At 39.2% G+C, this 144,179-nt stretch overlaps 1 protein-coding gene across 1 annotated transcript; it reads right to left on the reverse strand.

The window, feature by feature from the left end:
• Positions 1–19,194: 19,194 nt before the first annotated feature.
• VEGFC (vascular endothelial growth factor C) lies at positions 19,195–119,852 on the reverse strand. The gene is made up of 7 exons (XM_080796883.1): positions 119,646–119,852; positions 54,544–54,757; positions 52,912–53,102; positions 39,530–39,681; positions 23,386–23,492; positions 22,732–23,065; positions 19,195–19,693 (listed from the first exon to the last, which is right to left on the reverse strand). Exons 1-7 carry the CDS (start codon positions 119,790–119,792, stop codon positions 19,579–19,581), a joined length of 1,260 nt encoding a protein of 419 aa, XP_080653009.1. The 5' UTR covers positions 119,793–119,852; the 3' UTR covers positions 19,195–19,578.
• Positions 119,853–144,179: the final 24,327 nt, after the last annotated feature.

A 144,179-nucleotide genomic window follows, 5' to 3' on the forward strand; every position in this document is an offset into this window, starting at 1 on the left:
CTTTTACTGAACATTTTGTGTATATTATGACTGTTTCAAGGACTGAAGTTTCATGAGTCAAGTATATTTTTTTTCTCTAAAATTTGGCTGTGAAATGATGGTCTAAAATCACTTCTCTTCTGCCCATTTCTACCTCCAATCTTTTTGTTGTTATTTTTGTTTTTTTGCCTCTAGTAGGCTAAAAGCCATGGTAATCTACATGAAATAGAATGTAGGTAAGGCTTTGGCTCTTCGGGGATTCTGACACAGAGACATGAGGGATCACTTACTTGTTGGCTACTCAGTGGACTGAACAGTAACATCATCGTTTGGGGAGAAAGATTAAAAAGCAGAGCATGTTGAAAACGGCCAAGTTTTCTGATATCTATGGGAAAATCTGTATTAGTCCCATGTTACTGATCTGACTCTCAAAAGCCAAAAATGGAGCTGAGTCTTCCTTGTCTTGAGTTTAGGGAAGGTAGATTTCCTCCAGGTGTTTCTGCATAGACAACTCCCTACCTACCAATAGAAGTTTTTTTAAAATGTGATTTCTCAATTAAACAACTCAGTAGATAAATTGCAAGAGAGAACATAATCACCTTTGAAGCTTAAATTATTTGACTGGAAGATCAAGTGCAAAAATATTTCAAAACCCAGGGAAAAAAAATGAAAATTGAACAATTGAAAAAAATTTGAAAATCATGATGGAAAAAGGAAACACATCTGAGATGATAGATTTAAGAAGCCAAATATATTACTAACAAGAATTGTAAAGAAAATATAAAATGCCAAAGGCAAAATAATGTTGTATTAGATGTCCACTGCTGTGTAATTAATTATCTCTAAACTAAGTGGCTTAAAATGGTTTTATTATCTCATAGCTTCTGTGGGGGGAGGCCAGGGAGCCTTAGCAGGGTAGTATTATGACTCAGTCTATCAAGAGATTACAGTCAAATCAGGTGTCAAGGCTGCAGTGTCTGAACTTGACTGTTGCCCAAGCATCCACATTCAAGCAAATTCATGGCCTAGAGAGAATGAAAGAGTGGGCAAGTGCTCCACAGAGGAGCCAAAATCTTGCAACCTTATCTCGGAAGTGACATACCATCATTAGCACTGTACGCTGTAACAGAGATGTCTTGGCACGGTCTTTGAGGGAACTCCACAGGAGGGTGAATACCAGGAAGTGGGGACCATTGGGGGCCATCTTCAAGACTGCCTACAATGAAAATTATAGAAGGAAAACCTCTAGAATTGAAGGAAACTTGAATCTAGAATTTCAAAGCTCTCAGTCAATTACAGGCTGGGTAAGAAAGCATGCATGTATATTCTGCCAAAACCAAATAAGCGACAAGGTTAAACTCATTTGTTACTACAAAGAGAAAAACATCAAACTGACCAGAGACTGACTTTTGCAAAAATGTAGACTAAAAGACTGAGGTCATATCTACAGATGAGTGAGAAGAAAGGACCACAACTCCGAAGTTGTAGATCACTAAAATAGCATACACTTAAATAAAATATGAACATGAGTTTAGAATGTATATCACTCATTTATCCCATGAGAAAAACAATTGAGAAAATACATTAACCAATAACCAAATGAAGTGTTATACAGAGTTCAAGATCTGGGAAGATAAAGAAGAAAGGAAACAGATACATGGTAGCATGCAGGTTCATGAGAATATGTAATACCAGCGGCAAGGAAGGAATCCTGTAAGGGGAGCATAGAACACTCCGTATTTTGGTAACAGCCTCCAAATTTCTGTGGTTTTCTACAATAAAAACTTAGTCCTCACTTGATTATGCTAATCCTCTTCACCTTGGATGACTCTCCCAGAGAGCTGACCTCTGTCAGGCCTTCTGATTTCAAGCCACTTAAGTTCTGGGACTCTACCATCTTAAGTGCTTTTCCATGATTTTTCGGGGAGAGGTAGAGAGAGCCTATAAAAAAGGGCACAAAAGCTTTCTGCTGACTCAGCTTAGAAATGCTCTGCATGACTGTTACTTACATTTCATTGGGTCAAACATGTTCTGTGGCCACAGCGGAGTGCAGGGGAGCTGGGAAGTGAAATCCAGAAGATAAAGGGCAGCTATGTGTTGATGAGCACGAAGCCTGGCCATTGTACTATTAAGTGATCTTAGCAAACATGGGGGTAAGAAATGGAGGTCAAATGCAGTCATGGGAAAAGGCAAGAAAATGAGTAAGAGGTTAGAAATAAATTATTTTAAAGTTGTCATCTAATTGATAAGGGCAGGGGAATACTCTGTCTTTATTAAAGAAGGGAGTTTTTATCTTGCCTTCATATAAATGCATCTTCTCTCTATGAGAGCAGAGAAAGCAAAGCCTAACAATAAGTAGAATGGACAGTTGAACTGGATTTCGCCTGTTGTATGAACAAAAATAACCCAGGAAGTGACTATAAAATTAATAATAGAGCAAGGTAAAAAAAATGAAATCAGTTATATAAGACATTAAACTAAATGTGAGAAATCAAAACTCTTACATTAAAAGAAAAAACCTATATGCTATTTTCAAGAAACAAACTTAAGTGGATCAAGAAATATTGAAAATAAAGAGGCAGCTATAAACTCCTCAAAGAGTGGAGATGGCAATGTCAGACGATGTAGTTCTTTAAAAAGGCCGAACGTTATAAAGGGGATAGTTGTATAAAACATCCCCATTCCAGTTTACTAACACTTCCCTGTAATGGGCAGAAATGCCTTCTTCATAATTAAACAAATAGTTGAAATCAGTCATGAACACTGTGCATTGAGTGTGTCACAAACTGGTGCCAGATGCTTCCGTTCAACTTGTTTTCATCTTGCAAATGTTCTCATCCTAAGTGCTCTGATGCCCTGGTGTGATGCTCTTTGACATGGGAGATGACTTGGAGTATGAGATTTCCAACATAGACATAGATGGCTGTTTTTGACCGGTATTTCAATGTACTCAGTGCCATACATGATAAAAAATATACCGACGCTCTTCATTTGCCAAGCGTCTGGCTCTTGAACAGGACATTAAACTGACACGCCAGTCCAGTGACAAAGGTCACCAGTCCAGTGACAAAGGTCCTATACGTCAGTGTGCAAGACAGCCAAACCTCCCAAATATGAATGGCATCCGTCCTTGTTTCTCCAGTGGTTCAGCTCTCTCGGACTTGCCATGGCTTGAGCAGAAATTCAGTTGTAACAATTTAGTTGCTAATTGAATCAGACTTTCTGTTCCACACAATGGTTCTATGGGGCAAATGCATCGAAAACAGGAAACATTTTAAAGAAACCCATTCCATTAGTCCGCCGCAGCCGAGATTTTTTTTTTTTTTAAGATATTATCTCAGAAGTTCACTCGTTGAGTTTACTTGGCTATGGAAAAAACCATTGCAGAGAATATGAAATTACATGGAAATGTCTGGTTTAATATAAATGGAACCGTGTGGTGCAGAAGCTCACGAGGCCATGGGGGACGAAAGCTGTTTTGTTACTGACAGGCAGACGAGGTCAGCAGGCCACGTGAGAAGGAGCCAAGTCCATCAGGCAGAGAGGGGGACTGTCAGCTGGGCCGGAGCCTTGACTAGGACAACAAGACGGGGAAGGTGTTGTCGGTGGTACTGAAAGTCACCTCGCTGGCAAAACTTACAGGCAGAAAATTCATCAGATTCCTTTGGTGATAAAGCAAAAAATGGCAGACTGCATTTAATATTTCCAAGTGGAATAAATTAACCTTTGAATATTTTAGTCAGTCTAAGGGATGAACACACACACACACACACACAGAAATTATGGTTAGAGATGTATTAAAAATGGTATCTAAAAGCAAGCTTCACCCCTTCGGACCACTTGAAGCAGTCGGGCGCTCGGAGGGGCGGATGTCTCGGAAGAAGTTTTCTTGGAAGGTTAAAATCCAAAAAGAAGACAACAGGGTAAGAGAGAAAAACAGAATTTGAGATCATTTCTGTTATGGTCCTTCCTTTCAAACAGGACTATTGTTCATAACATCGTGTGAAGAAAAATACATGGAAGGCTGCCAGGAATAATGTTTTAGATTTGCTCCATTACCCACAACTTCTTTGACTTCTGTTTGGAAACTATAAATGGCATTATAACCTGAAAGGCCATTTCTGGTTCAAAGAGGCTGGAGGCTGTGTTCCTATTCCTTTATTATTATTTTTTTAATTCCCAATAGCATAAGCTTCTACCAGACATCTTTTAGCTTTTAACCAGACGCATTGTTTTGAAGTCTGCTAGGTATGAGCTTAGAGCTGCCGCTTTGGGGTTGAGGTGGGAGGTGTAGGGTCATGAAAAGAGAAAAAAAGACTAGAGATTTGTAAACATGTGGCATGATGTTTTTATTCTTAAGTACTTAGGGACAGTCTTCCTGGAAGTGAAAGAGTGACTTTTTAAAAAGTCATAGTCCATAGTTTGAAACCTTTTAAAAACACATGTGTCTATTTTGGTGACCGAAAGAATTGCTTTTTTCAAGCTTATGCAATTATGTGATCCAGACTTCCTTATCTCAGTATTGTAAGTTACTAGATGAAATGGATGGATGCATATTTATTCAGTGTTTCCATAATATGTGGGAAAATTAATATGAAATATAAGAAAACTGAATGTTTTGAAACGGCTCAGTCAAGGAGAGTTCATTTTAAAAAGTTGTCCAGGGGCGCCAGGGTGACTTGGTTAAGCATCTGCCTTCGGCTCAGGTCATCATCCCATGGTCCTGGCATCGAGATCCTGCTTTGGGCTTCCTGTTCACTGGGGAGCCTGCTTCCCCCTCTCTGCCCACCGCTCCCCCTGCTTGTGCTCTCTCTCTCTGTGTCAAATAAATAAAATCCTAAATCAAGTTTAAAAAGTTGTCCAGTTAGGTCTGCATAAGCCAACGATCAATGTTTCAAGCTCCTATGAAATGTAGCAGAAGAATATTATTTTTGGGGATTGCTTTGCAAGTGACTTTAATTTCTCAATTCCCTTTAATTAATTAAAAGCTAAAACAAAGCACTGCAGGTAGTGTATATGCAGGAAAGCCAATAGCCGAGTCCAAAGATAAGATCTTGTTCCTGTAACAAAAGTCTAGTGAATTAGTATGCACACACAGAAAAATTTATATTTAAAGCATGATTATATTCTTAATAATCTTCACTTTAACTTCTTCAACTAACCAGTAACCCAGTATGACTTCTAGTTATCTCTGGTAGGACTCTTCTGCTCCAGCAGATTTTAATCTTTAGACGCAAATTATACTACAAGCAGAGTTGAAAGACCCTTATTATTTTAATGTCTCTATTTTGGACAATGAAAATGAAAAACCTCATGCATTCCATACCTAACGCCAAACTCCATGTCAAGGGACAAGTGTGATTTGACAAAGGGCCTCAACTGAGATTTTGTTACCATTTGCATTCAGAGATGCTGTTTCCCCCCCACCCCCGCTGCCCCGCACTTAATTCTCCTTCTACCCAAACTGTTTTTGATTTTAACAGAGATTTTGTATTTTTATCTGAAGACCAATAACCCAAAATGCCATCAAAAGGGGAGAAGTTATTCTTATATATTCCTTTTTAGAAGGCAGGTTCACAAGGACTCTTGAAGGGTTACCTGGTTGGTGACTGACAAGCTGTTGGTCCACGCTGTGACCGTCTCTGAGCGCCTCTCCCACACAAGGAAGCGTAGAGCCTGTTCAGATTGTAGGACGAGGCTTTTTTGACTGTGTTCCCATGAACGTCACAGACTCAAGAGGCAGAGGGACTTGGGGATAAAATGCCACCTGCCTGGTGAGCAGGGTGTCCCTTCCTTCTCTCAACTTTGTAACAAAATTCTAATCAAGACTCTCCTCCTCCCCCTACATCCTCCCCCCTCCCAATTGATCCGTGATATGTAGAGTCTGGGGGGAATTTGTCCACACTAGAGGGTTGAAATAGAGCTTTTAAAAAGCTGATGATGGGCCAGTGTTTTGCTTTCTGAAGTAAAGCAGTGAAGAAGACCTCAGTAAAATTGCAAGTCCCAGTGTAATTCTCCCACAGTGTGACAGGTGGCTTGAGAGATCACCAAGGGCTGAGGCAGCTCTCCTCTCCTGCCTTGGTGCCAGGTTTGATGTGGGAGCACCATTAGCAGGGCTAATGATCTCCTCTCCTTCCATCTACATACATCATTTGGAAATTACAACTTCCAGAAAGTGCCAGTCAGGAGGTTGTGGGGTGATGGTGTCTTCAGAGAGAATCTCCGTGACTCCCAAGAACTAAAAAATGTTCAGAAGAAGAGAAATGAAGGATGCTTGCTGTGCCTACCAAAACTTAAAAATAATTTAGGCTAAAATATCACAGCACTGATGAAAGAATCAAAAACAGATGGATTAAAAAAAGCAGATGGTCTTGGAAGCAATCAACAGTTCATAAGAAAATAAGGCATAATAATGCATACATAGAAAAAGAATGCCACACACAGAACTCACATGAAGAAATAATTATTTAAAAGTATTGGTAGGGCAGTTGGGTAGATGTTTTGGGTAAAAGTTTAATTAAACCACAACCTATAATTTCTGTTGGTTTAGAAAATTGGATTTTGTAAATGTCATTCAGAAACCATTTAGTTTTATAATGAGATTTTTTAAAGAGGGAATGATTGGTATTTTATGTCCTACATTCTCTAGCAAACTTAGTTGTAGTTTCTTTTTTCTCTGGATAATTTTACTTCCTTATGCTAGATATTCTACTACTCTATAGATTTCATATTCTAGGAACAGAGCATGTCCAGTATAATTCTCATTGGTGTTACTGTGTGAAGGAGACACTGAATGTGCCTACCAAGAAGTCAAGGTCATTGTTGTGGAAAAGGAAAAGAGGCATGACAGGCTTGCCCGTAGACCTTTTTCCCACATGGAGAAGAGAGACAGGTTCATATCCCAGCTTCAGTCTTATGGTGCCTTGTAGATGTTCCTCTGTGATTAATGACACCATTTTCTCAATAATCGGCATAATTCTGAAATAATATCTAATGACTGCAAAGGGAAGGAGGCTATGCATAAAGGACATGAAAAATAGCAAATAGGAAAAAGGTTTGAGTCTATAAAATTAAAAAGGTGTTTGTACATAAACTATATAAACTACAAGAGCAGGCTAAAAACAAATAAAAATATATGAATAAGTAGATAATCAAAATTAAATTAGTATTGCTGTTTAAAAAGCTCATACAATTTGATAAGTCAAGTAACCGAATAATAATTGACCAAGAATAAGATTGTCTTGGAGAAATAATACACAAAGGTGTATTCTATTTCACTATTGATCAAAAGAAGTTCAGATTAAAATAACTTAAGGTATCTTTTCCACCTACAAATTAGCTGAGATTCTTTTAAAGATAACGTTTGTCGGGTTGCAATGAAACTTACGGCTCTCTCAGATTGGGAGCAGGAGAACTAAAGGCCACATCTTTCTAGAGAATGACATTGGAACTATGTATCAAGATCCCTAGAAGATTAACAAATTTGACCCATAGATTTTACAGATAGGAATGAGCTTAACTAGTCTTTCTCTCTCTCAAAATAAATAAATCTTTAAGAAAATAAAGCAAATAGAGACTAATTCTCAAAGATCTTGTGGAATTAGACTAAGCAAATCAGTCTTTCTACAAAGGAGTAAACAAATACGGGGAAAAATGAAATAGGTTTTTATCTTACGATGTGCTGAATTCTAAAACAGGACACACACACAGTGAGGTGTTGAATAAAGGTTTGAGTGTCCTTTACATGCAAAATCCTTTGTTAGGGACTTTGTATACATTGTAGCATAGAGCAGCACTGACAACCAGTGTTCGGAGCTGAGGTTTAGGGCGGGCATGTGGTCCCACAGCTTTGGAGGAGTGTCAGGCTTCGAACTCTTCCTGTTAGCCTAAGGAAATTCTGTCAGAAGAGCTCATTTTGGGCAATCTATTTTTGCATTTCATGTTGACAAAACGAGATATGTGAAAGTGCTTGGGATTTAAATACAGTTTTAAAATGCCCTATTTCCTCTATATAGGTATTTTTCCAAAATAAGATGCCTTATCATTTTGGTTAGCCATCCAGCCACCTTAAAACTGTGAAATCTAGCCTGCAAGGGTTTTGATAGTCTAATCAAAATTTGTGTAGATGGAGTGTTTTACTCCAAGGCCAACATGTGGAGGGGGAATCATTGTAGAAGAGTGTTAGGTGATTACAGTAAAATAAAAGGATCACGTGAAAGTTGAATTTTGTTAATGATACTTAGGCTTTCTTGAGATTTGCAATATATGGAGGATGGTTTATATTTTTTATTAACATTATTGAAAGTCCTATTTTACTTCTGCTTATTAGGATTTTTACGTTATATGTGCACGCCCTTTTTGGTCTGATGATTTTTATAGTTTTATTTTTAAAGATTTTACTTATTTATTTGACAGAGACACAGTGAGAGAGGGAACACAAGTAGGAGGAGAGAGAGAGGGAGAAGCAGGCTTCCCGCAGAGCAGGGAGCCCGATGCAGGGCTCGATCTCAGGACCCTGGGATCATGCCCTGAGCCAAAGGCAGACCCTTAACGACTGAGCCACCCAGACGCCCCTATAGTTTTATTTTTAAATTACGACCTCTCCCTTTCCCCAGGCTCTCAGAATTTTATACTTTAACCTTTAACCTTTTTCAACAAACTATGCTTTGAACCACATTGACTGAGCCTTCTGTTGTTCATCTTTTATAAAAGGTACTCTGTATTTCAATAGATCTCTATAAATTTATTTTCTTTTGAAGAAGGAAAGAGTAAAAAAAATTAAATTCAATCTTCTAGAAATACATGAGAATTCCCCACACAGCTATTTCTGAGTTATGGTATTTTTTTTCCAACAGCTGTTTAATAGTTACGTCTAATCTTATAAGCAAGTTGTATGTCCAGGACACATTGTGGCCTCCTTTGTTCAGTGTAAAACACAGGAACATTATGCTTTGCTCAGTGACATTTTCCAGATCCTATTGCTTTTAAAAACTGCAGTAAGAATTCTCTCATAGTTACTGTTTGAAAAATGCTTATTTAAACTGAATTTCTCAGGTTTATGAGCAAAGTGCAGTTTCTTAACAATGAAGGAAATTCATACCAAAATGATAGGAGAAATTCTTAATCAAGTAGAAATTTGAATAACACATCTACTTCCAACCTGGTGCCATTAATATTTAGATGCTTTTAAATTCTCTCACATTTGTTTCCTCTTTCTGTATTTTTAAATAAGTTTTAAAGATTAAGTTAAAACTCCCTTATTCTCAGAATATTTATCTTGCTCTTTCACAGCCTCTAGACTTTGTGTGCCTCTTTACATATTAAAGGGGAAAGAGTTAGAATTGATGTATTTGAAGTACAAGTGTCATGACCTCATTTGACAAAAAGTATGATTGAATTCCAAAATGTGTTACGACATTGTTTTATATAATCACAAGTGGTGACGAATTAAGGTTCTAAAATTTGACAGTTGGCTGAGTCCTGACATTTACTCACTTTGCTGTCTTAGAACTTTGTGGCAATTTGTAAATGAGGCTGAATTTCTGGACACTTTAATTCTGATTTAAAAAGATTTGGCATTTGGAACTTCCAGAACTTGTGGGAATTACTTATTGAGGGCTTATTGTGGATCAAGCACTCTTCTAAACAGGAACATATTTGGCAGTTCTGCAGCCAGCAATCAAGGAATTAAAGAATTTCTCTTGGAAACCAACAACTGTGGCCTTGATTCTTGGTCCCAGTGCTGAATGGGGCCATGAGCTCTCATCTTCTGCTTGGAAAACCAGTTATAGATCACCACGGTTACCACTAGAGTTCCTTCTGCCAATTTAATAACCAGATTAGCAATATATGAAAGCAGCAGGCAGCTCTGTATAAACTACTACAGTAGGAAGCATCTTGATGTATCAGCTCTCTCGGCAAATAAATTTAAGACCCGTGCTGGGAGCAAAGTATATACAAGTATTTTACATATTTATACATACAAGTATAAATACAAGCATTTTGTCAGCTTTACTTTCAAGTATTTTGTCAGTTTTACCTACAACTCAGTGGAGCTATCACTCAAAAACCCTCAGGTGGAAGTTCAAGTATCCCTTGGATGTTCTTGAATTTGTTATTCTCTGGGAGGACCTTGTTTGCTTTGCTTGCATACCAGCATCCAGTACTATTCAGGCACTCTGCCTTGAAATAATTACTTTTTTGGTCTCAAAATGTTTGATTCGTATTTGACTCTTTCTTGCCAATTAAAATTTGTGCATAAAGAGGAGTTTCAGTAGAGAGAATTATGTCCCCTCCAAATCTGTATGTTGAAGCCCTGACTCCCAATGTTCGAAGATGAAGTCTTTAGGGTGGCGACTAAAGGTAAAAGAGGTCATAAGAGTAGAACTCTGGTCTGGTAAGGCGGGGGTCCTCGTGCGAAGAGACACCAGAGATCTTGTTTTCCCCACGTGTATACAGAGGAAAGACTGTGTGAGGATAATGAGAAGAGAGAAGGCAGCCATCTCCAAGCTAGCAGAGGTTTCACCGGAAACTCCCAGAAACAACATTGGTGGTACCTTGATGGCACTTCCAGCCTCCAAAAAGTGGGGAAATAAATTTCTGTTGTGTGGCCACCCACCCTGTGTTGTGTTACAGCAGCCAAGCTGACGGGGACAGGGCAACGTGTGTTTCTAAGGGTATGAGTTCACACTCGGCTCCTGACAGAATTCGGTGCGTCTAGCTGAGTTTTCTGTCTGTGGATTCCAAGTCCTGGGGAGAGGTACTCTTCGCAGCGGGAGAGAGAATCGAGGCATATGGATTTGGTCCAAGACTGGTGGCTCATGGCTGGAGGAGACGGGCTGGTGATGCAGCTCCGCGCTTGCTGCATGGCCCTGCGGCCTGGTCTGAGGCTGTCAAAGAGGTCGTTCTTTCTAGCGGGGGGAGAGGGGGGAAGGGACCGTGAGAGAGAGTCTTAGGCAGGTTCCACACCCAGCGCGGAGCCAGCCTGGGGCTCGATCTCACGACCCTGAGATCCTCCCTGAGCCGGAATCAAGAACGGGACACGTAATTGACTAAGTTCCCCGGGCGCCCCTCAAATAAGTAAATTAAAAAAATCGGAATGAAAATCTTTCCTCTGAATCCCGCTGTAAGCATTGCTTTGGTGGGGACATTTTGCCCCGGGGGGGGTGTCAAGACCTTTCCTCCTGTCCCGATGAGAGCGCGGGGACGGCGCGGGTGTGCAGAGCGCGCTTCTCCCCCCCCCCCCCCCCCAAGAGGGGGCTCGCGCGCTGCGGAGCTGCTGGCGCCACCTCAGCCCCCGCGGCTCCTGTGGGAGACGACTGCTGTGGCAGAGCACGGGAGCGTGTTCGGGTAACTCAGTGAGGAAGCCTCCTCTTTGACTCCGGTTCTGGAATTACCTCACACGCGGCCGGCCTGGTCTGCCCAGGAGACCCTGGCTCCCTCCAGATCTCCTCAGCCTGACGGGCACCGCGCGCTCACGCCCGGCTGTGTGAGACCGTGTGTGTGTCCTGGAGGGTGAGTTGTCGCGGGGACACGCAGCTTGTCCGTGTCTCACACTCAGGGCCGCGCGGTCACGGGACTTGTTACTTAGAAATCGCAGTGAGAGTCTCAGGCGATCTGGAAGTCCGGCAACAGCGTCTGCCGTTAAGCCGGAGAAGAGGAAATTCTCTCTTTCCCCGAGATCTTCTCAAGAGTATCTCCCCCATTAAGCGACTGAGGTGGCCTCAGGGTGCCCCGCGCACGAGCCGTGACAGACGTTCTCTCTTGCACCGACGTGGTGGTCCCGCCGACCCGGACACGCCCAGGTGACCGTCGCGGTCGGCGTCCGTCACGTGCGCTCGGCAGCTCCGCGCGGCCCGAAACTCGTCGGCAGATGGCGCGGCTTTGCCTCGGCCGCTCCCGGTCACCGACTTCAGGAACTTCCCCGCGCGTTTCAGGGGCCCACCCCGCCCTCCCTGTCACTGTCCCGCCGGCCGGGAGACCCTTCCTTTCTTCTCTTTTCCCTACAATTCTAGTGTGGCTGATTTTGTCAGTTCTTCCCCTTTCTGATGGTTTCTCGGTTTTCTTCCGCTTTTCTGGGTCATGTTCAGTGAGCCAACGCGTTAGTGTCCGGTTAGTTTTACAGGGATCAGCCGGCCGCCTTCGTTTCCGACGTAGCGCGCAACAGCCCCTCAGTCGTGTGTGACACCCAGAGCCCACCCCCCCCCGTGCCCTCCCCGATGCCCATCCCCCACTACCCCCCCCCCCCAACCCGGCCGCCCCTCCAGCCGCCCTCAGTTCGCTTCTGGAGCCCAGAGCCCTCACGGTTGATGTCCTCCTCGGATTCGTCCCATTCAGCTCGTCCTTTCTGTTCTCACCTTTCCTTGACTTGCGTCCTCCCTCCTTGGCTGCCTCCCGTGAGCAGTTCCAGATGCTGGTCTGCGTCCTTCACGGGCTGTGTGTCTGCAAGGAGCCTTGGCTTCGGGAGTAGCTGTTATAAGATAGTGGCTCTTACTTTGGGAATCTGTCTGTCCAGCCCTCGCACTAGAATCAGGGGACGCTGCGGGTGCTCGATCGGGATCGGACGCGCTCGCCCCCGCGCCTTCCCCGGCCCGGACGGCTTCCCCGCGTAGCAGCGGCCGCCGGCAACGTGGGCCGCGCGGACATCAGGGCGGAGTAAGGAAAAGAAGAACAGGACTTCCGGGTCATTGTTTAAGGCACATAGGAGAGGAAGGGAACAAGATGGTGCGTGGAAAAAAATGTGCCCTAGAAAGGAGATAGGAAATAGAAAGAATGGGACATATTAGAAGACACGTTTGCCGCACACACAGCAGGGTGGACTTGGAAATCTTGATGGCAAGAAATCTTCATATGACACTAATTCTGAAGAGAAGTTTGTTTTTTTTAAATTTTTAAAAAGATTTTATTTATTTATTTGACAGAGATCACAAGTCAGCAGAGAGGCAGGCAGAGAGAGAGAAGGGAGGAAGCAGGCTCCCTGCTGAGCAGAGAGCCCGATGCGGGACCCGACCCCAGGACCCTGAGATCATGACCCGAGCCGAAGGCAGAGGCTTAACCCACTGAGCCACCCAGGCGCCCTGAGAAGTTTGTTTTTAAGCTGAACATGTCAGTAACAAAGTTTTATTCATGGAGGTGTGATGATAATCTCAAATTTCCACTGAATTTAAATACATAAATTTGAACATAAGATTCATTTTTTATTAAAGATTTTATTTATTTTGGAAAAAGAAAGCAAAAGCAAAAGCATGGAGGAGGGGCAAAGGGAGAGGGAGAAACAAGCTCCCCACTGAGCAGGGAACCCAATGCTGGGCTCAATCCCAGGACCCTGAGGTCATGACCTGAGCTGAAGGCAGGCACTTAGCCAACTGAGCCACCCAGGTGCCCCAGGAAGATTAATTTTTAAAAAGATGTAGAATATGTGTAGCTGCTTTAAAGTGAGAAAAAAAAATCTGTGACTTCAACAGCACATTACAAGTATTATTATAAAGTCATATAAAGTAGTGTTGAATATACAAGAAACATTTTTTTCTTTTAAAAGTATTTGTAAATCTGGGGAGCGTACGTGGGTCAGTCACGTCTCATCGAGCCCGATGTATACTCAGCCCCAGTGGGTGAGTCCATGAGCAGCATCTGAGAATTCTGAGCTGTGCACTTGTAGATAACGTGGGTGCCAGGTCCCGGTGGTGTAGGCCCAATACCTAATCAGATCCTGTGGTTGGAACTGCAGATGGCAATGACACTGAAGCCTATCTCTCCATCAGTGGCTCTGCCTGGGTGAGATAGGGTATTTGTGCGTCTGATTGAGGTTGGGGACCAATGCGTGGGGAGTCTTAAGTTTTGCTTTCTGGTGGAGAGTTGCTCGGTTTTGTTTTTTCAAGGTAATTACTCCTCCTAGCGATTGAGACTTTCCAAAGTCTCCATGTGTGACTACCTTTGAGATGAAGAAATCAGGAAGAATGCTGTTTTGAGCTAAGTTACTTAGAATTTAAGTAGAATAAGAATTAGAATTATGGCATGAGGGAGACAGGATTTTTCATGTATAATTTCATACATGAAACATTAAAAAATTTTCCTCTTAAGGGGAGGGGGTCACTGATTTCAAGAACAGAGCTTTCTAAACATTTAAGAAATGTTTTTAAAAACATTAAAAAAAAAAGTGTTCCTCTTAATGGAGTCACTAATCTCAAGAAGGGGGCTTCCCTGAAGTTCTTAGAAATGTTCTATGTGTGTGTTTTGCCCCCTCTGTATGTAGTTTACTATAAACTTTGCAACTTCAGAGGTGGGACTGCATATACAATTTTAGTTCAGTCCCCTCTTAGGGCGAGAAATTGAGACCCAGAAGGTGATGGTGATTGGCTTAGGGGCATAGCAGAAAAGGCAAGATTAAAAACCTGGCTCCTAATTCCTAATCCAGTGCTCCTTCTGTTACAGCATGATTTTTAGGGCAGTGAGTTGTGAACTATGGAACAAAGAGAAAAAAAGAAAGCCGTGAAACTTAGGTTTAATTTTTGTTTTCCAAACCATCACACCCATTTGCACTTCCACAAGCTACCAGGTAATCATTCCCTACTTAAAAAATATCCTTAATATATACTAAAACTTCAAATGTGAACAGAAAATGCCAGAATTACTTTATGAAACATGTCACTGACTTCCTTAGATTGTTCTCTGGTTACACGCTCTGCCTTTTAGGGGACACTTCTAGATTTATTCAGGACTTTCTAGAATTCGTCTCTATAAAAATGAGACCTGTTTCTGCTCTTTCACTGTAGCAGAATGAAATGACTTTTTAAAATGTCCTTTTCATTTGCAGTTCAAAAGGTGAAGTCCCTAAAAAAGCAGCCTTTGAAAAGTCTGCCAGAGAAAGCCCAGATCTGGGGGGAGAGTGCAGTCGGGAAGGTGAAGTGAGGGCCAGCGGTCCTTACTCAGCTCTCTGCCCAGCACCTACTCAGTGAACGTGGAAGTCACCGGAGCAAGGAGTTTCCTGGGCTTTGGCAAGGTGCTAAGGAAGGCTGTGCATGAGCTCCCCGACCTGCTGTGTCTGCTTCTCCCCCACTGTGAGCGGAGCAGGGACCCGGGAAAGGGGTGAGAAGAAGCCTGTGACCCTTTGTCCTTGCCTTAGAGAAGTGCCTTCTGGACAGGCCAGTGAATGCCGCTCAAGGTCACCACTCCGACTTCTGGAATGAGTTGTATGAGGACAAAGGTTATTTTTAGAAAACCTAATAATGGAATCTATTTCACTCAAGCCCGTTAGCAAATTAAAACCCCCTTCCAAAACAAAACGAAACAATCTGGAAGCTAAATGTTACACAATTGCCTTTTTAAAAAATATTTTTTATTTGTAAGTAATCTCTGTAGCCAATATGGGGTTCATACTTAAAACCCCAAGATCAAGAGTCACATGCTCTACTGACTGAACCAGGCAGGTGCCCCTTCTCATTAGTCTTTTAAATTGAATGGACAGTATTTGGTATTCTAGACCTAACATTCTGTGTACAAACTTTTAAGATTTCCATATATGTATTAACTGTCCCTGGAGACATCCCGTGTTTTCTCATCTTTATCCTTGAGATGTGGCTGGGTTGGTATGTCAAGACTCGTGGAGAGTTTACATTCTCACAGTATTTTTCTTTCTTTCTTTTTTTTTTCCAGCTTTTTGCTGAATCATGCTTGCTAACATTCTAAATACTTATTTAGTCTTATCTCTAGTCTAAACTAGCACCACAGAATCTCAAATATTATAATTTAGTGAAGTGAGATTTTTTATGGTCCACATAAAATTGTTTACAAGTATGTCTGGCAATGTATTGTTTTTGTTCATGTTACTTTTGATTTTGGCCAAAATTATTATATCTCTAGGGACAAATTAAGTGCTATTTTTCTGGCATGCTTCGTGATCTAATTTTTGGTCGAGTGATTTTTTTTTTTTTTTTTTTGGCTTACCCATATATTCTAAGAAACTAATTGTCAACACATACTTTAGATTTTTTTAAAGCTGATAGTAGTCATTGTGCCAGGTTTTATATTCCTTATATGGCCTCAGGGGCCTGATTTGAAACCTAGAATACATTTTTTCCCCTAAATTTGATTAAAAAATCAATATATTCCCCAAATACCAAAACTGAAAGTGATTAACCAGTTTGCTATAACAGATTATATGATGTTTGTTTGCTTATATTCTTGGCTCAAATGTGATGAAAAATGATTGAATTGAATCTCAACTGAATTTCATGGATGGTGACCAGTTTATGCCCTAGGGACTATGCCTCCCCACCAGGTAGAAAGATATTATTTATTTTGATTCCACTTTTCCTTTGGTAATCATCCGTGAGTTAGTGCTCATAGAGACATATTGATACAGCCGTAGCTTTGGTCAAATTTAGTTTTCTTTTTTGTTTTGTGTTCTTACTATTATTATTATTATTTTCTACTGTGCTTGTGTTTGAAAATGACCTAGACTATGGCTTGAACATAGGATTTACAGTGCATAAATTTCCTGCCTAGAGGCTTCAGCCATTCTCACCAAAAAATAGGAAGATGGTCTGTAAATGTTTAATGAGAGAATTTCAGAAGATCATTTTCTCCCCAATATTTGAAAAATCTGACTTTTAAAACTCGATGTTGAAGTTATACAGAGCGTATTACTGGACTTCTCTAAACATTACATGTAGCATTATTTTAAAAGTCAATATCAGATAAAGGACTAGTATCCAAAATCTATAAAGAATTATTAAACTCAATACCCAAAGAACAAATAATCCAATCAAGAAATGCGCAGAGGACTTGAACAGACATTTATGCAAAGAAGACATCCAAATGGCCAACAGACACATGAAAGTGCTCAACATCACTCAGGATCAGGGAAATACAAATCAAAACCACAGTGAGATACCACCTCACACCAGCCAGAATGGCTAAAATTAACAAATCAGGAAACGACAGATACTGGCGAAGATGCAGAGAAAGGGGAACCCTCCTACACTGTTGGTGGGAATGCAAGCTGTTACAGCCACAACAGTATGGAGCTTCCTCAAAAAGTTGAAAATAGAGCTACTCTGTGACCCAGCAATTGCACTACTGGGTATTTATCCCAAAGATACAAATGTAGTGATCTGAAGGGGCACGTGCACCCGAATGTTTACAGCAGCAATGCTCACAATAGCCAAACTATGGAAAGAGCCCAGATGTCCATTGACAGATGAATGGATAAAGAAGATGTGGGGTATACATACAATGGAATGTTATGCAGCCATCAAAAATGGAAATTGTGCCATTTGTGATGACATGGATGGAACTAGAGGGTATTATGCTAAGTGAAATAAGACAATGAGAGAAAGACAGTTATCATATGATCTTGCTGATATGTGGAATTTGAGAAACAGGGCAGAAGATCATGGGGGAAGAGAGGAAAAATGAAATGGACGAAACCAGAGAGGGAGACAAACTATAAAAGACTCCTAATCTCAGGAAACAAACTGAGGGTGCTGGAATGGAGAGGGGTGGGAGGGCTGGGGTGGCTGGGTGATGGACCCTGGGGAGGGTATGTGCTATGGTGAGTGCTGTGAATTGTGTAAGACTGATGACTCACTGACCTGTACCCCTGAGAAAAATAATACATTATATGTTAATTTAAAAAAGGAAAAAAATAAATAAAATAAGACATGGGGAAAAAAGAAGAACAACACTTGCATGTGGTACCTGCAACCACAGGAATGAATCTCGAAAACACTGAGTCAAAGTGGCTTCTGTGTCAAAGAATACAAGTACTTGAAAGGACATATATGATTCCATTTCTGTGAGGTTCTCACACTGGCAAAACTAATCTTGGGTGATAGAAATTGAATCAGAGGTTGCCTCAAGGAGTGAGGGACTGACTGCAAAGAAGTACGAGGACATTTCCTAGGGTGATAACAATGTCTGTACCTTGATTCAGTGGTGGTTACACAGAGGGTATATATCTGTCAAAACTTCAACTCTACACGCAAATTGTATGCATATTACTCCATGTAAATTATACCTCAATAAAACTGATTATTTATTTACTTAAAGATTTTATTTATTTATTAGATCACAAGTAGGCAGAGAGGCAGGCAGAGGGGTTGGGGGAAGCAGGCTCCCCGCTGAGCAAAGAGCCCGATGCAGGCTCGATCCCAGGACCCTGAGATCATGACCGCAGAGGCTTAACCCACTGAGCCACCCAGGCGCCCCTAAAATTGATTTTTTAAAATGTAAAAAAAGAAAGTCAATAATGAAAACACTCAGGGCATATTTAAGTCATCGGTCTTTTAAAATATTTGTAAAGAAAACTATCTTACAGCAAAACATGGATACTAATATTCTGAGTGGTCACCTATACCATGTAAAAATGTTTTTGCTATATTTGCAAGCTTTAAGAAGCTCATCTTTATATAGCTCTCTAGAATTTTCTTCTTCTTTCAGGACTTACTGTTTGTATATATTGCTGTAGCTGTGTCTTTGTATGTCTTGCTGGTACTTACGCATTCTTCTTTGCTAGCAGCTGGATCGTACCAGCAAGTAATACTCTATCAATAAGCAAACCACTCATACGGTTGTATTTATGCAGGCAAAATATTTGTTCCCAGAGGAAAGTATTTCAGTGTGATGCCCTTTTAAACATGAGACAGGCACTTCAGTTGAGTTACTGAAATGTTTCCTTTCTAACCTATAAGAGCAATTAAACATGATTTCCAGTTTATTTTATACGTGCCGGGTAGGAGCTCATGAAAAGTATTCAGCTCACAAGAAGTATTTCAGGTGGCCAGAGGGATTTAAATACTGGGAAGGATTCTTTTTGAGTAAAATACCTTAAACCATCTTAGTTTATACTGAGGGATATTAAATCAAGTGATGAGTTGGAATGATCCCAGGGCACTGAATAATTTCCATCACGCGGTCGTGCTAAGCAGATGAACTTATAAGCTATGTTCCATATTGACTCCCTTGGTTATAAATTTCAAAGTGTCATGTGCTAAAACATTTATAATCATTATATTTATTCAGAGATGAATTTCAATAAAATGTAATAGCAACTGTTGTCCCTCTGGAACGTTCTCTCCTAGGATCACACTTTTTCCTAATAGTCAAAATCTAACATCTGGTTGGAGGAAAGGAGGAAGGGCGGGAGGAGATGAATGTTTTCCTATCATCAAGTTTTGCTTATTGTGGAAGATAATAATGGATTGATCTCACCAGTTTATAATACAGTTTTCATTTTATTTTAAACATTTTGCATGATATAAAAATATTGATCACAGTGAGCTTTACCAATTGTTATTGCTATAAAAATGAATGCAGAAACAATATTTTTAGTGGAAATAAATTATATAGTCATTTTTTTTTTAAATCACAAGAGAAAAACCTCAGCTGTCCGGTCATTGGCAGAAAAACCAGTCATTAAAAGAGGTCTCTTGCAGACGAGCTCCAGTCCATTTCTGTGAAGTTACCCACATGGGTCAGCAAACACTGACTTCTGTCTTTGTCTCCATGGCCCCACAAAGGTCTCTCTGTTCACAGACAGTTCTAATGTGGCAACACAGTTTTCTAAGAGAGAAAACTGACAAACTGGAAAATAGTACAGTCTTAGTTCATATGTGGTCTTTTCCAGTATGAAGGGACACAGCGACATACTTCTTCACTAAATAGAAGTCCTTGGTCACAATGCTTCGGTCGATTTGCACACGGTCTTCTGTAACAACTAGGAAAACGAGGAACACGTTTTTGTTAAAGGCCAAAGCAACGAGTTCATTATGCTACAAACGCAGTTGTTTCTCTAAATTTAAAACAAGAATAAAGTTACTCTTTTTATCATAAAATTATTCTTAGGTTTATGTCTTATTGAAGTTTGTGCTGAGAATTACACAATTTAGGGGGAATGGAAAAGCCTAAAAGCAGTCTTGCTGATAGAACAGATGGGAGACTTGAGATGACGTGAGCTTTGGTTCTTTTGAAGTGCTCTCTGCTTCGCGGATGAAAGGAACATAAAACAGAAACTGTGAAAGTGAGTGTGCAAGGTCTGCTGATGTGGTCCGAGCGTAGCAGCATGGCAGAGTCCGCAAGGGTCTGGGACTTGCACGGAACCCAGACCTGTATGGAAGTCCAGCCACGCTGGCGGGCTGTGGTCCTCCGCGGGGGGGCCCCCGCCCCCACCCCATCCCTCTGCTGGGCAGGCAGGTGGCTGAGCCAGGGTGGTCCCCTCTTCCTCTCCACCTGGGCTGCAGGTGAGAAGAAGGTGGTCTAGGGCGGTGGGAGAGAGAGAGAGGGCTTGCTCTGGGCAACCCTCTCTTTGTACCCTAGACTTCCAGCTTCCAGCAGTGGTGAAAGGACATGATCAAACAGCCCTGTTGCTTCTGCAAGCAGGAGCTGTCTTTGAAGAAGCTGTGGGAGTGTGAGCCTGTCCAGTGCGAGAAGGGGCTGGGCGTCCAGGGAGCAATGCAGGATGACCCAGCAGGGAAATCAAAAGCGCACTACAGAGAAACTGCCAATGTGAGTCTCAAGTTTCATTTCTTGTGCTCTAGTAGAAAAGAAGGTGTATCTAGTTAAAATGTTACTAATTTTTTTTTTTTTTTTTTTACTTCTAAGTACAGATGCATTATTAGAAGACTTCTGGTATTTCTTTGCAAAAAAGATGCAATTCTTAATCATCAATGAAAGTTGCTGATTTAAGGCAGTGGACAAAAAATACATAATCTGCCCCCTTCCCCACTTCTGGAATAAATATTAAGAGAAAATGAGTGTACATATTTTCAAAACATTAAATTACCTTTTTTGTTTCAATATATATGTAAACCTGGAAGTATATCCTTAGAAAAATGAACACAGGAAGAGTTTCAGTAAATAGAAAATCTTCGTGAAGCAATGTATACTATTAGGAGAAATACAAAGATCAAAATCTTTTCTTTTAATATAAGAATTCTGTAGAAAAATATGATGGCTGGTTAGTCTTATGTAAGCAAAAAATCAGGTATCTCATGGATGACAGTTTTTTGTTTCATTATTGCTTCAGAGTACCTTATAGAGATCCTTTTGTTTCCTTTTTAGAATATATATATATATATATATATATATGTATGTATGTATGTATACACACACACACACACACACATATATAAAAGATTTTATTTATGTATTTGACAGATAGAGAGAAGACACAGTAAAAGAGGGAACACAAACAGGGAGAGTAGGAGAGGGAGAAGCAGGCTTCCTGCTGAGCCGGGAGCCTGATGCAGGGCTCGATCCCAGGACCCTGTGTGATCATGACCTGAGCCAAAGGCAGATGCTTAACCAACTGAGCCACTCAGGCACCCTTCCTTTTTGGAATATTTTGAGCAATAACTGTATTCCAATTTTTCTTGCATATCCCTACTCTAACTACCAGAAGGCTATTTCAAAAATGCAGAATACTATATAGATACTAAATCTTACCAAAGATTATTAAACCAATTTGTATACTGAACCCTTCTGAGTGACCCTAGATTCAGTGAAGTTCCCTTATGCAACGGCTAAAATGTTAGTATGATGGGTCATTGGAGATGGAAATTAAAATAGGAGCACAGAACTCATAAGGATTAAAAAGATGGACATTTTATGTACTGGGGAAAGGTTATGAACATTAATGAAGGTACAAAATTGTAAATAAATGAAATTTAAGTCTCAAGTCCTGTGAGGGGTCCGCCGCTGCATGGGCATCACCACCATCTCTAAAGACTGAGCTTGGAAGAAGAGATCCCAGTGGAGGTGATGAGGCACAGACCGTCTGAAAACCGGAAGGGCAGCTGGAGAAGGAAAATGCTATTCCACCAAAACAAAGAGGGGGGCTTCGAGAAAAGGAACAGGAAAGACAGGTTACATGAAGACTAACTTGCCCACTGGATTTGGCTGTGGGGTCTACTAACCCTTGACTAGCACGTTAACCTGGCATTCTAAGGCCTAACCTCGGTCACAGCTGGTTGAATAAATGAGAGGAGCAAGGGGGGACGCAAAGGCTGAGTGCCTGGATCTTGGAGCGATTCTGAAGAGGACAAAGCTTCACTGCCAAAGTGTGTTCAGCATCATGGTAAGATGCTAATAAAACAGAAGTTTAGGAGCTCTCATAAATTAAGGGAAAAGAGAAGTAGTTAAAGTTGTCAAACGTATGGGAGAGAGAGGCCTGTCTGGTGGAGCCGTGCTGAAGGAAATGCCCAAATCACAGAGCCGGCCCAGACAGCCCACCTCACCATCCGATCGATGTTTCAGGAATGCGTCTTGAGTAATCTTTAACAATACAATTTATCTCCCTAATTCCACTAAATACTTAAATATTTTTCTAGATACAATTCTACAGTTAGTGGCACTCTCCCATCCTCTGTAAAATTTTCACAAAATTTTCTGCACTTAGAACAGCTGTCTTATATTACGATGGCATCATAAGTTTTGGTGGAGGCAGGGATGCCATGTTTGGATGTTCTGGAAATCCTCCTCACGCGACTGTCCTGTGCATCTCCCAGCCCATGTGAGCCCACCGCCTCAAACTCAGCCTGTGGGATGAGCAGTAGGAGTGCATTCTGGGCTTGGATCTGGTTTTGGTTCCCAGGGCTCCTTTCAGGAGCAAACACAGTCTCGAGGAAATTTCAGTTAGAAAATAACAGAATTTATCTTCCAGAACTGACTGGTCTCATTCTAAAAAGCCTCCCCCATTTTGGTTGAGGAAACTATCCCCAGTAAGAGAAAGGAATACGCTTTACGAAGATTTCTTACCTGCATGTTTGATGTTGAAATTTCTTTCCTTTTAAGAGGCATTTCTGTGAATTTTCTGTACATTCACAGGCACATTTTCCAGGGTTTAGGGGTTGATGTCTTGGGCAGGTTCTTCTGCATACGCACTGGCATGTGGTTTCATCAAATTCCCTGTTGGCCCCACAGGAGCTGGGTAAAAGTTTGTTTTTACAGACACACTGGCACGAGTTTTTGTCTAGTTCTTTGTGGGGTCCACAGCTGGAAGGCTGGAGCCCCCCTTTGCAGACACACTGACACGTTTCTTCGTCGAGCTCCTTGTTGGGTCCACAGATGTCATGGAATCCATCTGCAGAGTCTAGACAAACACAGTCGGACATCTTCAGTACACCTTACTGGTGTGAAACAATTAAAAGCACTGAAAAGCGTCTCTATGTTCTTCATTAAAGGGTGTGCACAAACATGGGTCTGTCCGTTTACAAGGAAGTTCAAAACAATACCAATGTCAAGTAGCCAGCGTCCTCTCTGGTAGTCTCTTATTCCAGAGCGTGATCATCAGAATATTGTACATGTGGTTTTAATACTAAAATGTTAACCAAAATAGAGGCACTTGGCATTTTGTCTTTAAAATATCATTCTGCTTAAAATAAATAAATAAATAAATATGATTCTGCTTACCATCTCCAGAATTTGAGGAAAAAATAAAATCTTGCTGAGCTAGGCATCTGCAGAGGTGATTATTCCAGATGTAGTTTGTGGGGCAAGTCTTGTTTGCAGCTTGGCACCTTGGGGAGAGACAGATGAGTTAGCAGTCTAACTGGTACATGGAAGGCATCCTCTCTTTTCTTCCCTGTGTATTACAAAGCCAGTGCATGTCTGTGAAAAAGCTTTAAAGGGATGCGAGAATATCTGAAATGAAATGTGAAAGTTCCCTCTCTGAGTGTCTCCCTCCCCCACATATGTGGCCAAGTTCTAATCCCAGAGGCGACCACTTAGTGGTATGGTCTAGATCACTGCACACTTTGATCTTGTTAAGGCAGATACATTTATTTGTATAATCACATGGTGGTTTAGTTGGTGCAAAAAAACGAGATAAGCCTCTTATATTACTCTGAAGTTTCCTTCTTCCGCTAAACAATATATTGTGGATATCTTCGCAGTTCTTTGCAGAATGTCCTGCTTGTTAGTGGTACATAGCCCTCCGTGAAATGCATGAGTAATAATGTCCTGTTGGTCACTGTTGAAACTGCTTCCAGTCTGTGGCTCTTCTAAACGAGTTTACATGAAACCTCTTTGTACTTTACCTTTCCTGACTTATTTCTGAACCAGAGATACCTATAACTATGAAGGGTCTGCTGATCCAAAATTTCCACTCGGCACTGCACCAGACGGGCGTCAAAGCCCATGCTTGATGTTCCTGCTGCTCTAGTTTTCTCTCCCTTCCTCTCCCCTCCGACACTCTCTTTATCTGTTCCATGCCAGCAGCTTACAGGACTACTTAACCTTTTCAGGGCGCAGAGCTACAAAACGCACGTGTATCCCACAGAAGGTCTTCTTAGTTGAATGTTTACCCATTAGAATTCTGGGCTCTTAATATCCTTACAGAGTATCTGTACACCTCTCACTACCTTATTTTTCAACTGAGGTTGGTGCAGGGGAGATAATTCTATCTTTCACACTCAGTATGGTGAACAGTATGTGAGGGAAGAGTGCTGAGTTACACTGCCGGGCGGGCGGAACGGAACAGTCACGTGTAGACCTCTTAACGGGTGAACCGAGTGTAAGCAAACGGGCCATGTGCTTTGGATGTTGCTGAGAAAAGTTCCAGAGTCTTACTGTGTGATCGCACAATGACAGGCCTTTAGAAGCCCGCCTGGTGTCTCGCATAGCACCCCGGGGAGGACTCTTTGAACAGTGTAAGCACATCTACAGTTGGTGACCACTTTTCCCTTGACAACTGCCCCTGAGGATATATGGACTTTCTCCCACTTGGCAGTCTCTCCAGCAGCTCCCAGACCCAGACCCAGAGAGTCTCTACTTGTCCCACTCAGTGGGAGAATTTGCCTAAAATGCCCTCCCACACCTCTCCACACAACCATGAGTCGCAATGACTGTCTTCCCCTTATCCCTCCTCCCTTGTAACATTCTTTAAGGACCACGTCTTCAGTCTGATGAAGACCATCTATTACGGAAAGTTTTCTTGAATTTATTTTCGATTTTTTCACAAGTTTTTGAATGCCGTGTGTTATTTGCTGTCCCATATCATAAGCTAATAATTTCTCACTCAGCATGCAAATAACAAGTAATCATATGTAAAGTAGCCATGTGTTAACAAGCATAGAAATTGTTGGATGGTCAAAGAAACAGTGTTTTGAGCCTTTTAGATCCTGTCATGGTAGCATGTTACTTTTCTACAGGTATTGTGTTTAAGCTCCTTGTAGGAAATTAGTTATGTTTGGGGTTTAATTTTTCCCATTTAAGACAATACAAATTTGTTTGGAATGTATATTTTTGAAAATAGGCTACTGATCTTAAGGAAGAGATACCTGTACATAGTTTTAGGAGGAAAAAAAAAAACCAGTCATAGTGCGACTTCCAAATGTAATTTAACATTACTGGGTTTTAAACTTACTTCTTGACTTTATACTAATAACTTCCGTTAAAATTTTTGTTTCTAACAATCTTTATATTTGCTCAAGTATATATTAGGTATGCATATATATAACAGTAAGATATTTGCCTCCTGCATATACCATATGCTTTTTTCTTTATAATTTTATTTTTTGAAAATTTATGTGATTTCAGTTAAAATTATGAGAAAATACACATTCAGAGGAGTTCATTCTGATCCATGTCCTCAGCAGGCTGATCCTTTTTGCATATTTTGGTTTATGTTTTCAGTGTTTCTTTTTCTTTTTCTTTTTTTTTTTTTTTAAGATTTTTATTTATTTAATTGACAGAGAGAGATCACAAGTAGGCAGAGAGGCAGGCAGAGAGAGAGGGGGAAAGCAGGCTCCCTTCTGAGCAGGGAGCCCGATGCGGGGCTCGATCCCAGGACCCTGAGATCATGACCCGAGCCGAAGGCTGAGGCCCAACCCACTGAGCTACCCAGGTGCCCCTCAGTGTTTCTTTTTATAAATAAAAGAAAATTTGTACATATGTATATATTTTTCCCATTCTGTTATCCCAAAGATGGCCTCCCTTACATGCTCTTCTAAACCTTGTTTTTCCAGTTAGCTGTGTGCCTGGAACATTATACCTCCCTAATAATTTTATGTATTCCCAAGAGCAAGTCTTTACTTACCACATATTTTGGTCATGACTGTTTCTTGGTTAATCATAAATGTGCATTGTTCCACAAAAAATTTAGACAGTACTTATCAGTTCTCCAAAAACAGTATCATTGTTGTTGTTTTGTTTTTGTTTTTTTTTTTTTTCATTTACCTCCTATCCAAAGCTTTAGTCCCTTCCATCAAATAAGATGCTGTTAGGTTTAGTTATATAATAATAATGCAGTAAATCCTGGCCGAATGCAACTCAGACCACTCTTCCATAAATTAAGGTAGATCTGTTTGGGCTGTGTTGCAAGGTTGACACACACATGATTTAAGTGACACACTCTCCTGCAGGAATCAGGAGGGTACAGGCCTACGGGGGCTGCAGAAGGGCGAGATCATTTTGCCAATACGTGATTTCTTCCGCCATTACCTCAGCCAGTGTTCTTCTAGTTGTTACTTGTAACCCATCAGTGGATCACGAAATCAGCGAAGGGTTGGGAAATGCATTCGTAAACTCGAAGAATGACATGTAATAAAAACTGCTGGAATGCAGATGATATGGATCGCTTTCTGCAGTGACACTTCAGTTCTCTTTGTGCGTATGTTTTTGTTATACGCACATATAAACAGGCATGTATATGCCCTCACACATATAACCTCCCCGTCCCACATGTGGTGTATGTCTGTGTGTGTGTGTGGTAGCAATGGCCAGTGTGTCTGCTTCTTAGTTACAGTCGTTAAAGTTGATAAGCATATCTAAGCTACTTATTTTTATGGGAAAAAGTGTCAAGAATGGTCTCATTCACTAGCCTAAATGAGACTGGTCCATTCTGAGCTCTTTAACTGCAGGAGAACACGCTAATGTCTCTGTACTGAAGTGAAAGTCGGTCTACAAAATTGTTCAGCCTAAAGGGGTAGGAGAATCATATCCCATTTCTCACGTCGTGAGGGAAAAGAAAGAGTTCGGTAATATCTCACATCCTTAAAAAGATAAATCCCAAAATATGGACTTTGTGTAGAAACAGATGAAGGGATGCATTTCTGAAGATGTCCTACAGAACAACAAGGTATCTAGTGCCTAGTTTTACAGCATTCAGTAATCCCCTAGGATCTGGCTACACCAGCTGTTTTGGTTTTGCACACTCACGCTGAATAAAAATATGGCCTTCAGAATAACAATTTCAGTTGTTATACCTGAAGTGTTTTTGTCAACATAAACTTTATATTATGGACTAATTATGCTTTGTTCAAGGTGAACCAAATATTTTAATTTCTAAGATTCTTAAACCTTAATTTAAATTTCTAGAAAAACATCACTGTAGAAGCTTTGCCAAAATTAAGAAACTACTACTTATCAATGTTAACATATTTTAATGCTGAAACTTGAAGTCTTGCTAGATACCATTTAATGAAGGATGCATATATTTACATAGGATGCATTTTCATAATTACTAAGTGAGGTTCCCTACTCTAAAAGTGAAAGGCAAGTTCTTAGCATAAATCTTCTCATGCAAAAAAAAGACATTTCTGGAACAATGTCTTAGAATGAAAGAAAATGTTTTTAATGTGGATAGAAGGTAGCACAATTTACTTATCTCCTACATATCTTCATCTCCAAAGCATTTTTATCCTATTGAAATTTTTCTTCAAGTTCCGAATATTAGTGTGAACATATTAAGACTTTTAAAGAAATATTTTTGTATACCGTCTTTATAAAACACTGATCCAAAGATGCATTTTGTCTGCAAAGCCAGTGACTATGCAATTATTTGTAAAGTAGATCTGTGTTGAGAATCACTTGTAAATAAAGTTTCCTACTTTGCCTTTCCCATCCCTCCCCAACAAACACAACCCAATCCTGTTTATAATACTTATGAAGGAAAAAGACGCTTTTCTAAGAATTATTTCATTACCTCACTCAACTGGTTAGGTAACTGTTGCTAGTTAGAACTAGAGGACAAAAACTTAAGGGTATATGGTTCAAGAATGATGGATTTAATGATTAAAATGATTCTTATCTCGCCATTTATCTTTTGACATTTTGAAACACTAGTATGTTCCATGTGATTAAACCCTACATACTGGGTAGGAGTTGTCAGCTCCTGTGCTCTGGACACTGTAGCAGGCTGTTTTGTCCATCGTGCTGTTTGGGTTCTTTCATCATCTCTACACTTTGGCACTAGAGTTTCTACATGCTTGGAAATTCTCTGACTCCCCTAATCCATATATAAGGAACGCAGACACACTCCTACGTTTTGTTTGGCATTAGTGAGAACTGAGTTGAATGTAATATAGTTTATAATGTATTTCTCAGTGAAAAAAACCCTCTTCATCTGGATTTATTTAACTACTTTTGATCCACTTTACTAAGTATCTCTTAAAATATTTCATAGATCATTCAAAATGAATGTCAACATTAATTGAATACAAATTCAACTCATAGCACTCAATGGCTTTTTTAAAAAGCAAATTCTTTCTGTGGACATGAACTGTACTATTAATCGAATGCTCTCACTGGCATCTCTTTTCATAAGGTGTCTCCACAACCACCCAGCTGATTAAAATTCTGCTGATCATTGCTATCTGTAGTGCACAGTCATATTCCTCAAATAGCTCGCCTGCCTTAAGTCTCCCTAAATGTGGAATGGGATCAGTGATACTAGTCTGAAAGCATGTATTGTGAGCGCTCATACATCCCTTCTAAGCATCTTCATATCATTCAATGATCTATCCAGTAAGATTATCTATATTCCATTAAGAAAACCTATACAGGGGCAGGGTGGGGGGGCAGACTCTGACCATGTTAATAATGTCGATAAATATCCAAGTACACTTTTGATTCCCTAAATGCCAACTATTGATGTCATCTGAACTTTCACCCACTGTGATTAACAATCACTCAAACCTGTAATTATATTTTGAAAGAATATCCATCTGGACCCTCTGGCCCAAGACAGTTGTCAGAATAGCAGCCGGAAGGGTAGTGTTTTCTTTAATTATTAGAGCCACAGAGCCCTATAGGTAAAATACTTCAGCGGTTTTAATTCCCAAGGACTTTGAATTGCTGTGTTTGTCTTGAATTCTTCATGTATGGCCCTTGAATACACTTGACTCTCTAAGGCAAGGTGTTGGGGGAATCTGGGGAAGGAGGGTAAGAGGTATATGGGAATTCTTTGAACTTTTTGCTCAATTTTTTCTATACACCAAAAACTGCTTTAAAAGGTCTATCAAAAATTCTTAGAAAATGACTGATAGATTTGGTCTAACGTAGACATTTCTTAAAAATCATTATCAGTGCATTTTAGTTGAACTTGACATTATGTTGACACACTCTTTGATCTAATAGTTCCCGCCTCTGGGTGACAATGCAGTCACAGCCTCAGAGCAGAGGATATACTGATGGAATATTCTCAACCACAGACCTTTTGCTTAATTTCTACCAGTCAGTCAGCAAGTCACAGGAATGCGGTGCTTCCAACTGTTCTCTCTTAGAAGGCAGAAACTAGAGGGTCCAAGGGAAGGAATACTGGACAGCACAGTTAGCTTCCTTTTAGGAAAAAAAAAATACATTCCAGGGTCTGGAGACTCTTACTTGAGCTCCATGGGTGAATTCATATCAATAGGTGCTCATTTGAAGGCATTAGACAATATTTAGATAATAATGAACTTTGTTTAAAAAAAAAAAGATGAACAGACATGAAAATAAAAGTTCAAAAATAACTGTATAGTATCACGGGGGTTTTCAACCTAGAAAGGGGGTATTTTCAGGGCAGAATACAGATGCATATTTTAAAATACTGGAAAAGTATTTATTTCTGATCAACCAGCACAAGACTATGTCACGGTTTAATTGGCAGATGTGTTACCTCGGCATTTCTGCTCTGATGCAGTTTACTAAATGTATCACGCTATTCTATCTCTATTTTTGGTGAAGCAACAACATATGATCTTAAAATTAAAAGAAGAACATTAAAATGAGAAGAAACCCTCACGGATATTCAAGCTTCTAAGCATTCGGACTGAGGATCTGTTACAGATTAACAAAGACACTGAGCACTCAAGTTCTACTTCAAAGGTTGCCAGGGACATAAATCCACTCTGTGTTCCTTGGAGAAGAGATGACTTCTCACACAAATGAAATTTTCCTTAATAAGCCCGAATTAACTCAAACTTCTTAGAAGCAAATATGTTTTAGTTGGTGTCTCAGTAAGCAATGTTGACATTTTTGTAAAAGAAATGAACACCAGTAAACAAATAAAAAGCAAGTGAGCCGTCGGGCTAGGGTTTCCACGTTCTCACCTTTTCTCACCCCTTCTGTTCCTCTCTCACCACACCAGGCCTCTCCCCCCAAGACTGATGCAGCCTCTTTATCAGGTTGAAATCACCCATGGTTTCTATTTGTAGTACTCATTAAAAAAAGTTCAAGGTGCCCTGGCTCTGCTGAGCACGGTCTTGTCATTCCTCTACCAAAAAACTCCCCACGCTACACCAGTCCCTCTACGGAAAAGGTGAAGCTCTGCAGCCTGGTGCTTCCGGAGCACAGGCTTAGCGCTGCCTTTTAACTTTAATCTCCTCTGGCCTTCACCGATTAACACCCAAATAAATTATTCTGGTCTATTCATTGTCCCCAGAATGTGCTATTTCCTTGAGGAACCCCATGGGACATTGTCAGTGAGAACCAACTGACTAATAAATTTACCCATGGGTAAAACTCACGTCAAGGCACTTGGCTTTCCAATGACATCTCTCTCTCTTGATTTTACTCTCTTCCTAATGTGTAGCATAATGCCTTCCCCATAGTAGGTGTCACAGAATAAGCATGAACATTCATTCATTCATTCATTCATTCATATATATATACATACATACATACAATGGAATACTGTACAGGTATTTAATGAACAAGCCAAGCCTATAGACCTCAAAGTGTTACATGTCTAACACATACCATTGAGAGAAAAAAGTAATGTCACCATCTTAACATAAATATTTTAAACAAAGCTGTACTATATATTATTTTTTCCTACATTAATACATCCGTATGCCATAAAAATGGAAGAGCATGAACGGGAATGCCATTTCCAGGCAGTGCTTACCTCTGGGAACAGAGGATGCAGAATGGTGACTGGGGCTTTGGGTTGTATCTTAAGTGAATATGACAAAATATTTGTTGAATTTCAAGTCAGGGTGGAAGGATATATCGTTTTGTGAGTTTTTTTTTCCCTTGTCCTTTAGTATTTATTTGGAGATTTCTTTTGAAATTTAAAAAAGTTAAAAATGCAGTAATGACAGGATTCCCAGAGGAATGGATTGGCTCCAAATTTAGTCTGAATCTCTGGTTTGCTCCTCTCAGTCGGGTGATGGTGGGGAAAATGACTTAATCCCTCTGATTCGGTTTCTCATGTAATAATTGAGAATTTCACCTTCAGAATTCACCCTCTTATTTCCTCTGCCTCTTTCTCAAGACTGTTGTGCAACGTGGGTTATCGATAAATAAATACGTTATCTCCACTAGTTGTCCTTCCGATAAAGGAGTCAGTCCTGGTCATTCTTGAGTTTGATCTAATTCTGATCATCCCACCACTTCTTTCTTTGAATGACTGGTTTTTGCAATCTCCTTTGGATTTCGTAATAAACCGTTCCTAGTCTTAGTTGTTCTGACTGGTCTTAGTTGTTCTGACTGTGCTAAGTCTCTGGCGCAGAGCACTGTTTCTCCCAGTTTCTTAAGTAGTGACCATCCCCACAGTGTCTGCTGCCGCTTCTCTTTTTACGGTCTCTATTTCCCGGTGGGTTCATCTCTTCCGGTGCTCGACCAGCTTCATGCCGGTAGCTACTGAAGAAGCATGCCCACCCTGGCACCCTCCCAGCTCCAGATCCCGCTGCCTGCGGAACAGTCCACTTTAATTTCTTACAGACACCACAGACACCGATATGTATATTCAAACCAAATTCCGTTTCCAGTCCATTCTCCCTGTGAACACGCGTTCCGTCCTTGTATCATCTGTGCACTTTCATCCTTAACTTCTGCCTCCGTGTTCTCCCACACACGCGGCCCCCAAGTGCTGGGCTTTCTGAAAAATGTCTTTCCACCTCTTTTTTCTCCATCCCCATTTCCACCACCGTGGGCCCCACCCTTGTTATTTCTGTATCAGATTATTTCGTGAGCTGCTGCCATTTCTCCATCTCCTGTTTTGCTCCTCCAACCCACCTACTACACAGCTTTCAGGATGTACTTTCTAGAATATACAGTGTAAACACGACAGGTCCGACATGTATCTTCTAATGGTTCTTGAGAGACTTGAAGAAAAAGTCCATCCTTGGCGTGGCGGGTGCAATTCTGTGGACTTCTGTAGACCCAGGCTGGTCCTCTCCATCTCCAGCGTGATGGCAGGCATGCGTCCTGCATACACACTTCCTCTGCCACACTAACTCCAGTCCCTTGTTCGCACGTCTGACTCGCTTATGGGATTTTCTAGAGGAGCGATCCTGTCTACTGTTCTCTACAGCCTGGTATAGTAGCGGCATCGCACAGACACACAGTGACTGTTTGATGAATGACTCAATAAAGCACAGCATTGTGTTTTATGTACTTACTATACTAGATGTATTTGTGTTTGTACTCTGGCACATGAGCTGTTTTAGTTAAGGAAGTGTATTATCCATTGTTTTAATATCCCACATCTCTTAGGATGGTGTGGCACACATGTCAGACTCAACATAAATGTCTCATGAATGAATGAATACTACTTTTACCAACTAAAAAATCTAGGACATCCCTTCTTAATCACAAATGACCCCCTCCATAGAAAGAGACCTTCCCTGTAAGGAAGGGGTCATGGGACTCCATGGTGTTCAAGCTGATGGAAAATATAAGAGGAAATAATTGGAAGGAAAGAGAATAATCTGTGAGAACGTCAATATGAATATTGCTCTCTAACCACTTCTCAAGATAATCTCTTCCACCTTTGGAATTTCTGATTACTTTGGCTCTGCTGATATCGAGCCTTGAAAAGTTTTCTTCTTCTTCTTCTTCTTCTTTTTTTTTTTTTGGTAAATACTAGAAATTCTATAAGATATTGGGGAGAGCATGGGTTTAAGAGCTATAAGACTTGAATTTTTATTTTTTTCTAGCACTTTTCTTAGCTGTTAGGTTTGTATGTGCTAATTAACATTTCCAGTGCTCAATTTTCTCATTTGTAAAATGTCTGTAAAAATAGCAGCCAACATTTACTGAATGCTCACTGTCAGGCATCAGGCCCTGTGCTAACGTTGAGCAGGGATTGCTGATTATAAACATCGCTGCGCCCCAGTGTGTGAGGTGTTGTCCTCATCATTCTCATTATTGCTCTTATTCTATTACATCATCACACAATATCAGATGGATATGTAATATAGCATAGTGTCATTGGATAGGTTGGTCACGAGGATTAGGTTATAAAGTTTACACTGCATTATTTGTAACATTTTGATTTACGTTTTGTTTTGTAGATGAGGAAAATGAGTAGCAAAAGGTTTATAGAAGTTAGTGAAATCCCAAGCAGAAAATGAATTTCCTAACCAGGAAGCTGTGTGCAGGGTGCACACCCTTCGTCCCTGTGCTCTGCGGCGTGAATCACTGGTACGGCCTCCTAGCGGGGCTTGTATGAGTATGATATGGGCAGAAGCTTGTGCAGAGTGATGTCTGGTGAGCTACTGCTACTACTACTAATCCAGCTAGAACATGGGTCCTACCTCCTTGACTGTGAGTGCTATGAGGCCAGGAGCAGGCAGGCTCATGCTCGTCCTCTCTCATACTACTTTGCAGCATTCTTGGCCCATTTTAGAGACTCAATTATGAATCACTCATTTTATGAATGATTCATTTAGTGATTGAATTATATTTCTTCATGAATAATGTGAAACAAAATGGTCCACTACTTTTTTAATCCCATAATAATGGGCATATGACGCCATGAGAAAGGAATGCCTCGTTTTCATCGTGGTGGTGGCTCCTGAGAGCACAGAGTTGGGGAAGAGCTGTGGCCACGGCTGGGAAATTTCAAACTCCATATGAAGGAAGGTGAGGAGGCTCTTTCTGCTAAGGAATCATGAGAATCTTAAGAGGTTTGACTTAGTTACCATAAAGATTTTAAGCAAGCTACCGTTTTAAACCTAAATGAATTTCAAATCTATAGTTAATAAAAGGATCTGTTTCTCTTGCCTTTTCAAAAATCAATTTTTTTTACAAATAATTTGCATAGGATAAAATGCTCCTATTTTAAATTCACTGCCCCCCCCAAATTTATGCACCCATGTAACTATTATCACAATCAAAATACAGAACATTTTTTATTACCACACATGTTCCCTTTGTCCCTTTCAGTCAGTCCCTACCACCTGTATCTTTAGGCAACTACTGAAATGCTTTCTCTCAGTCTAGATTATATTTGTCTTTTCTAGAGTTCTTATAAATTGAGTCATATAACAGGTATTTTTTAGTTCAGCTTGTGTCACTCAGCTTAATGTTTTGAGATCTATTCATGTGCACATCAACAGTTCATTCTGTTTATATTGCTCAGTAATGCTCCACTGTATGGACACAGTGCAGTTTGCTTATGCACTCCCCTTTGATGGCCATTTGGGTTGCTGATTTGTTGGCTAACGAAGCTTATGTGAACACTGGTGTGCAAGTTATTGTGTGGAAATATGTTTTTATTTATCTTGGATAAATACCTAGGAGGCAATTTATGGATTATATTTGTAAGTGTATCTTCAAGTTCATAAGAATCTATCAAGATGTTTTTGCAAAGTGGTTATACCATTTCACATGTCCTTCAGTGATACGTGAGCATTCGATATCCTCTCCAGCACTTGGTTTTGTCATTTCTTAATTTCAGCCATTGTGGCAGCCATTCCTATTAATTTTTAACAAATGATTTTATAACATAGCTATATATTCATTTTATATAAATTGCCATTATAGTAGTTTTTAATTAAATTGTGGGTCACAATTCACAATGAGTAGAGACCAACATTCAAAAAAGAGAAATAGAATAGAAGAGAAATTATCTGAGTGCATCACATGTAGTAAGGCAGACATTCATAATGGAGGCAATATCATCTGTAATGGAGTAAAAACTGGGTATTGGGGAGGAGGAATCTTAGATTTTGCATTGGTTTTTGGCTCTCCAAAACCCAACAAAAGCTCTGAATCAGTATTTAATTTTTATTGGGTTTTATAGGCTGTCATGTGAGCAGCACTGGCCCTGAAGATATGCAAAGAGTATGCAAGATAAGGGCTTTAAAATTATCCTGAAGGGGTGCCTGAGTGGCTCAGTCACTTAAGCTTCTGTCTTCAGCTCAGGTTCAAGCTTCTGCCTTCAGCTCAGGTCTGATTCCAGGGTTCTAGGAAGGAGCCTTCATTGGGGTTCCTGCTCAGTGGGGAGTCTGTTTCTCCCTGGACCCCACCCCTTCTCATTCTCTTTCTCTCTCAAATAAATAAATAAATAAAATCTTTTAAACAAATAAAATTATAGCGAAGAGAGCGCTGTCACTGAAGGACTTTTCTCTGGACCAAGTGCTCAGTCTCAAAATCACAGAGTGACACTGTTTCATGTGTCTGTTAGCCATCTGTATGTCTTCTTTGGAGAAGTGTCTGTTCATGTCTTCTGCCCATAATAACAATAAAAAAAAATCACAGAGCGACAGGTGCTTATGTGAGCCTGGTGGCTGCCTGGCGGCTGCTGCTTACACTCTGTCTCTGATGCTTTGGTAGTGACGTGAGCTTTGGGAATTAAGTAGAAAGAATTTACATTTTATTATTTAATTCTATAGAAGTTATTCAAGTCATAATATGTCACAAGCTGAGAAGAAAGAAGGGGTGACACTGGATGTCTAGCAGCTACAGAAGTTACAAGTTGTTTTCTCATATGAAGCAAAAGTTACATTCTCTAAAAAATCTGAAACTATTTAAAAGAAATTATTTAAAAACTTATCTTCCTTTTCTTGGAAAAATAACTGGAATGTTTTCCTTAAGAAATGTTTGTACTATTTGTTATTTATATCAATTGGTACTTTCCCAATGGAATTTCATGTATTATTACTAAATAAGTTACCTTAAATGTTTCTCAGCAAAAACTGTATTTCTAAAATTATGTTCAATGTTAATAGCTTTTCAGTTTCTTTTTTTAAAAGATTTTAATTATTTATTTGAGAGAGAATGAGAGAGAGAACAAGAAGGGGGAGGGTCAGCGGGAGAAGCAGACTCCCAGCTGAGCAGGGAACCTGACATGGGACTAGATCCTGGGATTCCAGGTTCATGACCTGAGCCGAAGGCAGATGCGTAACAACTGAGCCACCCAGGCGTCCCACAGCTTTTACATGTTCAATTTAACTTTTATTTATTTTATTTTAAAGATTTTATTTATTTATTTGACAGACAGAAATCACAAGTAGGCAGAGAGGCAGGCAGAGAGAGAAGGGGAAGCAGGCTCCCCGCTGAGCAGAGAGCCCAATGCGGGGCTCGATCCCAGGATCCTGGGATCATGACCTGAGTCAAAGGTGGAGGCTTTAACCCACTGAGCCATCCAGACACCCCTTTCAATTTAACTTTTAACTATAAAATTTTTTTGTCACTTTTAAGCCTACATTACATTACCTTTTTTATGTATAAAGCCCAAATATACACATGACACATAAAGAGATATAAATAGGTCTATGGTATTACAATTTTATGAGGGAGGGGATTAGAGAAAAGGTCTATAAAAGAATACTTTGGGGGTGATAATGAAAAAAGGGTTGGGTAGCACTACAATCAAGGAAAGTTTTAAAATGATACTGTTTTACTTTTACAGTTCTATGTAACTACATGTAAAGTTACACAGTTATTTCCTTTCAATCTATGCACTATGTATGCTATATGCATATCATATAAACACAGATATTGCATTTCTTATTGTGGATAGTGCTAAAAAAACACTGAAAAACACAGATGCGTGCATCAGATATGAACCGTAATGGTAATAATAAATCCGCCCTTCGCGGACTCCCTCTAAGATGCCAGGCTCGGAGCTACCCGCCACACGCGCGTGCGGTACTCCGTTCCTCTGCACGTCTTTGTGCTTTTACATGCAAGCAAACTGCGGTTCACACACACAAAACCCCCAGCCTTAAAAAGTGACTTAGTAGCCAGCCGGAATTCGGGCTCAGACCCGCCTTGCTGGAAGGCGCAGGCTCTTTTTGCTCGTTTTGTCTGTTCTTGCGGTTGACGGTGTAGTAGCGACAGGGATAAGTAATGATGAAAATCTGGGCAAACACGCGGTTGCTACACAACACCGCAGATGACCAAGTCGCTTCATGTAGCGAGCGCGGCTGGTCGGTGGAGCTACTGTTTAGCCGCCGGCTCTGAAGCGTGATGACTTGTCAGGTATAAAATAAGGGGATCCTGCGAGCAGCTGCCCAGGGGCCTTGGGGGAGGGTGAGCTGAAGCGCGGAGGTAAAGGGCTGAAAGCAGAGAAATGGCTCAGGCACTTCGTAGCGTGATTAGCTGTGGTGGTTGTGAGCCTGCCTGTACCTCAGGTGCTCGCAGTCCAGACGCACGTGCCCGTCTACACACCCCCACAAACCCGCGCAAGGAGAAAGCACACACAGTGATTGCTCTGGGCGTTCAAGAAGCAGAGACGGCAGTGGTGTTTGGACAAGACAACGCAGGACAGAGACCTTTCCCTGAACTCTGAGAGCTGGAGGCGGCTTTGGGAAGACAGAAGAGAAAGGCCACTTATTTTAAGCCAGGGCCAGAAGAGAAAGAAGCTGCACTGTGGGAAATGAGCTTGGTGTTCAGGGAACGACTTTGTGAGACCCAGATTCGGTGAGAAATGAGATGTAAAACAAGAAAGGAAGGCTGGTCACGGGACAAGGAGGTGAGACATTTGTGCTCAATTCCTTTGAGTCGCTGAAAGCCACTGGCAGTTTCTGGTCAGATGAATGGCGTGGTGGCTTTGAAAGCTCACGGGTGACATTATGCAGGGGCTGGGGAGAGATCTGACGCAAGGGAACCCGTCTGGACACCACAGCATGAGACCAGCCACACATGCAGAACAGAGCGGACGAGGATGCCAGGGGTGGAAACGAGACACAGGCATAGGCTGGAGCCCATCTCTCTTCGCCCCCACACCACCTCCCAAATCAGCAGCGCTGGTGTATGACATCAGGAAAAAAAGCAATTAATGACAACCATGTGATTTCAAGGTCTCCGAGAATACGAGAGAAAAATGCTATGAATAATGTAGAAGTAAAGAGAATAAAGCTTTGATGTTTGTACCTGTTCTATCCAATATAGTTATAAACACAGCAATATAAGAGATTTCGATGTAATATTTTAAGTCCATCTGAAACCTAACTTTGGGAACAGCGTGGGGATAATGGCTGAAGCTCTCAGAAGGGATGCGTGGCCGCGGGAGCTGGGGACACATGTCTGAGCTGAGTGAGTAAACCTGCACGTACAACTTTGGGGTACTGTGGGTGCTGTGCCCCAAGCAGTGGCCTCAGTTTACGCACAGATGCCAGTAAGGCCTCTGTGTTCCCATGTGAAGGACAGACTTCACTCCAATTAGGCTAGCCATAGTTTTTTGTGTGTCTCTGGAAAGATGAGGCTCCAATCTGCCACACTAAGTAAAGCAACACTGGGGAAAACTACTAGCATTATCACATTGATTGTCAAGTCCCCTAAATGCAATGTTTAAATAGGTTGGTTGGTTTGTTTTGGTAATATATATGTTTCCACACCAATTTATTTAAAGTTTTGTTACAAATGTCAAAGTTTGGTAAGTTTTATCCACATGCACTGGACATCCTGAAAACCAAAGAGCTTCATGTTGGGGCAGAAAGCAGAAAGTTCCTAGATTTTTAATGACAATGCATAATGAGTCATTATAAACTCTTCACAGAGTCAACACACAGTGCTCTAGGCAGGTCCTTCTGTGTGACCAAGCACAACATCTGCTGCCCTTTACCAGGCTAAAAAAATATGCTGAGAAAGGAATTTGAATAGCAAATGTTACTCTGAATGTTAATTTGAGGTAATAGTAAGAGAAAATTCTTTCAAGTACTTTAGTATTTCAGTATTCAATGCTTGCTGAATAAAAAATATGAATAGAGGAAAAAAACATCGAGACTGAAGAAAGGCAACTGGATGCTGATAGATGTAAAATAATTTTTTAAAAATATTTTTTGTTTTGGATCAAAAATCTTACCAAGGCTTAAATGGCTTAAGCTTTCATGTCAATTGTGAGTTTGCACACTTGGCTGCATGGGTGACAAAGAGTGGAGGAATCTGTGTCATCTCATAGAAATACTTGTTTTATGTTGTGAACTACTTTGTCTATTAAAAGGACTTCCCTGTTTCAGTTTAATTTTACTTTTGTGCTGCAGTACCAAATTCGTCTTCTTTTGTATCTGATGCAAAGTATATTATAGCAAATTTCACAAGAATTCTTGTAATAAACTGTATTTACTTGAAAATAATTTTAGCAGAGGACGCAGAAAACAAAAGCTTTAATCATACTCACTGCGGTAGTGTTGCTGGCAGGGAACGTCTAATAATGGAATGAACTTGTCTGTAAACATCCAGTTTAGACATGCAGCGGCAGGAAGTGTGATTGGCAAAACTGATTGTTACTGGTTTGGGGCCTTGAGAGAGAGGCACTGTGATTTCAAACAACTACGAAGAAGGGACAAAAAGAAGAAAAAATTATATAGATGCTAAAAGATATCTTTATGGTAAATGTTGGAGTCCCCAAAGAGTGAGATTATCTCTTTCTGATAACATAGTGCTCGTTCTGCATGCAGGATGCAGAAGGCTTTCCTGATCACACTGTAGAAACTGTTTTGCTTCTAATCAGTATCCTTTATCAGAATAATAAACAGTCCGTTTACTTATCTCATGTCACTATGATGAAGCGTATTAGAATTTTGATACCAGCTAACGACCACGGAGCAGAGATGCGACAGACCACCGTGTTCAGGGAAAAAGAATCTTTCCAGAGTCCCAGATTGCTCCAGGGGTTGTTAAAAAGTGGCAAAGATATAAATACCTTTGCGATAGAAGAGTACAAAGCTATTGGCAACACAACCTAGAAATGTTTGGTGAAGTCCTGTTCTATGTAAACTGAATACAGAGACACAAAATACAAAGATGTGAAATCAGTTTTCATTCCAAATTAAATTTCTACCTCAAAGTAGTTTTACATTTGTCCAATATATCTGATGAATTCATTATGTTCAAAAGAAAAAGAAACGCATTCGTCACTTGAAGGTTTGTTCCTTTTGGCAAAGGCATTATGAAAGTAATAAGCTTAAAATAAGGTAGGACGTGATACACAATTGTGGGCTAGAGTCTCAAAATTTAAAGTCTCATTCTGAATGCCTTGTCTGTGGGGAACTCTAATTCTCTTGTTCCTTCTCCAAAATTAACGTTTTAAATGGAATATACAAACGAATGAGTGATTAAGTAAAACTAAGTGGATTTAAATTCCCAGGTTTCTTAAAATCTGAATTACTAGTAATGATGGTAAAGTGAAATCTTGGCCATTACCTGCTTGATAAGATCAGTCTGTAGTCCTGTAACTGTAGCTAAACTTCTTTGGTATTATTTGGTGCCTTTTCAGCAACACGAGCTACGCTAAAAATGGTGACAAACTCCAGAGCCTTGTGATTCGGCCAGTCCATATAATTTCAGGCCAACGCTTAAAGATCGCTGAAGATCTTTAGGGAATTGTATTAGCTGCCAACTTAGTCCTACAGGGAGGTTCATGGAAATTAATTTTGAAGAATGAAACACAGAGATAGCTAAATTATAAACTGCACATTTTCTTCATTTGAAATGTATTCATTCTATAGTCACTGAAAAATTCAGCTACTTTCTAAGCACAGGTGCCTTAGGAGTAACGAGCCCAGGGTTATACCCTGACGGGGCATTTTTTTAAGAGCAAAACCACTTGCAAGTTGTGTGAACTTGGAAAAATCATATAACTTATCTAAGCTGTATATTTCTTTAAAAAGCAGTAAACTGAGGAAACATTTGATCCATTGTTCATGGGACTGTTAGAAAAATTACATAAACTAATGTATATGAATGTGATATGCATCCTGATTGCAATATAGACGTGTTATTATTTGAATATAATCTCAAGATTCTAGATGTTCTCCAGAATACTGTCCCTGCTACATAGATAATCCCAACATATAACCTCAACATATCCCAGTATTATGACGCTGACCAATTTCTTCCCAAAAAGGACATTTGTTTATGCAGTTTGGGAGAAACCTTTTATTAGATGAGCTGTCACTGGCAGAAGTCCTTTGTACTAGGTAAAACTATTTTAAGAGAGAGAATTCTGCAGTGTGTACATACACTACAGTTTATCTACTTCTTAGAACATTTCTGGACCCTACGTTAAGAACCAGTGCAACAGAAGAAACGTAAAGTGGTTCCAAAAATAAGCAGTGTTTAATAAATTGCTTATGTAACTTTTATATGTCTAAAGTTTATAAATTATTTAAACCCTGTAATAGTAGAAATGGTAGGAAGATGTACAGATCTGCTCATAAAATCTTAAGAATTTATGTCTAATAGGCGGTTAGATTTGTGTCGGAACTTAGGAGAGCCATTTAAAAGCCAACAACATTAAAGTCGTAGTCGAAGTCTTAGACACCGATGAGATTACTTGGTGAGATCATGACTGGAAGGTGGAAATGTCTAATAATAGAAACCTGGGGAACAGGTGCACTTAAAGGATGAAAAAAGGCAAATGAAGTAGTAAATATGTCTGGGAAGAAGGAGGACATGAAGATGGAGAGCCAGGAGGGGTTACTGTGGAGCCAAGGGAAGCCAAGGGCAGAGAGGACAGCTTCATAAAGGTGTCTGTGGTCACAGGGTCTGATGTTTCCGGGCAGTGGAAGTAAGCGTGGGGATGGAGTGGAAACAAATGGTACCAAAAGCAGCTCTAGGGACTCTGGTGGGCTGGGCTGTGGGACAGGAGCAGCGCGCAGGGTGGGGATGGAGAGGAGACAGCCCTCCAGTGACCAGAGGGAAAGCGCTCAGATAGCTCAGGTCAGATAGGGGGAGTTTTGCCTGGAGGATGGGAAGCTGGTAATCACTGCAGGGTGTGGCGCTGTCTGAAGTGACCGGAGGCAGAAGAGAGCCTGAGCGGGAGGGGTAAGGGGCTTCTGTGGTGGAAGCATGCCCGGTATTCCCCACCCCTGCACCTCACAGCACTTCCCCTGCACCTTTCCTCCCGGACTGCTGCATCCCAGACTCTGTTCTGGCACTTTCTACGGACAGCCTTCAGCCCCTGCTGGGGGTGGGGGGCGCTGGGGGATAATGTCCACAACCAGGACCTGCCTGTGAGCACCAAGTGTAGACTCAGGAACTGGGGCTTTGAAGAATGTTCTAGTGAGATCAGAACCCTTAAATGCACATCAGGAAAGCATCTTCCTGAAAATCAGCCTGGTACTAAACTTTCAAGGGGTGGAAGAGAGTTGTGGTCCGTTAATACACGGACTAAAGGCGTTAAAGGGACAGGTAAAGAGGTGCTAAAAAAAAGACATCGCTAGATCGTTCTGTACAATCACAATCATAGTCAACTGTAATTTGATCACACTCATAAGCATTAAAACTACAGTACAGGGGAGTCTGGGTGGTTCAGTGGGATAACCCTCTGCCTTTAACTCAGGTCATGATCCTGGGGTCCTGGGATCCAGCCCCACAACTGGCTCCCTGCTCAGTGGGGAGCCTGCTACTCCCTCCCTCTGTGCCCCTCCCCCTGCTTGTGCTCTCTCTCTGTCTCAAATAAATAAAATCTTAAAAAAATAAACTACAGTACAATATGAGAGAAAAATGTACTTATAGTTAAATAAATAAAAACCCCAAATTTTAACTACTGATGTTTTATTTCTCTTCTTTGAGTCTAAGTAAACAACTGACCAGCTAAAGTCAGTTAATTTCATCAAAAGGAATAAATATTCTGAAAATGTAAAGTTAAAAAAAAATCAATCCAAGACTTTCCTTCTCTTGAAATACATTATCTTCCACCTCCAAATTTTTACCTGAATGTTCTACCTAGTTTCTTTAGTTCTCTACTGAACTGTCAGTGTGGACAAAATTCAAGAGTCCGGAGAAAGATGCCTTGACCAATATCAAAAGTAGAAAGGTTCTTGATAATTAACCTTTCCTCCTCTACGACCTTCAGGACGAGAGCATGCCGTGTGTGTGTGCATTAAGGCACACTTGTACGTATCGTGCCTTGTCATATATTGAAGGGGTATCTTTCATTTTCCAATTTCTTCACTGGTCTTAAGTGTGTATATTGATGGACTTCTCTCATTTAAAAGGGTTATAGGGTTTCTACTTCCTTTTCAATAAGTATGATAAATTCCGTCTTCTTCCTTACAGATCAGTTTGTGAATTTTAAATAGCTATATTGAATCCCGAAATTACCAAAAATGTCCACAGGCCCTTTTCCCTAATCAGATAGTGTATGCTTAGAAAATGTAACCTTTTTGAACTAAAAAATATTAATAATTTGAATCACCATATAAACTCACAAGGTGCCACCTGCAAGTAAGTAAATATACTTTCCAAATATCCAGTGACTTCGCTCCTTTACTAGAGAGAGAGGAAGAACCAAGAGCAGAGTCTGGGCATGTGAATCCTGCACCTGCCCCTTCCAGCTTCTGTGACTGGGAAGAATTCTCTAATTTCCCTTTGCCTCAGTTTTGTTACCTATAAAAGAGGGATAGTAATGGTGTGATTTCATAGTGGTCTTCTTTGGATGATGATTCTCCTTCAAAACTGAGTTGAATCTTTGAGGAATTACAGTGTTTTTGTTTAGAATTTTACCTTCTTTAGTTTTCAGTAACTATTGATTCAGTAACTAGCCGAGCGCCCTGCTAGCTTCTCAAGAGCCATCAATCCATAACCCTTGCCACATGCAGCTCTCTCTGTCCCCCCCTCATAGATATATGCCCACACGTATATACTACATATACATATATATACACATAATATGCATATATATATATATATAAATTTACTAGGTTAGAATTTTGAAGTACCAAATAGTTTTATCACAAATGCTATTAGCAAGAATCTGTATTTTAACCCTCATGAAATCCATGCTTGCCATTATAGAAAGATCTAAACCAACACAGTAAATAACTATAATTTTCTCTCAAAAGAGTCAAGGTCTACCCATGCACACCACTGTTGAAACAATAAATAAATTCTTTAAATTTTTATAAAACAAGAATGCTTATACTAGACTGTTTTGTGCCTTAATGGGTGCACACTAGTATTTTCTATTTTGGATTTAAGCTCATAGAGTGCAAAGTTTATGTATTATATTCAGCATTAGCTAATCATTCCATGTCTATATGTGTACTCAGCCAATACTAATTGAGGATGATGACATTTATACTTTGATATTTTGAACATGATGATTTTCCTAAGACAGTTTCAGGCTATAAAGTGAACTGTTCTTGAACACTACATGATAATAGCTTGTACCTAATTTAGGATCTAAGTAGTAATAAAATTCATAATGGAGACTGATGGTATATGTTTTGCTTATGCCTGTTAGAGCAGTTGCTGGTTTTGAAGATCAAAAGGTTTATATAAAGATGGCATTTAAATAAGCCTGGAAATTGGGGGGGGGAAATCTGTATATTCTGTAAAACCTCCATAAACAGGAGAAAACACCAAACATTTCCAAATGAGAGGTTCCCAGTTGTTCGTTATCTCGTGGAGTTCCTTAATAAGAATATCTGATAGCCGATTCTCACCAACAAAAATGGACTTCAATAAAGCCACGTTTGGAAATAATAGAATTGTTCACACCAGCATAGCAAAGAAAAAAACAACAACAAAAAGAAAACCCCACCCCCCTTTACATCTTTTTTAATACCCCCAAACATAGCCAGTTTCTTTTTATAGCATATCTCATTGCTATTTTTAATTTAAATATTCCAGCCCTGAGTCCATTAATGAAGTATCAACGTGTAGCTCCTGGAGAGTACGGTAATAACTGTAAAATGAGAGAGAGAGACTACATGGGATCTAAAGAAATAATCCCTAAAAATGGGCAAAGGTGAAAACTGAGGGTCCACTTCCAGCTTTTCAAGGGAGCATCCGAACCACACGACCCACCCTCTAGGCCCTACAGAACTAAAAGTGGGTCCGGGAAGAACGTAGGGCAGCAGATGCTAATGGATTCATGTTTGTACCGAGTTGATTTTTATGTATTATTACACATAAAATGCAGATACAGTGCTGCAATTAAAAACCCCCATTCAGGACTTTTAGAAATTCTGGATAAAATCTGTACACAGGATCAATACCTTAAGTTGGGAGAAAAGGGTATTTTTAATGGACGCATCTTTTTCTTTTAAGGCAAATGTTACTCTTAAACTCCCGATAACTTGTATTGGTATAGAGCTTCTCCCCCACATCTGGATAAAACCTGATTCCAACAACTATGCCTGCCAGATATTAATTAGCTAAAGATTCCAAACAAATCACATTCCACTTGTTGAAAACATCTGAATGCAATCTTTCAGACTGCTGCTCTGCAAAACAGTATCTCTGGGTAGCGTTCCACAGTTGCACATTTTACTTAGGTTTAAATACGTTTTGGTAAAAAAAATTTTTTTTGTGAAGCACTCAACTCATATAATCTGGGATGTTTTTGCTAATATATATATGCTTGTATTATTTCTTTATAAAACAATACAAAATAGATTAGCTTGCTGTTTTTTTATAATGGCAACACAGAATTTTAAATCCTGCTGTGCAGGTCCCTGAGAAGGAACTAGGGGAGACCCAGCTCCCACACTGCGCTAGCTCCTTCCACGGGCACTCGTGAACACAGCAAAGAGGCTGAGGTTTCTTTAGCTCCAACTCCAAGATTTCCAAGGAAGCCCCATTGGGTTTGGTAGTTTTTCTTTTTCATTCCTATCTCCCAAAAAACTATGTAAGGTAAATACTAACATTTAAATAACTTTTTAATCCAAATGTTCGGCTCAAAAGCAGATGACTTTCTTCTGCTTCTCTTTTTGAGTCATCAAATAATTTATCTTCTGCAAAATTCACTTTCTCCTTTTCGGTTATATCTCTTAAATATACAACTTCTCATAAGAAAATATACTGAAAGCATATGTTTATGAAAGAGGTCAAAAAGACACCCAATGTACTTCTCAGAAGCAGATAGCTGGGGGACTTTGAAGCAGTTGTGACCCACTAGTTCGCTCTGGAATGCTTAGTGCATATGGTTTTACTTTTTAACTAATGGCTGGCTTCCTCACACATTCTGCTAACCTGCCCTTCACTGAGCCCCATAAAACAAATTCTAGGAAGTTTTTATAAAAAACTTGGGTTTTAAAATACTTAAGGTACATTGTCCTTAAAATTTATATGATTCTAGTTGGTGACTTTTGTTGCTAAAGGATATGTCTGGAACTCCTTTAACAAGACACAAATTCTTTTTTTCCCCTACAGAAAACACAGCAATAAGGAACTCCCCTTTATGTTTGAAAGAGATCCTTCCATGCTCCCCTTTATAGTATATTGAAAATAAAATAAAAAATATACTTAGGAAAGGTACTACTTATGTGTAACCTTTTATAAGTTGAAATATAAGCAAAAATGTTAAACACACAGGAAAACCTTGCCTTCAGGAGTTTCACGTCTCACTGTCCTTGATGTGCATTTTCATAAAGCCCTGCATTTCTCTTTCACACACTTAGACAACTTTTATTTACTTGACAAATGTTGATTGCCTTTCCCTGCTAACCTATGTGCTGAGTGCAGGATCTATTCGTCACGTTAACCCTTTATAAGGCAGAGTACGAACACCACATGGTGGGTGCTTCACCCCACTTGCTTAATTCAATTTAAATTAAAATAATTGCTTTTATCATTAAAAGTGGATTCATCAGGTAGGAGAAGAGCATGATATTAAGAAATCAAAAGGAAAAATGGGTGGGACTCTCAGTGACTGACTGTTGGCTTTCCCTTGGCATTGGCTTTCGCTCTTCTCTCCTGATATGTGAACTCTCTAGGTAGTAACGAGGACGCCAGGGCTTCGAAAAGCATTTATCGATATGATGCTTCCTCTCATATCTACAGCTACGGATCCAATCACTGTGGCAGAACTCTAGAATCACATGCCCAATCTTCTTCGGGTATCTCTACCCAAATATCACTCCGATTTTTCAAAACCAACACATTCATGGCTCTACTCCTTGACCCTAAATCTGTTTTCTTTTCTTTATTCATGGAATTTAGTGCCTAATGCTTACTATGTGCCAGTAACTATGCTGTGATCGAGGGTAATGATCAGTCTCCACTGTCATGGAGTTTGGAGCTTAGGGACTAAAGCTGTCAGACAGATGAGGTAACGATGCTGACATATGGGCATTAAAGGATGCTGCAGATCATACAACAGGATATCTTAGAGGGTGACCTTCATATCTAGGCCTAAAGAGCAGCAGAAATTCTCGATGAGGGGGTTATCGGAAGCTGTGTAAGGAGATGGTTCCAACACAGTATTATAGTGACCCTACGGAAGGAAGTACTGACAACATTTAAGGAGGAGGTGAATTTGGGTCCTTGTGGAAAGTAGTATTTGGGAGAAAGCAGTGACAACTGGGACTACAGATTTAGGCAGCAGCCAGATCATAGCGGGCCTCATAGACCACGTTGAAGGATTGACCTAAAGAAGGCCCCTAAAGGAGAGTGTCATTCCAAATATGTCACAGCTTAGAGCATTTGCATAGATCAGTCAGAACACATGCTAGCCTGGGCAGACACTGACTTCTTAGTTAGAAGACAAAAATTCACTCCTATCATGTGGCCCATGCCTAGGAGGGAGATAGGGAGATACGGGATGGTCACGAGGCTGGCCCAGGTGACTAATGAATGTGGCCGACATCAGATGAGATCAGCAGGATGATGACCCTGGGTGGATTCTAGGCATGTTTGGAAGGGAGATTTAACTGGAATTATTGACTGGGCTTTTAGTGAAACAGAAAATAACTGCGATTAACCAACAGGATGGTGGTGTCATGTACAAAGAGAATGCCGGAAGAGGCAGAGGGTTATTTACTTGCTTGTCTATCTGTGTGGGTGCGGTGGGCTTGGGGGAACGGGTCATAACTTCAGCATGGCGCACACGAACCAGGACCCACCAGAGGGGAAGCCAAGTCCCAGGCTGGAGTATGGGAACCACGAGAGATGTACAACACAAACCAACCACAAGAAACCAGACCTCAAAAGTTGTATAGGTAAATTCTTATCTTTCCTATGAACAGATGACCAGGAGGCAGCAGGCAAAATGAATGATTTCAACATCATAAATCTGTTATAAAAGCCATCCTAAATTCTATGAAGCCTAGAGGTGAAAGGATGAAATTCAGTGAGAACTGATTCCATATGATCAACATAGACATCATTTCCTCTTAGAAAAAATATCCTACTTGGGGATACCAGACCAAATTCTATTTTACCTACACATACCTTAAATTTAGCACTAAAAGCTCTTCTTAGCCTGGAAGGCTTCTACTTTCTGAAGCCTACAGCCTTCTGACACCTCCAACTTGACAGAAGCTCGTGTGGCTGTTGTGCATACACACTTATCCTAGAATAAATGCCTTCACTCTGGCACCCAGTAAGTCCACATGGGACCTCATCCGGGCACTGGAGGTAATAAATGTGCAGTTGTCCCAGAGAAACCAGTGGTGAACAGAAGACTACGTTCATTCATTTTGTTCATTCATTTTACGTTCATTCATTTTTCTGTTTTCTAAGTTTAGATGTTTACCTAAGGCACTCCTGGTGTCATTTGGCATATGTGTAAAGTGTGTATTTACTAAGACAATAGTAAGAGGAATAGAATGGTGACTTCTGCTCATATCAGCTGTGAGTAGGAAAAAAAAAAAAGAGGAGCATTTCCTCCTCCGTTTGTTTAAAAACAGACATTTAAAAAATACTGTTCTGAAATTTATAGCCCATACTTTGATTAGGCAATAGGATCAGTTTATTTAAAAATTACACACATGAGTTAACCTACTATATTACTACTGGCCTTTAAGGCAGTAGTTTTAAAATCTGTTTCGACAGATAAGGACACCTCCCCTCCTGGGAACTGTGGGATAAACACTGCGGATGTGTCCACATCTTCATTTCTTTTTCTCTGGTGAGAGGGTCAGTTTTAATGTGCTTCCAAAAGGGGATGTGTGCCAATTCTGTGCCCGACACTCAGGGAACTGGTGAGCGACACAGATGTGTTCTTGGCTTTATGGAGGACGTGGACATTCATCAAATAATAATGGCTATATTGTTATAAACTAGGATTATAAGATGTAGGAAATGCTAGGAGAGAAAAGTATGGGAAACTATAAAGCCTTTAAAAGAAATACATGATACAGTCAAGGAGGTCAGATAAGTCTCCCCCGAGGACTTCTTGAGCCACGTGACAGATCGGAAGGACTGCTACTGTAGCACGGAGGACGCAGGCCGGTGAGGGAGACTGACAGGTGTGCGCGAGGACGGCGGGCTAGAGGGGACACTGGTTCCCAGGGACTCAAGGAAGTCGACAGCAGTCGGGAGCACCGAAAGCTAAGTCCCAGGGTGCTGCGGAGGAAGGCGGGCACCGAAGGCTGTGACAGAGACTTAGGTCTTCCTCCAACAGCAGCGGGCAATCCCTGAAGGCTCTCTGTGCTGGAGGCTGACACCACCGGATTTGTGTTTTAAAACGATCACATTTGGGGGCCATTAAGGAAGTGCATGGGGACGAGGAGAAACGGAAGCAGGAACACCGAGGGGCGTGGTTTTCCATTAGCTGGAAAGCATGAGAAGCCTGTTGGACTCTAGTGATGGTTGGTGGTTGACATGGGGAGTCAAGATACTTAGGGGACAAGACGGACATCTGATGTGGCGACAGGCTGGATGTGTGACAAGAGAAGGGAGACGGCAGGGAAGACCCCTGGGTTTCTGACTAGAGATGAAGCCACGCATCAGGAGGGGGAACCACGAGGCCAGGGTGTTGTCCGGGCCGAGTGCCGGGCTGGGAACAGGAAGCTCGTCTAAGCACCTCCTGCACAAAACACCGGAGCATCCGTATCTAAAGACGACGTACTTTGAAATATGTAATTTCAGTATTAAAATAAGGAATACACCTTAATGCATGGGATGTTAAGGTTAAAATAAGACGTATTTTTTAAAGAAAATTCATGTTAAAACATTTTTTTCTATCAACAAAGCATAATAGAAGAATCTGCAGAAGAAATTAGTAATGAGCAATAAATAGCTTTACATATTGTCAACTAGCAACTGATTTTCACCAAGAAAATAACTCCAACAGACCAAAATCCTGCTAAAACAGTTACTGTTCAACTTTATACTTTCACAATATGAGCCCTTTGAAAGTAAAGTTTTCTCTAACAACCAAATCCAATAAGGCATTTTGTAATGATAAGTAACGAGCTTTTAGTAGATACATTTTATTTGGTGAAATAATTCTTCAAGATCTGTCTTTTGAGGCTATTCTATGTCATCCCATTTTTATTTTTATTTTGTTAAAGGTTTTGTTTATTAGAGAGCATGAGAAAGGGGAGGCTTAGAGGGAGAAGCAGACTCCCTGCCGAGCAGGGAGTTTGATGCGGGACTCGATCCCGTGACTTGATCCTGGGACTCCAGGATCATGACCTGAGCCAAAGGCAGTCACTTAACCCACTGAGCCACCCAGGCGCCCCTGTCATCCCATTTTTAAAACAGATATAGCCTTTTGGTCTTTGGAAAATGTAACTGGTATATCTAGACCTTTTGAAGGTCAACCAAACTGATACTGATTTAAGTCAAACCCCATAATAATAATATAACCTAGGATACATACCATATTGCTTAATCGAAATATTTTTTAAAATGCTAGTAAAGGCATTCCGAAAATGTAATTTCCTCAAACACTCACTTTTATTTTCTCTAACTTTTAAAAAAATGACATTTCAAGAAACTCAGAAGGCCAAAAATCCTTTTATGAAATTTGGCTTAATATAAAAGCAGCAACATTTTAAATATTAACATCTTTTTAAAAATGAATGTTAGTTTTTTGGAGCTTATCCTACCGGAATAAATATTTATTTTGATTTTAAAAAAGTATGAAGTTCCAACATTTATTAGGATTTTTAAAATCACGTTTTACTTCAGGGTTAAGATAAGATAAACACATATTATCCAGTAAAACCTGTCAAATTAGTATTTTATTCCTACAAACTCCTTTGTAGGAGTTTCGCTATGCTCAATTACTACAATTACATGTTATCCTATTAAAATATTAGAATTTTGTCAAGCACAAAAATGTTATCCCATGACCCACAAACATATATTCTACTGATTAAGTTTCTAAATGCACAAACATATTTAGAATCCTGCGTCTCTTGCTAACATTTGTCGGAAGGAATGCTGTATCATTGTGCTGGATTGTAGAAGGTAATCAGGACTAAAGAAACTCCTGGCTGTGCTTAACTCTGATGATAACAGCCTCACTCCTCAGTTTTTTGTTTTTTGTTTTTTTTAATCTTTAAAGTTTAGGTACAGGTAAGCTGAAGAGAAAATTCATTTTTATTGTTTATTATTTGTTTCCTTTTGCAAGTCTTAGTATCTGAAATGGCTTATTCCCTCATCAAGCATATGTACAATACAAAGAAATACAATATATTTTTCCCAAAAAAGCAGTCTGGATTGTATACTAGGACAGGGTATCCAAACCCAGAGCCCAAATGATCATCAGAGTAAAAATCTTAGACATTTCTAACCAGATAAGAAAGCACAGCTGAAGAAACTCAGGTAATCTTAATGTTCATTTTCACTTAGTTGTATTAAAATAGGAGTAGATTTTATTAATGGGATCCAGGCTTTCAGTCAGCTCAAGTCTGTGTGAGAAGACTTAATGATACGTATTCCAAGTGTAGACATTATTTGACTAAAAATGTTAATTTTTTGTCATTCCACATTGTATCAAGCAAACCTCACCATCACATTTTTTAAATTATTTTTCATTTTGAAGGTCAAAGTGCAGTTCTGAATGAAGCCAGATTATCTGTGTTATTTCAACTCTCAAAAGTGATTGGAAAAGCCTTTCAGGCAAACACAGGTTTGACTTTCGGGAAGTTTGCATCAGCTCAGCCCACAGCCTGGGCTTCTCCTAACATCTCTGTGCAGAGGCCAGTGGCACACAGTGCTTTAAGCCACACTTGGTGGTTATCCTGGTGGTTATCACAGCTTGTAAATGTGCCTTCTGATAGCAGCCTCCTCGCCAACAGAGGACCTCAGTGCAGGGTAGCGTGGCGGAGCCCAAAATCCCGGACCCAGAACAAACCTCCAGATAAGTTTCTTGGTTATTATATTAAAAGCTTCATATCTAATGTGATGGGACTTTACAGGTGACTCAAAATACTTGGATTCAGTGTCAGAATATTTTCTTGGCTTTCTAAATGGACACAATGAATACGCCCCGAGGACTGGCTTACTTCAGTACCATGCCCCTGTTGCACGGAACACAGATGTTTCCTTGCACGCTCTCAATTTGTGATTCGTGCCGCAGCTCTAGAATCAGAAGACTTAACTGTTTAAAAGTAATCGATGGCCAGATGACAACATTTAGATCACACACACACACACACACATTCACACGTACATCGATGATTTGCTTCCCTTGGCTGGGACATCAACGTTCATAAAGCAAGAGTAACTTTCTCGGCGAGATTAGAGCCTCAACACCACAGAGTACTGAGAAGTTCCCTTCACTCCCCAAAGACCGTATAAACCGCTCAGAAGGGCAGGGGGACCCGCGCCACGGTCAGGGACTGAGGGGGCGGCCCGTGGGGTCAGGGCACCTACCGTCTTGCTGAGGTGGCTTGTGCTGGTGTTCATACACTGTAGGCCCTCGCTGTTACAGCAGCCCCCACATCTGTAGACGGACACACATGGAGGTTTAAAGAAGGTGTTTGTGGCAGCTCCAAACTCCTTCCCCACATCTATACACACCTCACGGGGTACGCACTGAGTTTTTCTCCACTCATTATCAATACCTGTCGGGTCACAGGGAAGGCCGTAAGTTACACAGAAGCCAGCGAGGGGGGCAAGCCCGCAGCAAGTTGGAAGTCACATTGGATCTCAGATTTTCAGACTGAAGTATACTACATGAGGTTAAAAAAAGAAATAGTTGACAGGATTCTAAATTGCCCTGAGGATCGGAATGCAATATAATATTTATTTAATACTGAACAGAGCAGCGAAGGATATTTTCTTAAAAAACGGATTTCTGTAGTCCGGTAACAAGCTAAATTAGGATTATGCTTTCTTAAAACAACACCAATTTTTCTGTAGCACTTATGTTTGATTTTCTTTGCTTCTGAAAACGAAAATTTAATAATACAGATGTTTGCAGGACCTGCGGAGAGACAGTCACGCTCATTTGCTATAGCATGTACTATTTTTGCGGTTTCAAGGCAAAGATAAACAATCTGATTGAATTTTTCTTTCTAAACTGAGATGTAAATGAGGAAATTGCTCTGGGTTTGGACTGAATTCAAAGATCGTTTTCAGGCAGGCTGTCTGGCAGCTTTGGGTAACGTCACTTGAAATGCAAGGGTGTTTTGCATCAACTGGGACATGGATCCTGAACTAAGTGTCTCCAGGAAAGTCAAATGCTCTCTCTTGGAATTCTGTTTCCAGTGACCTACAGGCTTAGTTCTAACACTGTGGACTCTTTAAATATTGCGTTACAGATGATGTACTTCTCAAATGTTCTAGCTTCTTTTCCCTCAAGTAAAATTTTTAGAAGAAAGGATATAAACTATGGGCTATTCAACCTTGAGGCTATTTTGCTTGCATGTCTTTTCAAAATAATCTGCAATCGCAAACTGTGATAGCGATGACTCTCTCCCAACTGAAGGAGTTAGTTTTTTTAAAAGGAGCCCACCAATTTCTGCTGTTGCCCTTTTACGCAGAAGCATAATTTCTTGTGATGCTCCCTGCTAGATCTTTCGGTAGCTTTCCAAAAGTCTAGCTCCCAAACCAGTTACCTGTGAAACAAGGCAATAAGAAGTCTTGGAAAAGATGATTTGGGGGTGATTTAGAAATTAAGCATTTCTGAATCCTAATCAGAACATGTATGTGCAATTATTTTGTAAGATATAGAATGTTTAAGTGGGGAAACTGACACATTGTGGAAAATACATCTTCAGGTTTTTAAAATTTTGCAATGGACTATCACCTTAATAAAAAAAAAGGTGTTGGAAGGCATGTACCTTTCTATTTTTATATTTCAAGAAATCCTCTTTACCACTCACAGTGAAATTATAAAATGCTATATTTTGAAAATCTTCATTCCTATTTTGTTTGCTTTCAGCCCTAAGGCATTTAGTGGTACAAATGCTGAAATTTAAAAACAAAAACAAAACAACAGGCTGGCAGATTTCACTGGGCTGATACATAAAGCTTATCATATATTTTCTTTCCCATACTTACTTTTCAAGATCTCTGCATTATAATGTGCTGCAGCAAATTTTACAGTCTCTTCTGTTCTCGCATTGATGTTGGGCTGTTCTTTGTAACGCTGCCAGCCGCCCTTCCTTAATTGACACTTGTACATTTTCCAATATTCTGGGTAGAGTACGGTCATGAGCTCGTCCACACTAGACACTGACCGCAGCTGTTCCTCCAAATCTTTGCCTGCATACGCCTATCAAAGAAACATGCATGATCAATCAGTTATCAGATTACGAGATTTGAAAACAAGTGCACTAAGAAACCCTCTAGGTTTAATGTTATATATGCCAGATCCTTATTAAAAATGTTATTAATTTAAAAAATGTTATTATCCTTGAATTACTTCATTTACTTGGTAAAATTATATTCATATTTTAATTTGAATCAATACCATGATTAAAAATGAAGTTAAGTACGCACAACCAAATTTGTAAAATATATATTTGGTTTTTAAGATAAGAATTTTATGAGATATAATTTTACTTTTTTCTATTTTTAAAATTATTTTTATTAACATATAATGTATTATTTGCCCCAGGGGTACAAGTCTGTGACTCATCAGGCTTACACTTCCCAGCACTCACCATAGCACATACCCTCCCCGGTGTCCATCACCCAGCCACCCTCTCCCTATTCCCCACCCCCTGGCGACCCTCAGTTTATTTTGTGAGATTAAGAGTCTCTTATGGTTTTGAGACATAATTTTAAAAATAATTCCCAGAGTAACTTGTTGGATTTATAGCTCTACAGAACTGGCAAATTTTTAAGTTTGAGAATGTATTCAAGCCTGTATTATCCTCCAATACATAAAAACTGAAGTCCACTCTAACGCTTTGCTTCGCTTTTAGTTATCAGCATCAGTAAAATATAATGAAGCAGGATGCTTGAAATTAGGAAACTCTGTTTTACAGAAGCTGTTCTAGAATGAATAATTCCACGAAGGATGGGATTTCAACAACAGCATCCCCGGCTTACATTCTGGCAGAACCTTCAAGTATTTCCAAAAAACCTGATTGTCAAGATTAATTTTGCTATGAAAAAGACACGAAACAGTTTGGAGAACATTAATTCTGCTCATAAATAAATGTCCACATTAGTGTGTCCAATTAAGTAGACCATCCCAACTTATATTCAGGTAGTTACCATAGTTACGGGAAAATCCAGTTTTCTAAACTATTTTTTGAAATTAAGGGAAATTGGGACATTGTTTAACTTCATCTACAAAATGAAATACAACATGAAGTGTTTATTTTATACTGCCATGCTTATCCCAGCTTTTAAGTCCAAATGTGGGAGGAAACACTTCGGACACTGGTTCTTAAAGTTTACCGTGCACAGGAATCAGCTAGAGAAGTGACACCCCTACTGGGGGGTCTTGGATGGAGATCAGTAGTCTACATCCTGGGACGCCTGGGTGGCTCAGTGGGTTCAAGCCTCTGCCTTTGGCCCAGGTCATGATCCCAAGATCCTGGGATTGAGGGTCCTGGGATCGAGCCCCACATCGGGCTCTCGCTCAGCAGGGAGCCTGCTTCCCCCTCTCTCTCTGCCTGCCTCTCTGCCTACTTGTGATCTCTATCAAATAAATAAAAAAAAATAGTCTACATTCTAACAAGTTAGAGTTGGATAATAAAATTGGATAATAAAAGTGTTAATTTTAGGATTTCCTTATTAATTTTAGGATTTCCCCTTCCTTTATTTATTGTGTCAGTGGGGTATATACTTAATCTCTTGAGGTCTGTGTTCTGAAAATATGGCTATTAACTCATTACCTTCTGGGATTCCTGATATGCGGTCTGGCTACACAAATATAATTCCCTTGAATAGATGGAGGGTGGGGTTGGGGAGATCGCAGTAAATGAAAGTGACAACATCTCCTCACACAGTTGCCCAGTTGTTTATGAAATATTTGTCTCAGAAAATCTCATCTATGACACAACATTCAAGAATCAAAAACGTCTTGGAATCTTAGAAGGATTGCAAGTGGAGAGAAAGCCTGCAAAAGCACATGGGTAAATTTTTGGTCATCGCTACCTAAAACGCAACGTCACGGGTGGGGTTTCCGTCTGTCTCTGCTAGTTTGAATAGCCCTCGAACCAGCAGGAGCACCATGGGACTGTGTGACTGGTGGGTCCCTGGGAATCTTTTCCCCATAATTCAGCTGGAATTAAAGTCAAGTCATGACCTCAGCTGATCACACGAACCTCACAGGAACAGGCATGAGTGTTCACTCCGCCAGGAAGAGCTTCAGGACCACACCCACCAGTGTTGCACGACACAAGGAGAGGAACACGCCAAGCCATACCGGACAAAGAGACAGTGGGGAAGTGGGGCTTTCAGTGAAATATTATTCAAAATTTTAATACAAATCAAAATGGTGCTTCACATTTTGTACTTCAAAACTTAGGAAGGGAAAGTAACAATAATTGTATCTAGGACAGAAAATGCCATTACTTGGTAGATAAAGAGAAAAATATAAGCATACAATTCACAATAGAAAAAACGCAATATAAAAAAGTGGGAAAAAAAAGTGCCAAAGCCAATCTACAACATAGGAATAGAAAATAAGGTTATATTTATATTCTTAGGCTGAAAAAAAGGCTTTTTATGTAAACTATCTATATGGTAGAAAATACTGGAAACCAAAATACAATAAAGTAGGAAAACTATTTGCAATATACATGACAGATGAAAATGGACTAATATTCTTAAGATATCCCATGAACATGGTAATGACGAAAAATAAATAGGTGCTTCAATAGAAAAATGGGCAAAGATCTTAAACTGAAGATTCACTGAGAATAAATATGTTAGTATGTATTTGGCGATGGTAAAAGTGAAGGAAGCCCTAATTTCTTTCAATCCCGGTGGGAATATAAATTTGTAAAGCAATTTAAGGCAAATGTGTTATTTCAAATTGGAGGGAGTTGAGTTAAAAACAAGCTCCGTTTTAGACAGCAAATTCACTTTGGAATTAAATCTTCCATCCAACAGAAGTGAGACTATCATTATGCCAGATATAAGTACAAACTCGTCGTGGGGCTGTCTATCATATGAACTTAAAAACAATCTGTACAGACAATAAAAAAAACTGATTGAATAGTATAGAGTACAAACATAAATGTAATAATACAATAACTGAGACATGTAAAGAGGTTCATAAGTGCTTATGAAGAAGTATACAATTTAGACATAGTACACAGGATGTTTATATATGTAGTAAATATTTTTATAAAACCAAATTCACATATAGATTGTATGCATACATTTGCATATATAGACAAGAGTAAAACATATGCAGCAATATATATACACACACACACACACACACACATATATATTCTCCAAATTGCAGAATTAAGGTAATTATTATGTCTTTCTTTATAAATTTTTATACTTTAAATTTTATTTTTTTTAAAAGGTTCTATTTATTTGAAAGAGACAGAAGGTACGAGTGGGGGAAGGAGTAGAGGCAGAGGGAGAAGCAGTCTCCCCGCTGAGCAGGGAGACCAACTCAGGCTCAATCCCAGGGCCCTGAGATTATGACCTGAGCCAAAGGCAGATGCTTAACCCACTGAGCCACCCAGGCACCCCTGTGCTTCAAATTTTAAATAATGCGCATATATAATTTTGAACAACAGAATGACAGTTTGAAAGTAATTGTCTCTAAATGTATTGACTCTTATTTCGGCCTTCATTTGCTTTTTTCTTCTTATGTTTCTATAGAGCATGCCTTTGACATATTAATTTATAGCAACCACTGGCAAAAGCAGAAGCTGTCATAGACAAAATGGTATTAGAATAGCTTGATACTGAGTAATTAATTTATCTATTCCCATTAGACTTTAATTATTATATCTGTGGAAGAAAAAGAAACCTTAATATCAAAAGACCAGATTTCCACCTTGGCAAAAGACCTATTTAAATGAGGAAAATCAGATTTCATTTTTTCAAGTGTCCCTCTATAAAATGGAAATCATAGTATCTTTCTCATAGAATTTTTGTGATGATCCAAATAGACATTTGATACAGAAGTACGTTACACATCTTATAAGTAAGGGTGAATAACTTGTCATTATAACATCTTTAGATGACAAACACACAGTACAGATTATTTTTTAGGTAAACTGAAATTTTTACTCAATCTTGAACTGTAACTCTCAGTATTGTACCAGTTCTGGCGTCATATTTCTTTCAATGTGTCTTCTGCATTTTTGTTCTAAATGAGTAGCAACCTGGGAATTCAGCATCGTCAGTTAAGTGATATGGCTAATGTGTGACTCTGGAGAAGACCCCAATCTTAAAGATAAGACAGTGCCAGTTAACCATGGCACATTCACATTCACATTCTACTTTTGAGGAATTAGAAGGGGTCCCAGTAAACCTAGAAGGAGTTCTGAACCGGGAACACCCTCAAATCTTTCAAGTAGAAGTGTATCTGTGTGAAAGGTTCCTTCTCAAAGCTTTCTCTTTTTTCTTAGTGCGATATACTTAACTCCCAGTGTTATATTAGTTTTAGGTGTACAACATATTGATTCAAAAATTCTATACGCTTCTCAGCGGTCACCACGGTAAATGTAGTCACCACCTGTCACTGTACAACTTTATTCTAGTATTACTGTCTATATGCCCCATGCTAAGGTTTCTATCTCCATGACTTATTTATTTCATAACTGAAGTCTGTACCTCTTAATCCCTGTTTCTATTTCAACCATCTGCGTGTGCACCTCACCCCTGGGAACTACCAGCTTGTTCTTGTATTTAAGAGTCCCTTTGTTCTGTTTTGTTTTTTTAGATTCCACAGTTCCATGTAAGTGAAACTGTATGGTATTTACCTTTCTCTGACTTATGGTGTTCAGCATAATGGCCTCCAGGTCTATCCATGTTGTTGCAGATGACAAGATCTCACTCTTTTATGGTTCGGGAATATTTCATTGTGTGTTGTTATATGGATGTGTGTGTGTGTGTGTGTGTGCTGTGTGTGTGTGCGTGCGCGCGCATGCACGCAGGTGCATGTAACACCTGGGTAACTTCCATATCTTGGCTATTATAAATAATACTACAATAAACATAGGGATGCACATATCTTCTCAAACTAGTGTTTTCATTTTCTTTGGGTAAAATAGTAAAATTACTGGACCATACAGTATTTCCATTTTTAATGATTCGAGGAATCTCCATACTGTTTTCCACAGTGGCTACACCAGTCTACACTCCCACCAACAGTGCACGAGGGTTCCTTTTCTCCGAACCTCACCAACACTTGTTATTTGTCTTTTAGATACTAGCTATTCTGACTGGTATGGGGTGGTATCTCATTGTGGTTTTACTTTACATTTGATCATCATTTGATGATTAGCGATGTTGAACATCTTCTCCTGTGTCTGTTGGCCATTTGTACATCTTTAGAAAAATGTCTTCAGATCCTCTGCCTATTTATTAGTTGGATTGTCTGCTCTTTTCTGGTGTTGTGTAAGTTGCTTATATAATTGAATATTAATTCATTATCAAATATATCATTTGCAAGTTGCTTATATAATTGAGTATTAATTCCTTATCAGATATATCATTTGCAAGTATCTTCTCCCACTCATGAAGTTGCATTTTCATTTTGTTGATGACTTTCTTTGCTGTGCCATAGCTTTTTATTTTGTTGTAGTCCCAACAGTATACTTTTGCTTTTGTTTCTCTTGCTTGAGGAGACACGTCCATAAATATGTTGCTGTGGCTGACATCTAAGAGATTACTGCTTATTTTTGCTTTTTGCAGTTTTATGGTTTTACGTCTTACACCTAAGTCTCTAATCCATTTTGAGTCTATATTTGTGTGTGGTGTAAGAAAGTGGTCCAGCTTCATTCTTTGCATGTAGCTGTCCAGTTTTCCCAACACCATTTGTTGAAGAGATTTTTTTTACCATTGTATATGTTTGCCTCTTTTGTAATAGGTTAATTAGCCATATAGGTGTGGGTTTATTTCTGGACTCATTCTGTTCCATTGATCTGTTATCTCCTTTTGTGCCAGCACTGTACTGTTTTGGTTACTACTGCTTTGTAGTACATCTTGAAACCTGGAATTATGGTACCTCCAAGTTTGTTCTTGTTTCTCAAGACTGCTTAAGCTATTTTAGGTCTTTTGTGGTTCCATATAAATTTTAGGATTATTTGTTGTAGTTCTGTGAAAAATGCTATCAGTATTTTTATAGGGATTGAACGGAATCTGTAGATTGCTAGGTAGTATAGATATTTTAACAATATTAATGCTTCCACCCCATGAGCATGGAGTGTCTTTCCATTTGTTTGTGTCATCTTCACTTTCTTCATCAGTGTCATAGTTTATAGAATACAGGTCTTCTCCTTAGTTAGATTTATTCCTAGGTATTTTATTTCTTTTTAGTGCTATTATAAATGGGATTATTTTCTTAATTTCTCTTTCTGCTATTTTGTTATTAGTATATAGAAATGGAACTGATTTCTGTATATTAATTTAGTACCTTGTGGTTTTACTAAATTTTGTCATCAGTTCTAGTACTTTTTTTGTGGAGACTCTAGGGTTTACTTTAGGAGGGTGTTTCTATATATAATATGTCATCTGCAAATTGTGGTATTTCTTCCTTACCAATTTGGATACCCTTGTTTCTTTCTCTTGCCTGATTGCACTGGCTAGGACTTTCATTACTGTGTAGAATACAAGTGTTGCGAGTGGACATTCTTGTCCTTGATCTTAGAGAAGAGCTCTCAGTTTTTCACCACTGAGTATGTTAGCTGTGGGTTTTACATATATAGCCTTTGTTATGTTGAGGTATGTTCCCTCTAAACCCATTTTGTTGAGAGTTTCTTTTCTTTCTTTCTTTTTTTTTTTTTTTAAATCATGAATGGATGTTGTATTATGTCACATGCTTTTCCTGTATCTATTGAGGTGATCATGCAGTTTTCATCCTTCCTCTTGTTATGGGCCCAGCACGCTTCCGCTGCGCTACTCTGCTTCATCCTTCCTCTTGTTAATGTGGCATATCACATCAATAGATTTGTGAATATTGAAACACTCTTGAATCCTTGGAATAAATCCCACCTGATTATGGTGAATTATCCTTTTATTGTGTTGTTGAATTTAGTTTGCTAATGTTTTGTTAAGGAATTTTGCATCTGTGCTTGGCATCTAGGTCAGAGGTACTGATCTGTCATTTTCTTTTCTTTTTTTTTTTTTTGGTAGTATCTCTATTCAGGGTGCTACTGACCTTGTAGAACAAATCTGGAAGTTCTCTTTCCTTTTCTATTTTTTTGGAGTAGTTTGAGAATAGGTATTAACTCCTCAAAGTTTTGGTAGAATTCATTTGTGAAGCCATCTGGCCCTGGGCTTTTGTTTGTTGGAGCCTTTTGATTACTAATTTAATTTCATTACTAGTAATCTCTATGTTCAAATTTCTTACTTCTTATTCAATTCTGGAAGATGCATATTTCTAGTAATTTATCCATTTCTTCTGGGTTGTCCAATTTGTTGGCAAATATTTTTTCATAATATCCTCTTATAATTCTTTGTATTTCTCTGGTATTGGTTTTTATTTCTCCTTCTTCATTTCTGATTTTATTTAGTTGAGTCCTTTCTCTTTTTCTCTTGATGAGTCTGGATGTTTTCAATTTTGTTTAACCTTTCAAGATTCAGCTCTTAGTTTCATTAACTGTAGTATTGTTTTCTTTTGTCTTTTTTTTCATTTATTTCCATTCTAATATTTATTACTTCCTTCCTTCTACTAGCTTTGAGCTTTGTGTGTTCTTTTTCTGGCTCCTTTAGGCGTAAGGTTAGGTTGTTTGAGAAGATTCTTATTTCTTGAGGTAGCAGTGCATTGCTGTACCTAAATGCTTTCTTGAGTCTTCATGTTCACCAGTGTTTTCTAGCACATTGAGGTCCTTTGCTTGAATGTTATATATTCTTTTTATTTTTCCAAAAGAATTTAGTACATCTTACAATAGGAAGGATCTTAAAAACGGTATTCAACTGTAATACAAACCTTCAAGTAATCTAAAAATGAATGTAATTTTGTACTCTATCCTTGGAGGGATCAATTACAAGGGCCCAGTGATGACTCTTATGTAATGTTCAGTCTTTATGCATTTGCAAGCAACCACCTATGTGGCATTCCGTGGAGGATTTTGAGTGCTATGAAAGTCAAGCTGAGTGTGCGACATTAAAGACGGGGAGCTACCATCAGGAACAAACCGCTTCCTTGATAATTCGTGTACCTGAAACACATTCTCTTTTTACCCTAACAGAAGAATGATGATTCCAGAAGTTACATGATGAGAAAGAGTTTTGGGGATTCACCTTCAATCCGTAATTCCCCTAATTATGAAGAATCATAGCATAAACTGAACACTTGAGGTGGCATTGACTGTGGATCCTAATCACCTTACATTTTACACACCTAGCCTGCAAAACCTAGGTTTCCTCTTGCTTCTCTTTGTTGACTAGGGGTTGTTCAGACACCTGCTAGGAAGAAATTAAGAGTCCACATAGGTTGTCCTTCCTCCCCCAAACTGTGACAACCCAGAGAGTCAATGATAAGTAGCAAGTCACTTAGGATTAATGTTAGTAATAGCCGATAAATGAAAAATTGGTTTTTAGAAAACCCTACAAATCCAATGTCAATAATCTCTTTGAACAACAATCTTAAATTAATTGCTATGTTATATATAGACTTGACACTCACTTGATAATTTTATGAAGTTGAAAATTCATAAGGAAATGCATATACTTTAATTATGGAAAATTTTCTTTCACTTAGAAGCATAAATTGTTACCAGAGAGTAATAATCATAATTTAAAGAGTGGGCAAGAGTCCATTCAAGACAGGTTTGATCACACTACTGTATTTTCATGAAATGGCCAAAAATGTCATAGGCAAATCTGTTTGGTTGTCCCATATATCTATATTTTGAGGGAGAGGAGGTAAATAACTTACTGTTCAAACTGGAAAATAAGGGATGTTTGCATTTTTTTCATAAGCTGTGTATATGCTGTCTTTAAAAGTCTGGCTCAAATTATAATTTATATTTGAAAAGTGTATATTTTCATGGACAATTTCATAAGACAAAGCAAAAAAATTATTTGGTCAAATTATTAGTTTAATAAAACAAGAAATTTACTAAAAAGTTGAAAAGAAAATGTTTTTCATATTATTCCCATCACATACATCATTCCTTTGTCCTAAGAAACCAAATTATCAGTAGAGATCAATTATAAGGCAATTATCAAGATCAATAACTCTGTATTACCATTGGGTTTTCTTTCTTCTTTGAAAATAGGGTCAGATCCCATCATTAGAATAAGTAGTTGCTGAAATTATTGTTTCCCTAATACAGCAGAGGAAATGCTTATTCAATCCCTCTTCCTTAACAGGGGCAGTTGTATGAGAGGTGAACTACGGTGTGTTCTGTTTCCTTCAGACAACTATCCATGCTAGGCAAATTTGTAAATTTTACAGTATATTTTGATTAATGAAAAACACCTTTTAAAACCAAAATCTGGAAAAGGTGGCAGAATGTAGAGGGCTTTGGATTTGAAAAATCATCCAATATGTACCTGTAAAATTCATTTAAAAAAAATCAACCTTTAGTAGAGCCATAAATAAATAATGTAAGATGAAACGTTATCCTTCTAAGGAATATAAACTTGTAAACGTTTTATATAAGCTTAGCAAGTCTTTCTACCTAATGTTTCAGGGAGGGTTTCAGAGTCAGGTTTTCCCCCCACAGATTACCCATCACCCATGTCTACACCAACCTGATATGCCACAGATAGGTATACCCTGAAAGCAGACATTTACATTTCAGTTTAATACTAGAAGATTTTTATTGGAAGTTTTAAGTTTCAATTTTTTTCTTAATCCCCTGAAATATTTTATTGTAAATTTTGAAAATAAGGTCATAGTAAAGAATGGAATCTTTTTATGTCTATTATTAATAGCATGGATCGCTCTTTTTTTTTTTTCAAAAAAAGGAAAGTCACTTTTTTAGTTTATCACATATATGAATTAAATTAAAAAATCAAATATTTATCTCATTATCTAAGTAGACTCATAGAAGATATTTTAGTATATGTGCTGCTGAAGCGAGCACTCATAGAAGATATTTTAAATATTCACTTTCAATTGTTATTGTGGAAACAACTTTCTAATTTAATGTCAAAGCAGACAATCATATTTGCATAATCCACACAATGGACAAGATAGCTCTATATACACTGACTTCTTCTACCCAACACTGAAAACTACTCACTTCTTATTTTCGAATAGAATTGGTCTTCCTGCCTTATTAGAATGACAAAATGATCTCAGAACTATTCATTCCAACCTTTGTCCATGTATGAAGGCAGAAATAGCACCAGCCAGATGAAGCTAGAAATCAGGAATGTTTTTACTGACAACAAGGGACCAAGGAACTAAAACCATTCACTCATGAATGACTGACAACCAAGGAAATAAAAACGTATTACTCTAATATTCCAATATTTACATATTGTAGAACAATGGCTTTAAACCAGGGATGATTGTCCCCTTGGGTCATTTGGCAACATCCGCAGACATTTTGACTTTTCAGAATGATGGGGTGATGCTACTGGCCCTGGTTAAGTGAAGGCCAAGAACCCTGGCAACCATTCTAAAGTGCACAAGACAGCTTCCTAAAGGAGGAAAAAAAAAATTATCCAGGCAAACACTCACTGGTGCTGTTTGTTGGGAAACTGCAGCTGAGTAAGAGTGGGCTTTGCCATATATTAGCCTCTTAAAAATGTGTCAGAACGTTAAAATTTGCACGCATTTTACGTTTTAAAATCCCCAGTCAGAATGACTAAATGAATGAATGAATGGTTTTAAAATATCTCCAGCAGGTGGACTTAGTAACATTCTCAGAGATACTTTTTTATCTTCCAGGGTAACATCTTATTTTTCTTTTTACACAGGCATTTCTCAACACCTTTGTTTCCTAAGGAGAAGAGAATGGAGTAGTTTAGACACAGTCTTCCTAGGTAAGTAAATTCAAAACATTTCACAGTTATTTTCCTTTGATTGCTTTCATATTTTCTTTTGAAGATTAATTTCAAAATCATTTTACACACTTTTTTCAGTGATACTCTTTTAGAAGGTTGTTTTGAAATTACAGGATGTAATGGCTTTTTATAATATTTTTTCAGTAAAATTTTTTCTTTGATATTTTAAAGGCTAATTTATATTACTGCTGCTTAATTCTGGAAGTAATATTAATAATACTTTAAAAAGTCCTCAATAATATTCCCACAAGAAAGTGAATCATAGGACACAGTTTCATAAATTGTACAAATTGAACACACCCCTGTAATTGTACCCAGATCAATGATACAGAGTATCAACCACATTCCAGAAACTTCTTTTTTTTCTCCTCAGTGATTATTCTCTATCAAATATTGCCATTTTGTTATATTTCTGCATTTCTGTTTTCCACCAACATAGCTTTTAGTCTTTTTCAAATTTTACATAAATGGTATTCAAGAACATATAATATTTTCTGTTGGGTCCTTTTCTCACACTTTCGTTTGTGTCATTCATGTCTGTCATCTGAAGCAGTTGGTTTCCTGCTGTCTTCTCATTGTATGAACTACTGTAATTTATTAATCTAATCTATGCTCAGCATGTCTTCTGATAGACATAATATGAATGCAGGGGTGGTCTATAACCAGAAATAGGTTTGGTGGTTCATGAGGTATGCATATATAGAGAGCTTACAGATATGGCCAAACGTTTTCTAAAGTAATTGTGCCAATTTATACTCGTGAGGGCTGTGGGCAAGAATTCCTGGCTCCTTATCTTTGCCAACAACGAGCAGTGTTTGGTTTTCCATTTTAGCCATTCCAGTGGGGTTGTGAGAATACTCGTGTGGTTTTAATGTGTAGGACACCTCGATGACTGATGATACTGAGCACTCTCATGTTATTTGGACATTGGGTTATCCTCTTCTAAAAACTGCCAGTTAAAAGCTCTTTATTCATCCCTGTTGGCTGTCTTGTCATTGATTTGTAAGAGTTTTTAATGTACTCTGGATATAAGTCCTTTATCAAATATGTGGATTGTAAGCATCTTCTTCTGGTAGGAAACTCATATTCTCTCTCAATGGTGTTTGCTAAGAGAAATTAAAGAAAACCCACATAAATGAAGAGACTTATCGTGTTCATAGACTGGAACACTCAGTATTATTAAGTTGACAATCCTCCACATGTTGATCTATAAATTCAAGCAGTTCCAGTAGAATTTCTTACAGAAATTTCAAGCTGATCCTAAAATGTGTGTAAAAAATCTAGAATAACTAATTTTATTTTAAAAAAGAATAACCTTGGAGGACTCATATTATCAGGTCTCAAACTTTTTGCAGTAATCAAGACAGTCTGATACTGGCTTAAGACTAGACTGATAGATTAGAATACAAAAAGAAACAAATAAAAAACATCTAGACTGATGATCAGTAGATTTTTGACAAAGGTGCCAAGGCAAATAAATGCAGAAGGGGTAGTCTATCAATAGAAGGTGCTAGAACAATCAGTTAATTAAATGCCAAAATAGAAACAGCAAAAAACAACCGAAAAACAAAAAACCACAACCCCCCCAAAACCAAAAAACCAAAAACCAAACCAGGAAACAAAACAACTTAGACCCTTTCTTCTCACAGACTCATAAATCAATACAAAATAGATCATATACCTTAAAGTAAGCATTAAAACTATAAACATTTTAAGACAAAATGTAGTTTCACCTTTGTGAAGTTGGATTAGGTCACAGTATCTTAGATGTGACATCAAAAACATGATTTATAAAAGAAAAATTGTAGGCTGTACTTCATCAAAATGGAAACTTTTGTTCTTCTAAAGATATTAGCAGGGGCACCTGGGTGGCTCAGTGGGTTAAGCCTCTGCCTTTGGCTCAGGTCATGATCTCAGGGTCCTGGGATTGAGCCCCACATTGGGCTCTCTGCTCAGCGGGGAGCCTGCTTCCCTTCCTCTCTCTCTCTGCCTGCCTCTCTGCCTTCTTGTGATCTCTGTCAAATAAATAAAATCTTAAAAAATTAAAAAAAAATTAAAGACATCAGTAAGAAAATTAAAAGACAAGCCAAACATGGAGGTAAGATGTTTGAACATCATATTTCTGATAAAGAACTTGTATCAAAATATACCAAGCTCTTCCAAATGAAAAAAGAAAGACAACCTAAGTTTAAAAAAGGTGGGAGGCAGAAGACTTGAACAGATGTTCATCCAAAAAAGATATTCAGATGGCTAATAGGTACTTGAAAAAATGTTCAACATCGCTAGTTATTAAGGTAAATTATGCAAATTAAGCCCCAACTTATCATTACACACACCCACCGGAATGACTATAATCCAAAAGAATAACATACCAAGTATTGGTGAGGAGGAGGAGAAACTATACCTCCTCCCCCATTTTGTCCACAGGAATGTAAAATATACACTTTGGGAGCTAGTCTGACAGTTTCTTAAATAATTAAACATATATTTATATGGCCCATATATAATTCCACTGCTACTGATATGTCCACACAAAGATTTGTATGTGAATGTTGACAGTCACATTATTCATAATAGCCCAAAACTGGAAAAGATTTTACAAACGTAACAACTGGCTAAACATGAGTAAAATGTGTTATATTACATAATGGAACACTACTCAGTGATTAAAAGGAATAAACTACTGATAGATGAATGAACCTCAAAAATAAACACGCTAAGTGAAGAGAGCCAGACACAAAAGACTATGCATGATATAATCCCATTTATAAAGAATTTCTGGAAATGCAAAACTACAGAAAGGAAACACAGATTGGTGATTGCCTGAGGGTGGGAGCAGGGATTGAGCACAAGGATACTTTTTGGGGTAGTAAAGATACTATAAAATTGGACTGTGATGGTTGTTGTTTATCTATAAATCATTATCTATTTACAGTGAGCAAATTTTATATGTGAATTATACTTTAATAAAACTCTTAAAAATTGAGATTCCTCTCAATACCTCCAGGTGATGAGCACTGGATGTTATCTGGAAGTGTTTTATCACTACAACTGAAACCAGTATTACACTGTGCATTAACTAACTGGAATTTTAAAAACTTTTAAAAAAATGAGATTCTTCTCCAAAATGAGGGAATAAGCCACAAAAAAGACATACAACCCAGGAAATTAGCATTCTCATACTAGAAACACATGAAGAGATGTACATAGGACTTGAAACTTAACTAGTGGCAAAGGCCTCCAGGAGAGAAAAAAGAAAAAAAATATGTAATTTCTAAATTAACTGCTAGTTTTGTTACCAATTTTCAGTGGACTCTTTTACTTATTTTAGAAGGCCTGTAGAACATTCGTGGCAGGGCCAAGCAAACGGAAATAAATAATTATTCTAAAACCCCCCAAAAACTTGTACAAGAAGAAAAGTTACTCAACGATAAATAGTACAGTGCATGATAAAATAAACAAGGTACATCTACCCTCACACATTCGGATATACTATAGCTCCTTTTTGAAGATGAATGGATAAGAAGTGTGTGTGTGAGATGCAGAGGATGAGTTGATCAAAGGAGGGATACTGACCAGATCCTTGTCTTCTATAATAAAAAGACAATAAATAGAATCTAAATGCAAAATATCAAGAGAGAGCACTGAAATATGGAGGTAACTGCCAATAACAACCATCAAAAGACTTGAAAGAGGTTGTATCTGGAGAACAGGACTTAGGGCTATGAAAGGCTGTGGCAGAGGATACTTTTTTCATTAGCAGAGCTGTGATACCATTTTACTGTTAACTATTCCCATGTATCATTTAATAAAAAGTTAAACTTGCCATCATTCAAGAATTTGGTTGAAAGGCGCAACCCAATCTCTTAGCATATGAATCCCACAACAGTTACGGAGTTTAAAAATCCTCCATAATTCACATCCAGCTTTTCACCCAACTTCTATCCCCGATGTTCCCCAACATGAATCTGTACCAAATGGTTCTCCTTGTGCCCAGGTTTAACTGGCTTCATCATGCAGTCGCTCTGTGTCTCCTCAAATTATTTCTTTCCTCTTTTCATCCATGAAAATGATACCCATAGTTCAAGACCAGGTTTCCCTATTAATTTCACCCTGAATTTTTCTTTAGCCACTTAAACAAACTTCACATGAACATGTTGGCTCTTGATTATTCAGTCTTTCAATGTGGGGCAACTGTAGTCCTCGTACTTGCTGAATTCTCTTTGTGTATGAAAAACTATTCTGTTTGTAGACATGGAGATTGGTAAATAGATCGGAGGGCTGTTGAGTGCTAAAATGTAGAATACTTGGTTTATATTAGCAAAGAGAGAGAGGGAAATGTCTGCGTGAATACAGAGTTTCTGGCGTGAGTGACAAAAGGTGAATGCAGAATACTATGGGAGGACAGATCTGGCTGCTAAGAAAGTACAGAGTGAGCACACAGCCACAGAGAACTTGGCCTGGGAGCTCCCAGAGCTGACGTTCAAATTCCAGAGCATGAACCAGTGAAACAGCAAAAGGACAGTTTGGAGAAGCTGGTGTCATGAAATTTAATTTAAGGTAAGGGAGTGTTTCTGAAAGGAGAGAATGGTTTAAAATAAAGTTAAATTCTTCTGCATACTTTGTAAGATGACAACCCAAGCCATCAAAAGGCCCAGAGCAAGGGCAGTGGTCCCTAGCCGGGTGCGGGGCAGAAAAATAAAAAGGTGACGATTCACTGATGGATGAATTACCCAAGAGAATGGGAATTCTCCTAACCGGTTCGTACTACTTTGTTAAGAGAATACACTGAAGTTTGGAGGTTTGGGTTGGTTTGAGGAACCCTGACTAGGTTCTTAGGGGAGCCAGAAAATATCACTCACAAAGTGTGTGACTTGCCAGTTTTCAAGAATAGATTTAAAAAACCACCACATTTTTTCATGGAATTTATGAAAGTAGAAGGAAATGGTATGCATAAATAGCTTCAAAATTGCTCAGATAGCCAGGAGGTGAAGCATGGAGAGAATAAACACAAAACATATATATTTAAAAAAAAAAGTCTCTGAGACTTAAATGTATAAACCTCACAAAAATTTCTAGAAGAAAATCTTTGTGCTCTTGAGTGAAGCAAAGTGTTTTTTAAATTTAATACCAATAACAGGATACCTAAAATAAAGTAAAATAAAATACAAATTGTATATTTGAAGAAGACTGGAATGTATGCTTCTGGAAAGACACAGAAGCCACACACTGAGAGAAGATATTACCAAAGCATGAATCTGATAAGCACTTATTTCCAAAATAGAAAGGAACTCTCAAAACTGAACGATGGAAGATACAAAAATGGGCAAAAGATCTATCAGATATTTCACCAAAGAAGAGAAACAGTTGGCAAATAAGCACATGAAACAATGCTCAACATTATTATTAGGGAAATGCTCACTATGGATAAAATGGATAATGGATAAAATTCAAAATATAATAAGTATAAATATAAATATAAAATATAAATATAATAAATAAAAATAAATATATAGATAAACGTATTTATTTATAATAAAAATAAATATAATAAGTGCTAATAAGGGATAATATTATTATAATAATTATAATATGGGCGCCTGGGTAGCTCAGTGGGTTAAGCATCTGCCTTCGGCTCAGGTCAGGATTCCACGGTCCAGGGATCAAGTCCCGCATTGGGCTCCCTGCTTAGCGGGGAGCCTGCTCCTTCTTCTACCCTTCCCCTGTGCTCCTGATCTCACGATTTTAGCCATTCTAACTGGTGTAAGGTGATATCTCATTGGGGTTTTGATTTGAATTTCCCTGATGATTAGTGATGTTGAGCATCTTTTTATGTGTCTGTTGGCCATTTGTATGTCTTCTTTGGAAAAATACCTATTCAAGTCCTCTGCCCATTTTAAAAATTGGATTATTTCTTTGGCACTGAGTTGCAGAAGTTCTTTATATATTTTGGATATTAACCCTTTAGTAGATATATCATTTGCAAATATCTTCTCCTATACAGTTGGTTACCTTGTTTTTTTTTACTGATAGTTTCTTTAGCTGTGTAGAAGGTTTTTATTTTGGTATAGTCCTAATAATTTAATTTTGCTTTTGTTTCCCTTGCCAGAGAATACATTGCTAGAAAAATATTTCTATGACCAATGTCAAAGAAATTACTGTTTTCTTCTGGGCATTTTTTGATTTCAGGTTTCAAATTCAGGTCTCTAGCCTACTTCGAATTTCTTTTCGTGTGTGGTACAAGAAAGAGGCCCGGTTTCGTTCTTTTGCATGCAGCTGTCTAGTTCCCCAAAATCATTTGTTGAAGAGTCTATTTTTTCCCATTGTGTATTATTGTCTCCTTTGTTGTAGACTGACCATGTAGGTGTCGGCTTATTTCTGAGCTCTCTATTCTGTTCCACTTATCTATTTTTTGTGCCGGTCCCATACTGTTTTGATTACTTCAGCTGTGTATTGTATCTTGAAATTGTTCTTTCTCAAGACTGCTTTGGCTATTTGGGGTCTTTTGTGCTTCCATACCAATTTTAGGATTATTTGTTCTAGTTCTCTGAAAAAAATGTTGTTCGGATTTTGATAGAGACTGCATTAAATCTGTCGACTGTTTTGGGTAATATGAACATTTTAACAATACTGACTCTTCTAACCCATTAGCACGGAATTGCTTCCCTTTTGTTTGTGCCATCTTCAATATTTTTCACTGTTTTATAGTTTTCAGAGTGCAGATCTTTCACCTCCTTGGTGAAGTTTATTCCTAGGGATTTTGTTTTTTGGTGCAGTTGGAAATGGGATTGTTTTCTTAATTTCTTTTTCTGCTACTTCGTTATTATTGTAAAGACATGCGACATATTTCTGTATATTTTGTATCTGGTGACTTTACTGAATTCATTTATCAGTTCTAGTAGATTTTTGGTGAAGTCTTTCAGATTTTCTATATATAGTATCATGTCACCCACCAATAGTGAGTTTTACTTCTTCCTTGCCAATTGGAATGTTTTTATTTCTTTGTTGTCTGATTGCACTGGCTAGGACTTCCAGTAATATGCTGAATAAAAGTGGTGAGAGTGGACATCCTTGACTTATCCTGATTTAGAGGAAAAGCTCCCAGGTTTTCACACTTGAGAATGATATTAGCTGTGGGCTTTTCATATATGTGCTTTATTATGTTAAAGTATGTTCTCTCTAAACCTACTTTGTTAAGAATTTTTAACATGAATAGGTGTTGTACTTTGCCAAATGCTTTTTCTGCATCTATTGAGATGATCGCTTTGTTTTTATCCTTTCCCTTGTTAGTGTGATGCAGCACGCTGACTGATTTGCAAACATTAATACACCCTTGCATCCCTAGAATAAATTCTACTTGATCACGGTTCCAATTTTTTTTTAATGTAAATGACTAGCAAAGCAACTATTTCTGATTTTGCTAAAGATGTGATCTCCTGCTGTTGAAGGAGTCACTCCCTAGTTGGAAAGAAAGTATTTCCAGTGGATTTCTCTGTAATGTAGTTTTGTTTATTCTCAATCTGCTGGCAATCTTTTTTTCTTGCAGCACACAGTTCTCTCTTCCCTTGGAGCTCCTTTCTACATGACTTACTGACTGTAAATACATTAAAAAACACCTTTTTAGGGATGTCTACGTAGCTCAGTTGGTTAAGTGTCTGCCTTTGGCTCAGGTCATGATCCCAGGGTCCTGGGATTGAGTCCCGTATTAGGCTCCTTGCTCAGCGGGGAGCCTGCTTCTCCCTCTACCTCTGCCCATCTCCTGCTTGTGTTGTGTTCTCTCTCTCTCTCACACAAATAAATACATAAAATCTTTAAAAAAATATTTTAAATCCTCACATTCTATTAACATTTCCCAAAATAGTCTTTCAGGTACAAATGAAAACTTATATTCTTTATCTTCAGGTATTTTTCAAACATTATTCTCTTTTTTCCAGCACTTTTACCTATATTTTTAGGATCAAATACAAGATTGTGAAGTAATTCACCATGGTAAAATTAGTGATTGTGTTTTTATTTTAATAATTTTAAATTTGACAGTATAGAATAACTCATTATTCAGAATAGCATAAATCTGTCCACCTTTTGGATCTAGAAAGACAGAATTCTGACTTATAGGTCTTTGGCCCAGTACTAATCCTTACACATTATAAAACAGGAATGAAAAGGGAAAGAAACAAAATATTAGGAGCTATATACCACCCACTGACTTTTCTTTTTTCAGCACTGGATGTTTTGGACAGAGGCTCTTAGAGGACGTCTTCCCAGAGATGAAATTCTTATCTTTGCCTATTTGTTTGTGTAGGAAGAATTCGATGGAGTAAGAGATTGTAAAAAATCATATTCAAGAGCTTGCAAATGCACATTTCTGAATGGTGACACTTTGAATAGAACAATGCAAAATTTAATCTTGGAGGACCTAATATTGACTTTCAAGTGTAAGGAGACACTTAACCAAATAGCATCACAAAGCTTCAGAGGGGTGCCTGCCATTTGGATCATTTTCTTTTTTTTTTTAAGGTTTTATTTATTATTTGACAGAGAGAGAGAAAGAGAGAGAGAGAGCGCACGTGCACAAGTAGGCAGAGCAGCAGGCAGAGGGAGAGGGAGAAGCAGATTCCCTGCTAAGCAGGGAGCCTGAAGTGGGGTTTGATCCCAGGACCCTATGACTTCATTCATAAGTGGAATCTAAAAAACAAATTAAGAAACAAAAAGCAGAACTAAACTTACAAATACAGAAACCAAACTGATAGTTGCCAGAGGGGAAGGGAGCTACAGAGTCGGGCAAAATGAATGAAGGGGAGAGGGAAAACAGGCTTCCATTATAAGATAAGTAAGTATGGGAATAAAAGGCACAGAATAAGGAATATAGTCTATGATGTTGTAAAAACAATGTATTAGGACAGAAGGTGGTTACACTTGCAGTGAACACAGCATAATATATAAACTTGTCCGATCACTATGCCGGTACATCTGAAACTAACATAACATTGTGTTACCCATACTCAAATAAAAAAGTAAGAGATGATATGTGTACAGAATTCAGTTTAATTCTTGGTATACATAATGAACACCACATAGTGTGAAACTATTTTCTCTGAGGCTCCAAGAAAGTGTGCATGTTAAAGTTAAATTTAATAACATGTAAGGAATGAAAGACTCCATCTTGGATCTATACATTCATTTCAATGAGAACATCTCTTGTAGTGATTTTTGAAATATTTCTTCTTTTATGAACTTGTTAAGTATCTCCTAATTGTTTCAACATTTTTCATATTTCTATACAGGGTGCTGTTCACCAAATTAAAAATTCTTAGCTAAACACATATAGATAGAAGAAAACTAAAGAGTAAATATTTATCAATGAGCTACACAATGAACATAATTTAATTTTATTTTGTTTAAAGATTTTATTTATTTATTTGACAGAGATTACAAGTAGGCAGAGAGGCAGGCAGAGAGAGAGAGGAGGAAGCAGGCTCCCTGCGGAGCAGAGAGCCCGATGTGGGGCTCGATCCCAGGACCCTGGGATCATGACCTGAGCCAAAGGCAGAGGCTTTAACCCACTGAGCCACCCAGGCGCCCCTAATTTTATTTTTAAGGATGCATTTAAAAATGTGATCTTTCTAGTTCAACAAATGATAATTGTTTTTTTAAAAGCCATTCTTAAAATATCTAATGTATCAGTGTATAAACTTTAAATGGTCATATAAAACATGCACTATTTGTAAACCTGAGTGGTAATATTAATTAAGAAACTACCCACTTTGTTGTATTAACTAATAAACACCCTAAAATAAAATGTAAACCAACACTGAAAAAGAAATGTAAACTACCATAAAAACTCATTAATTAAAGGAGGAAGGAATCATTATGCTTGTTTGAAAATATCCTAGAAAAAGATTAATGCAGAATTTATTCAATGCTTCTAAAAAATTTTGTCTTTCAGTGTTCATATAGTTCATGTAATGCTCATAGCTAAAAATTCTTTGAAAAGGAGAAATACTTTCCTTTACTTTATAAAAAATGCCCCAAATAACAATATAGTGTTCTAAACAGAATAATCATAAAGATAGTCCAGTTATAAAACTTTTATAGCATAACTTTGCTTTATTCCCATTAAATTCTCCTTGGAAAAATTACATCAGCTCTTCATAATTTATCATATTTTATTCCTTAGTGGCTACTTAAAGGCAATCCATGATTCCCATAATAAATGATTTCAGATCTATAAGCTGCAGAGGCAGAAAGCACAAAATGAGCAGAATATGTTTTAGAAATTCTGAGAGATACTTTTCCTCATATCTTTAGTTGATGAATAAAAATGTATTGATTTGGGGGATGATAATAAAGTGAAGAAAAATCTACTCTCAACTTGACAAAATAAGATGCTGGATCTGGGCAAAAGGTGGAAAGAAACTACAGGTGGAAATTCAGAGAGAACGGGCTTGACATTTTTTAGGAAATAAAACAAGTTATGGCTTGAAGCTTTTAAATCTAGATGCCAGGCCAAAGTGAGGTAACGTTGTAGAATTTCAGTAACTTTGGAGGGACAGGTAACCCAGGGGAGACTGTGCGTGAAGTCTGGGTCTGGGCCGGACTGCGTTAGTGCGCCGGTGCAATCAGACATCAGGAGGTTAACGTCACTTTGTGGACTGCCTTATAAAAACAAACCAGACACGAGACTTTTGGTAAATACCACATTTAAATGACTTGGTGACTTGGTAGTTTCCATACTGATTGTTGGTATTAACCATATTTTCACAGTTTGATGATGGTAGTGCTGGCCCTCAAAGAAATCAACCTCAAGGCTAATGAATCAAGTACAGGAAAATTTAAGTGAATCTTCAGCTGGGATCTGTGTTTCTCTGCTTGTTAGCTGCTTGGGGGTTTTGCATTCAGAGACTGTTAGAAAGGGTTAGGAATGTGCCAAAACCATAGGTTTCAGATTTGGAACGGTTTTCAGAACACACACACACACACATACACCCCTCATCTTTTTACAGTTATACAGATACTCTGATCACAACCAGACTTCCCTAACAATTGGAATAATTCACATTATTTATAGAACTTGGCCTCAGACAATTTGGGCTGTTATTATATTTGGAATTATTTAGATTATTCTGAAGGAAAAAAAAATGCTACAGATAATGGAGACATTTTCAAAAGTCAATATTCCAAAAATGTCTTAAGCAAAGTTCTCCTCTGTCCCAAGCTCAGGTAATTTTTTTTCCATTGCACCTCAAACAGTTCTTTACATAGAGTATGACCTCAGGTAATAACTTACTGATTGAAACAGACAGCAAGTACTCAACAAATGTCTGTTGCATAAAGTTGGTAATCCATTAATTAATGAGGCCAATGAGAACTCCCTGAATCTGAGAGATAAAACAACAAAGAAACCTAAGGAATAACTATTTCATTTTACATTCTTAATTTGCTGGTGTCACTGTCCAGTATCTCTTAGGGATTGGATCTCTTTGTGTGTGCGCCACGTGGAGCTCAGTTTTAAAGCAAAAGCTCCATTCTGATGGTTTGTCTTTATGGAAAATCATCATTTTACAGTAAATTGGGAAGTTAAAGAACACAGGAAGTTTTGTGGTGGTTTCACTTAAATCCTAACTTTGTAGCATGAAAGCATTCTTAATAGAAGAAACACACACAGAAAAGAGAATATGTTCATTCCAGCTCGTTTAATTGTTGGAATAATGACTTGTTGTATGTAAGTCATATGTGTACTCAGGGCTGTGCCAGCTGGACAGTCAGCATTGATGGAGATCACACTGCGACGTCCTGCAGGCTCTTTAAAATGTGAGAAATCCAGGCCGGCATCTACTTTGGGGCCTGATTTATCTGGTACAGTTCGTTATCTTTAGGATCACAGCAGTTGGGAAACTGCCAGATTGCTACTGAATTATGCTGTGTATGTGATGTCTTGGACCTCTAGTCCCTAATTTTAAGCTAAGAGAGTACATAGTGTCCCATACGTCCTAAAACACTCTGCTGTCAATGATAAAAAAGACACAGTGTAACCTTCAGTTGAAATACCCATTAATGGGTATTTTAAATTGAACTGTTCCATACAGCTGTTATTGATTGTACTGTTCATTAAAAAAAATATTCTGGACTATACCCAAGATCTACAGTAGGGAAAGGAAAGGGGCATGAGAGTGATTACGCTTTTTCTTGGCAGTTACCACATTTAAGAAGAAAAACCATAAATGATATAGTATTAAATTAATTCTCTTATTTAGTTAAGTGTTGTTGTTGTTCTCTTTCTTCATATAGTTCAAGCTCACGGTTTAAGGGAAGATCATGAGTTTGGGACCAGATAGACCTTGGTTCCAGTCCTACCTAGTTCTTCTATTAACATTTTCACTTACCTTCAAATAATTATTTGTAATAATTCTGAGTCTCAATTTTATTATATTTAACTGTATTTCATAATAACTATCTTTTGGTTGTCCTGAAGATTAAAATACTGAACGTGTTCATCTTCATGCATTTTTTTTGGCACTAATTTTTAAGCTGTAAAATTCTGAAAGCAACTCTATTCTTAATGAATTCTGTTCAAATTCTTCTGTGATTGGTGGTTTACTCTTGCCCATAATGTTGTGAAAGGTCAGCAATTAAATTTATCCCCCCCCCCAAAATATTTATTTGGCAAGAAATGGGCCAAGTGCTAGGATGGCAGGTAGAAAATGTCTCCTAACTTGAGACAGCAGTGATGCTCCTGTCAAAGCATCCACAGTCAGCTAACCACACAAGGGAGCCCATTTGGGTGTTGGATCGAGGGAAGAGGAAGAATCAGACCCTGAAGGCCAGATATATTCATGGAAGGGCCAGCAACCCAGGGGAATGAGGAGATTAAGAGGGAACTCAAGAAGGAAGTCAAACGGTAGACATGGGCCATGGGGCAAACCCCCTTGTTGAGCACTGCCTCCCACTCTGGTCATACAGTCTCTCCCTTCCTGTCCCTGGAAAGGTCCTGTGAACTCCAAGTCCTCTAGACAGAGCAAACAGAGCTTGTTTTCAAAGTATTTATTTTCATTTATCTTATTTCTTTATTATTCATTTATTTATTTTCATTTATATTCATATAGAATACAAATGTTGAAAATATTTGGGACAAGAAAATCTAATAAATTTTGTATGTAGCGATTTGATATGCTCTGCTTATTTAAACAAATGAAGTGCAGCCGGGTGGCTCAGTCATTAAGCCTCTGCCTTCAGCTCAGCTCATGATCCCAGGGTCCTGGGATGGAGCCCCACATTGGGCTCCCTGCTTGGCGGGAAGCCTGCTTCTCCCTCTCCCACCACCCCCCGCTTGTGTTCTCTCTTTTGCCGTGTCTCTGTCAAATAAATAAATAAAGTATTTTTAAAAAATAAATAAATGAAAATTACTTCCAATAAAAAAATCACACAACAGAATCATAAAATGAGGGTAAATGATTAAAAGCCTTCTCTGAAAGAGACTAGAAATAGGATGTAACATGCATAATTATGTAGTCCTCACATATGTATAAGTATATAATATATAAGGCAAAATATATTATAATAACATACAAATAATATATAGTTATCAATTATATATATAAAAAATAAAGTTCTCCAGGGTTGAGGATACTTAGTAAGGGCTTCCCAATAGCAATGGAATATTATTTTATATTTCTCTTTTTTCTTTTTTTACAAAAGATTTTATTTATTTGAGAGAGAGGGAGAGCACAAAGGGAGAAGGAGGCTCCCCGCTGAGCCGGGTGCCCAGTGTGGGACTTGATTCCAGGACCCTGGGATCAAGACCTGAGCTGAAGGTAGATGCTTAACTCACTGAGCCACCCAGGTGCCCCTTTATTCTCTTTCTACTATTTTATTCATATGAATGACAAATGCATGTAGGCATTTAATAGTATATATTACTCAGTGAATTTAAAACATTTACTCATCAAGCTAAGTAATAGCAACTTTCTAAACATAACATAGCAACAGTGTAAGCATACAACAAGTACTGTTTCTGACCAACAACTCCATATCTCCACCCCTGGCTTAAGGCCACATAAACTTAACAAAATTTTCATTTCCAAAAATGCTGTCGCCATCCTAAAAGGAAAAATTTGCCACAGTTTCAAGAAACCTTTCTTCTTCCATTTTAACTTGAGCTATCTTTTCTCAAAGCTATTATGTGACTCAGAACTTTTCCTGCTTACAGCATTAATGAAACTTGAATGTAGTAGGAATCCCCATCCTAAGAAAGAAAAATCACTTAATGTTGAAAATGTATGTCAGCGATTAATCCTGGCTCCTCATCCTGTGAATTCATGCACTCTGTCTTGCCATCAAGTCGTTGGTTACATAACTATTTCAGTGAGCTAAGGTGTATGATACCAGCCTTTATTTTATAAATACGATTTGTGTGAATGGAATCTGTGATGAGTGAGGTTCTGAACTAGAATAAAGATGCTCAGAACATCTAGACAATTCAGGGCAGCCTACACACAAAGGAAGCAGAAAGAAATACCTTATTTTCTCAGAATGCCAGAAGGGCCGTGGCAAACATTTCCTTCTGAATTATCAGGGTCCTTTTCTAAATGAAAAGGTAACCTTCCTTTCCCTTCACAGCGTAGGGTCCGTATGTGATGGGCCCACAGGGACAGAGCTCAGGGAGATGTTACCTCTTTCTTTAGGGCCTTAGGATGAAGTGTGATGTTCAGCAGGAATGATTTCAGCATGTCTGCCCCAATATTTTGGCGACCCTCATGTAACGATACAGAGGTGTTGATGGGAAGGAGGGTAATCAACTTGTGTAAGATTATTATAATAGCAATAATTATTAAAATTCTTATTGTTAATGACTAGAACCTGTGCTAGTTGTTTAAAAGATATATTACTGCTTCTCCTGTAACAGTACTTTTCTACAAGGTAGAGAATATTAACCTTATTTTATAGCTGGAAACTGAAGTTTAGAGAAGTTAAATAACTTGCCCAGGGTATACAGCCAGGAAGCAGGGAGACAAGACTCAAATCCATGATGTCACAGCCTGTGCTATTTGCACTGTAGTTCAGTATTTCTATGTCATTCCATAAATCTGTAAATTGTATAATTTTATACTCCCCAGTAGCAGCGCACATTGGGAACTGGGTGTGTCTTACCCCTTCTGTTTCAATCCTTCCACTGACAACCAGCTTTTCTCCAGTCCAGCTGGTGAAAGACAAAACTGACCTGGTAAGCGTCCGTAACAAGGACCAAGGTTTTAAAGACAGACAGCCCCGCGTCAGACACCAGCCACTTCTCCTTGCAGATTTCCGAATGCCGCCTTTTCCTTGAGTGCTCTGGGCAGCTTATCGATTCCCCGCAGTCAGCTGGTTGCTTGGGTCCCGTAGCTCAAACGCCCACTGCCCACACCCTCAGTCTACCAGTGATTCCAAAGCTTTTGCTAATGAATGTGCAAATCTACAAACATATATATTTCTTTGTGTTAAAAATGTAAGTTTCTGGGCCTGTCTCCTATAGATACCGACTGATTTGTTCTTTATCACTGGGCCTCACTGCGTGTGGGTCAGATCTCTGGCCTACTCTTCCCACAGCCGGCCCTGCAGTGTGGCTAGTCTGACCCAGCCAGGAACCGTGGGGTGGGCTGACTCCACCACCGCCTGTCCACGGAAGCCAGATCTGGTCCCAGGAGCTATGCTGCTAGACCACGTCTCAAATAAGACCGCAAACAGCCTGGCCTAACAGCTCATGTGGGAAAGTCTGGGTGTTTCAGGTATTCCTAAGTTCATCCAACACCAGAACTGTGACATCGCACTCAAGTGGCACGGAAGCCTGCTTGGTCACAGATCGCAGCTGGATCACTGTTTCCACCTGCGTGCCCCTCGTTCCAAGATGCAGGACGATGATCCAGATGGGGACAGCAGGGACAGTTAGCACTCTGAAAGCCAGGCCAAGGAAGGGACTGTTAGGAGCACTAGAGACGAACGGGGTGAGAAAATATAAATTCAAAGGAAAATAGATCTTTTTCCACATACATATCGTGTTCAGATTTGGAAGACATTTCCTTTACCCAGGGAACAGAGCTAGAACCAGTGTGCCAAGGCAAATTTATGGTTCATCTTAAGAAATAATTTTCTAAGATCTAGAGCTTTCCCATAATGTAAAGTAGTGAGGTCAACACCCAACAGAAGCAAAGGAACTTGTGAGGGCTGGTTCTTGGCCAGAGTGCGCTGGAGAACTTACTGACACCAGAAGGTGAGACTAGAGGGTATTTTCGATTCAGCAGTCACTAGCTTCCCTGCACCCCCCCCCCACCATTTATATGAACAGACAAGTAGCATGTCTCTAGATCACAGAACTAGTGTCCCTCCCCCAACTCAAGTCTGTGCTACTCTTCTGCTCTGTGCCTAGAGAACAGTAACCTGTGCTAGGCCAACAGTGTTCACTCTTCTGTTCCAAAGTCAACAAATACAGAGGGAGATGGCCTTTGGAGCCGGACACATGAATGTAAATATGTCTAAGAGAAAGGTGTGAAATTTTATTGCTGAGATCCAGGACCGGTCAGGAAACTTCCAGAGTCTTGGCTATGCAGTCTTGATTCTCTGCACTAAAACTGTATCTTTTTTTTTTTTTTTTAAGGAAAAAGAAATCCCTTTTAAATCAGCGGTTGGTAGGAGTCAGTGTCTTTTACTTGCTAAAAACCCACTTTTGAACATCTCTCCCTCCCTCATAAAATATAATTCCTAAATATTATATTTGTTGTTTTTTTCTCTTGATGCTTGTGTTTTGGAAGGTTCTTCAAGTTAAGGTACATGGGATAACACTGAAGGCTGCAGAGACATTGGTTGGTCGATCCTGTGATGTCTAGGAAGTGTAAAGCAACCAAGAGGAAGTTGGTTACGATAGGAACATTCACAATAGCACACACACAACATTAAGCCACTGTTGAAATTCCAAGCAACCGCAAAAATGATCAAAGGTCACCAGGCATCAGTTATTCATAGAAAACCACTAAAGTAAGGCAGATGCCAGATGTTGATAAACTCTCGTTTGGTTAATTTATTAACCAGATGCAGAAATTTACTTATTGCTCGAGTGCTTTGGAACCACTGAGACATGCACTTTAGGAATATGCAGACAGGGAGACAAAAAGCTTCCTCTGTACAGCATGGCGTGTGACCGTGCATACTCAATGAGCTGTACCCTTCTGGTCCCATTCCATAATCCAAAGATCTGACATCACGAAAATATGTCACGGGATTGTATCCTGTGACTTTGTGTATAAAACCTAACAGCATGGTTCTATAAGCTTTGAAAATGGAAGCAAAGGCAAATGAGATGCACTTAAAAACCAATCAAGATGGAAACAAATTGAAGTTACGAACTAATTGATTATGTTCTTCTTTTAGGGTGCTGTATTAAAATATACTGATTTGAATTATGTATACACAAATGATGATGCCAGTCTTTTTTCTGAATAGTAAAAATAAAGGCAGAGATAAAGTACATAAAAACAGCTCCACTATTTTTAAAAGAAATATCACAGTCAGTATTCATTCAGAACTATAATGAATGTGATTGCAAAGTCTGGGACAGAAGCAGAAATTGGACAAGCACACCATGCAAAGCTTACAATAAAGCTTTATGAAACAGCTTATGATACAGGAAGATGACATGAGGGCCAGGAGGAAGGGAGAAGCTGGCTTAGACTAAGCATTATTTACTTGGCTTTGATCTGCCATGAGTTTAACTTCATTTTTATAAAAATATTAAAAACAATTCCTTTGGGATTGCCAAAAGCTTTTTAAATATGTATTGAGGCATTTAATATGTGAACCAAAAATCCTGGAATTTTAGATTATACTAGGAATGCACCAGATTGATTTTGAATTGGATCCCCCCCTTTTTTAAAAGATTTTATTTATTTGACAGACAGAGATCACAAGTAGGCAGAGGCAGGCAGAGTGAGAGGGAGAAGCAGGCTCCCCACTGAGTAGAGAGCCCAATGCTCATGGGCTAGCCTAGCAGAAGGCAGAGGCTTTAACCCACTGAGCCACCCAGGCGCCCCTGGATCCCTTTATGATATGATGGGTTACCTTATGATATGATTCCATAGGTAAAATTCATTTTAAACTAAGAGAAATTTTTTGTGTGTCTTAGTAACAGCTCATAGATAATTGTTGAGGTGATGAATTATTACTTTAGTATAAAAAAACACACAAGGCAAATCAACATAGAATTTAGAGCATGGTTCTGGAACAAACACATATCCAAACCCAAATCTGAGATTTATGAGGTTAGTGCTATAAAATCTATACTTGGCTGTTACTAACTTCATTAAGTCTCCATTTCTTCAGTTATAAAATAAGAACAGTGTTTTCCACATATTTGGTTGTTTTGTGAATTAAATGTAAAAAACAATGAGTACAGTGACTGGACATGTAGGTATGAGATAAATGGCATAAGTATAGACTGAAAGAAAGAGAGAGCAATTAGATGAATACCTGCACATTTCATGTTAATTCTTTCTGTTTTAGTTTCCTTATCTATAAAACAGACCAACAAGATAAGCCCTATTACCCTCTATAACGTTTGATACAAAAATGATTATTAAATATAAAAATGTTATTTTTTGAAAATTTTCATTAAATTGTGTTAAAACTATTGAACTGGATCTTTGCTGTAAGTTGCCAGGAAAATACAGGGCACAATTTATATGGAGAAACGAGGCGCGAAGAGTAAGTCCTCTTCTGGTGCTGGTGTGGTTTCTATATCACTCATACCGGCCCCTGGGATGACCTCCTGACTTTCCATAACCTGAGTGCAGAAGAGAGGAGATCTTCCGGCTGTGAGACACTAATGACACCAGCCACCACCATCACCACCACCAAAATCACCTTCCCCTTCACTCTGACACTTTAGGACAGCACAGAGGCATTTAGATACAAAGGCATGAAATGCAAAAAGAATCATTCCTTCTACTCCCTACTAAAATGGAAATTTCTTCTTTTGGCAGTTCAGTTCAGTTTCACAGAGACAAGCACATCCTCTCATGAACGTTTTCCAGGTAACATGTACTGTGCACACACGATTTCACCAGGAACAGTGCTTCTCGCACAAAACTCAGAAGCACGACTTTCCCACAGGAGAGCTGGAACGTGGCCAGTAAGAAGTGAGGCCGTGTGGCCAGAGAGCTTTGGCCTCCAAGCCGAAAAGTAAAAACACGAATGCCAGTGGTCTGATGTGAATTTAAAGACCAGAACAATAGCTGACAGCATATAGCTTGTTCAACGAATGGGGCACGTTACGATTTACTGATGGAGGGCGGGAACTAAGTGCAGGGAATCAGGTCCAAAAGAAGCTGGCAGTGACAGCAAAGACCTGAAATCCATAAGAGACACTCCGATGTCCCCGGGGGGGGCGGGAGGGGGGTCTGCCTCTCTTTTCCATCTCCGGGCGGATCCTGCGGAAACACTGACAGGTTGCAGCTGTGACATTCTTAAGGGTTGTTTGATGGCTGTGCTGTCTGTAATCAAACAGCAAATTGTTTATTATTGTTTTGCTCTGAGCTTATTTTTGGTAGGGGCACAGAAAGGCAGGGCGTGTCAAAGAATGATGTATGGGCCACAGGATAAAAAAATCCGCACACCAGTGCCTCACCTCTAGGGCTTAAGAAGAGAGAAGCCCGCAACCCCACCTTATGGAATTCATTAGCTGTGTGGGTTCCTCCCCCCACAAGCCCAGGGCAGCCTGGAGTCCTGCTTGGCAGGAGACTGGTCTGGCTGCAGCGAGGATGACCCTTTCATCAGAGCTGGTTCGTCCTTTTCTGTGCCCCCAAGGAATCTTTGCTAATATTAAGACAGAGGCAAAGGAAGACTCAGAATGCTCTTTTGCCAATGTTTCAGAAAAGCTCAAACAAGAACACAGTTTTTATAAGCCATGCTGAAGCAGATGAGGCAGAGTTCAGTGCCTAATAGCCCGCCTAAATGTTTTATTCCCATGTAAGCGAGCTGTTTAAAAACACTTCCAATTGAGGGACAGAAAAAGGCAACTTAAAAGGTAGGACAGAAAAATAACAATGACGTCGTCACTCTCAGTAAACATCCAATCGTAATACAGACTTAGGACTTGTTGATTGTAAATCTATTACAGTACTTCTTCATTTGATTCAGAAACACTAAAGAATCTCTCATTGGACCAGAAATATGTGGCTTAATTTGTATTTTTTGAGTTCTTGATTTGTGAGATTAAGTCTTTTGCACTAGCATTTCCTAACAAAGCCAGGTGAGACTGCCTATACCATCTCGAAGTCTAGAAAGTACTTTTACATGGATTATCTGCACTGAACTTTCAATAAACTCCTGAAAGAAGCAAGAATGTTAATACTGTCCCTACATTCCAGAGGACAAACTTAAAGCTAAGAGAAATGAAATGTTAACTGAAATAGACAATAATGAGGCAGAATTCCAAGCCAGTTCTCTTTTTTCAAATTCCAAATTCTTTCCAGTGTTCAAAGCACAGTATTCTTTTTTTCTTTTTTGCCTTTAATTTTGTTCATTCATTTATTTATTTTTTTAAGTAGGCTCCACACCCAACATGGGGCTTGAACTCATTAACCCGAGATCAAGAGTCACATACTCTACCGATTGAGCCAGCCTTTAGATGCAAAAAGTCACCGTGTGAGTCAGGGTCCTGTCATGAAAACAGAATCTACTCTAGATGGTTTCCATGGAAGGGATTAAATCTGTGGCCCTTGATGACAAAAACTATGGAACAGTCATGAAGACAATCAGGGAATGTTTAACTCAAGTGTTGGCGAGAGCAGGAAGCTACTCTCACCTCTACAGCGAGGGGTGAAGTGAGTGTGGTATTCTGAATCCTAGAAGCAAGATTTAGGCGACGGAAGCCAGAGTTGACAGGAGAGGAGACCCCAAAAGGGGAGACACGCTCACTGCATAAAACACCAACCTACCACCCCAAAGCAATCGCTGACTGAAAGTACTTTTTACTCTTACAGCTGAAAAAAAGAATAAAATAAAATACTTTTTACTTATTTTTTTAAACTTTTTTTTTTAAAAGATGTAGTTATTTATTTGAGAGATACTATGAGTGGGGGCAGTGGCAGAAGGAGAGGGAGATCACAGTTTTTAATACAACAGAAAAAAGTTATTAAGTAGATTTTGTACTTTTCATACTTTTACTGAAATACACACTAAAATGTATGGAAAACCCACCTTGCTCCTATTTCAACTAATACCTGAATTTCTTTACTGAAAGCCCAGCATTGCTGACCATATTCTTCTATCTATCTACCTGTATGAAAATTGCTATGATTTACAAAACACATTTGGTCAACATTTTTCCTTATTCTAGGTGACCCTACATTTTGTTTGATTGGGTAGCCTATTAGTTTCCCGCAGCTGCTGGAGTAAATCACGTGACTCAATGCAACTGCATTATTTTACAGTTTTGGAGACAGGAAGTCCAAAGTGGCTCTCACTGAGCTACAATCAAGGGCTGTGGTTATTTTTAAGAGGCTCTAAAAGGGAATTCATTGTGTTGCATTTTCCAGCTTCAAGAAGCTGCCCACATCCCTTGACTCATGTCCCCATTCCGCCTTCAAAGACAGCAGTGGTCAGTAGAGTCTTTCATACCACATCACTCTGAACCTGACTCTCCTGCTCCTTCTTTCACTTACGAGGACTCTTATGATTACATTGGACCCACTGAGATAACCCAGGGTAATAATCTTCCCATCTCCGGTTCCTTAATTTCACCAAATCTGCAAAGTCCCCTCTGCCATGGAAAGCAAAATTCCAGGGATGAGCATGTGGGCATCTTTGGAAGCCATTATTCTGCTGGTCACAGGTAGGTCTGAGTCATCAAAAAACTATGTATTTATACCAGTGGGCTTGGGGGTGGATAACTACAGAGAGAAGTACTGACAAGTTTGTTAGGTCACCTGCCGATATCTTATTCTAAAGAGGACTGCTCTATATTATATAAATATGTAACTTTCTGAAATATACCAACAATTCCTAAAATACAGACTGTTACATGGTTTGCATCAGCATATTCATTCAGAGAGAAACCAATTTATAAAAGTATTATCTGTACATTTTGTCTTTGCAATTACATCTAAGTCTCTCCTATATTTTAGTTTTCATTCAGGTACTCTTCTTCTGTTGGTCCCAATTCATACAGACACATATACGCATGGATGCACAGAAATCGCTATATGCATATGGGTAGTTCAGAAGACCCTGTTAATACCTTGCCTATAGGTTCATGTCCTCACTATTTCAATAAATCCCTGTCCCACTTCCATCTGCATCTGTATTTTAGTGCTCGGTGCTTGTTTTTACTGCCAGAACTCATTCTGCCCACGGAAGGCAGTTAGGATATACTGGGAAGGATGTTCCCCAGAGAAGTCCTCAACCAAAGATTAACAAGAAGTTGTGTGCAAATATAAATACCCCAGTTCCCTTGCTCCTTGGCAGGGCTAACTCTTACGTTCATGTTCCACACTGATTCCCGGAGTGCCACAGTGGAATGAAACTCCAGATGCCCACAGCTGTAGCGTGCTTGAGAAAGTATTATTCATTGGCTCCTCTCCCATCCTTTCTCATCTTATCACTTCCTTGTAAGTGTACCCTGGAATCATCTGCTAATTAAACTCCTTGTCTCAAATCCCCCATCTCAATGTCTACTTCCAGGGAAACCCAATGAAGGATCCCATTGATACACACATATTCATAGTCCTATAACCATGAATTCCCAGTCCGCGAGTTCCTGTCTTTATCATGAAAATATTACTGCATCATTGTAAGGCCAGTCTGCTATTTTTAGTTTGGTAATTCAAGTAAATAGATAGGTTTACTTGATAGGTATCTAGTTAATTTATGCATGATTTGTTGTATAAGGACTATATCCCTATGCCAAAGATTATTTTGTAGATAAATCCTTTGATATTGTAACATAATAAAATAACTTGGCACAAGGGTGTAACATGGCACAGAGACTGAAGAACACAAGTAAAGTTCTAATGTCTGACAGAGCCGAGTTCAAACTCTGCCTCTGCCACTGAACCTACTGGATGGCTGGGGGCGAGATACTTACCTCTTAAATCTTTGGTTTTTTTAAAAACTTAAATGACAGTAATAGCATTAAACTTATAAGGATCTCAGAGTTGTGTGAGATTATATTTTCTTATTTAATAAAATGTACTAAATGCTTATAAACACTTTTTGAATGCCAGACATTATTCTTGGTTCCAGGCATTTGACTGTAAACAAAACACTCCAAAGCCCTTAGAGTTTCCAGTAGGGAGAGAGAATCAATCAAGAAATGAAGCAATAAATACAAAGGAGAGTGAATGGTGATGACAGTAAACTGAGGGTCATGATAAAAACCAGGACGGAAGGCTCCTAAAGAACTGGTACTGAAGCTGAAACCTCAACCACAACAAAAGAGCCAGCCATACTTCTCCGGGGAAGAACATTCCAGGCTCTCTGGAAAGAATGTGTTTACATGGGAGACCAAAAAAGGGTGGGGCGGGGATATAGTCTTGAAAAGGGATGTAGCAAGGGTGAAGGTGAATGGGTAGTCAGGGGCCAGATCTTACTTACAGTCCAAGGTAGGGAGTTTGGATTTTAGTCTGAATGTGATGGGAAGAAGCCATTGGTGGGTTGAGATTTAGGAGTGATATTATCTCATTTATAATTTTAAAAACTCCCGAGCAGCCATGGGTGGCTTCAATTTAAAGAGCGTCAAGAATTCACAGACCTGTACCCCTTGGGATAAAAATACATTATATGTTTATTAAAATAAATAAATTAATAAAAAAATAAAATAAATAAAAAAAATAAAGAGCATCAAGAGTGGACACAGGACAATTGGGTTCTATTACAACCATCTAAGCAAGGGATAATGACGGCATAAGTTGCAGGACGGAGGCTGAAGCAGAGAGCGGTTGATGGACTGGGGATAGATTTTAGAGGAAGAGAAGCCTTGAGCTGCTGCTGGATGGCTGCAGGTTTAGGCGATGAGGTAAAATGAAAAATCCGGGATGTTTCCCAGATTCATTATATAAACTAGGCATAAAGAGCTTTGCTCGATGCCTAGAACATATTGAGCCCTCAGTAAATGGTGGCTACACGATAAGGCTTGATGGATAGACAAGATAATTTAAATGTAGACCAGTAAAAAAAAAAAAAAAAAAGTAGACCAGTAAAATGAGGAATATAAATGGAGAGAATATGTTAACACGCAGCAGAAATAAGTATATGTGTAGAATAATTATTCATTAACAATATACATTTTTTTTCTGAGCACCATTTATAATCCACACATACATAACTGGATACTGAGTGTTAAGGGTTGTAAAGGGACATGCATATGGTACCAGTCTTGATGTTAATAGATATTAAATGCTGAATGAACGGAATAGGCAATGATGGCCACAGAGGCGTTCAGAAGAGAAAGGATCTCTGGATCTGTGACATAAATTCAGAATTTCAATAGAGAAATAACATTATCTACTTCTAATCTAAGTCCTTCAATGCCAGGTACAAGAAATTCGACTGTAATTAATGGTCAGCTTGATCTGTTAACAACTTTTTAATTTCTTTTAAGATTATTCATTTATTTTAGAGAAAGAGAGTGCAAACTGAGGGAGGGGCAGGAGGAGAGAGAGAGAAAACCTCCTGCAGGAGCATGGAGCCCAGTGCGGGGCTCAATCCCAGGACCCTAAAATCATGACCTGAGCCAAAATCAAAAGTGAGATGCTTCACTGACGGGGCTACCCAGGCACCCCGTGTTAACAACTACTTTAAATAGACAATAATAGAAAGTAAGACTCACACTGTTCTCTGAATTAAATCATAGATAATTACATTCCTTTTTTATGTGAACATGATTAAATTTTTATTTAATATCACTTTTAATCACAGATAATTACAGTCTAATATAAATCTAAGGTATGTATTACCAAGACCAAAGGACTTGATGGAATATCAAGCAAACAAAAAATTTCTCATTTACTACTTCATATTTTATGCTCTTTATTAATATTTCTTATGATTAGTCATCACGTGAGTTCAATTTTTAAATTCTTTCTTCTAGTTGAACATACATCCCACCAGCTCCTCAGCATTTTCAGCAGGTTTCAATTCTTTTCTCATACATCTTATTCTTGTATAATTAGTCCTCTGTATAAAAAGCAACAAGCCTCTTTGATTTCTCTGAAAATTAACCTAATTATAGGTTCAGTATCATTTTAGGAAATATTAACTTATTATATTCAATATATTGCCTTTTCCTAGATTTCCATAAAAGTGAAAGCATAATTTCACTGGACATTTTCTGTATTTCATGAAATTATGTGTTCCATGTCTTAGTGCTATCTTTTGTAAGTTTTTTAGTCATGTATTCAATAATATACATTGGTTGACCACTCGGTTATGTGCAAAAATTCTTTGTTTTTAAACTCTAGGAGGGAAATAAGTGATTTAGGCATGGTCCTCTTAGGATGAGAAATAAAAATATTCCCATATAACAGACATTAGTAGAAGGAAGGAAAGACTGGTTACCAGCAGCAAATAAAACCCATTATATAGCTGAGGTCCCATTTTTAGAGGACGGATAAGTGTAATTGCTGCCATTTTTCTCGCTAAGTTTTATTCCTCATCATTCTGAGATGCCACACTGTAGTTACCGTGCTGATCCGAAATACTGACAGAGTATCCTGAAGTTAAATCTATTTCTCAGTAGGACATTCATATTGAGATGGAAAGTATCAAGCATCAGTCACACCAGACACTTTGTAGCACTAACACAGGCACATCTGTTTAATCGCTGGAAAACCTCCTTCTTGCTGACTGAAGTTGAATTACATGCAGACTTGATCCATGTCAGGGAGGATATATGGTACATCAGTAAGTAGCTTCCCAAATGGACACCATTCTGGACTTTCTGCCTTTTCTTGCTCTGTGTAACTCGTCCCCAGAAAATGGGTCATCTTCAAACCCTGGTTATCAGTAGTACAGTATATCCAAATTCTTGTATCCAAAATCTGAAAGCTTTCAATGACATCCGCCTCATGCCCCATACGGTGCTCAAATACCAGACTTTAGTTATACCCAAGCTGCCAGTCTCTTTTCTCCTTAGATACTCAGGTTCTAAATCTTCTGCACTTAGAGTCTCACATGGCCATTCCTAGAACAGACTCGTGGTTTCTTCATGTATTTGGTCCTGACTGGCACTTGCTGGGTGCTATCCCAGCCCTCCTGAGCTCACCACCCTGCATCCCCACCCCGGGAGAGCAGAGCCAGGATCACTGGTCTTCTAGTTCATTGTTCTTGAGTTATATTTTAAATGTACTAGAGGACATTCCTATTGAGAGAACCAGGAGACTTGATAAGAAACTCTGCAGGAGGACAATTTTCACTGTCATGAAAATGAGCTACCTTTCAAAAAGAGAATCAGTAGAATGCCACAAATGAATTGTAAAAATTCATAAATAAACAAGAAGCTAAAATAGCATCTGAACAATGTAAAAACTCAGTAACTGTGAAAACTAAATCCTGAAATTTAGAATTGGCAGGATAAATTTTTCTTCATTTATATTTAGAAATTCAATTTAATAGGCTTCTCCTCTGAAAACACGTCTTAGATGTGGCATTTCTTGGGTGAAGCCAATTCATTTAGGAGAGTGGGGTGAAAAAGGTACTTGTGTATTTGTTTATCACACAGAAAGGTGAAAATAGTTAACAGCAAGGAGGGACCAAAACAAAAAATGATGTAATGCAGTCATTAAAATCATATTCTTATGGAATAGCTTCTGATAGGAAAAATAAGAGATTATGTTTTAAAATTAAGTTATGAAATCATATTTGAAGCATGGTTTTATTTTTTCCAAATACAGCTTGGGAAAATATAAAGCAAAGTATGGTAAGCAGTATTACAAACAGTCATTTTAATATATTTCTGATTTTTAAAAATTACCTACAAAGATCTAATATATATTTATAGAAACAATTCAAAATATAAGGTTATTTTTAATTTAATTTTATGCATACATTTCAAGTAGCTCACTAAGCAACAGTCTTTTCTTTTATAATTGTTCCCAAGGAATTAAAAAAAAAAATTCTCCAAGCAAAACTATCTTTTAGTGGTTGGTGGGTTTAAGCAGACTCAATTACAACAGGCTAAAATGTCTTCAGATGTTTTTAGGCACTACTCTCTACATACTTGTAATAAATATTTACCAGCCTACTGACTAAAGACTTTCCAGAGCAGCAGGTAAAGAGGAAATGATATAAGCATTCTACTCTGTAACAAGCTTTTACTGTTTCCTTTTCTTAGCCCACACTCCCCCTCAGAAGTCCACTCCAGCACTTTTTCCACACAACCTCAAGTCCTCTGAGAAACAAGGCATGAAAGAATTTCATTTTCTCTGGCCAGTTTTCTCTGGCCAATTTTTTTCCCATGCCTAGGGTTTGAAAAATTCCTATTTATTCCCCAGAAATATGCCATTCATTAATGATCTACTGATTCCAAAACAAAGAATTATTTTTTAAAGAATTGAACAACCACCACATTGAGGCAGCTCCAAATGGCATCAATCTCAGTTAGGATGTTGTCTAAGCTTATTACAACTCACAGTACCCGCAATTGTCGTTTCACCGATGGTAAAATCACTCAAAGTCAGCATAAACAAGTCTGGCATGCTGCAAGTCTGGCCCAGTTAGCAAGACCAGGGCTTCTAGGAAGTTATCTATTCCCTAAGATGAAAGTGTCCTGTATTTTCCCGCTATTGAACTAACAAAAGCAAGTGACAATTTCTGAAAACAAAAACAAAAACAAAAAACCCACAAAAAACTAGTGTATAAAAACAGATCTTTTATGGAATTGTCCTAACATTGCTATGAAATTAAATAACACAAATGAGAAGGAAATGTATTTACCTCCTCTTGCTATACATTTTCCCTCAAATATCTGTGACCATTCTAATATAAGTATCTTTAACCTTGTATCAGTGAATGTAAAGACAGCTGATATCATTTGTGGTGCCTATATACACATGTGAGTTTTCTGGGAGAACAAATAGTTTTTATGGGTGATCCTTAGAACGTAAACAACTGTGTCACATAGTAAGATTATAAGAATGTGTAATGTTGAATACTGCATCAGGGACAACAATAGATTGTGTGTGTGTGTGTGTGTGTGTGTGTGTGTGTGTGTGGCCTCTGCCTTTGTCAGACAGCTTCCCCGTGCACATTATACACATGCCTATGTAACACTAGAAAAAGAAACATTCTTAGCACTTATGTTAATTATATCTAATGGCACACAGAAATGATAGAGAGAAAGTGCGTACAGACTCATCATATGCAGATGGAAGGATCAAAGGGAGAGAGAAACACAGAGAGTATAAATGGGATGACAGAAAGTATAAGAATTCAGAGCTGGAAGAAATCATCAGCCCGAAAAGAAAATCTGGTCAGAAAGAGAAAGGTAAGAAAATGATAGAAAGGAAAGTCCAGCTGTCTCTGACCTATGCAATTAGTTTTATTTAGAATAGTAAATTTATTCACTACCTTACATACCTACCTATTTCCACACATATAAAACTGCACATGTGTGTGGACGTGTGTGTGTGAGCATCTCCATATAGAGTGATAATCAAGTAAGAAAGTAAATATTTCTAGGAAGCCAAAAATGAAGTGAAAGAGGGAAATCCACAGACTAAGCAAGCACTTAAGTCATATTTACTTTGGGAACAGGTTTGGCTGATGAACTTGGGCTTTGAAACTGACTTGACAGGAGACAGAGCCCGGAATTCTCCCAGTGCTGGGAATCTAAGAGAAAATCCATATTAAGCTAGAACCCCCAAAGTCTACATTGTCCTCTCAATACAAGCACAAACTGGGAAAAAAACTTATGTCCACAGGAGACAGCAGGAATTGCCACCTCACCATTTGTTCTGAGTGTAAGAGGGGAAGAAATCTCTTCCTTGTGAGATAATCACAAAAAAAAAAAAAAAAAAAAAAAAAAAAAACCTCTTCATCCTGATCTATGTTCAGAAATAATCCACCCATGCGGTTCAAGCAGCCTTTAACCAAAACTGCCCTTGAACGTGGTCTGTATTTATGGTGTCTGGAGGTGCCTAACAAAAATCTGCTCTACAGAAACTCATCCTCAACCCACTTCAATAGGGCTCCAAAAAAAAAAAAAAAAAAGAAAGAAAGAAAAGAAAAGAAAAAGAAAAAAAAAAAAAAAAGAGCCCTAAGTGAAAGATCAGAAAACATATTTCCATTCATGGGAAAATACATATTTGGGGCATATTTTTACAGTACAATCTCACTATACTGAAAAATGAGGGGGGGTCAAGGAACTACAGGTACACAGGTATAAAATATTAACATGAACTACAGAGACCTGACAGAAGGGGAATAAAAATCTTAAGAAAAAGGTCTGATTTTCTAATTACAGATGATAAAACTGAGCTTTCAACAGAGAAGTGTTTCAAACACAGTAAGTGGAATTCAAACCACAAGCCTATCCAAAACTTTGTTCCCTTAGTCCCTAAGCCATTCTAGCCAGATAATTATTAAGATGGTTTAATGATGGCACTTCCAACCATGTTGGAGCAACTGTGACAAAACAATGCTTCTGCCCAGAACTAGAACACATGAGATAAAACTTAAAACAGCAAACACCTATTTGGATATCTAACTGTAGAGGCAGCCAAGGCTTTGGGTGCCAAGATCTTGGATAGAAAAAACTCCGAGAGGTGGGCTGACACTACTCTTGGACGTATATACCAGTCCTTGACTGGTGTCCACACCAAAAAGAGATTAAAAGTGGAGAGTTCTGGGTCTTTCCAACCTGTTCTGTTGGGTTGGAAAGATGAAACCCTGAGGTTTGGCACTGCGGGGGAAATCAGGGTTTGAGGGACCCAGATTCTGAGAGAAGGTAAGGTAAGAGAAGCAGTCTGACATTTATAGCTTTCCTCTTGTACTTGCTAAATTTTTCAAACTGGTCCAGGGCAAGAAGCAAAGCAGCGAAGCGAAAAATATGAAAAGAACAGGATGTTTTCAGCAGTAGCACAGCGCTGAGGAAACCACAGTTGGAGGTCAGGATCTACCAAGGAGGTAAGATCGCTTTCCAGTGACTCTCCTGAGTCAACTCCACTGGAACACGGGTGAACCAGAGCAGCCTGGGCCACACCCAGACTGCAGACAAGCCACCTGGCATGTCACACTGTCACTGCACTGCAGTGACCTGTCCCCATTTTAGTGGACTACCAGAGGACGAAGTAAACCGCCTCTGAAAGAAGGAGCCTGATTCAGTTATAATTCCTCATGTACCATGTCAAGCACTTCGTCAACAATCTTCAACCATACTTACAAATGAAACTAACGAAACAAAAACACAGACAAAGTAGATGATAAAGATAAACCACAGATAAGCCAGATATTGAAATGGGTATTGTAATGTGCTACGACTAGTATGTTTAAGAAAACAGAAGACAAGGTGAAGAATGTTATCAGGGAAATGGAATTTATTAAAAGAAACCACACAGAAATTGGAGAACTGCAAAACATAGTAACTGAAAATAGAGATCTCAGTAGCCTGCATTAATGGTATTAGGACAAAGCAAGGACTGGTACACTGGAAAACAGATCAGTAGACAACATCCAGAGGAAACGAGAAGAAAAGCGTAATAGACACAGACAATATGGAGATGCGATGTGGAGACAGAGGAGACAGTGAGGAGGTCTAACATACATTCAACTGGAGGAGGGAGACTACAGGGCAGAAGGAATATCTGAAGGGAGAATCTAGAATTATCTGAAATAATTAAAAAAGAAATCAAGCTATAGATTGAAGAACTGCCATGAACTTCAAGCATATTAAACCCAAAGGAAGCTACCCTAAGAGCATAATAGGACTACTGAAATCCAAAGACAGAAAACCTGAAAAGCCAACAAGGAAAATCATTTCTTGTTTGAAGGAATAAGATTGACATTGGAAACGATGAAAATCAGGACAAGATGGGGAAAAAAAATCTTTAAAATATGGAAAGAAAATAAATGCCAACCTAGAGTACTATTCCCAGAAAAAAGATGATGAAATGCATCGTCTTTTTATCCTTTGCAATGGCATCAACCATGTCAACTATCTGGGCACCAACAAGGAAGATGTGCGAGAGCTCTCCACAAAAAGAAAAAAAAGTTCTTATATAACTGAAAGAAAGTTTAAAAGACTGAAATAGAAGGCTCAATATTGCTGTATATGCCAATTTTCCTTATGTCAATCTTTGGATTCAATACAATCCCAGCATATGTAGCCCGGACAATATTAAAGAACAAACCAGAAGTATTTGAGCCACGTATCAAGTCTTTCTGTGAAACTACACAATTTAGGAAAATGTTAACACTGGCACAGGACAGAGTAACATAATAAAACAGACAACTCAGGAAGGAACTGCGTATGTATAGAGAGAACATTTACAGCAAGCTTTAACACCGAGGAGCAGTGATAAAACATAATACAAAATTAGATATCTAAATAGAAAATATTTATCCTGATGCATACCCCTCTTGCTATACAATATCAATTTCAGGTTGATTATAAATCTGTGAGAGGTAAAACAATAAAGCTTCTTGAAGACTACTTTTATGACACTGGGCAGACAAAGATTTCTTAAACGAGATATAAAAAGCTGCAGAGAGCATCATGGAGTCCCTCCTGTCCCCCAGGAGCCCATGACAAGCAATGACAAGCAGTTAAAGGGGCGGCAGCTAGGACGTATCGCGGGGTCCAGCATACGAGGGCACCCCAGAACTGGTAACAAGCAGGAGCAGCGAACTGTCAGACTCCTCAGACAGGACCCGGTGTCTGACCACTTAGAAAGGGCAGCGGCCTGGGAAGGCTCTGCCGGTGGATCTCCGAACAGAACCGAGATCCTTCCCTGCTGCGACAAAATTAGCAGCAGGCGCTGGGACCGGATCCGGACCAGACCAGACCCAGGCCGTGTCTCAGCTGTGTGCCCACAGACTGGCTTCATGTTTGGTTCCTTCACTCCCTGCCCCCTCCTGTCCCTCGTTTGTTGTGCCGGTTGTCTTCTGTCCTGCTCTGTGTGCTGGGTAAGAAGCCCACTTCAGTCACGTGGTGACGTGTCGTTGCGTTTGGAATCCTGAATCTGCTTTATAATGGTGATTAACTTTGCTTTATGGCTGAATAAAGCTGACACTGTGGAAATACACAAGTCATGTGTGTGCCTTCCTAGTGTGCTCATGACAAAAGCATTAACCATAAAAGAAGAAAAAAAGAAAAGTCATTCTACATTAAAATTTAGAAACCGTAGCCATTAAATAAAAGAAAAAAGGCCAGCAGTAGGTGGAAGGAAATACTTGCAATATATATCTTATAAAAGTCTGGTATCCAAATCATATAAAGAAATTCTAAAAATCAATTAAAGAAAAGATATACAGCCAAAAAGAAAAATGAGCAAAATATTTGAGCAGGCATTTTACAAAGAGGTTATCCAAATGGGCAAAAAACTTATAAAAATGAGTCCAACTTCATTATAGTCACCATGGAAAGGCAAAATAAAACCACAGTGAAATACTATTACATAACGACCAGAATGGCTAAAATGGAAAAGGCTGATAATATCAAGTCTTTGACTGGGATATGAACAAAAAAAAAGGGATGGGACATTTATTCTCTTCACTCCCTTCCTTGCCTCACCACAGATAGGGAAGTGTGCCCACTTCACACTCCAGATCCTGCTGGGCAACCCCTCTGTCATGGTGCCAGCAATTTCCAGGACTGATAACACCATTCCCTCACCGTGCCCCTGTGGGACTGAGGTGGTTAGGTCTTCCCCACTGTGGCTAAGTCCCTGGTGTTTCATGGATTCCACACCTCCTTAAAAGGGACCAGTCACTAAATTCTTTTAGATTAGAACATCTCCAGAATCTCATTGCTATTCCTCTGTAGAGAATTTGGTTTCTACTCTGTGCAAAATAGGGAACAACTCTCTTGGGCCTTCAAGAGAAGAGGGCTGTGGTGGGACTTGCTTTCTAAAAGGATTATTTTTCCTTCTCTGTTGAGAACACTCTGTGAGGGGGTCAAGGGTGGGATCCGAGAGACCCGTGAACAGATCCCTCCTGTAATCCCTGAGACCCAATCGTGGCTCCGGTCAGGACAGGGAAGACATGGTGGTTAGATTCTGGATATAGTTTGAAGGCTTAGCCAAGGAGATGCCATTCCCAAATATATTTGGGAAGGTAGTCAGTCAGGGCGGACCCACTGGATTTTGACTTGTCCCACTTAAAGCACTTTGTTGCCGTTGACTGAGTCTGGGAAAGCTGCGGAGAGAGCAGTAGGATGGGAGGTGAGGGAGATCAGATGTTCAGTCTTTGAATATGTGAAATGTGGAATGTGTCTCACCCATCTGAATGGAAATGTCAAAGACGGAGTTGAAAAGAGAGTCAGTTATGGTCTGAAGTTCAAAAGAGGGATCTGGACTAAAGACATAAATTGGGGGATATCTGGAGCCATGGGACTAGATTGCATCACCAAGAGATTGAGTAGAGAGCAGAACACAGGGCATGAGGTGGAGCTGTGGGCACCTCAATATAAAAAATTCTGGAAGAAGATGAAAAAAAAAATGGAGGAAGAAGAATGGCTAGAAGTTAGGGTTCTCTGCTCTGCACTTGTGCACTGGCTGGTGGGAAGGGAGTGTCTTAGAGGTTCAAAGAGCACAGTGAGGAGCACCGTTTTGATATGCAAACGAACAAGTCCAGACCCAAACCTCCTCTATCTGGCACTTTGACTCCTTGAGGCACTGCTCCTTTGTCTTAACATCCCAAGGCCAGTTACCAGACAGCCAGGCACCAGCCTTCCAGTTTAGAGCCCCCTGATATTTTTAAGACCAGCCAATCCCAACCCGTCTTCCCTACCCTGCCATGGCTTTCCTTTGGAAATTCCAATAAAGGGTCTTAGTCTCTGCTTTCCCCTCACTCCTGCTTCCAGTCTCCTCACCAAAATCTTCCCGTATGGCCAAGCATGGCATGCCACGACCTCTTCCTGTGAGTGTAACAGACCTTGTTTTATTGTGTTTCCCTTGGGACTCCTCTTTGCCTTATCTGACTGACTACCACAGAAAGGCACACAGAAAAAAAAGTTCTAGTAATTGTGCATTGGCTTTAGCAACATGGAGGTCACTGCTACCTTGAAAATAGCAATGCATGATTTATATTTAATTAGTATGTATTTAGCCAGTAGATACAACATCAATAAACAGATATATTTTTTAAGATTTTATTTATTTATTTGACAGAAAGAGATCACAAGTAGGCATACAGACAGGCAGAGAGAGAGAGGGAAGCAGGATCCCCGCTGAGCAGAGATCCTGATGCGGGGCTCGATCCCAGGACCCTGAGATCATGACCCGAGCCGAAGGCAGAGGCTTAACCCACTGAGCCACCCAGGCAGCCCAATAAACAGATATTTAGATGAACTTTATTCTATTTGTGGGCCTTTGGTGACAAAACCTTAGTTAAGGACCCTGAAGGCAAGAGTGTGAATTACAGTGTTGGAGGTAAAGACTTTCACAGGCCCTGGAGAGGGAGCCAGTGTTTTATCAGTATTAACGCGGCACAGTGCTTTAAATGAGCTCTCCTCCAATGGGTAAGGTGCACACCATTTCCCCCAATTTTTAGTGGAGAACCTGACCCAGACGGGTTAAGATCCTACAGCTACTACGGGAGTGCTAAATTCAAATTCAATTCTGATCCCAAAGTCCAAACCGTTATACTACCCTATGCCCTCCAACAAGAAAACAAAATAAAATGATGACAGAAGGCACACTTAAATTATGTGAGAATTAAATCTGGGTCCCTGTACTTCCCCAAAATACTATTTCCTGGCAACCTATGCTAAAAAAAAAAAAAATGCCATAAAACATATTCCTACAAGGCTTGGGAAGAAAACCTACTTAATTAGAAGTTTTCAGGCAACTTAAAAAAATCTGATAATTACACATGATCTTGAAAAGTAATTCTGAAGTACAAAATTCAACTAACTTTAACATTCAAAATTCCAATTACAACTGATTTTATTCCTCTTTTCCTGTTACACTGAAAATATTTAGAGAAGTTAAACTAACAAAAAAACCAGCTACCTAAAGACTTCAATCAGTATTATTGCTTAAAATCAACAGGCTGTTTTTCTTAAGCTTTGTTAGTAAAAATCTTTTCTAAACACATTTAGCGAGTATATTCAGCTACCCACAAAGCCTCTTTCCAAACATGACAAGTCATTTCCAATGAAAAAGGGTAAATCCTAATATTACCAACATTATTATTGTGGAAAAAGTTTAATATATTAGTCACTAGGATGATTTTCTAAATATATTTAGCAGGTTTGTTTGGCTACATATGAAGTCTCTTTTCAAACCTGACTAGTTATTTCCACTGACCTGAATAGGGTATTTCCCTGAGAAAGCAGAATGGCATCAAGTTTCAGTGCAGACTTTCCAAACAGAGAATAAGAATGCATCTAATATGTTGTCAGCTTTGAAATGATCTAATCCTCACGTAGTATCCCCTGGACCACTGCCCCTGAAAAATCACTGGGCTCCTACTTTAGCAACATTCTTGAGTTCGTTGAGTAGGATACAGAGTTCAACTAAAAGCTGTGGGAATTCCATTGAAGGTGGTGCACATGAAGGCCTGTTATATAATCATGGTTTTTTTTTTCCATATGATGAACACCTTCCCACTGCTCCTCTGCCAACCACAGAGCAGCAGTGTAGAACATACGAGAGGATGCTCGTATCTGGTAGCGAGGCTGTGCCCCCTCCACCTGTCCTCTGTGAGGACCATGCAGCTGGGTCTGTACCACTTGCTTTACCGGTGGCGGGAAGCCATCTGAATCAACCAACTCCATCCTAGGGTTCGTTTTTTATCCTTATCTCGTGGTGTGCTATCTGCAAATCAACACAGTCCAATCGGGATTATGGTATTCTCTCTTATCAGAGCGGCCTGTCATCTGGCAACAGCTGTTCTCCACTCTTCAGACAGATCTGTGTGAGGGAAAGGAAGACTGGAAATCTCCATCAATACCAAACTGCCTCACAAATACAGCTGCACGGAGAGGAAACAAGAGCACAGTAAGTCTATGCATCACGCAATGGAGATGAATCCATTATTGTCTTACGCCGAAATCGACCTTACTTGGGTATCTTTCAAGAACATTAGCTTCTCCAAGTTTTTCCCCTCTCTGCTACTACACTTACTTTTGGCCCAATACAATTGGCGAGTTTAAGTGCTCACGTTCTATAAATGTTTCATATAAGCACTGTCTCTCCAAACTAGATTTTTAAACCTTCTGAAGAGTCAAAGTTCTTACGTGATACATTTGTATTACTTAAAAATCAGTACTTCAGATAACATTAACCTTTTGGATAATTATGTAAAGGACACAGCAACACTGCGGGCATGAGGGGAAAAGTGAGAAATTTGGGTGGGGGGGAATCTAAAAATCATATTGACACAGTGTCACAAACACCGCTACTCAAAATCCAAGAGTCCTACTGTTGTTCGAAGTTGCGTGTGCCTTATTTCTCAGCCTCTCCTGCAGCTGGACGTGGCCAAAGGAGTTCTAGTAAGTAGAAGTGCAAAGGTACTAGGGATTTCTGAGAAAGCTACTGCTTTTCTGTTAAGGCACCCACTTCCTGTCTCCTTATTCTTCCTTCCTGGACATCAGACAGGGTGCTGGAGAGGAAGCAGCTTGGTTGCATCTATGAGTGGAGAAAAATAGAGGAGTTGGTCACTTTGACAGCATAATGGAGCTCCACGCTGCATGAGTCCTTAACAGCCCATTGGGGAGAAAAATAAACCCTAGTTTGCTTAAGCCACTGCAGCTAGATTTTTGTTACATGCAGCCAAATCCTACTCTAACAGATACTCTTAAAGTAGCCGCTGAGATCACCAGAGGCTGAAATAAAATTCTTTTATGGTGTGGCCATAGCAATAGAAAAAAAAATATAGAAACTGAAAAACAAAAAATACCTCCTTAGCATCAAAGAACAAAAGTACAGAAGCATTAGGAGAAGGAAACAAATGACAAGTATAAAAGCAAATTTTTAAAAAAGTGCAAAGGCCACTGCAAATAGAAGTGGTAAGTAATGGACGAATGGGAAGTAGCCTTAATTCTTATTTTGTAGCCAAATTATTAAAATGAGGTTATGTTTAACCTGCTTTAATCAGCACAATAAAAATATGAGGTATTATACTCAAAAGGGCTATTTGGAGGAGTGCAGAAAATTCACTTAAAGACAACCTCATTTCTTTACAATATTGGATAACTGATAAGCGTGTACACTCTGCTTGTGGAATTTACTTGCTCCCAGCACACTGCTAGGAAAAAAGAAAATAAAAGTAAAACCAGTACTTCATGATAAACAGTTGATTTATGACATGTAAATAGTTGTAATTCTTGAATAATTTATGGCATAGGACTACTTAATATATAATTAATCAAATGATGTTTAATAGGATGAAGCTGAATGTTAAATGTGAATTTTGGTTGATATTGTGAATTATTTGAATTCACTAATAATTGTGAAAATTAACTTTATAAGTGTTAGGTTTTAAATACGCCAGTAGGTAATATGTAGTTAATAACTTCAGAAACCAAAATTGAAGAATCACTTTTGCTTGAGACTCAGTAACCACATCTAGTTATGCCAGTAGTCTACATATGAGGCATGTCAAACATTTATTCTTCTGGCAAGCAATTATCCTGATATAAAATAGCTACACCATGTAAAATGAAAGAATATGAAACTGAAAACTTAAATATCAAAGAAGCAAGAAATGGGAAAATATGACCAATTCTAGAAATTAAAATAATATCCCAATAGAAGCTTTGTAAGTAAAAATACACTTCATGGTCCAGACGAGGTCTTGAAGGAATACATTAGAACACATACTTTATTTAATGTTGCTTCCTGCAAACGACAGGTCTTGATTTGTAGCCTCTAGACTGTCAGGTAGGAATATCTTAGATATCAGTCGGTTCAGCCTCAGAGTAGAACCACAATCAATCAGATCTGGTCAGAGTGCCTTGAGCATAGATAGGCAGTCCACTGTACGAATACGGCTAACTCAACGCCCAGCAATCCCCCAGATGGCACATAACGTGGCGGAGTGAATTTAAGACCTTTACCCACCCTGCAGTGGAGGAAAATAAATCCACAGCTCCAAGGGGAAGCAAGTAACCTTCAGGGAGAAGGCCTGTCAAGTATAAAATCTTTAATCATTTCAGATTACTACAGTTTGGCCTGGGGGCTCCAGCTCCATAATTTTACAGCTAAGGGGGAAAAAAAAACAAACCTCTAACTGAAAGAGACATGTATTGTGCTTGTAAATAAACCATTATTTGAAAAAGTAAACTGAGGTTCTACAACTCATATTATTTGATGGTATTCTCCCTCCCAAATGTTAAGCTGAAACTCTTCATCCATCTAGAAGGGACTGTATACATTTAAAATTTGTGTTGGACAGAGCTTTCCTTAAGAATGAGTGCCCTGTGCGCTGGCCAATCACATTCTTGGAATCACCTCTAAACATTCCACTGAGTTTTATAATTGCGGTTAAAACCGTCCATGTGGCATCTGTAAGCACTTGTTGACAGATGAGAAGGTGGGCCTCAATGCCATGTATTATATTTCCAGCTGCTTTAAATTTAAATTAGCATGCTTTCCTAATTTCCCATCTTGATGCAATGATGACAAATTCAGGCTTGTAAAGGCCTGGAATCAAACACAATTTTTGCACAGTCCAGGTGTTTAATTATTCATTAATCTGAATGAAGATATGAAAATGTTTTCTTGTTTGCACATTTTTTCCCTGTCACTTCTGAGACTTCTCATCCAAAACTCTCTCTCTCTTTCTCTCTCACTTTCTCTCTCTCTAAATCCCAGGAGAATTTTCTCTCTCTCTTCTCCCTAGCTACCACCTTCCAAACACTTAGAGTTGGTTAGGAGTCACTCCCAAGCTAGTAACACTTCTAACAGTGAGAAGGGACAAGACATATAGACTTCTCCATAGACAAGATTTTTATTTATTTTCAATGTGGTTTCTTGAAGTATTTACAAAATATGAACATAAATAACATTTTAAGAGAACCCACCAGCCATGTAAAAAATGTTGGAAATAAAGATAGAAATTATTTTAAGTCTAGGGGCAACAGATGGAAGACATTGTGCAAATTTAGAAAGCCATTCCATGGCCACATGCTTACATTAATAATTTTAAAATTTTAGTCCACAGAGGTCTAAAAGTGTTCTTTTGATAAGCATAAAGTATTTTTTTTATTATAAGCGATATTTTCGTATTCCCAGGGAAGAAAGCAAAACAGGAAGAAAAGCAGTGTCTTATCAGAAAAGTGTCTTATCAGAAAACTTACCATATAAGTTTCTCCATAAATCTTTACTAGAGTCTGTCTTATATTTCATTGGCCAGAACTGTCCTATGGCAATGCTATCTCCAAAGAAAGCTAGGAAGTAAGTTTATAAATCTTAACTGAGTACAAGAAAACTGTCCCATAAAAAAATGAGTCACTATTATATACAACACCTTTAAGCATATAAAAGCTTACATCTTGAATTTTTTAGAATTGTTTCCCTTAGATATTACTTAATACCTTAAATACTGATGCATGGAAGGTGATAACTACTTGGTGAACCAATTAATCAATTTTATAAAGAGACAGATGCAGATCTAACAGTTACTCTCGGTATATGTAAGGTATCCATTTATAGGCAGAATGTGCCTAGACATCTAGTTCTTTGAGTTAACTCTGCTTGAAGCTATAATTCTAAATAATTCTTCAAATCTAAGAACTTGATGTCTTTTTTGTGTGCAGTTCAAAATAACATACATTTTTATTCTGCCCACAATTATAATCACCAAAATATTGAACTTTAACCAGAATAGTACATACATAAGAAAAAAAAAAGAGTGGGGAGCAGAGGTCAGTATGACTTCACATGCTGGTGATTTAGCTGTGGCCGACGCTGTTTTCTCACAGTAGACATATTTGCTGGTGAGTTTGATGACTAAACCATGCTGGGTTACAAAGAATTTCTGTTGATATTTGTTTACAATTATAATTGGAAGTGACAAAGAAAATGCCACATACCTACACACACACGCAGACAGACACGAAGAAAGCAAGTGAACAGGAACCTCTTCTAGAAAGGAATGCTACCAGAGGGAAAACTATTCCTTAAGATGACCTAAATCAAAGGAAACAAGCATTTTTTCCTCCACCAATCATTAAGCCAGTATTTAGTGCTATGACATCTATTATAATCAGATGTTGATTCAAGTAGGAACTATCCAATTAAATAATTTTGACTAAAGCACCTGGCCCTAAGAGCAAGTTATTTTGCTGACAACTAAAGCATTACAAAGGCTAATGTAAACTACACTCCTCTTTAATTACCAGTCTCATTTAAGTCAACTTTTGATAACTAAACATGACCCAGTTATATTTCAGCTCCAACTCCTGCTGCAAAACATCTGGTCTGATCCAAAACACCCTCGTTCCACATGTGTAGGAACTTACCTTCTCAAAATCCTGAGTGTCTCGTTTTCAAATATTCTTGTCGTCGTTATAAACCCTAGATACATCCTTGAAAATTTCCTGATTTCAAATTGCAGCAAGAACATAAATCGGCTTAACAAAACTATGATAAATTTATACATGTTGCCACCAAAAAAAAAAAAAAAAACCACTGAAAGTCTGGAAAAAATTCTGGTTCTTCACTCTAAATGCACATACCATCGACATGCTGTTTATCCATGTGTATTTATGGACGCAGTATAGGTACTAAGTTTTCCAAGCCACAAACAGCTAATGGTACATGAAGATGGAAACGACTGCGATGTAACAGCATCATTTCTGCATCAAAATAGTGGGAAGATGTACTGAGGGGCAAAGACAGCAGAACCTGGAACCTGGTCTTCCAAAACACAGAAGTTCAAATTTAAATTTACTCTAAGAAAATCTACCCTCACTAAAAATGTTAACAGTCTTCACAGAACGCCATTTATATGCCATTTATATACTGTAGTACGAGGTGGTGTAAACAATGAAAAACTCTTGGCAAGTGGCAGATGTAGTTATTTTGTAATGAGCAAAAGTTGTCTAAAGTGTTTAAAAATATTTAACTGCAAAATATTACCCTAGAGTAGAAAGATGGACTAAAGGAAAAGATTGTATAATTTATCAGAAAGAGTATGTGTCACGTGTCTGAAATTTTGGTTCATAAAAGAATGTTACCGTGTCTATCAGCACCCAAGAGCACATTATCAAGTGCGATAATTTGCACTGAAGTGAAATATTAATCCTTAATCAGGAGTTTCGGTAACCTTCAAGGGAGACCATGATCCTGGAATTACTGCAGGTAGGACACACCTACTCATGTCAGGGGGAAAGCAAAGCACCCAGACAGGAAAAAAAACAATGCATTTAATTAACTAAAATGGTAAGAGTTTAAGCTTAGACTTAGAAAACTAGAAACTGTTCTGGAAAAGACTACACATAAGTATGGAAAACAATGTTCAGCGTACTGCTCATGAAATCATGCAACCTAAGAGAGTCATGTACCTGTCAGTCTAAATGACACCCATAGTAACAGGTATTGAAATCCATGTTTATGATAGGTCATGACATTTTGTGAAAAATTGAAAGGTTTTAAACATAAATATTTAACTGGAACTCTCAAGGTTCAGATGAATAGCAACTGTTTGGCACTTCACAGACATATCTATTAAAACTCATTTATAACCCATTTGCTACACAAGCATTTATTTTCTTTTTTTAATATTTTATTTATTTGAGAGAGAGAGAGAGCACGCGTGCACAAGGGGGGGAGGGTCAGAGGGAGAACCGGACTCCCTGCTGAGGGAGCCTGATGCTGGACTTGATCCCAGGACTCCGGGACCATGACCTGAGTTGAAGGCAGAGGCTTAACCAACTGAGCCATCCAGGCACCCAAAGCAAGCATTTAATACTTAACGTGCCACACACAGTCATATGGCATAGCCTACAGTTCGTCTGAATATCAGACTTAATTTCATACATAAATATCTTAAGTGTTTAAGTTACCATTTTAATTTTGGGGCAGAAAGTCAAATTTATATTGATCTGAACAACCCTGGGGGGAGAAAACCCACAGTCAGCCCTGAGAGGGGCAGAGCTATTAGTGAAGGCAAATCAGGCATGTTTGTTCTCCTTCCTACCATACTGTAGACACTTTACAGAGGTGTGATAAAGTTAAAAAAAAAAAAAACTTGGCATATGAAGGCAAAAGTTTAGATATTTTCTGCTAGAGGAAGCTTGAGGCAGTCACACTAACATCACCCCCAGTTTAAGAATGCAGAAGGGGCTTGCATGGTCAAATAAGCCTGGCAGAGAAAGTTAACACTGATTTTAAATATTTTCATCTCTCCTTCACTAGGGTAGGTGTCTCCATATGCTACATTACAGTAATATAATTATGCTGTGCTCCTGAGGCCATGACACAAGGGTGCGTTTTTCTAAAGTAAAACAGAATAGGTCTCCAAAAGAGCACGCTCTGCTGCTACGAATGTCTAGGAGGAAAAAAATAATTTGCACAAAAGTGTATAACATCATTATTTGCTTAATCTGTGTATCTAAAGCAGCTTCAAATTACCCAATTTTAAGTGTGATGGTCATGACTCATGAGTAATTCTGGCCTTAGTAAAATTCTAATTCGGCATGGATGGCCACCCATTTTTTTTTTTTTTAAAGCCCTAGGATTCAAAGAGAACAAACAATGATTCACGATCCTCCCCAAATTTAAATTTGGCTCTGAGACAAAAGGATTAGTTTGTTTTTTAGGGAAGTCTTAAGTGTCACGACCCATAAGCAAATATGGATCTACATAAGTATTTCATTTTTCAAAACATAGACTAGGAAGAGGGCCTTAAGATGGGCAAAATAACTAAATACACACACCAGATGCAAGCAAAAAGAAAGAATTAAAAATATTCCATGCAGGCAAGGATACTGTAGTAAAGTAAACGATGGTGGTTTGGGATGGCCTCACGTCTGGTATTGGAGATTAACTGGCTACTTCCAAGGAATCTAAGTGAGAGGAAGTAACAGTCCCCCTTTCCAGATTATAGGAATTCCACCCAAAGATTCATGGCAGCTGTGTGGTCACTAGGGTTAGAGAGAATCGGGGCCGTTCTCCTGTTTGTCCCATTTATCCCCAATTGGTTTTGAGGGGAGGGAAGGGAGAATCAGAAGAAAAGATGCCGTGCAACAACGTAAAGAGAAGAAAATGCACTATTATCTTGAGGAAAGCTTATAGGGCTCTTACCAACACATCTCTTAGTAAGATAATTATTTGTGCCATCAGAAAAAAAAGGCATTAAACCTTTGAACACTAGTTGGCTGAGAAAGGGATGAGCAGTCAGCCCCCCCCCCCCTTCCCAGCCAGTTCCCAGGAGTGTGGCCCTTCTCCCAGGGGCACCCACTCATGTATGTGAGAAGCTTTCAGAACAACCACAATGTCAAATGTGTTCTTTCCTTTTAGAAACTTTTCATCTATTTCAAGTACTTCATGTTGGAAGTCTTATTAATTTCACGAATGTTTCCTCCACATAGAAAGGAATATTAAATATGCAATGTTATTTTAATCTTGTTTCTGGCCAAAAAACATAAGTATGGTACTTTTAACAGAAAAAAAAAACAGCATGAGAATAAAAATGTGAAGAAATTACATTACACTTTAAATTTGAAAATGGAATGGAACTTAAAATATAAAGTGCATTTTACATCACGGCATACAGTTCCAGTCCTGAAATAGAGATATGGAAAGTTAGTTTAAAACAAGATGACAGCAGTATCTGCAGATAGATTTGTATAGATAATCTACATGGATATGTATGGATTTGTATAGATGATGTATTATCTAATTCTTTATTCATTTACAAATAGGCTGAAAATCTAGTGTCTGCCTTATCTTTTGATCTAGATTGAGTCAGAAATACATTTTCAGTTTAGAAATATGGTTTCTGATCAAAAGTTCCTAAAATACTTCAACTAACATCTGTATTTGAACCTAAGGAAGTAAACTTTCAAGATGTTATTGAAGAAATAATATATTGTTAGCTCTTGAAGAGCCAGAATCTGTCTATACCACTCATTTTGAATTTCCTCTTCCTTGTCTGCTCCCCACCTCCTACACTGCCCACCCCCATCAACATCAAGTTTCTGCACCAAGAAAGTCACAGTGTTTACTGACCGTCTGGTGAACCAGTAAACAGAACCGTCAAACAAAATCAACTCCTATGACAAACAAGGGCACTCAAGTAAATCAAACGTGCCCTAGAAGTAAAGTATCTACTCCATGATTCATCTCAACGACGGCACAGACTTTGCTGGTTCCCATTCTGGAAGAATGCCCCAAAGAAGCAGGGCAATTACGTTTTTCTAAACAAATTTACACAAGTTTACCTCTTGTGTTTAACATTTTACCATTATATTTTCTTTATATTTTATTTGTTGAAATGGTATTTTTAATATTTTAGATCTTCTGGAATGGCTTCCCTGTAAATTTAGAATGTATATTTTTATTTCTCTTACGCCAATTAATAATATACAGACTTGAGAGGTTTACACACTGAAGTAGCAACATCAGTCTGTTTCTTTAATAGAGATTTAAATTTTAGAGTATTTAAGCTTTGGGGCGCCTGGGTGGCTCAGTCTGTCAAGCATCTGCCTTCAGCTCAGCTCATGATCCTGCGGTCCTGGGATAAGGTCCTTAGGTCCAGGTCCTGGGATAAGTCCTCAGGTGCAGGTCCCTGAGCCCTGCATCAGGGACACCGGGTCCCCTGCTCAGCAGGGGGTCTGCTTCTCCCTCTCCCCAGGCTCATGCTCGCTCGTGTGCTCTCTCTCCATCTTTCTCTCTTAAGTACATAAAGAAAATCTTAAAAAATAAAGCATTAAAGCTTTGAAGTATTCAGGATGAGGTCATATGAAATTATATGGCATTATAATACTCCTGTGTGTACCAGAATCCTTTTCCGCTATGACTTAAGTATAGGGCACTTCAGGGTATGACCGTCACCACCTACCAGAGCTGTCACACTCAAGGAAAGACACAAACCCAGGCACACGGGAGATGTGGAAATACATTCTGAGCCAATCTACAACACGTAGCCTCCATACACTGAGGGATTTAACACCGTGGATTTCCCCCAACTTTCTCAAAATCAAATATCAATATTACCTCCCCTTTCCATATTTAAGAAATCAGGAAAATTGTCAGTAAGCTTAGAGTACAAATGTAATAAATTAGGTGGAAGGGTCTGGAGAATGACTCTGAAGACTGTCGCAGTTACTTCAGATGTCTAGGACCACGGTACTCAGGTCTGTGATGATTTTTGATGATGAAACCTATCTATTTAACAAAAATTTACAGAATTTGATACCTCATTTCTGCTTCTCCCCTGCCTGGTCTTACTGTTGGTAGGAATATTTGCAAGCAGATTTTAAAAAGAATTGCTGGGGTGCCTGGCTGACTCTGTTGGTGGAACATGTGATTCTTGATCTCCGGGTCTTGAGTTCAAGCCCCACACTGGGGATAGAGGCTTCTTTTTAAAAAAAAAAAAAAAAAAAAAAAAAGGAGGAACTGCTAGACTGCTAGGACATTTCAAGGTTATCAGTCTCTCTCACCCTCACCTTCTAGGTCTTTAATTGCTAGCTGAACTACAAATCAGTGTATGGGCTATAGGGAATATAATATCATATACTCTGATATAATTTTTTTATTGTCTTTCAGTGGATGTCCAAAAATAATTAGCTAGGTGAGAAAGAATACATAAGCCGTGGCTGGCACTCTGAAGAGTGGGGGGGGGGGGAGCGGAGAAAGGAGGGCAGAATGTGTGTGTGCGTGTATGAGTGTGTAACTAATCATGACCACTGTTTACAGTGCTTGCTCTGTTTGGAATGTGAGCCATAATAGAAAAAATGTCTGTTATTAATATATTTTATAAATGTTTCCAGATAGTGCAGTGATGGGTGCTTAATAAGTCCGCAGTGGTCTTCACTATCCGTCAGAAGTAATCAGGGGCATATAGTGGAGCTCAGACACCACATATGGGTGGCCCATGGAATGAGAGGAGCGGGCAGTGACAGACGCTTCAAGGAAGGCTGCAGTTGAAAATGGCTCCGGGGAAGCTTGTGGCCAGCTTCTACTTCTCTTTTTTAGACACTTCTGCACAATGATACCCAGGTATGCTCCTTAGGACGCCCATTTCAGCCCATCACTCAAGAATCTGCAGTGGTTCCTATTGCTTTCAGCCCAGTTCCAAAGTTAGGTCCTGCTCCTTGGTTTCTTACACCTTCTACAAGATTCCCCTCAGCTTCCCTTACAGCTCTGGACTCCTCAGCCAAAGAAGTCTACTCCCCGCTCGCCTCCCCAACCCCTTCTTGACTGCACTGGCCTTCCTGCCTCTTAGCTTTGCTCTCACACTTCAATATCCCAGATGCCCCCCTCCTTTGTTTCTGTAACCCGCATCCACTCGTTTTCTGCCGCTGACCGAAGGCCAGTCCAGCCTTTCCATGCTTGTCCATGCAGCGGCCAGGGGCTTCCCCAACAATTTCTGGTAAATCAGGAGACTTGCTTACAACAGCTCTGACACTGTCTGCATTTACGGTGTCGCCCATTTTTGGTATTTTAAGTGAGTAAGCTTCTCGTTCCTCACGAAGGATCACATGCTTGTTACAGACAGGAATCACTCCGCACTGTATGCCTCACTCACCGCATTGTCATTTCCTGCTTAGGGTCAAAGCTGCTGTGGGTGAGAATTCATTAAAATGCTCCTGAACTGACGCAGATTCGAGTAGGAGAATTTGGAGCCAGAAATCCATAAATCTCATCCTAACAGGGAAGCGGAGTTAGCAGCATCACCATGGCCTCCTTCCCGAGTCCCTCAGTTTCCTCTCCAGGTGGTCACTGAGGTGATCCGGGGGCTGGGGGAAGCCTTTGGGAAAGAACTGCTCTCCTATCCAATCCCCTGCCCTGGGGGCCGTGCTCACTTCAGATCACAGAATCCTTCAGGAAACCCAGTGCCTGCCTATACATTTTATACGGAACCAACATAGAACCAACTCCCGGCAAGGCTGATCTCATCGGTAAATACATTACTATGTCTTTAATGAAATTAGAAATATGCAAATTTAGAGGATAAATACGATAAAGAACCTTTTGTTAAATCAGATCAGGGTTACAGCACCAAGTAATTTATGAAAATGAGCTTTGGGATTTCAGAGCTGCACCAATGCCCCCTCACATTTGAAAGCCACTGGTGCACGGTCAGTACCAGGACACAGCAAGAATGTACCAATGAGGGGCATTTCAAGGCATCCATTTGATTGACTTTATGATGGATGCCGAATAATTAAGACAATGTCTTCTTTCTCTTACAGTTAAACTACAAACTCTGAAAAAGAGTGAGTCTACTAATAATAGGAAGCATCTGAATAATTTACATGAGGGAATTTCAGAAGAAACAATTATACAGACAGATTTATAATATTTACTGTAAATTTTAGAATGATGTTGTAAGCTCAATGAACTATCATCATTCAACGAACTATCATGTCTTTTTCTAACGTGAAAAATCAATGATACCTTAATTCACAATTTATACAGATCTGAACTCACAAACGTGCCTTCTGCAACAACTGTAGGACTAGGTAGTATTTATAGAATGAACACCGACCGGAGATAATGTAACTGGTACAAGATGCAACAACACATGCCCGGAAGTCCAAGGACCTGCAACGCTTCTACCAACCACAGTTCGTTCTTTCCCAGTCCAATTATTCCTGAAAGGTCACTGGGCATAGGTAAAACCATAATCTTTCCACTGAAGTTGCGTTAGTGCAACTTAGAAAAACTGTGTGATAGGAATTCTGGTTAGAATTCTTGTTACGCATGCATTCTTGCAATGCTACTATGGATTCAGGTCATGTATGACCACCTTTTCATTAGAGGGGGCACCACAGGGTAAGGCTTGGAGGAAAGTACAAGTTTATTTCAGAGTTGTCCAATTTTAAGGGAACTGGGACTTAAATAAATGTAACTGGATAGGCCCCACGCGCAAAGTACCGCTTCTCTCTGCCTTCCTGCCCACAGCTACCACTTGCAGGAAGAAAAGACTATCTATGGTCATGGGCCTTTCACAGATCCAGAAGGCCCAAACCCATGATCACACTTTTCTAAAATAAGGGCTGCAAAAGCTTTTTTAAAAAAGAGAAACTAAAGAAAGAAAGCTCATCCTCGCTCCCGGCTAAGTCATTCGAGTCTTGGGCTTATTATCTTTAATGAAATAAAATAACATCCATCTCAGAAAGATGTAATGAAAAACAAACTGAACTTGAACAGCTCTTGGCACAGTGCAGGGCACACAGAGATGCTGAGGATGTTGCAGAGAAGACCTAATGATCGTGTGAACGCCTACTCAATATGCAGATGTCTGCACGGTCCCCAGGGAGTGATCTGAACCTGTAAATACCCCGAAAGCTGCCAAAAACACCAGTGCCAAGGGCACAGGCAACCTTCTGTGCTCTCCCACCAGCCTCTGAGTCCCAAAACATCCTAGAAAGAGCTGTGAGACAGAACTCCTGGTTGGTCCCACATTGGTCAGGAGGCCAAGACCTTCGCCTCAAGAGCCCCAGAACTGAAAGGGCAGGAAGCAGTCTCCCCAGTCCACCACCCTCCACCGTCTCAGGTCAACTTGGACAGACAAGAAAAGAGACCCACCGGCCCTAAAGCTGTGCGACTGATACCAAGAAGTGCTTCCTACAAAGCAATCTTGAAGATAATCGATTCTTGAACAAATGACTGCCCGTCAGGTGTCCTGAATTCAGAAGAACAAATTCAAAGAAGGAGAAACCCAAATGAAAGAGGAATTGAGCTCTTTTATGTCCCAAACCATAGATAACCAGCATCACTCAAGAGTCGGGTCAGAAATCTTTTCCAAGAGAGGAGGCTGACAAAACACTTAATCGTACACTCTAAGGCAATTCATAATCATAACAACTGTAGACGTGCCATTAAAGTGTAGATGCTTGGGAAAAGGGGACAAAAACCCAATCCTTCCGTTATGTAATCCTTTGCCCTCCTCAGAAAGGGGCTCTTAGGGAGTGAAACTCTGGGCCTCCGACATAAATCAGTGTGGAGTGAGGTGAAGACAAGAAAGTTCACAGGTTTCCACTTTCACAGACATTGCATATTTCCCTACTATTGAACCTCCTTTCTAAAAACTGCCGCCAGAGAGTATGGACATTTGCAGAACATCTGAGAAATGTCACGGGTCCTGCGACATGAAGCACAGAGAAGGCCGCGAGTCGATGACTATGTATTATACCTGCGCTTACGGCCTAATTTAGTGGAATAAAATTTACCTCTCCATTTTCAATGCAGAGCAGGAGGATATGCAGACTGTTAATTTTCCTTTCAGGATTGTAATAGTCCTTGTCAAATGCTCACATACTTTAAGGATATTACACAGTTTAAGTCCTGTTGATCCTAGGCAATGATTTTCCTCCAATAGGATGTTAATTTGTAAAGCTTATTTTGCTTCTCCAAAGAGTTTTTAGACTAGTAAAATCTTAAGCGATTTACAGAATCATGCTGTCATCATCCATCATGGATCCCTGAAAACCAGTCTCTGCTCTTCTCTGCAGTGCCCTAAACCTGCGAGTAGGACCCACGCTGTCCTACGATTAAAGTATTGATGTCCAGGTTCGTTTCTTCTACTCCCTCATCTTTCTTGTGAATGAGTCCACAAATCTATGGGTTCTTTCTCTGTGACAGCTTTGACTTCTGCTCCCACTGCCTCAACTCTGCTCTACACATCACTTCCCTTCTAGAATACTGTTGTTGCTTCTTCACTAGACCATGTCCCCAGCCAGTCTTTACGACTTCTAATCAGTCCCAGAAATGATTTCAATACTTCTCTTATTACCTGTGTCTTTCAGGTGCTCAGAGCCTTCAAGTGGCTTGGGTCATACACGACGTGACCCCAACCATATCTAAAAACTCATTCATAGTTAAGATTCCTCACTATTATTCTATATAACCCCTTGCCTTCTTACCTTCTCACACCATCCACAACACAAATGGGATCCCTGTGCTTGATACAGTCTAGTCATGTGCTGGAAATTCTCACCCAAGTTACAGCCCAAGTCTGCCTCTTGTCAAGGCACTCAGACCAACTAGGCCACGTGGATGACTCTCTTGTGCAAACTTCAGGACACAGAAGATGCTCTGGGACTATTCCCCCAATACCTCACAGAATTTTTGGGCTTAGGCCTTTATTTTTTCTATCTGAGCTGTATGTTCCTCGAAAAGAGGAAAAATGGCTTATGTCTTTTAAGATACCCCCTGCCTAACAGATTACCCTGCAAACTCAACAGTTATATAATGAAGATGGCAAAACCCATGAAATTAGTCCTTGTTACGTACCATAGTTCAGTGATTCTAAAACTGTCACTGTGCATGAGAATGACTTAGGATGTTAGTATAAATGTATATTCCAAGGCCCAAACCTAGAGATTTGGTTGGTCTCAGGTAAGGGGAAAAAATTTAAAGACCTCTAGGGAATTCTAATACAGTTAACCCCCACATGTTTTGTTGAAAAACTTCATCACTGATTAATCTGAAACAGTAAACACAAATAAAACAAGTACAAAAGTATGCAGAATTATAAACAGTGGAGAAAGAAAATCTGGCATGTTGCAAACTAGTTACCATTATTAGGAAGTTTTTTGTGATAGTAACCATAAACCATATGTTCTTTTACTATTTTAATTTAAAACAGCTATTCTCATTAAAGCAATTAGTGTTAAAATTAAAATAATCTTTTTTTGCATTTAAATTGTAAAGTAGGGTTATTTGAAGTTATTTATGTAAAACAGAAAATAAGTTATATTTGCTCATTCAATAATACTTGATCTACATTATTCCCTTGAGACAATATTATAAATCTTTAAGCCTTTTTTTGTTGATTTTGATCTTTAACACAGGCAATATGCAACATAAGACATGTTCTCCTTGAATTCATTGCTCTAAAATATATAAAGACCTAGGTATTTATACTCCCTGATAAGCCCTTTTTGGAATAAAAGTATACTACTTATAATTCTCTCTTTTTTCATGATAAACAATTTTTTTTCTTTTAAAATAAAAACTTCTCAACTCCAACCAATCAGAGTGAATGCTACACAATCTCATGTTGGCAAATAGCAACTGTATTTAGCAATCCAGGGCTCTTTCTAGGTTTTGCAGGTTTTTGAGTTAGATGATAATTTTAAATAGTTCCTCCTAATTTTAATTATGTAATAATTATATAATATTATAATTTTATAATACTTTAATTATATAATTTTAATTATATAATAGGCAGTACTTTGCCTGCCATACTTTTCTCATGTTGGCTTGCTTGTACTAATATCCTTCAGGGAAACATCTCGGGATCTGTTAGTAAGTCACATAACCAGGAAAGAGGAACCTAATAAATATAAATATAAGTCAAGGGACAAGGGAGTCTTGTTCATATGTGCTTGGATGTATATGATATATATGTTTGTATATGCTTGTTCACGTATGCGATTTTACCTCCCATTTTTTGTATGGCTTTGGGGAGCAGTGTGGTGAAAGACTGGATGGCTAAGCTTGGTTTATAGTTTGTGAGCTGTTTTGTATTTTTTTTTTAAACACTATAAAAATACTTTCTAAGTGTCAGTTACCAAAACTCTGCATTTGTTGAAGATTTTGTATATTTAGTGTCTCTTATTTACCTTCTGAAATCTCTTCTTGGGGTGGGGTTTCTGTAGCGCACAGGAAGTTAACAATTAGTTCCTCTCCCAGCTTTACCTCCTTGTGAGCCACTTGTTTAGGCCACTAGGGAGAGACACGGAGTCTCTGGACCATGTCTCTTGGGAATCTCATGGCAAGGAACCAGCAACTTCACAAAAGGCATTAATGACGCTTGCCCTGTCAAGCCTCCACTCAACCAATGAGGAACACTTTGGTGCAGAAATAATATACTGTCTTAGGGGCTGCAGAACTCAGAGACTTAAAGTGATGTTTTATCAAGTGGAAGAGAGTCCCTTTCACATACAGAATATCAACTCACACTCACCATACAGGATATAAAAGATGGCTAAATATGAAAAGCAAATAAAAGCACGTGAAGATTTTTATAGCCAAAGAAAGATTTGATTACATCACCAAAGAAGATGATTTTGAAGATGAAAAATAACTTTAACCTCCAAACTCACACCCATACAAAACAAACATGCATGTGCACACATGGGCACAGTCATTCAAGGCTGACCCAGTGGTGAGTGACTCCCACACAGGCTTTTGGCTTATCAGGAAAGACTTCTCATTTTACTTCCTTCTTCACACTTTCCTCCTGCAAACTCAAGTAAGTTACCACAGGTAATAACCTGCTCTCAAAGAGGTTACCTGATCTCCTTCACCAGCCACCTCTCTGGGTGTTGCCTTACTAAGTCATACTTTTAAAAATTTGACTTTGCAGAGACAGAAAGTGAACAGATATCATGAAATCTAAGGCATTCAAATTACAGGAAGTGTAAGTGGGTCTAATGTTACGTTTTTTGTGGCATTTAAACACAGGGAGACATTCTCATAATAGTTCTACCAACATTAAGTATTTGTGTTGAAAATTATTTTACAAATCACATAATACACTCTGTTCTGCAATTTAACATTTCTTTTCCTCCCAAGGTTTTCTTTCCCTTGACCCATATATCATTACAAATTCTGTTTTTTTAAATAATTTGTCCCCCAAATTTAAAGTTTAAAGGTAGTTTGATTTTTTAAGAAAATTAGTCTTTCCATCGTAAAACGTATTTCAAAATATAACTGTGGAGGCAAATCAATTTCTACACATTGAACATATGTTCATCAAGTCACCTCCCAGCTGACAGTCACACACCCCTGGCCAAGGGGTGAAATAAAGCACTGCATTCTGGACCCAGTCAGGGGTACTGCACGTCTTTGAAAGGAGGCGTCCCACAGTACGTGGAATATAAAACTTCTCCGGGAGTTCCCAAACTCTGTTAAGCAGACTATCCATCCTTATGTCAAAGCTGAACGTTTTACGTACATATTTTGGAAGAGCAGAAGCAGGCACAGATACAGTCACTCCCGTTTGAAAATCGGAATATCTCAAAAGTACCGTGGCAACATTTTCTGGCAAAGGGTTAAACCCTCTGTTACTTAATAAACAAAACTGTCCACCTTACTTTTCAGTACTTTAGCGCATTTCAGAAACCCAGAATTCATGAAGTTGAAAAGTCTTGCCTGGTTGTGATCTACAAGCGATCGTGCTGCAGCCCACCTTCGGCCAACTTCTCCAAGTCTTGATCCCCGAGCCGGTGACTACCTTCCTTTCACACTTTCCCTAAAAACGCCTAGTGCTCCGAGTAAGAGCAACGCTCCGGGAAAACAAACCTCGGCTGACCGGTCGCCCCAGCCCCCGGAGCTGTGTGGACGCCCACTGATCTGATGGGGGAAGAAAAGAGCCGTCCCGACCGGACGAACCCGGGCTCCCCCGAGCCGCGCGCGCCGCGAGGGCTCAAGCCCGCCGGGTGCACCCGCGGGGACCGCTCCCCAGCAGGTTGTGATCTGCATCCCCCGCCGCCTCTGCGGCGGCCGCTCTCTCCCCACTTGGCCTCCCTACTGAGCAACAACTCCACTGCAAAAAGACCGGGAGAAAACTTTTCTCCCAGGAAGCGTGCGGGAGCTCGGTTAACTTTGGATGCAACGCCCAGAAGGTGGATCAGCACCCCACGCTCGGCGCGGCTCCCGGGCCCCCGGACCCCCAACACCGCAGCGCCCCGCACTCGCCCCCCAGGCCCGCCCCGGCGCGCGCCGCCCCGCACCTACCTGGGCCTCGTCCGCGTCCGGCTCCGCGTCGGAGAAGCCGAGTCCCGATTCGAAGGCGGCGGCGGCGGCGGGCGCGTCGCGCGGACCCGGGAGCAGCGCAGCGGCGAGCAGGGAACACGCCAGAGAGAAGAAGCCCAGCAAGTGCATGGTGGAAGGACCGGGAGCGCGGCGGCCGGGCCGCGGTGGGGGCGGGGTGGGCGCGCGGCGCCCCCGCGACGCTGCGCTCCCTCCGCGCGGAGCCGCCGGCGACCCCCGAGGGCGGCGGGAGGCGGCGGCAGCGGTCCGCGGCTCGGCGCTCCCCACGCGGCGCGGCGCGGTCCGGGCCAGTGCCGGGGAGGGGCGCGGGGTCAGGTAAAAGCCTCACAGGAAACCGGACGTCCGAGCTCCCCGCATTCGGGGCCGGCGAGGTGAGGCGAGGGCGAGGGGGGACGGCTCCTCGGTTCGCCTTTCTGTTTTCGCTTTCTGGCACGAGGGGGGCAAAGCCGACCCCCTCGGCGCTGCTCGGCCCCTCCGACCCCCCCGAGCCCGCGGCCCCCTCCTCCCTCCCCTCCCCTTCCCCGGTGCAGCGAGCGGCGGCCGGGAGGAGGGCGGCGGGGCGCCGCGCGGCCAGGCCGGGGAGCTCGGCGGCGCGGGCGGCTCCGGAGCGCGGGGCGAGCGGCGGCGGCGGCGGGCGCAGGGGCAGGGCATGGCTGACGCGCCCTCTGCCTGCGCTTATGTGAGAGAAAGCGGCCGAGGGAGGGAGCGTGCCGAGCCCGGCCGCCCTCCCCTCTCACTTTCCCTCGGAAGCGCTCCTCGCGCTCCCTGCGGCCCGCGCCTCCGCCCCGGCGCCCCGCGTCCCCTCCCCTCTCCCCTCCCCCCTCGGGAGCGCGGCCCGGGGGGCAAGTTCAGCGGGGGGCAGGCGGGCGGCGCTGGGCCGGGCGGAGCGCGCCTGGGTCGGCGTCCCGGGGAAGGCCGGCCGACCCTTTGTCCTCGGCCGCTGCCCGGCTCCTGCCCCGTACCCGGCGCGCCTCGCCCCCTGCGCCCCTGCTCGAGGTTTGCCAACTGTCCCGGAGTTTCAGGAGGTCCGAGGGCAAGTCCTCCCACTGGCGGAGACCCCGCCGCGGGCCCCTCTTTCCCTGCCTCTGGGTCGCTTCGCGTGCAGCCGAGCACCTCGGGAGAGCTCAGAGGGCAGGGCGGGATGAGTGCTGAGGAGCCCCTCAGATCCCAGACTTTTGGCGGGTGAGGAATGAAGAGCCACAGTCTTCAAGGAGAGGAAAGACACACTGTCAGTTTCTGCAGGGAAGTTGGGTTTCAGGGAGAAAGGGAGTGATCAAGAGACACGTGTGCTGTTCACAGGGTGGAAGGTGACATCTGCAGAAAAGTCACTGCATTTCCCCATTGGAAAGTCACGTTGTGGCGCCGATCGCCTGGGCTGTCCCCCCTTTGGGGCTGACTGGACGAGTCGCCGGTCACCTAGCTGCAGGGTTTCCCGAGCTACTTTTAAATACACTGATCATAAAGTCTTGGACTGAGAAGAGACTTTGTTACCTGAGTCAACTCTCCAAGTTCTGAAACCCCCCCCCCCTCCACCCGTTACATACTAGAAGCCTCAAATATCTTCAAGGACAGGGAGTCCTCTGCCTTTTGAAAATCAACATTGCCAAAAAGCATTTCCTTCCACGTATCCATTGCTTTCGACTTCTGGACTTTACACAATAAATCTAATCTAACTTCCACATGTGAGTTCTTCGACTATTTTGAAAACATCTGTCATGTTCTCCCTGTGCTAGCTTTCCTCCCAGCTAAATATCCTTTTTTAAGGAAAATGACAGCTCCACATTCCCTCATCAACTGTAATCTAATTTTCCATGTTCTTCGTAAAGGATACGGCTCAGGACGAGGTTCAGAGCTGAAAGCGCTCTACAAGCGTGTAGAAAGGGTCTTCTCGTCCAGCCATCGTGCATGTGTTGATACAGCCTCGAATGGAGTTTCTTTTCTGGCAGCCAAATGAGTGTTGACTCACGCTATGCTTAAAATCAACTAAATGCCTCAAGAATTTTTCGTGTGTGTTGCTGCTCAGTCCCATGTACGTTACCCTGCATTTGTGACGTTGGCTTGCTGTGCCCAAGATTTGAGCTCTAATTTTTTCTTTATTATGTTCTGTCCACTCAGTGAGTCAGCCCAAGATCACAGCATACTGAGATGTTTGGGGGATGCTAGCCCTCTGGGTCCATCATGCTTCTTGCTGTCCTTCTACTCATATTTCATCAGTTTGCCATATTTGTCCTCAGATACCAATAGAGCTGTGAGGAGGGAAGAGCTGAAGCCAGACTAGTAGGGCTGAAGTCGAAGCCGGAGCTTCTTTTGAAATGTTCCCTATCGTAGCTATTTTCAGCTTTGCACTTAGAATACTGAAGGGAGATTTCAAAAAACACGTGCTCAAGTGCACCATCAGCGACTCCTTCAGTTGGCCCCGAGGTAACATGTGTGCTTTGGACCCCCATAGGCAACCACACTGGGAATCTCAGGCACTTGCAACACTCCTAGGGCCTGGCATAGAGTGAAGACTGTCAATCAACAGAATCAAAATATATCAAAAGGCGTCATGTTAACTGATTTATTTTATTTGATAATACAGCTGTAAGCCCATACAGGCTTTTTTCCTCTCAAAAATGTTATCATTTTACCACTTATTATTTTAAGTAAAGGAAATGCTGGCAAAAAGGAAACGCTGGCAAAAAGTATACTTGAGAGAAAAAAAAAAAGACAGTGGTCTCAGAAGACCATCCTGGATTGGCTGTTGGAGTGTCTTCACTGTAAAAAGGGCCACTTTCTCTGCTCTACCTTTATAAACTGCCACTTTTGGCTATTGTGCCTTCTTTGAAGAGCAGTTGTAAATTTATCTTAATTTACTTAGGACTTTTTTTCTTTGAGACAGTCAATTTTCTTTTGTTGCTGTTGGAAAAGATGTATGATTTTTTCTAATAGTTTTTAATTTTATTGGACGTGGTTGTACTCTAGGTAATGTTGGGTTTAGAGCTGCGCTGAGGCTTTCTTGGTGACTTTGTACACAGTTCATTTTGGAACCACTTCTGTATGTGCTCTTTCTGTTGGATAGTTCCAAGTTTGAGCTTACTGTAATATTTAAGTCTTGAGAGTGAATTTTTAAATTAATTAATGAATTAATTTGATTTTGTTTATTCATGAGAGAGAGAGACAGATACGCAGAGGGAGAGAGAAATGCAGTCTCCCCACAGAGCAGGGAGCCTGACGGGGGACTTGATCCCAGGATCGTGGGATTGTGACCTGAGCCAAAGGCAGATGCTTAACTGACTGAGCCACCCAAGTGCCCCTTGAGAGTGAATCTTAAAATGAAGTGTTCTTGATCTTTTTAAATTCATTTTTACTTTTTTAAAGAGTGTATTTATTTGACAGCAAAATGAACTAGAGGGAGAAGGAGCAGGGGGAGGGGCAGAGGGAGAGGGAGAGGGAGAAGCAGGCTCCCTGCTAAGCAGGGAGCCTGATGCTGGGCCTGGCTGGATCCCAGGACTCCTGGATCCTGACCTGACCTGAAGGCAGATGCTTAACCTACTGAGCCACCCAGGCAACCCCATCATGTTTTCTTCTTCTTTTTTTTGTTAATCAAAATTTTCATTTACTGGTGTATACCCATTTTTGTAACATCTGATGTTTTTATTTGAAATTCTACTTTTATAGATATTAAAATCAGAGTCTTTGAGAATTGAGACCACCTGTGAACATGACTTGTAGGCAACCATAAACCCACTTATAGCAAAGTGATTTAGTTATTCCTTCTAGGGAACTTTAACCTAGGAAAGATGATTGCAAACTAGTAATTAAATCCACTGTTTGCTTCCGGAAATGCCCACAAATCAGTATAGTCAAGACAACAACTGCACACTGGCAAGTAGCCTTCTTAACCAGTAACGGTTTACTCAGGACCCTCACCTGCATGTGTCAGCCAGTCCTAAACGGTGACATCACAGCTTTGTTCAATCCTACTCATCTCTCCACTTTGAAAGACCCCCTTAACCTACTTGAGTCCAGTCCCCAAAGTCCTACAACTGTTCTGCTTCTGACTTATCTCTTATGAGACATTGCTGTGTCCCTTATTGCAGTAAGTTCTACTGAATGTGACTTTTGTTTATTGAAGGGTTATCTGGTGATGTTTTGGGGAGTTCAGCCACCTGGAAGTCCCATCAAGATCCTACTGAAAACCCCCTTTGTACCAAAGCCTAGTCCCTCTCAGAAATGGGGGCCACTGAGGCCACAGTGATGAGGTAAGTCTTGCATTAGATCTCAATTCCAGCTTCTTGTCATCAAACTATCAAATGGTAAGTGTATTTTGTCCTGGAAGATTGCCTTTCAGGAATTCTTTATTTATTTGATGAGATTTGTAGATGTATATCGCTAGGAAAAAGCTGCCTCATTACTAGCAGGGTTGCTTTTTGTCACTACTCTTTTCATAATTTTCTGTTGTTAATGGTCAGCAGGAAGTTCATGTCCGAACATTATGTCTCCCAAGACCTGTCAGGTTGGCCCCTGGAAGCTGCCTGGCCGTTAGTTTGTGTGCCCAGGACAGAAGGTCAGCAAACCACTGATTTGACTGACCATTGCCAAACTGTCATGTGTTCCTCTCGGCCTGAACCCGAGTGTGTGTCTTCTAAAGGTGTCTTGCGTGTATTTACATCGTAACTAATACGTGTGAGTTGCTTCCTAAATGGCATACATTTACCAACAATAGTTTAATTTTGGTAGTCATTTTGGGAAACCTTTCATTGGAACAAAATTACTCATTTTTGAGAAGTGGTTTAGAATGGAAAGAGTAAAACTGCAAACGTTCAATGACCTGTATTTTTTTTATTGGTATGCGAAATCTTGCAAGAGAATTCAGATTCCGCTGTTGCCTCTCTAAATATTCTGGTGAAGGAAACCAATGAAAAATGTGAAAGACTATCTCTTTTTTAGATCTGCTCAAACCACAACTTGAACCTAAAAGTTTTGATCGTACTCTTCTTCTATCCTGTGGCCTTCAGTTACCCTCTGCCTCTACCACTCTGACCAGCTCTCCTCTCCCGCGGGCCGGCCAGCCACTCCGAAAGCCGAATTGTCTCTTAAAGTTAACCAGATCAGAACAAGCCCCTCATGGTGGAACTTAAGCCCTGATTGTGGTTTGAGCTGAGAGTGATTTTCAAAGGCTTTCCAAAGCCTGTGCAGGACTGGCGGAAATTTACAGAGCAATTTGCAGTAGTTGTAAGAACATTTAATTCAGTGTTCCCAGATCTGTATCAATTGATTTATATGTTATTAAGAACCTCATCTGTGATAAAATTCAATAGAAAAGGTACTGTGAATTTTTTGATTGTGGCTTAAAAGATCCGAAATCCCATAATAAAATCAAAGGAACTTAGAAAAACTATAAATGTTAGACAAAAATGTTGGAGACCGTGCCCACAAACAGATGAATACACTGGGGAATTTGGGAATAGGCTCTTAAACCCCTTTGGAGAACATTTAGGTATAGCTCTTGGAGCAGACACGACTACAGCTCTTTCCTCACTGAATGGCCTTAAGTCAGAAATAGGGGCTTTAATATGCAAGCAAAAACTGGAATAGAAAATGGTCCTTTTGCTAGACCTCTAAACCCTTGCTGAGTGAAACCAAAGGGAAAAAAGAAAGTATGAAATCAATGAGGCTGCCACAAAGGACGGTCAAGCACTCAATTTCTCATTTTCCCTTAAACTCCCAAAGACTTTTACTGAGGAATATTTTTTGTGACATAATACCTGTTTTAGAGTATGTAGTTATTTTTGAGGGGGGAAACAAACACATGGGGATAATCTCTGTCACTTTGGTTGCTTGACATCTTCAGAAACCTTCCACTAGAAACTTGCAAACATTTAACAAGAAATTACCCACTCCAAGGAAGATGAATTGATCGCTGACCTTTTATCAGCATTGGTGAGAAAATTTTATTAAGGTTGCTAAGGATGTCTCTGGTTTCATTTCTCATCTGCATCACATTAATCTTGGTAAAACTATAAAGATGGCATGTGGAAGAACTCAAATTTTAGGACACCCTTGAACACTTACAAATGAGTTCATACAATTGCAGCTTGTGATGGAGTTTGAATACCTTAGTTAATATTTGCTGATCTTCAAGGGTGAACGAAACTTTGTTTGGTGGAAAGGTTCTTATAGTAGCAAAAAAAGTACTTGACCTTGTGTTTTCAATCTGAGGAATTCCAATTTATTTTTCCAGTAACTGAGGTACTCAGTGTACTGGGATAGTTACTAGAGAACTTTTCAAAGCCTTAATGTTCCCTCAGAAGTTTTATTGTTCATATTATTCTCAATCCTCACAAAAAACAGAGAAGGTAAGTGGTATTTTTAAACTCAAATGAGCACTCACTAACTCTTACCATAAGAACACATCACAAGTGCTCTTTCAAGGTTCACATTTCTACCCAAATTCTGGCTCTACTTTGCTTTGGGCAGATGTGGCAAAACATTTTAATAAGAGACTCGGCAATCTAATCAGTCTTAGTACTAACAGGGATGAGTTACATTTCCTTCATCTTCTCTCAAGTGGCCTCTACATGACCTAAAAAACACAAACTTTGTCAGCTGGAGGACACTGTAAAAAGTGCCGAGGATCCACAATGGGTGGGAACTCTTCAGTAATTCTTGATCACTAGACAGCAGTTAAACTTGAGAAAGTAAATACTGAGATTCATTCATGTGTCCCACCTTAAAAAAAAAAAAAAAAAGATTTAACCCACTGACAACAGGATTGATTTTCCTTCAGAAAACTTAAAATTAGGAATTCTTAAGAATTCTTTAGAAGCATTTGGTCTTTGAGTGGAGAGAACTTACACAACAGAACTTTGTGCCAACACGGCAAGATGGCAACCGCAGGACATGGCCAGTTTCCAGCAGAGACTTACAGAACTAGATTTAGATGACTGGGACCATGCTTGAATCTGATTTTTTTTTTTCTTTTCCCTCTTAGCAATTTTCTGTCATGATTGTAGGCTCAAGGTGCCGGGTAGGTAAGCGACAATTGTTATTTCTTAACCATAGAAAAGTCAAGGTCTCCAACTTTAATATTGCTTTCTCTGTCCTTAGTCATTCCTTGCTGTGACTCAAAAACTGGGAGAAATGTGTGCATGATTTGTCCAAAAAAAACAATAGAGCTCCGTGTTTGGTACACATTTGCATATGAGTGCCAACTGGCTAGTGCCAGTCCTTTGTTATGAAATATTTGGTTTCATCCATAATTGGACTCAACCACAAATTGGCCTTTTATGTGGAAGAGAACACAACAGGACAGGTAACCAAAATCCAAACTCCTTCAAAAGAGAGGTTTCTGCCTCCACTGAAACCACACTCAAGGACCATTTCTGAGAGATAACGTCTGTAAACAAGCTTTCATGGAGGAAAGACCCAGAAAGGGAACAAAGAACAGATGGTTTGTATTTAAGATCTGTCTCACATTTACAGACCTTACAAAGAAGGCTTAGTATGGAGATACTCTTGATTGCCTATCAGTCCTACCCCGACTGACCTTTGATGAACCTCTCTTCACTTCGTGAGGTTTATGTTTCTTTTTTTTTTTTTTTTAAAGATTTTATTTATTTATTTGACAGAGGGAAAGAGATTACAAGGAGGCAGAAAGGCAGGCAGAGAGAGCAGGGTGGGGGCTGTGGGGGCGGAAGCAGGCTCCCTGCTGAGCAGAGAGCCTGATGCTGGGCTTCATCCCAGGATCCTGAGATCACGACCTGGGCTGAAGGCAGAGGCTTAACCCACTGAGCCACCCAGGCACCCCGTCATGAGTTTTATGTGAATATTAAATTAGTTAATATATGTAAAAACTTAAAATAATACTTGACATTTAAGACTCTGAATAAATTTTGGATAAAGAATGACTAATTATGAATTAATATTTAATTATATGCTATTAATATGTCAATATATTAATTTTTATTCCTTCCTTATATTTATTATAATTTTTCTGTTATTCACCCTTATAATTAAATATTTGTTCAAGCAGATATAAAATTCTCACACTGTCTTTTCTTGGGCATTTTGAAAATGTTATTTCTTTGAATTCCTCCATCAAATACTGCTACCGAGAAATCTGAAAACAATAACAGTTTATAGCCATATAATGTCTATTATGTATTTGGCTATATTTTTATGGGTTTTATATGTTGTAATGTGTTTAGAACCCCCAACAATCTTATGATATGGAAATTATTGTGATCTGTATTGTATAAATGAGAAAACTGAGCTACAGAGAAGTTAAGTATCCTGTTTAATGTTAGGGCTAGTGCTCATGTTTGACAGACCCTGGATTCAAAGCTGGTGGGCTCCAGACCAGGAGTGTAGGCATTGTCCCTCTTTACTGCCTCCTTTCAAATATCGCTGTAATGCTTTCCCTCGTTAGATAATCTGCCAATTCTTTTTTTTCTGTAAATTTTTTTTATTATGTTCCCTTAGCCACTGTGTAGTACATAGTTAGTCCTTGATGCCATGTTCAGTGATTCCTTGGTTAAATGTAACACCCAGTGCTCATCACAGCATGTGCCCTCCTCAATACCCATCACCCTGTTACTCCCTCCCCCAACCCCCTTCCTCTCTGAAACTCCCAGATTGTTTCTCAGAGTCCATAGTCTCTCGTGGTTCATCTCCCTCTCTGATTTCTCCCCCTTTGGCTTTCCCCCCCTTCCCCTGTGGTCCTTCATGCTGCTGCTTATGTTCCTAGCAGCCGTGTCCACAATAGCCAAACTGTAGAAGGAGCCAAGAGGCCCTTCAGCAGTCGAATGGATAAAGAAGATGTGGTCCATATACACAAAGGAATATTACTCAGCCATCAGAAAGGATGAATACCTACCATTTACATCCACATGGATGGAACTGGAGGGGATTATGTTAAGTGAAGTAAGTCAAACAGAGAAAGACAATTATACGGTTTCACTCATATGTGATCTGCCAATTCTTGCTAGAAAATTTTAGAATGTTCCCTTTGTCTTTGCTGTTACTGAATTTTCCTGTAAATATCCATAGTGGTTTATTTGTAACTTCTTTGGCATCCTTTGGTTTTTTTCTATCTGAGTTCATGTTTGTATGTATGTATGTATGTATTTGTATGTGTAATTTCTGCAAAATAATGGGTCCTATTTTATACAAGCTGTTTTCCCTTTATATTTTTCTAGCATGTCTTATATACAGATGTTGACATTTAATCTTTATTTTCATGTGTTAACTTTTATTGTTTTCCGTTCCATCTGCTTATCCTTTTTTAATGGATCCTAAAATTTTTTCCCTGACTTTGAACTTATCCCCCTTGTTGATAGGGATGATTCTTCTTTCTCCCTATGTATATATACACATGTAACTTTTCTGCCATGATGTACATGTTCACATAAGTCACTATTTTGACACTTTCCTGGGATTATTACAAGGATTACTGAAATTCTACCACTCACCAATTTTGATTACACATCCAACCCTCAAGCTTGAGAAAGAAAGTTGGAGGGGAACCTGACTGGCTCAGTCTGTAGAGAATGCAACTCTTGATCTCAGGGTTTTGAGTTCGAGCCCCATGTTGGATATAGAGATTACTTAAAAATAAAATCTTAAAAAAAAAAAAAGAATATTGGAAAGCCAGTTACTAAGTATGATGTATTAGAAGGAAAAATCTTGATCAAGTTTTTAAACTGCATAATTTACAAACATGAGTGGTATAATCATTATAATTAACATCATTTGTGAGCCATCTCAACTGATCACAACAATTGGTAGTCATACTGTTGTTTTAAAAAAATCCATGTGCTGGGACGCCTGGGTGTCTCAGTCGGTTAAGCATCTACCCTGGGCTCAGGTCATGGTCCCAGGGTCCTGGGATCAAGACCTGCATCTGGCTCCCTCCTCAGTGGGGAATTTGCTTCTCCCTCTCCTTCTGCCTGCTCCTCCCCCTCCTTGTACTCTCTGTCTCTCTCTCTCTCTCTGTCAAATAAATAAATAAATAAATAAATAAATCTTAAAAAAATTTAAAACGTCCATGTGCTTACAGAATTGATTCCACAGTGCTTACTACGGGGTGCGATTTCTTTCACAATATTATGACAGACCCACCTTTCTAGCTTAATTCCCCATTACTTTTCCATTACGTGTCCTATTTGCTGACCCTGATAGAGGAATTTTTGTTCCTCAGTCACACCAGATAAACTGTCTCACTGATGCACATTTTTCATACCATCCCTTAGGAGGAGCAATTCTTTCCAGTCTTGATGTTCATTGAAATATTTTTTATTTTTATTTATTTCCTTACTGTCACGGTCATGGTCAAACATTCCTTTTTAATCCATCAGAATGAATTCTTTCCTCCCTCGTGCTTTATTGTTTTTGTGTATTTCATGATCTAAATGTATGTTTTATCTCATCATATGCTTACTTACTAAAAGTATTTTCTCAGTGATGATCATGGTGCCTGGAATCTTATAAATACCTAGTTTATGCTTGAACAGTGAGGGAATCTCTTGTTTCTTGGGTTGACCAAAGCACAGATCTTTCTTCTTCTCCTGCTCATTCTTCTTTCCTTCTTCTCTTCCTCCTTCCCATTCTTCCTTTCCAACCTTCTCCAAATCACAATCTGTAAAAATCATATTTGCCACTGTCTTAGCTCCCATGTTTAATGCCAGCCAGCTTCTTTGTAGGGACTGGGTCTCACTCATCAGTGTCTATTGTAGCATCTAGTACAAGAGTTTGTTGAATGTAATTAAATGTGAGCAAGGGGGGGGCGCCTGGGTGGCTCAGTGGGTTAAAGCCTCTGCCTTCGGCTCAGGTCATGATCTCAGGGTCCTGGGATTGAGCCCCACATCGGGCTCTCTGCTCAGCGGGGAGCCTGCTTCCCTTCCTGCCTCTCTGCCTACTTGTGATCTCTGTCTGTTAAATCAATAAAATCTTTAAAAAAAATAAATAAAAGTGAGCAAGGAATTTGAGACAAAAACGTACTCATTTTTTATTACAACTGCTTTTAAAAGATGTAACTGACATACGGTAAAATGCACATACCTAAAATATGGAATTCGATGAATTTTGACATAAGTACACATCCATAAAATAATCACCATGATCAAGATTGTGACTGTATCTATCACTCTCAAAGGTTTTCTCAAGCCACCAACTCCTGCTCCCCCATGTTCATGCAACAAGTGAACTGTTTCCTGTCGTACAGATAAATTTATATTTTCTATTATTTTGTAAAACTGAAACCATATGATATGTACTTTTTTGAGTCTGATCTCTATTACCCAGGATCATTATTTTTAAATTCACCCATGTTGTCAACTACATGACAGGTTCATTCCTTTTTGTTGCTGATTAGTATCCTATTGTATAGATGATATACCATAATTTGTTTATCCATTCATCTCTTGATGAGCATTTACATCGTTCCAGGTTTTGGCTATTATGAACAAAGTTTATATGAATATTCTTACAACGAACTTTATGTGACAAAAGGATAAAAGCTTCCATGAGGTGATCCTAATGTTTTTTCATTTTTAGCTTTTTAATATGCTGAATTACACTGATTGCTTTTCAAGTATATAAACCAACTTTTTTTTTTTCTGGAATAATTCCAAGAGTTTGCATAGAGCTGGTATTTTTTCTCATTTATTTATTTATTATTACTTTTTAAATTTTAATGCCAGTATAGTTAACATAGAATATTACATTAGTTTCAGGTGTACAATATATATGTGGAATTTAAGAAACAAAACAAATGAGAAAAGATATTATTTATTTTTTAAATGTTTGGTAGAATTCGTAGTTGAAGCCATCTGAACCTTGAGTGTTCTTTGTGGTAGATTTTTAACTGTGAATTCAGTTTCTTCAATAGATATACATCTGTTTAGATTATTGACTTATTCTTGGAAGAGCTTTGGTAGTTTTACCTTTCAAGGATTTCTTTCATTTTACTTCAGTTGTATAAAATTTTTCACATTTCCATTTTCCTTTGAGTATGTGTTGTATCTGTCATGATGTTACTTCTCTTGTTCCTGATATTAGTGGTTTATGTCCTTCTCTCTCTGTCTCCCTCTCTTTCCTGATCAGTCTGGATAAAGGCTAATCAATTTCATTGATTTCCTGAAAGAACCAACTTTTTATTTCATTGATATCTCTCAATTTTTGTTTTCTGTTTCATTCATTCTACTCTTTATTATTTTCTTATGCTTAAATTGGGATTAATGTATTTTTTCAAAGTTTCTGAGCTAAAAGATACCATTAATTTGAGACATTTTGTCTTTTATGATTAGCTTTAGTGTTACAAATTTCTAAGTACTTTTTCAACAGTATGCCACAAATTTTGATACCTGTACTTTTATTTTCATTCAAGGAAGAGTATTTTCTAATTTGCCTTTCAATTTTGTTCTTTGACTTATAGGTTATTTATAATTGTGTCACGTAAGTTCTAAATACTTTCAGATCTCTCGGAGATTTTTCTGTTATCTCTCATTTTATTGTGATCAGAGAATGTAGTTTATATAGCTTGAATCTTTTAAAATTTATTAAGTCTTTTTTCCTTGCTTGGAATATGATCTGACTTGCTAAATATTCAATGTGTACTTGAAAAGAATGGATATTCTTGTGTCTGTTAGCTATTTGTATATATTCTTTGGAGAAGTGTCTGTTCAATCTTCTGCCCATTTTTTGACATGATTATCTGATTTTTGGGTATTGAGTTTAAGGAGTTTTTTTATAGCTCTTGGATATCAGCCCTTTGTCTGAACTGTCACTTGTGAATATCTTCTCCCATTCCGTGGGTTGCCTCTTTGTTTTGTTGACTGTTTTCCTTGCTTCTTTTTGTCTTCATGAAGTCCCAAAAGCTCATTTTCGCTTTTGTTTCCTTTGCCTTTGGAGATGTGTCTTGAAAGAAGTTGCTCTGGCTGATGTCAAAGAGGTTACTGCCTATGTGTTCTCCTCTAGAATTTTGATGGAGTCCTGCCTCATGTTGAGGTCTTTCATCCATTTTGAGTTTATCTTTGTGTATGCTGTGAGAGAATGGTCGAGTATTGTTCTTCTATATGTTCATCATCATTAGCCAACAGGGGGAATTCAAATCAAAACCACATTGAGATACCACCTTACACCAGTTAGAATGGCCAAAATCAACAAGACAGTCAATAGCAAGTGTTGGAGAGGATGTGGAAAAAGGGGAACACTCTTATACTGTTGGTGGGAATGCAAGTTGGTGTAGCCACTTTGGAAAACAGTGTGGAGATTCCTTAAGAAATTAAAAATAGAGCTACCCTGTGACCCTGTAATTGCACTACTGGGTATTTACCCAAAAATACAGATGTAGTGAAAAGAAGGGCCATATGTACCCCCGTGTTCATAGCAGCAATGGCCATAGTCGACAAACTGTGGAAAGAACCAAGATGCCCTTCAACAGACAAATGAATAAAGAAGATATGGTCCATATATATAATGGAATATTACACAGCCATCAGAAAGGATGAATATCCAATTTTTGTATCAACATGGATGGGACTGGAGGAGATTATGCTGAGTGAAATAAGTCAAGCAGAGAGAGTCAATTGTCATATGGTTTTACTTACTGGTGGAGCATAAAGAATAACATGACAGACATTAGAAGGAAAGGAAAAGTGAATTGGCAGAAATCGGAGGGGGAGATGAACCATGAAAGACTCTGGACTCTGAGAAACAAACTGAGGGTTTTGGAGGGGAGGGGATGGGGGGATGGGTGAGTCTGGTGGTGGTTATTGAGGAGGGCACATATTGCATGGAGCACCATGGGTGTGGTATATAAACAATGACTCTTAGAACACTGAATAAAATAAAATTAAAATTAAATTAAGATGTTAAAAAAATGCAGGGTGGAATTTCCTATGAATGTCAATGAGTTCAGGCCTACAGATAGTGTTCTTCTGTTCTCCTGTGTCCCTTCTGACTTTCTGCCTACATGTTCTGGGTTATTGAGAGAGGGACATTCATGCCTCCAGCTGGGTTTGTCCATCTCTCTCACACTTGTATCCGTTTTTGTTCCAGTATTTTTAATATCAGTTTTGTGTGCCATGTAATATATTATTCCCAAAATAAGATTCTTTTGAGAATAAAACTGGTTCTAATAACAATGACACTGTAACAATGGATGTAAACCTAGATTTTCCTGGGAATATTCATACATATATCAATTTACTTTAAAAATGGCAGATACACACACACATACACACACACACACACACACATTTTCTCACATGAGTCTATAGGTGAGAAGTAGAAACAGTCTGAATGTAATTTATTATTCCAATTCATAGAATTCCTGACTTCAGTAAAAATTGCAGCACTCCCTACTAGTTTTGTTATAGTCTCACTGCCCATAGAAGGAAGGAGGTGGTTATAGTTGCTTTATATTTTCTGTTCCTATACCACTCTCATGCTAGCTGCTGCAACTTTGATACTTTGAAGAATAGGGAAGGAAAAGAAGAAAGTAGAGGAATGAGGAGACAGAAGGAGGAAAATTATTTCTTGATTTACTGTCCTGATGGTCTACTTCCAGTGTTCTCTGAGCTTCGAGAATGTTAACAGCTAACTTTCTTTGACTATTACAGATCTTTTTGTCATTTTTTAGGGGTACCTGTATACATGGCCATTTTTTTTTTATTGAAGTGTAATTGACATACAATATTCTAGCTCAAGGGCACCTCATAGCAATTGAATATTTTTATGCATTCTGAAATGGTCCCCAATCTACACTATCTTGTGTAGTTGCCATCTGTCACCGTACAAAGACATTATAATATTTTTCACTATGCTCCCTCTACTGTACATTGCAAAGAGTGACCTTTCTTTGGCTGTTGTGGTTCTTTTGAAACACCTTGTATCAGTGGGGTATTATACCTGCAGTGTTTTGAACTGCATGGATTCATTACTTTCCAGCTGATGGGTCATGGCTTCTCAGCCAGATCACGTAATGCCATCTTGGACTTCATGTACTTCTAAGTTAATATCCTTACCAAAGTGCTGAAAATGGAATGGGGCAGTTTATGAACAAATAAGAGGGTGGAGGACACAATTATGGTAGCTGAGTCAGGAAAGGACCGTAAGTTCACCTAGGATAGTAGCAGTAGAAGCAGACATAGATGGATCAACCAAGAAAGTTTTATTGATTCAAAAGTGTCTGTTTTCTTGAGGAGTGTATGAACAAAAGGAAAGTTTTAGGCTTTCACCATTGGATTGATGATGTTATTTTTCAGCAAGCTATGAATGCTGAATAATAGCACCAGGTATAAAGAACTTCAGGAGTGGCCTAAAAGTAAGAGAGAGGTAGCTAGGAGACTGGATTGTCAAGTCAAGAGAGTAGAGTATTTTGAAATAGAAGTATCCACTAGTGGTATCAAATCCTGCCCAGAAACTAAGTATGATGAGCTCTAAGGAACACTCATTGGAACAGTCTGCTGACCTCATTAAAATATTTTGGTGTAGTGTTGGAAGCATAAGTCATATTTCAGTAGGCTGAGAAGAGAAGGGGAAACAGGGGAATAAAGCAAGTATAGAAAATGCTTGTGTGAATAGAAAAAGAGAGAGCTCAGGGGTAGCTACGTGGAGATGTGTGTAGAAGGGAAGTAAGATGAATTGCAGAATCGGGGGGTGGGGACCAGAGGAGAGTTAGCTGAAACTGAAAACGCACTTGAGAGTAAATGTAAATTTGGTTATTAACTCGATTGCAGTGACCACCCACTGACAGGCTTTGAACAGTGTTACTTGACACCATGAGAAAAGTGTTGGGAAAAATGAATTTTTATCCTTATTCAGAATGCTAGAATAATGGTGTGTTGAGAGGGAGAAAATGAGATTGAAAGTAGAGAAGGTAGAGAGATAAAAACACATTTTCCAATAATGCGGGTGACAGATGATAAGGAACTAGATTATGTAATTTTGAACTTAAAAAACAATATGCCAATGATTATAAGAGTAAGTAAAGGTTCTTTTATTTGCTGAACATCTGTTGTGTGAAAGGCAGGAAAATAGAGTTTTCACAAATGTCATCTCATTTTATTCTGGCAATCCAATGAGGAAATTGGATAAGAAACATTAATTTGCTTGAGTTTACACTGTTCTTCAAAATTCACAAAACTATCTTCAGAATATTTATCATTATTCCAACCATCTCATTATATGGTGTACAGTGAGGACTAAAGAACCAGATGAAAATATAGGGAAGTAAGGAAAATAAGTTTGGTTTTGGATCTGTTAAGAATTGAGGATAATCATGTACAGCAGTACTTTTGATTCCTGCCTATTTGTTTGTTGCAACAATAAATGAAGGTATTAGAAATGCAACTCATTAATCTTTTAAATGGCATTCTTGAATCCAATACAAAGGCTTTATTACCCAAAGTGATGGACAGAAATTTTTTTCTTTCTTTCTGTCCTTCCTCTTTCCTCCTTCCTTCCTTTTCCACATCCGCTTCCTACCTTTCTTCTCTCCTCTCCTGTATGACTCACCATCTCTTCCCCATCTTCCCCCTGACCATTCACCTGGACAGATATCCATCTCTTGACCCATTATCCATTTTCTCAGTTTGTTTCCAACAGAATTTATGTCACCTTATAATATATAAACAAGATTAATTAAAATCAGTTAATAAGAAAATAAGCTCAGAGCAGTGATATGAAGAATGACTAAGCAGATGAGAATAAAAAGTATATGAAATAAATGTTTCATAGAACCGAGCAAATTACTTTATCAATGATCATAATTTGTAGCCAGTCAAGTGGTTATTTGAGTTAAAATACAATCTTAAGTTCTGGTCAGGACACATTTGCCTGTCCATTCTTTGAAACAGTTTATTTTTGAGGTTTTTGGTGTAAAAAAAACAATAAGGTGTTTAGAGCAATTTCATTATAAGAAAATGGCATGCATACAAATATATATGTGTTTTAAAATTAGAATGGTCTTACCCATTCTTAGTATGTTTTAAGACACAGATAAGCTGCCAAAGAAAGAGCAGGAAATGCCTCTTTTCTGAAAGAACACCACGAAAGAGCTATGCATACGATCACTTGCTATTTCTGTCGCATGGGCCTTTTGAAGTTGACAGCACACATGGATAATTAGAGTTTCTCTTATGTTTTCGAATGTCACCTATTGTTTACTAAAATAATATTTATTTTGAGAGAAATTCACAGATATGTTAAAAAAAGGATGGTCATATCTAAGAGGACACCACCAATTCTGAATGTTTATAAACTAGTTTAAACAAAAGTCAAGCTGTCAAATAAAAATTCCTTTAAAATAATCGGCAGAAAAATGGAGCATGAATTTTATAATTTTGAAATAATTTTTTCAGCTTATACCTTCTCCTTTTCTCTATATTATCTGAGTTCCTAAATTCATTTATTTTTAATATTAAAAGTTAAATTTGTTTTTTGTTTGAGTGGCACACGATGTTACATTTGTTTCAGGTGTACAACCTAGTGATTCAGCTTCTCTGTACATTACGCTGTGGTCACCACAGGTGTAGCTAATAGCTGCTCCATACAATGCACGACAGTATCCTTGGCTATATCCCCTATGCTTTTATGTGTCTGTTGGCTATCTGTATTTCTTCTTTGGAAAAAATGTCTATTCAAGTCCTCTGCCGATTTTGAATCAGATTGGTTGTTGTTGTTGATGATGTTGAACTGTAGAAGTTCTTTATATATTTCAGATATTAACCCCTTATTAGATAGGTCATTTTCAAATATCTTCTATCATTCAGTAGATTGCCTTTTCGTTCTTTAGATTTCACATGTGAGTGAAATCTTATGGTATTTTCCTTTCCCAGTCTGACTTAGCATAATACTCTGTAGGTCTGTCTGCATTGTCACAGATGGCACAATCTCATTCCTTTTTATGGCTGGGTAATATTGCATTGTATGTATATTATGTACATTACATATATAAAAAACTGTATATATTGTATTTATTATACATACCACTTCTTCCTTGTTAATTTATCTATCAATGGGCACTTCAGTGGTTTCTGTATCTTAGCAATTGTAAATAGTACTGCAGTCAACATAGGACTACCTATACCTTTCTGAATTAGTGTTTTCATTTTCCTTGAGTAGATACCCAGTAGTAAAATTATTGGATCATGCAGTATTTCTATTTTTAATTTTCTGAGGAACCTTCATCCTGTTTTCCACAGTGGCTGTATCCATTTACATTCCCACCAAGAGGGCATGAGGGTTCCTTTTTCCTTTTTCTCCACATTCTTGCCAACACTAGTTATTGTGTGTGTGTGTGTGTGTGTGTGTGTGTGTGTGTTTAATTTTAGTCAATCTGACAAATATAAGGAGATATCTCTTTGTGTTTTTTATTTGTATTTCCCTGATGATGGGTGATTAACATCCTTTTATGTGTCTGTTGGCCATCTGTATGTCTTTTTGGAAAAAAATGTCTATTCAAGTCCTCTGCCAATTTTGAATCAGATTGGTTGTTGTCATTGTTGCTGTTGCTGTTGAGTTGTAGAAGTTCTTTATATATTTTGGATATTAACCCCTTACTAGATATGTCATTTTCAAATATCTTCTTCCATTCAGTAGATTGCCTTTTGTTTTGATATTGGTTTCCTCCACTGTGCGGAAGCTTTTTATTTTGGTGGAGTCCCAATACTTTATTTTTGCTTTTGTTTCCCTTGCCTTAGGAGACATACCTAGAAAAATGTTGCTATGACCGAAGTAAGAGAAATTATTGCCTATGTTCTCTCCTAGGAGTTTTGTGCTTTCAGGTCTCATATTTAGATTATTAATTCATTTTGAGATTTTTTTTTTTTTTTTTTTTGGTGTGTATGGTGTTAGAAAGCGGTCCAGTTTCATTCCTTTACGTCTAGCTGTCCATTTATCCCAGGAGAATTTTTTGAAGAGACTGTTTTTCCCCCACGATATGTTCTTGCCTCCTTTGGCATAGATTAATTGACCATATACGCATGGGTTTTTTTCTGGTATCTCTATTCTATCTTATTACTCAGTGTGCCTGTTTTTGTGTCTCTCCTATACTGTTTTGATTACAGCTTTCTAGTATATCTTGAAATCTGGAATGTGGTACCTATCAGCTTTGTTTTTCTTTCTCAAGATTGCTTTGACTATTTGAAGTGTTTTGTGCTTCCATACAAATTTTAGTATTATTTGTTCTGGTTCTGTGAAACATGCTAATGGTACTTTGATAGGATTTCATTGACTCTGTAGACTGCTTTTGGTAGTATGAACATTTTAACAATATTAATTCTTCTAACCCATGAGCATAGTGTATCTTTCCATTTGTTTGTGTCATCTTCAGTTTTTTTGTCAGTGTTTTATAAGTTTCAGAGTACAGGTCTTTTACCTCCTTGCTTAAGTTTGTTCTTTTTTTTTTTTTTTTAAAGATTTTATTTATTTATTTGACAGACAGAGATCACCAGTAGGCAGAGAGGCAGGCAGAGAGAGGAGGAAGCAGGCCCCCCACTGAGCAGAGAGCCAGATGCGGGGCTCGATCCCAGGATCCCGGGATCACGACCTGAGCTGAAGGCAGAGGCTTTAACCCACTGAGCCACCCAGGTGCCCCGCTTAAGTTTATTCTTAAATATTTTTTTCTTTTGTGCAGTTGGAAACAATTTTCTTAATTTCTCTTTCTGCCTCTTTGTTATTAGTGTGTAGAAACACAACTAATATCTGGTTATTAATTTTGTATCCTGCAGTTTACTGAAATCATTTATCAGTTCTAGTAGTTTTTTTTTTTTTTTACTCTAAAGTTTTCTGCAGATACTATCTTGTCATCTGCAAATAGTGACAGTTTAGCTTCTTCTTTACCAATATGGATGCCTCTAATTTCTTTGTCTTATCTGAATGCTGTGGACTTCTAGTACTGTGTTGAATAACAGTGGTAAGAGTGGACATCCTTGTCTTGTCCTTCATCTTAAAGAAAAAGCTCTGTTTTTCACCATTGAGTATGATGTTAGCTGTAAGTTTTGCATGGATGATCTTTCCTATGGTGAGATACATGTCCTCTGAGCCCACTTTGTTGAGAGCTTTTTCATGAACAGATGTTGAATTTTTTTTTCAGATGCTTTTTCTGCATCTTTTGAGATGATCATATTTTTTTATTCCTCCTTTTGTTGATGTGGCATATCATGTTGATTGATATGCAAATAGTGAGCCATCCTCACATATCCAGAATAAATTCCATTTGGTCATGTTGAATGATCTTTTGAATGTATAGTTGAATTCAGTTTGTTAATATTTTATGAGGATTTTTGCATCTGTGTTCATCAGGAATATTGGCCTATGGTTTTCTTTCTTTCCCTTCCTTCCCCCCCCCCCCTCCTCCTCCTTCTTTTGTGGTGTCTTTGGCTGGTTTTGGTATCAGGGAAATTTTGGCCTCATACAATAAACTTGGAAGCTTTCCTTATTCTTTTATTTTTTGGTAATAGTTTTAGGAGACCAGGATTAACTCTTCTTTAAATATTTGGTAGAATTCACCTATGAAACCATATCATTCTGGACTTATATTGTTTGGTAGTTTTTCATTTCTGATTCAATTTATGTTATTAGTCTGTTTAGATTTTCTATTTCTTCCTGATTCAGTTTTGAAAGGTTGTATGTTCTACGATTTTATCTATTTCTTCTATGTTGTCCAAATTGTGGGCATGTAATTTTTTTTTTTTTTTAGTATTTTCTTATAATCCTTTATATTTCTGTGGTGTCTATTATTCTTTCTCTTTTGTTTCGATTTTATTTGGGTTCTTTCTCTCTTTCTTGATGAGTCTGGATAAGGGTTTATCAATTTTGTTCATGTTTTCAATGAAGCAGCACTTGGTTTCATTGATTTTTTTTCTACTGTTTTTTAATTTTTTAATATCTGTCATTTATTTTTGCCCTGATTTTTATTTCTTTCTACCATCTTGTTTTGTTTGTTGTTTTGCTAGTTCCTTTAAATGAGAAGCTGGACTGTTTACTTGAGCTTTTTCTTCTTTTTTGAGGTAGCCCTGTATTGCTATATATTTCCCTGTTAGAACTGCTTTTGCTGCTTTCCAAAGAGTTCAGACCACTGTATTTTCATTTTCTTTTGCCTCCGTGTATTATTTCTTCTTTGATTTTTTCATTTAAGCAACCCATTGGTTGTTTAGTATCATTTGTTTAGTCTCCACATGTTTGTGTTTGTTTGTTCTTTTTTCTTGATTCATTTCTAGTTTAATATTGTTGTAGTCAGAAGAGATATATGATATGATTTCAGTCTTTTAAAATTTACTGACCCTTGTTGGGACACCTGGGTGGCTTAGTTGGTTAAGTGTCTGCCTTCAGCTCAGGTCATGATCTCAGGGTCCTGGGATCAAAAACATTGGGCTCCTGTTTCTTCATCTACCTGCTGCTGTCCCTCCTTGTACACACACACACTCTCTCTCTGACAAATAAATAAACAAAATCTTATAAAAAATAAAATTTATTGAGGCTTGTTTTGTGATATAATGTAAGATCTATTCTGGAGAATGTTTCATGTGCACGTGAAAAGAATGTGTATTTTGTATTTTGCAGTTTAGGATGGAATGTTCTGTATGTATCTGTTATTATCCATCTGGTCTAACATGTCATTCAAAGACATTGTTTCCTTAGTGATTTTCATGCCTGTGTGATCTACCCACTGACATAATAGGAATGTCAAATTTCCCTACTATTATTGTATTACCACTGGTTTCTCTTGTTATTTGTGCTATTACTTGCTATATGTATTCAGGTGCTGCAATGTTGGATGCATAAATATTTACAATTTTTATATCCTTTGTTGGGTTGATCCTTTTATCATTATGTAATGCCCTTCTTCATCTCTTGTTGTAGTCTTTGTTTGGAAGTCTGATATAAGTATTGCTACCCCAGTTTTTTTCTTTTTTTGCTTCCATTTTCATGATTGATATTTTTCCATCTCTTCACTTTTAGTCTGTATTTATCTTTATATCTGAGATGAGCCTCCTGCAGGCAGCATATAGATGTGTCTTCTTTTTTTAAATCTATTCTCTATGTCTTTTGATTGGATTATTAGGCCATTTACATTTAAAGTAATTATTGATAAGGATATTCTTGTTGCCATTTTGTTCATTATTTTTGCTTGTTTTTCTAGTTCTTCCACGTTCCTGTCTTTGTCTTTTGCTCTCTGTCCTTGCAGTCGATGAGTTTCTGGTCTAATGTTTCCTTTTCCTTTTCTTTATTTTTTTTGTATATTTATAATAGATTCTGGGTTTGTGATTATCATGAGGTTCATATGTAACATCTTAAGAATATAGCCATCTATATTAAGTTCATGGTCATTTAAGTTCAAACACATTTTTTAATTTTCTCATTTCTCATTTCTTTTTACTCCCTCCTCCACATCTTATATATATGCTATCTTATTTTACATCTTTTATTCATAATTTTCTTACATCTAATTATGGCCAGTTCTTTTCTGTTTAAAGAAGTCCCTCTAACATTTCTTGTAAGTCTAGTTTAGTGTGGTAAACTCCTTGACCACTAAAACTCTGGTGGGCAGAGACCAGTGTGGTCCATGAGCTTTCCATGTAATGGGTGCCCTGGCAGGACAGCTGAAGTAAAGTGGGTGCAAGCTGGGATATCCTGACACATTACTCAGAGAAAGCACCTGTAGGATAGCTGAAGCTGAGGACTCTTTGAGGTAGCAGGCTGGATAGGGCACCCAGACAATGCACTGGCATGTGCTTTCAAGGTGGAAGGGGAGTTAAAACCACTTTGTTAGGCCCTCCCATGTAGGGAGAGTTCTAGCATCTTCCTTGCCATTCAGTGGAGTTGTAGAGGTGGCTCATTTATATGCTAGTTGTTCTTTTATAGAGGCTTTTTTCTTGTGCCTAAGACAGGGGTATATGTTCCGTTAGTACTGTCCCTCCCTGCTGCAGTTTGCAATGTTGGGAGTGGGAGTTCCCTTTGTTATAGAGTTTCTGTCTTTTTAGGTATTCTCTTTGCCATTCTCTCTTTTGTTGTGCAGAAGCGGTTCAGTGGGCCTTCAGTTCTTCTTTAAGAAGAATTGCTCTGTAAATAGGTATAATTTTGTATGTTTTGTGGAGGAAGTGAGTTCAGGGTGTTCTTACATCACCATTTTGGACCCAAACCCAGATTCATTTAGATAAAACGAAAGAGCAAGCAGTGGACAAAAGTGAAGGTATGAAATGCAGATGTCACAGGTACACAGTCTGGGGAAAAACTATATTCAAATCATTCTAGAATTAAGAAACATAAATACCCTACCCCAGAAGCAACCTGGGTAAGCTTTGTTTAATTAACATCCTTGTGAAGAATTATTTCTTACATTGGTCTGAATCATTTATCAGCATATCAAAATAAATTTTGTCTTGAATTGCCCTCTACAAAAGATAAGAGCACCTGGTGTCATTCTCTTGAAGATTGCTTACTCATCTCCCTCTTTATCACCTGAATAGCTAACATTCAAGTTTTTCTTGATTATGGACTGTTGAATTTCTAATTAGTTAGCTGATCCTTCTGTATCTTTATTGGGCTTTTATTTTGGCTTAGATTGCTTGATTTTATAAGTGGAATGGAAAATTTATTTTTTCTGACTATTTTCATATCAATCAAAGCAATCTTTATTCCTAACATTATGGCACCTATGGCATTACTTAATTTTCACTACATTTTGGGATTTTCAAATATCTCTAGGACAGTGGTTCTCAAAATGTGGTTCCGTAGACCAGGAGTGTCAGCAGCACCTGAGAAGTGGTTAAAAATACAAATTCTCAGGACCTGCTCTAAGGCTAGTAAGTCAGAAACTGTTGGAGTGGGGCCTACAATCTTTGATATAACAAGCCCTCCAGGTGATTATAATGCCCATGAGGTATGAAAACCAACTGCTTCAAAAATTCTGATACCCAAGCCAAACCCCAGAACAAGTACTTCAGCCTCTCTGGGTGGGACCTAGATATGAGTATTTTTTAAAAACTACCTTGGCATTTATGTGCACCCTGATTAAGAATCACTACTCCAGGAAAAAACTCCTAACTTCTGGGATACTGGGCTTCTGATCTGATGAGATGTTTGTGTCCCTTCTTGTTTAGTGTTCTCTGCACACAGCAGATGACAGGAACTTTTGTTATATATGTCAGAGAAATGCACTGGCATGTTTAGACAGTTACATCAGTAACACTTAGAAGAAACAGATATTCAGAACTTAAGGTAATTTTTTCAACGACCAAACTTGGGATCAGTACCTTCTATCAGATCACTTTTGCTTACTCTCAAAATCTGAATCATCCTCAAATTCTGCCTCCTGCTTCCTGATTTCCTCTCCTTTTCTTTAAATCCACACAAATTCTATGAGTATTCCAACTGATCTTTTTACCCATTGGCTTTGCTTTATAATTTCTTCATCCATGCCATTGGTCTTTTAAAAACCCCATATCTGCTTATGTTTCTCTTTCGTTTAAATCCCATCAACAGCTCCTTATAACCTACAAAATAGAA

This window comes from Martes martes (genome assembly GCF_963455335.1).
Source record: "Martes martes genome assembly, chromosome: 2".
Taxonomy (NCBI): domain Eukaryota; kingdom Metazoa; phylum Chordata; class Mammalia; order Carnivora; family Mustelidae; genus Martes; species Martes martes.

Excerpts from the sequence above, each read along its gene's own strand:
- VEGFC (XM_080796883.1), bottom strand. The coding sequence starts at position 119,792 with ATGCACTTGCTGGGCTTCTTCTCTCTGGCGTGTTCCCTGCTCGCCGCT. Across the intron at positions 54,758-119,645 it reads CGGACGCGGACGAGGCCCAG|GCGTATGCAGGCAAAGATTT; the intron begins GTAGGTGCGGGG and ends TTTCTTTGATAG. Across the intron at positions 19,694-22,731 it reads TTTCAACATCAAACATGCAG|TTGTTACAGAAGACCGTGTG; the intron begins GTAAGAAATCTT and ends TCGTTTTCCTAG.